The sequence below is a fragment of the Ascidiella aspersa genome, chromosome 1 (assembly GCF_963924565.1).
Source record: "Ascidiella aspersa chromosome 1, kaAscAspe10.2, whole genome shotgun sequence".
NCBI classification, from domain to species: Eukaryota; Metazoa; Chordata; class Ascidiacea; order Phlebobranchia; family Ascidiidae; genus Ascidiella; species Ascidiella aspersa.
Window position 1 is genome coordinate 19344105 of NC_139447.1, and position 144179 is coordinate 19488283.

The 144179-nt window shown below is 36.0% G+C and overlaps 2 protein-coding genes and 1 pseudogene across 2 annotated transcripts; 2 read left to right on the plus strand and 1 right to left on the minus strand.

Annotated features, from left to right (window-relative positions):
* The first annotated feature begins 201 nt into the window (after positions 1–201).
* LOC146168180 (uncharacterized) lies at positions 202–63609 on the plus strand. The gene is made up of 13 exons (XM_083388965.1): positions 202–410; positions 851–967; positions 1075–1182; positions 8452–8529; positions 8749–8877; positions 16347–16466; positions 19744–19833; positions 31844–32026; positions 35405–35575; positions 39118–39285; positions 46791–46966; positions 47033–47136; positions 62950–63609. Exons 1-13 carry the CDS (start codon positions 341–343, stop codon positions 63188–63190), a joined length of 1755 nt encoding a protein of 584 aa, XP_083245091.1. The 5' UTR covers positions 202–340; the 3' UTR covers positions 63191–63609.
* On the plus strand, positions 36725–37854 carry LOC146168181 (uncharacterized; annotated as a pseudogene).
* Positions 63610–74716: 11107 nt separating the features above from the next.
* Positions 74717–138430, minus strand: LOC146168182 (high affinity cationic amino acid transporter 1-like). The gene is made up of 13 exons (XM_083386231.1): positions 138295–138430; positions 124591–124692; positions 122668–122796; positions 122137–122292; positions 113838–113988; positions 113045–113061; positions 95802–95915; positions 86050–86272; positions 78286–78425; positions 78123–78225; positions 77784–77929; positions 75927–76005; positions 74717–74849 (listed from the first exon to the last, which is right to left on the minus strand). Exons 1-13 carry the CDS (start codon positions 138428–138430, stop codon positions 74717–74719), a joined length of 1629 nt encoding a protein of 542 aa, XP_083242357.1.
* Positions 138431–144179: the final 5749 nt, after the last annotated feature.

The window sequence follows — 144179 nt, forward strand, 5'->3', positions numbered from 1 at the left end:
ATTCATCGAATTACCTAAGAAAACCTTAAGTAACTCAAATGACGCGTGTTATGGTATAGATTACCTTATTTCGGTGTACCGAGACTTGCCCTCAAGCTGAGAGACTGCGATGATAAGCATATCTAAAAAAGGTAATATAATTGTCAGACGTCACAATTTTCGTATAAAAAATTATTGCCTGAGGTGATGTTGTATGGTTGGTACAGACTTTGCCTTGAAGCAAGACGAGTCGTAAGTGCGTGTTTTTATTTGAATAACTTAGTTAACAAAAGTTAGAAGACTAACTTCTCAGAGTATCAACGTGAGTCAAACTAAAAGTACCAAAATACAAATCGAAAAAATGAAAGACGGAATAATTTTGATTGTTTTATTGTTATGTGTGAATTCTACCACTTCAGTCACGACACGAGGTACATATTATGTTGGATAATAATGCAACCTTTTTGTATTTTAATGATTAGGAACACCAGTGTTGTAATGACTTTAGTCATAACTTGACTAGAGTTAAGTCAACTGTTTTAAAATGTCTTCACTTGACATATGTAATAAATGTAAACTTGCTATTTAATTTGTTGTTGGTGCTTGTTATGCGAAATATCTCTCAGAATGTAAGGCGTTGACCAATTTTGTCAGTTTAGCATTATTTTTTATTTCAATGATGTGACATGGATTGGGACTGCTTAGGTAAAAATGAAACGACTTTGATTTAAGTTTACTTGCAAATAACTTGACTAAGACATAAGTCATTCTGAAACGACTTGTTTACAACACTGACGCTCACCGGTAAACAATTGTACGTTCAGGGCATGCTCACCAATCACCATTTTATTAACATGATTTAAAATTACAGATATCGCTGCAAACTGTTCAGCTACGAATTGCAAACATTCCTACGTGGGAATTCCAAAGAAAACGTGTATCAATAAAGGTTGTTGTTGGAACCAGGCAATCAAAAAGTGCTTTGAAAGTAATACCTTTTTTTACATAATATGTTTTTTTTAAGAAAACCTAGTTTATTGTTCAAGTTATAAATATAGCCTATGGTTTTCTGTAAAAAAATATACCAACGTATAGAACTTTCTTGCTTTCATCCATGCAAAAATGTGTACATCGGAGCACCCAAGAGCATATGCGAAAAGCAGGGATGCATTTACAATGATGCAAACAACAAATGTTATTCTGGTAAGAAAACATCTTTACAAAATTGAGTGGTTAAAATCTGGGTAGATGTTGAGACTACGCTCTGTAAACACGGAAATCTGTTTGCATAGAATCAAACAGATAATATTTTTTACTTCATAATAAAAGTGAAATCTGCAAGCATCAGCATTTATTATAACTCTAAAACAGGTATTCTTAAACTGGATTCCATTAACTCATTGCAGTACGTGCCTACATTATTTTTAGGGTCCAAAAGGCCTAATTTGCCTATAAGTGGATTATTTAAGAAGTGAAACTACTTTTCAAAAGAAAATACTTTAATTAAAAAAACGATTTAGCACTAAATGTATTTAGAGTTCATTTTCAGTTACACATTTATATAAAATACATAGGCCTAGGCCTATACAAAGCAAAGAAATAATAAAAAGTCAAAAACATGTGAAAGCTGTACAGATTAGGTAAAAAGGTTTTAAAACAATTAATACAGGCTGTCAAAAGAAAACTCTTGCTTTTCTGCGACGAGATGTTTTCGCTTAAATATTATTGCAAAGAAATGCCGTGCGGACACGGCAACCCGAATTTAGATTTAAAAACAAGTCGAAATAGAAAGGAAAAACGGAAATTCTATTTTTGTGTTGTAAATGCCTTACGGTTTAACACCGAATGTGACGTCCAAAATTGTACGACTAGTCTCGCATATAGGTAGGCTTGCCATCTTTTAGAAACGTAAATCCGGGACGCATATTGGAATTGGAACTGCAAATAAACTTAATGTAGACCTAATACAAAATAATCTAATGCAACTAATTAACTTAACGGGGTTGCGGTTGTTTTATATTTTATCAGGAGGTATTTTTTATGGCCCCATTTTTAAGGATGGTTTGTCAAAGTAATTTAAATTGTAATGAAAGTAATTTTCTGTATTGTGAAACTAATGAATCGGGTAATACTTTCTAAAATTAGGATGCGGCCCTCGTGAAAGCAGCAACAATGTTAGGCCGTACATGTTGCCAAAGGCGCTGTTTCCATAACAAATTCGTATTCCCCCGGACGAAATCAATTTCAAGCATAGGTTAAACAAAATGTAAGATTCCACCAAGCTGGCCTAAAAATATAACATATTATGTTGTACTTTGTGCCATTTGCTTGAGCCGCGTGTTATTGCAGATGATTTAAAAAGGTAATTTACGATGTTACTAAATTAGTCGGGTCAATATATGGTTTCACTTCAAAAAAATTCCTACAAAAGGTTTTCCAACGGTTATGTGTAGTATTTAACATCAAGAATAACATATTAAAAATCTAGGAAGATCGGGGCACCGGAAAGTTGTCATTTTTAAGATGGCTGCCAAAACAGTATAATGACAATAATTCACATAATTTTCATGCTATAGCTCTAATTTTGACGTCTGTTTCTAGGTTTTAGATGATGAGGAATTCATTAAAATAATTCAAAATAAAATTAACTTGTTAGTTTAATGGAAACACTTCTATCAAACAAAAATAATAGTGAAACATTGTCAGTGTAATAATCACACACCACTTATTAAGTTATTTGCATTCAGTTGCTTAATAAATCCTGGTCATCATCTTCTTCCAGTAAGGACTGATTGTACGTATTGTCACAGGCATCAAGTTGGCACTGTCCACATGTAATCTACAAGGTAGATTATTCTGCCTACAGCTGCACCTGGCAGTGGCAGTTGTGCAGTTGCAGTGGATGATTTTCAAGAGGGAATCTGGGGCCGTATTCATGTCCGACTCTGTTGGCACAAACTGACTACCTTCCAGTTTCCAACCCCACCCGCAAGTTTCCATATCACTCTCCTGTCCTAGCCAGACCATTATTTGGTAGTAAACCCTTAGACAGTGAAATTTTGTTGATGACCCAGTAGGTGGTAGGCATTCTGGTGTCACAAATGATTGAGAAGAGACTACATTTTTTTCTTAGTACTCTATAGCGCAACGAGAAGGGAATCCGTCCGCGTGCCTCCAAAAAACACAGCCAATGCTTGACAACCTTTGTTTGCAATGGATGCTGCGGTCTGCTTTGGAAGAAGGAAGTAATTGGCACAATCTTTCAGAGTAGCATCACCCTTCACCAGCTTGTGAAAGACAGATTTCTTACCCACACCAAAGATCCTTGATGTGGTGTTACATCCAGTGTAGGCATGTAGAAAAAGTAACTGGGAACATATTTCTTCACCCAACACCATTTTCAGTTCGTTTCTATGATACACTTTGTCAGCATTTGCATTGTCAGAACGGAAATATAGATCTTTGTTTGCCTGTTGCGCATAATGACGAAGAAGGACCAACAGATCTGTGTCTTCTCCAATCAACGTTGTCGCGTGTGACACTGCACTAAGAACAGCAGCCTTCACAATCAGAACATCAGCATCCCCCGCCGCATTGATCACTTCGCAGCCTTTACCCCGAAGTGTTTCACCGATCAGGTCGATCATTTTGTGTTTGTTCATTCTTTCCATCAAACACTGTCTCTTTCGTAAAGCTGATGAGACTGCATGCACATTCTTTCCACGCCTTTGGTGTGTGTTGTCCTTGATTGTCGGTCCTCCTAGGTATCCGTCAAAAACAACCGTTGCCCTTTGATAACGCCGAGTCGTGAATTCAGCATATGATTGTGCAATGGCGCCGTAGGTTTCTCCCCTTTTCCATGGTAGCCGCTGTAGTAGTGAACCTCCATCTATGGCGTAGTGTTGGGTTTTTGTTTGGTGTCTTTTATGGATTCCCGAATGTCCCGACCTGCCTTGATTGCATATAGTCTGTGATAGCATTAGCAAGTTGAGGCTTATCAGGCTTCCGGAGTACATTCCTTGCTTTAAAAAGTGCTGGAGGAAACGGGCTCAGTTCATACTTTAAGATATCTTCGAGAGATAAGACCCATAGTTGTGAAACAACAAAGAAACGTTGAAAAAGCAAACCGGGGTCAATCGTTCTTTCAGTTGTCACCTTTACTGATGAGTTGTTTCCAAATGTCTTTGCTTTATCCTTCCGCCTAAAAGATATTAAGAAAACAGAATTCCGACTGATTCAAACTCCTGTACATTAACGTCATCCTCGGCCACAACACCATTCACAATGTTCCTCAGGGACATAACCAGCCAATGATGTCTTCAATTTTGCAAGATCACAACTGAACACACTCTAACGTGGACAAAAAATGCACGTTTTATCTCCAGAATACATGTCTATCATTGGCAAAAACACTATCGACGACCGGCCAGGATGATCGTTCCTCTGGTCAAGGATGTGCATCATACCTTGCCAATTGGGCATGGTTTGCTTAAAATTGAATGCAAGCTCCCATAAAATGTCAATCCTCTAATCACAATCAAGAAATCTAGGGAGATCTTGAAACAAGATGGCACGACGCGCTTTATTGGCAAAGTGGAGTTGTTTGATCGCAGATGTTGAGTTGTGATATGTTGTGCCTTGGAATCATGCGGTTTGCTTTCTGACCCGGTGTCAAGGCTGCAATCATTCCTATCCCGTGGAAAGTCCCCTTCCCATCCAGGGTGATAATATTATGATCAACATTGTCAGCTGCAAATAACAGTGTACTTTCGAGTGGGTCTATGTTCTCTGGAACAATGGAATTTGGGGCTACACAATCAGCTGCATTATTTTCAAATCTCTGGACTTCTGCGTAAGAAGAATAATATCCCATATTGTGTCACGTGTCAACAAGAAATCTCGACCTGTACAAATGATGTCCTTGAACAACAAGACCAATTTGCAATGGTGCAATCACCGCTCGTGGTCTAACAGCTTGGACAATAGCTTGGCCAATACATGCAACCTTTTGCTTTGTGTGTTTTCCTACAAATAAGGAACTCAACAGTGTTCGCAAAGTTTCAGGCAAGTACATTAGAGCAGGACCGAGATTGAGTGCGTCTGCGCTTGGGTAGTGATCATTCACAGATGGGGTACATCATTTTTGATCTCACTTTTCATGAGCCTTGCCGCAGTTTTAATTATTTCTCTCTTTTGTGACTCTTCATCATTCTCATGCCTTGTTTTTAGGTAATTAGATCGGAGGATTTCTGATGTTTTCTCTCTCATAGTAACAATGCCATGAAGGCCCTCTGACCTTTAGCTATATAAACAGATTCACCGTATTGTTTCTGTAATTGGGTTTTCAGATATTCTGATCCATAAGGAAGGCAATCATCATTTGCTAAAAATTCATTCATTTTATATCTAAGGTCTGATATCGTTAACTGTTCTTCATCATTCTGTTCAAGATAGGAACAAATCTTTAGAAATGCCTGCTCCTGTTCCTCATCCTTCGGTCGCCCAGATTTTCGTCGTTTTGCCTCAGGTACTTTGCCGTATTGCAAGGGTACGTTAAATCCGTATCTAAAATTAACACTACAAGAATGGTGGTATAAACAGTCTGCATCATGCAAATCGCCGCCGTAATATTCAATACGACCTTTCACGGCGAATGACCAATCATCAGAACGTCTCTCACAACACTCTAATATAGTCCTTGCAAAAACATCTGTTTTAACAAAACTAAAGCCAGGTCTGTCCGTGAGAACTCGAGCCCCACAAAATAAACAATCAGTCTTACTATCAAAATTGCCATCAAGACTTCGAACACTTCGTTTCCTCGTGACGCAGGACCCACTTTCCTCTCTGTTCTTCGTAAGCTGTATATCGATGGGGTTGGTGTAACGTTTACGACAGTCTACTTTTCGACCAGCTGTCACAACAATGTTGTCCCCTCTATTAGTTAGTACTCCACACAGCACACGCACAAAACAGTTTTAAACTAAGAACATCACTCATAAATTAACAACTTGCTAAACAACTAGCTGCTAATCTAAGATAACACTTGTAATGCGACAGGCCGAACTTAAAATTTCCATTGTGACATAATAGGCTGTTTAGCAATCTAAAGCCTGGTGCGCACCTGTATTGTACGGCAGCTACGACACTGCGGGCGAGAAATTGAAAATTGTTTTACTTGACCGCGAAGCCGGCAGGGCTGTAATGAATGTAATTAAACTATTTAGGCCATTTTATTATTATTTGTTTTTTAATTATTGCTTCAGATTCCCGCGGGACGCACAGAAAATTGTCCGTGATAAACATTTTAATATTTTCTAAATAAAACATTTTAATGGATTTTTTTTGTATATTGTGCCTGAAATGGGTTAACTAAATGCTTCCCCACAAATGGAGTCACATTCTTTAGCCTGTGTGGAAGTAGCATTTAATCGAATGGCGTGTTGTGAATTAACGCAATTATCTGCGTTACTGTGAAACATCCAATTGTTCGTCTTCGCAATCTAACATTTTACATTTTGTTGAAACAAAATAGCAAATAATGTGTACTTATTTGAAATAAAACGACTAAATACCCAACGGCTAAGCACGCCAAACATCTTTTACATAACGAAAACCAGTGACATATATCAATGGGAATCACTCTCTAACGTAAAACCTTAAGTTGTATAGCAGTCAAGGTTTGCAATTTTGCAAGCTCTACCTAAATTGTGCGCGGTAACAGACATCAAGAAGTTTTTAAACATATAAGTCTTAAGTTGGATACATTAAAACTTATTTCCATTAAGGCAACCAGTATGTCATGACTTGTGTAATGCTAATGCAAAACTATAACTTAGTTTTGAAAAAGAATTCATAGCCTACGTATGGTAAGCCTACGCATAGGCCTACTACAGACAGTGTTCCCTCTGTCTAGTCGAGTGCTCCGCAACCGCTGTGACGAGATGTTCCCGGAATTTTTACTTGCGTTTTCAATGGTACTTTTTACAATAGAATTAACACATCAAATAATTTTTTTTGGGCATAATAAAGTCAAAAATCTTCTGAAAAATACCTAAACTTTTCGGAATATGTTAAACATGCGCACATTCTAAAAAAAAGTGCGCACATTTTTTAAAGCATTTTAAAATGTAGGCTACACGCATTTTTTTGTACATTTTCGCGTGAACATTCTTGCGCACATTATTCAAAACAACACCACGTTCCTGTCGTATATCAGCGCGATTTTTTGACGTGATACCCTTACCAGATGAAACCATATTTACCATTCTTCAATACATGTTCTATACTTGGGCTTAGGACTGATTCACACTAGACGCGTTAACGTCCAGCGTTAGCGTCCAACGCTAGTGTCGTTCAGTTCACACATAACGCAATTGCCAGTTAACGGCAAATTTCCTCGCTTCTAACTGAAAGCGTCAGTTGAAATATTTTAACTTTTCCGCAACCGAAAGCGTTTTTTAAAAACGTTTTACGTTGACGCTAGACGCGTCTAGTGTGAACCAACCTTAATACGGTACTCGTAATGTAGGGTTCCTCTCTTTTCCAGATTTTTCACTCTTGAAAAAAAAAGATTTAAAAATGAAAATTCCAGGGAATTCCAGGAAACTCGACGAAAAAATTATACCTAATTACGTCATTTTAACGTTTAGAATTATTTTATATTAGTTCCAAACATTTAATTAAGCTCATTTATGTTCTGTAGTATTGCTTCAGCAATGTTACAAGACCTTTTCGTATTCGAGGTTGCACCCTTATTAGTTTTTATTTGAAAAATAGCGCATGCAGGGCGCATTTTTATTGGTAAAATAAATTTAATTAAGTTTTTGATAAATTTTATTAAGATTTTGGAAAGCGCAAATAAAGCAATTCAGGCAACGACTTTAATAGGTTTGGTTATATATTTTTTCTTTATATCAGTCAAAACGACAAGTTTTAAGTTTTTCTATGTTGCCGAATAACCGGGACTGTAAAAAAATTTGCCTTTTTTTTCCGCCGAAACATTTCCGGAGAGGAAACCCTAATGTGACGCCGGGGCCGAGTTAGTGCGCTTAGCCTCTAAGCTAGCCAGTGTTGCCAGATGTCACCAATGTACCGAATAATAAAACTCATTGTCTACAGTCATTTTATACTTGCTATTTTTCGGGCTACTTTCACAATTATTTTTGTTACAATTCATTAAAACTACATGTCATAAAATATCGATAAATATGAATGCCGGGACAGAAATGAAACGTGTTCACTTTTTGATCGAGCGGTAGTCTGAGTAACACAGGGTGGTCCAAGGTTGACAGCATCGCGAGCCACAATATTTTGTTAATATTCTTCACGAGCCACATATAGTAGACTACATGCGTATACGGGCGACAGGGCGTATAAATATTGTGTTGCAAAGAACACAAAGTTACCACTACCAGACTATGCCTTTCTGATTTTTTGAATTTCCTACTGAAAACTGTGTTTTATTTTTAGTTCAAAATCGCCTTTTGAACAACCTGGGTAGATCACAGACAAATCAAGTGCAACAACCGAATGTTGAAAATATTTCACGTAAGAAGACAATTTATGATAATTCAATCATTTGTATTGTTGTGTTGTATTTTTTTTTAATTTTTTGATTTGTTGTGATTAATTAAAAGGTTACAATAAGCTAGTTTTTTAAATAAGCAATTCAACATCAATGAATTATCCTACCTGTACGTGTTTGTTTCAAACAATACCAGTTCAAACGTCTGTAAAAATACAATGTTGCGCACCTATGTTTTATAGGTATTCCTTTCACTTCTTTAAAAAATAACTGTGGAACAAAGAAATGCGCAAAATCCTATCTTGGAATTCCTAAGCATGAATGCATTGATTTCGGTTGCTGTTGGAATATTCGTGATCAATGTATGCAAAGTAAGCTGATAAAAGTTAACTTCTGCAATATTAGATGGTGGTGGCAGTGGCAGAGTTCAGTGGCGCATCCAGGGAAGGGGGGGTGATGGTGGGGGTTAATAGCCCTTCCTTTTCGTAAGTGATACTATAATTTTTTTGTTCGTATTAGGCACCGTCTTGTTTTTGTTCTTCTTTCGCCTGAAGTTAAGGATTACACATTAAGTCAGGGGTGTCCAACTCAAACATGCCGACGTGCCAATTTTTATCTTATAACTTCTTCCCGTGCCAAAGTTTCGTAACCGAACCAATTCTTTTTAATCATAAAATCGCTTTTTTACCAAAAATAAGAACGTTTATTTAAACTTGAAAAAAAAAAGTCTAGTAGAAATGCGCATCACTGCATCAAAGTGTCTCTAGGTGAGCTGACTTTTGTTTCTTCGCACCAAGCTATGTAATATTATGTGAATGCTAGCCTCCACACAGTATAAGTTACTATATCAAAAGTAATTGTTGGTTCTCGTGATTGTCGCGATTGTTTTATATTGTGAAAAAACAATGGTATATTGTGAAAAACAATGGTATATTGTGAACAAACAAATTGGCTGTATAACAAACTTAGTATTTTCTGACAATTTGCTAAATAACAAATTGAGCTTTTTTGGCAACGGGCTAAATAACAATTTTAGTATTTTTTTTTTGGGGGGGGGGGGCTTGCGTGCCATTTTTTATTAGGTCGCGTGCCACATTTGGCACGCGTGCCGCTTGTTGGACACCCCTGCATTAAGCGGTTTCGACGCACGTGTTCGCCTTTGCTGGACCTTAATTGCATAGTTGCCATTCTAGATTATTTTAATTTATTTTAATCTAGATTTAGATGTTTTGGTTTGAATCTAGATGTAGGATTATACAATCTAGATGTAGGATTGTACAATCTAGATGTTGGATGTTTTTTTAGATTATTATAAAAAAATATTGTATAATCTAAATTAGTGACAGATTCGCTATTGACGATAAATATTTCAGTAATTTCAAAAGTTTTTTTTTGCAAATTAAAAAAAAAATGATGAGATATAAAATCGAAATTTCAGTAACTCGTCATGTTCAGTAAATTGTTTTATAAAGCAGAAATCTTAAATCTAAAGCATCAAGCAAGTCCCTTTATGCAACTTTATACTGCATTAAGCTTTTAATGTTGATTTTTTTGTTCAAAAGTATTAAATATTTTTAAAAATCATTTTTAGATTATTTTTTAGATTTCTCCATAAAAATCTAGATGTTTTTAGATTTATTTTTTGGTAAATCTAGATGATTACTGTGAGAAAAAAATGGCAAAACTATGCTTAATTGGCTGTGTTTGATTTTATTTATGACGTCCTTACGATCACTAGTTTACTAATTAATTAGTATTCTATCGTCAGACGGAAAATAGGGAAATTCCCTAAGTTTAAAATTCGGAACCCCGCCTTTTTGGTTTTCTGGATAATGGATATGCCTTGAGTTATCCAATATATATATATATATATATATATATATAGTTTTTCCGTAATATGTAATATTCTTGCTCCGAATATTTGTAACCATTACTCAACTAGCCGACTTGGAACACCAAGGTCTGTTTACTTTTTTGACTGCTTGTTTTTGAATGTAACCCGTATATTAAAATTCGGCGCTGGTCTAGAATCCTACCACAACCCAAATTATTTGGGTTAAGGTGCGAGTTAGCGTTTGGGTTAGGGTGGGTCAAGAATTATTATTAAATAATGAATATAATAATACTTGACCCACCCTTTCCCAAACACTAACCGGGACCTTAACCCAAATATTGTGCGTTAATATAATAGCTGTGGTAGGATTCTAGACCAGCGCCTAAAATTCTAATAATTCTAATACGTATAAAAGTTACGTTATTCCGTTTCAGTTGCAGACAAGACAATTACAGGACGAAAATTAAACAATATAAGCTAAACGAAATACCTCTGGCATATTCTTGGCTGTGTTGCAGTTCCAGTAGCATAGTAAAATAGGATAGTTTCGTGTTTTACCAAATGCAGGGTTGGGATTTGTGCTCACCCCCTCACCAATGTGAATGTAAATCGCTCTGGCCAAGTGCAGATTTACACCAACTTGCCCAAATAGGAGTGGCTTCAGCGGGAAATTTAATTAGTTGGTGTTGGAAAACTTGTGTTAAGCACCACTACTAAGTGTAATTTTACTTAGCGCCAGTTATTTCCTTCAACATTAAGGCGCAAATACATTCAACAATACACAAATAAGGTTCAAAGTAAATTAAGGTTTTTTGGATATAAAGAGACTCAAATGGGATAACAGTTGCGTAACTGATTTGACTTTGAATTATATTTGTGTTTTGAGGGAGTCTTCTCAGACCAAATGTGACATGCACATGTCAACTATAAGTAGGAATTTTTTTGTAGCATGAAACTCTCTAAAATGCATAGAGAGTTTTCTCTCCAAAGTAGTGTTTGTTCTCCAAATAAATTTGCTGATGTATGTTTTTATGATGAACATTAACAAAAAGAGTATAAGAAATATGTTTATATTTTATTTTGTGTGTGCCTAATGCGTCACATCTCTTTGTAAAAGGTTTGTCAATTTTTGAAACCAAACAACTGCAATTTTTTTGTGCTGTGCGTTTCTTTCTGTTGTAATATAACTAGACTCATTTTCAACTGGATCAAACATTTGGGTTTGTCCCTGATTACGAGTTATTATACTAAAGTGCTTAAAGGCCACACATTTTTATAACAAAATTGTTAGTTCAGGGTTGTTCCTAAGCAAAAATTTCCACTCGCCAGCTGGGCGAGCGGCAATCAATCGGCACTCGCCCGGACGAAATAACACTCGCCAAATTTGTTGGCATGCTGTCTGCAAATTTTCGTCCTAGCGCGGTCATTTCTTGGGTTATCGTTATTCTGTTTTGTGGTTTTTATACGTAAACAGTACTTTTTATAAAAGTCTGGTTGTTTATTTCCAAGCACGGATGAACAAATTAATAACCCATAAAGCAGTTTACGCTTAAGACAATGTTTTAGCGAAATATTTTTAACAATCTTTAGTGAAAAAAATAACACTGACAATTTAGTAGCCACGGCCTGCCTGTTTTCCATCTTTCTAAAAATCCTCATGCTCTCGTGTTCTGGTTTTTCTGTGCTTCAAGGACGTTTCACCGCAGGTTGTTTCACGCCACAAACAAAACGCCACATTTCGCCTAACACTATAGTTTGTAGTTACACAAGTAGGCCATATTTTCAAATATCGTAGTTTTCAGTGGAGGTTTCGGTCCCTCAAAACATAAAAAAACACTGCTTACAAATATTATTATAAGTCATTTGCATTGAAACTTATTGTTAGCAAAAACTGTAGCAATTGCTCTTAAAGTAGAACTATTATCCTGGGTACTTCGCAAGTCCAATAAACTTTTCCAAAGGCTTCAACGACTGGGTTAAACATTTAAAAATTAACAATGTTCAAGTTAAACGATAAACTTATAACTATTTGCCACTGCAGCAATGACGTCTTTCATTGTTTGCCGGTAAACAAATTTTTTTTAAACGGGACAAAAAGTTTATTACGAGCTTCGAACGTGACTTCGATTAACCTTATTATTTGTGTAGTGTTGAATGTATTTGCGTCATAGTTCTTAGGAAAATAACTGGCACTAAGTAATATTTTGCTTAGTAGTGGTGCTTAACACAAGTTGTCCTACACTAACTAATTAAAATTTCTGGCCAAAGCCACTCGCCAGTCGGGCGAGTGGGTGTCAATCGGTACTCGCCCGGAGCGATTTGCACTCGCATTGGCGAGCGGGCGAGTGCTTAAGGCCAACCCTGTAGTTGGAATTTAATACAGCCCGCAGAGACCTTGCTGAGTTTGGTTTGGCCCCGGCTAAGTAAAGGTTGCCGACCTCTGTCTTGAAATTTATATTGCCTGTGTAAAAATCCTTAGACCTGCGCCTAATAGTGTTAAGCTTATAATGTTGAGTTTCCTAATATGATAGCGAGACGTCGGACATTTTTAGTGAGTCGCGCCAAAAATCATTACACACCTTGCCAATAATTATAGAGGACAGGGGTTGTGGCGGAACCCTAGGAAATCATATCGCTTCCTTAATTTTTTCATTCTAAGGTTTTGGTTACAACAGACTTTGCATTTTTTATTTTTAACTTTTGAACAGATAGTTTATTGAGAAAACCCAGCAGTGAAGTATGACAGAATAATTTCTAGCTTTGCTTAGCCACATTTTGTAAAAAAACCCTGTAAGTTACAGCTCAATACGAACATAGATGAGGTCTTGACTGTTATTTCTCTTGAAACTGGAACTCAAATTTAATTTCCGCCAGTTTGATGTTGGCAAAACAGCCTCAATCACTGCTTTTAGTGACTCCAAGCTTTTTAGGGGAGTTATGGCAGCTATAGTTCATTAACGTTATTGAAATACATTAACAAAAAACTGTACAGTATATTTGTTGGTCATGCTGCCAGTGAAGGTCAATAAATAAAAAATATCCCAATAGAGGGAAAATTTAAAACAGGAAATGTGGCATTTGTGTTCATGCGCAATCGGAATTGTGTGAGTTGCTTATCGTTTTTGCTGTATTAATAAATTATAATCTCAATGTTTATTTTCATGTTTGTAATTGTAGGGTTGAAAACAAGCAAAAGAACAATTTGTTTGGTCTATTCTAGTAAATTGAACTTTCTCGTCTACCCCTTGGGGTGGTACCCATACTCCAGTTTTGAGAACCACTATTCCATTTTTCACCAATGTGTGTAAATAAGGTCTGCCATTAAGGAACTTTGTATACACACCAAAATAGTAAGGTAGGGTAAAACAATGAAGAACAGTTTGGTACGACAGAGTTAAGCAGAGGGCATGACAGTATTTTTGCTGCGTATTGTTTCGTTTGGGCAAGTGCTAATGGGTAAACACTCGTCCAACTGGCAAGTGTAAATGTTGGTTCAAGGCCAACCCTGGTAAGCTTAAAAGTATTTATTCAATTCAATTCTTACATACGTAATGAATTTACTTCTTTAGGTCTTGCAGATAGTTGCATTATAATTTTGTTTGACAAGTTTTGCAACATTACCGTACTGGTGAAATCCAGGGGTCTTCGTCCCTAATGGAAAACCAAGTGCAATAAATTTGATTAAGATTTTGTCTTATACTTGAAATGGGAGCAAAATTGCTCTGGACTCCCAGCTGATATTCGATTTTGTTGTGCCATTCTGAAAAAGTTACGAAAGTTTGAAGACTGTTGTTTAGTGGGGAAAAAGGCAGTTCAAGGCATATAGATTGTTTAATATTTTTAAGTACTGAATTTTGATCATAGAATTGTTGTGTGATTGCAGTTTTAATCTCATATTGACAAAGTAATCATGATAGAACTTTGCCATTCTAGTTAAAAAGACAAGTATAAAATTTGCATGGGCATATTCAGAATGATTTGGCTTATGGCAGTTGATCAATAGGTGTTTACTGTGTTCATAAACACGTAATAACCACAACATAATAAAGTCAATAAATATTGTAGTAATAAGAGATAAATCTAAAATTGTCTGTATAAGACCTGTAGGAATAAATCCTAAAATAAAGTTATTTGTGGGTTTCGGTTCCAAAGGTAAAAGATTGTATAGGCATTGTTTTGGGCGCTTCACTGCTTGTGAGATTTTCTCAAAGCGGGTATAAAAAAAAAACTTGTTTTGCATTTATGAATTTAGTTAAAAGGCAAACTTTTTAGCAGTGGGAGTTGTATTTTGAAATTAAAGTATTTAAAAAGCTGCTGCAAATTTAAATCTTTGTTTGTTTCCCTGAGAGTGGGCTCTAAAAAACATGGAAGCAATTAATGAATAATATAGATTGTTAATATGGGTTTGAGGTCTTATAACTGCAATGGTACATCACAGTATAAACCGGTTTAATTTCTATGTAAATACATTACTGTATCTAATATACGGTGATATATCAATATATATGCAATGATGTAGGTCAGGAGACAGCAACCCCAGGCTAGCGCTAACTAAATTCTTGCACACGTTTCCAGTTTAACCTGTAGTGTTCGTGTCAGAAATTAGTGTCTTAACTGTTTGGATTTAACTTTATTTTTGTGACTTTTAAACTGGTAGTTTACGACTAACCGTTTGTATTACGTCACAATGCCCTAAAAGTGGCTTAATGTTAAGTCTGCTGCCCTAAAGCATTCTACATTAAAAGTAAGCACATGTGTTTTTTGTGACTAAGAAACCAAGCTAAAAGCGAAACTGATAGTTAACACTTCTAGGTACCGGCTAAAAAACGTTGAAGTATATTCCGAAATAGCGGGCGCAGTATTGTGTTCGTGACTGTTGGTTGTCTTTCAGCATGGTTCTTGTCTTTCAGCAGGATTAGGGTATATCTTTACAGATTATATCTTATTAAATTAGGTTTAATGGCGTCTCCCAAGATGCATAAAGTAGATGTCAGATCACAGCAGGGCTGCGGAATCGGACTCAGGACTCGATTAAGACTTGGTAAAACTACCCGAGTCCGACATGTTCGCATGCGCAGTACCAAATTTTGAGACTGATAAGGCAGCAAACTGTAAATTGTTATTGGGGAATAGCATGTGGTGGCATATTTTCCATGTGAGTGGTTTGCTGAATATCCATCTTATTTTAGTTATGTCAATTGGTGAAATATAGGCTGTAGAGTCTGAGCCAGACTCGGGACCCAATTAAATTATTTGGCCGTAGTCGTACTCGGGTTGTGTTTCACAGACTCCGCAGCCCTGGTGGCCAGCAAAACCAAACATAGAAAATGTTTGGCATGCGACTTGTTGATATTTTGAATTTATTCATAAACTGGCACACTGTATACAAAAGGTTGCTGACCCCTGATGTAGGTATTCTTATTCCTTGGTGTTTATAACACTAATTAATTAGCTCTTGAAAGCACGAGAAAAACGAATGAATAATTTGGGCAAACCTTTAAAATTATTTCAAACAAGTTGTATCCCCACAGCTGTATGGAATTTTAGTTTAGCTGAAACACATATGTCAAGCAAAACGATATGAGCATAAAAAGAGGGTGGCGATTGTCCTTGAGCTAAATAATAAATTATTTACAAAAATTAAAAAAAAAACTTTTGCACCATTAATACAAACACTGATAAAAAACCCACAAAAAAACCAACTTCCTTGAAAACTTTTTTTAAATTAAACTAAAATTTATTGCTTTACTAATAAATGTGTTGTAATACATGCAGGCAGTAGGTTTTTACTCTTCACAAAAATATTCCCCAGCTTTTAAGCCAAAGAAATTATGGTCTGGTCTACCTGTACCATGCATGGCTTACAAGAATACTATGGTGTGAGAAGAGAAACTGTGACCCTAATTTATCTTAACTACAGGGTTAAAAGTATGTTAGTGCAATCAAAATTAAACCATTTTGGAATAATTGATTCCCCGGAAGTACAACTTTTCCTATTATTTACAGAAAAATTATGCAAGGATACTTACGCCGGAGAGCCCCGAAGTAGTTGCAATAATCGAGGATGCATTTTTCAAAATGCCGACAAAGTTTGCTATGAGGGACGTCTGAATGCTTCACTACAAGGTTACAGCCTGATCAAAATAGATGCATTAGTTTAAAAAACAACAATTTATTATATGGTTTATGATGTAAAGCTGTTCAAAACTTGTTTAATCAGCATAGCATGAATAACAAAAATACTTATTGCCACAGTAAATTAAGGACACACATGGACTTTGTTAAATTTTTAATTTTTTGCAGCTGAGGTGCATTTCTTGTTTAAACATTTCAAACTCTGTCTTAACTGAGTGGATTTGAAGATTTTAATACTATTTTATGGTTTATTGGGCGCCGATACCATTTATCACTTTGTTACTTCATATTTGCAAGCTAGAAAGCCAAGAAAATTACCTTTCATAAATATAGTCATGTGTAAAATTAGCCACTTGGTGGCATGTAGTGATATAAAAACAAACATCAATATATTTCAGAATCTCCTTACTTTGGAGAACTCACATACATTGGAATTTTCAAGTTACCATTTAAAACACATCATACTATGTCAAACAAAATTTGCAGTTATTTTTTATGCATGAGCGATCACAAAAAAGCCTGAAAATGGCCAATTTTTAATTTCTGATATCATGAAAAGTACAGTACTGATTTCTGTAAAATTGGTATCACTTTTCTCAGAATTATACACAAATTCTACATTATATGAAATTTCAAATCTACAACATATGTAGGGATATAACGGAGTGTTGCTCTTCCAGCAGTATTATATAATAGATTGACATTTCGACGTGCTATACGTCGATAATAGATCAACGTTTTCGATGTGCTATACATGCTTTAGTACAGGTTGTTGCCAAAACTTAATATTTTGCGTAGAATGCAATACTACACAATGAAAAAAAAAAAGCCTCTAACTAAACTCACTTGCGTATGAACAATTAGGTGCAACCATAGGCGGTAAAACATTAAATTATATCGGTTTCAATTACCTGAAATAAACTGCAGAAATGGATACAAATCCCATTTGATTTGAATCCAAGGATTAAATACTTTGGACATCCCTAAACACTGTACCAGTAGCAATGGAATGACCCAGAAATGAATGAGTCATTCACCCTGACGAAGCGGCTTGCATAGGTTGCCAAAGCGTTGGTTTAGAAACAAAATTACCAGAGGAGCTGTTTTTGATTTATATTACCATGCCTGGTAGCAACAGTTTATATAAACATCATTGGTACAAAACTCTCAAAAGATAATAAATAAGATACATGACAGCTGACTCAATAAAAATGTCTGTGTGTGAAGTGTTCTACTTAACTGTTTCTATGTGATCAGAGGCTAGGAACGTTGGAATTGGGCTTTTTCAAAAACTAAGCCTTTGCAAATTATCATCTATAGTTGATCAATTTTCATGCTTTTGCAGATCTATATTCTCATGAACCATAGTTCTATGACTGTTGTATGCTTTGTCGTTAATACAACGTTTCCACCTTAAAACTTACGCAATGTATTCTTTTTATCCCATGCTCAACCCTTTTATATGCTTTCTGTACTGCCTTTAAGTCCTGTAATTATTTTGTCCTCCATTACAACAATGTGTAATAAAGCAAATTGAAAATTCTTTTGTCAGTGCTTTATGCATAGTGTCTCCTAAATTATAAGCCTAAATCAAAATAACTGCTAAATGTTTTCTGCTTATTCGTGCATCCATGAAAAGTGTGATGAGATTTAAAATTGTTTCCCATGTATCTCTAACTAGTAATTATTAAAAAAAAATTTAAATTGAAACTGTTAGTTAAGATAGGCATAGTGGAGCTTTTTTGTTAGTTCAACACACTATTTTTTCAATATGGCAATGCTATGTAGGCATTGTGAAGGCATGTTAAATTAAAAAGTTTTTTGTTTTTAATCATATTATGTTTAAGTTAAAATGCATGTAATGTTAAGATTATATATTTAATCCTTAAGTGCCGTCGTTGTCATAGGCGCCAAATTTTTCAAATTGCTTACTAAACACCAACAAAATGTAACTTTTATTGGCAAACTAAATTTCCTTTAACAATTTGCACCATCAAAACAAAGCGTAGTGTCTTTTGTAATTTTGTCCTAACAAATCGTTGTTCTTAAAGCTAATGTACGCTACGTCCTGCAATAAAACGACGGGGAAATATTGACAATCCACTCTGCTCATAATAGAAGAAACGTCTGTCGATAAACCAGGGATTGTTAAACTTTTTTACCGCGGATCTTTAGAATTTAGTTTTGCTTCGCGTGGATCACGGTAGGCAAGAATTAAAAAAATGACGTCATAAATTGACGTCACAATGCAATTAGACTTCGGAAATATGCTGATTTCGGTCTAAAAATGTGAAAGTGAAATGGAGTAAAAACATTCAGTGCTAAAACATTTAATTTTTAGTTAAAATCTTTTATTTAAATTGATTACTTCATCAATAACACCAATATTTCAATTAAGCTATTCATGGACCCCCTTAAAACTAGTTTATGGACCCCCGAGTGGTACATGGACCACAGTTTACGAACCCATGCGCTAAACAATAGACTTTTCCGATAGACGAACATTGAATATTTATTCACAACACCCAAATGTGACAGAAAGGAGTCCTAATGTCATGTTCTTATTACATGGGCCTTGTAGTTGCCTTTATCTTTAAAGAACAGACATTATACAAAAAGCTTTAATAGTATTTTTTTAATATTATAACTTGTGGCGCACATGGCACCTTTGATAAGAAAGTCATAGAGTATTTGCATTTTAGTGATATAATGGAAAGTCGTATTTTTATGTTGACAAATTTTTTTATGTGGTTTGCGTTTGAAAGCTCATGCTTTGGATTACTTATTGCATTTATTGAGCGGCTGAATGTCATAGCATATTTAACATTAAGAAATTGTTACGTCACACAAAGCAGTTTGTTATATGGCATTAAGTTAAAAAAATAGGTTAACAGTTTTGTCGATTTCAGGCTAAGTTAATGGCTTGACGTATTTTTTACCACAGAAGCTTAATTTCAAAAGCAGAATTCTTAGTCTAAGCTTGACCTACATTGATGCGAGTTCGTATTTTGTGATTACAGCGCTTCAGTTGGTACATTTTAAGTTAGTTATTAAACCTAAATCTACTATCGGCATATATTGCGGTATCTTGTTATGGATTTATCATTAATAAAATTTCCACACAAATTTCACGTGAAATTTTGTCAAATTCCAGAGCGTTTTGACACCCTGCCAGAAATTCAGGACGTTTAAAAACGCTCTGCACACCCACATTCGGTGCCTATGGTCGTTGTCGAACATATCATTTCATGTCTATATTATTTTCTAGAGGAAAACGCAGTTCACAACAATTTTCCAAGAAGAAGAATTACTGTGTCAAATAACCAATCTAATTTGGCTGGAAACAATCGTTCGAATGGTATGAGGCAACACATGAATAAAATTTTATGTTTATGTTACATTATATTTTTAAGAAGTTTATTGGTTTAAGCCATTTAAATCACAAGGTTTAAAATAGGGGTGTGAAGCATTCCAAGTCGCAGGCAAAAACCAAGGCTAAGGGCAGTAAAGCATTCAAGCGTAAAAAGTTTTTATTTGTTTAGAATTTAAATTTATATAGTTTCATGTAATTTGAGTAGGGTTGTTATACTCTCTGTGTTACGTTTATATTTAAAAGGCACAATGGGTTCCTGTGAAGCACAATAATTTTTTTCAGATATAACAAGTAGGTAAAACTTCCAGGCATTTTACCATTAGGCTAAAAAGATTTCCTCAAAAGGCAAATATGCACTATAGATACAGGAACAAGATTTGCGCGAAGCACAAATACACAAATAAAGTTTCGAATTTAGTAGTTATAATCCAAAAAAATGAGGAATGGTCACATGCCTTATATCACATGTTTATAAGCGGTAGCTGACCGGATCCGTGTTGAATCAGGTGGCGGGCCTTAGTGGCCTAAGTTTTTTCCTCCTGAAAGAAAGTCATCCTCTTAATTCATGGAACCTGCTTTAGTTACATAAAATCTTGGGACCTGCTTTCGATAATAAATCAGGGGCAAAATTAAGTTTTTTAATAAAATGGCATTCAGAAATGAAACCCGAAAAAGTACCTTCCTGCTTAAATTATCTGTCAAACACAAGTTTAGAAATTTTTTACTGTGAACCAAGTCACACGTAACTTGGACAGAAAGTCTTGCTTTTACAATTATTGCACTGGTTTAGAACAGGGGCATTTAACCAAGCACCTGCCATCCACTTGTGGCTCACTAACGCTTAAAACATATTGGGCAAAACATGTTACATTTGGGTCATTCCATGCTTAATTTAAAGGTCGGAACCAGGTGCGTAGTGTGATGTTTTAAAAGTGGGGTGTCACATAATCACCAAACTTATACAAGTAGAGAGCCATGGGGGAGGCGGTGGGGGTTTAAACACCCCATAGAAAGTCGAGCGTAGACCCAAATAAATTTACGTTTTGTGTTTTGTAGACGCTTAAAACCTTGATTATTAGGTGCGTGACACTAATTCACATCCGATTGTCATGTGATTTCAATTGGAAATAAAATGTTGTGAATTTTCAGTGTCAAAATACCCAATTTGACGTTTAAATCATATTTCAATGTCTGTTACACTTTAATATCAGTGAAATAAACAATGCTTCAACGAATCCTTGATTGTATTTTCAAAATTCCCCATTTTTATCAAGAAATCCTTAGAGGTGTTACTGCTACCCTTTTTTACCTTGCCTCTTTTATTACAGTAGATGTAATAATATTTTATTTTACAACTGCGATGGCAGAGCACTCATATTCGATATTGAGATTAATTAAAACGTTAAATATCTATTGTTGCTATTTTTTATTCAATATAATTTTGTTAAATAAAATATTGTGGGATGAACAACTCGCATATCATGGATGAAACCGAATAAAATTGAGAAAACAGATTGGATGAAAAATCTGAGGTTTGCAGGCATTTGTTACAGCATTCCACCCTTAAAATCTTTGCAAACCCGAAGTGCTCGAAGGGCCTCCAGACTTGATTAGATTGCGGCGATAGTAAAGGCAGAATATTATTTATCCATAAAGCACCTTTCTCTATTCATTTTAAATGATAATTTGCAATTTCCGATAAGGGTCTTTCCTTATTTTTTTATGTCATTAACTTCAAACGGAAATTATGGGAATTCCCCAAGTTAAAAAATCGAGGCCCAAATTTTGGATTTCTGGATAAAAAAACTTTGGATTTCTAAACTTTGGAATTTTGGATTTCTGGATAAAAGATAAAATAAAAACTAAAAACGTTAAATATCTATGCGACCTGCAGCAAAGAGCATTTGACTGGCTTACCGCTAATGATTATACACCAGATATTAAATTATACTACAAAAATTAAGAACATTTTAGGTCAATTAGCATGTAGCTAGTGCGAGACTTAAGAAAATCAATGGAGGTAACTGACTAACTGTTCTAGGTGTGCAGCCAATATTACTTACAAATTAACAAAACTTTTAGTCGTTAACAGTAGTGCAATAATAAATCTATCTGCAAATTCGATTTTCTAACGCCAAAACTCCAACACCAAAATTTGATTACCGGAATTCTGTAGATATTTTGGAAAAGGTTATGATACCACTCAAAAGAATTTCAATTTGGATCTAAACTACTCGCTTTTGTGCTGCACGGAATTATTGCAAAAATATGCATCAAAAAGCTCGAAGCGGGAACATTTTTAAATTTATTTTTATATTGTCTCAGCGTGGTTAAGACCCACATTCCAATGTAATGTGAAATGTAATCCTGAGACTCAAACTATATTATTTGCCAACTTTAATGATATGTAAACACAAATTTTTTGCGCTTCGCGCGTATATTCTTTATAGAATTTTTTACATTATGGCATGGCAGTGTTTTGGGCATCAAGGCGTTGTGTAATATTTCACCTTAAAAACAAATATCTTAAATCTGACATTGTTTTCGTAGTAGTTTTATGTAGTGGGCCTTCAATAGCTCTGAAAAGAGTCCTTTAGGCCGCGACCAAAAAATTTGCTGACCACTGTTCGAACTAAGGCGAACGATTCCCTGATAGTAGGTAGAACAGCATAATAGATGCTTTATGAGGTCACAAGAGATATCATAAAACACGCATGATCGAATAATAAAGCATAACTAAAGACTAAGAATGGTGACAGATGATGTTCAAAACATAGACTAATGTTTAAAACATTCACTAAAACCTAATGTTAAAAATCTTAAAGACTATATTCTCTTTGGGACCCCAGTTTGGGAACCGTTGAAATTCATGAAATTAATAATAAGAGTAAACTTACAAAATCAAGATAAACCAATTCATGTATTATTTTAAAGATATCAAAAAGTTTTTGCAACATAGATTTGGTTTTTAAGTTGTTACATTTATGCAAAATTAAGGCAATATTCATGATCATCATCATCATTGTAGACTTAATAAAATACTAATCTAAAACAAATTTAAATCATGTAGATTGTAAAATATTACACCTAGAATCAAACCAAAAAATTGAAATCTAGGTGAAAATAATCTATAACGCAAACCATGTGCTCAGCTCCAATTCTTGAGGCCATCTGGCTCATCTTTTAATTATTATCCTTGGCATGATGATATTTGCTATATTCAATTTAATGATATACTGTGTAAATTGCAAGCTGAAGAGCAACACACAGTGGTGTGACCTACTTGCTAACATCAAACATAGTTAACAAAATATCTGCCAAGTTTCGTACTTTTTCTCAATAACTTGAGTATTTGTTTTTCTAGAACTTGTACAATATGTTTAATACAAATATTTCAGCCAATATATTATTGCGCGTCTCTACAATAGTTGTATGCGTAGTTGCAATAAAGGTAGCATATTAATAAATTTAAAGCTTATCACTTTTTATAGTTTTGTGAGGTGCTCAATTTTAAAACCTAACAACCAATTACTAATTAAAACATACCAAGAACCACTTAGAAATTCCAAATGCTAAATTATCTAAAAGATTATTTTGACAACTTAAAAAAAAATGCAGAGCTTCAGAAAAGTTTTCAGAAGTCAGAAAACTTTAAATGGCAGGAAATAGTATTTTAATATAGGCTTCTTATGCAAAATAAAGCCTCCACAGAAACAAAAGCACTCATGTGGAACTAAACAACGACCCATCTCCGCTTAGTGGTCAAACATTTTACAACGTCATTTCTTCGAAACCGCTCACCACAAAATGTTTAAAGTTTTTGCAATCTTATTTTGTCTTCAAAATTTTCAATTTTTTTTTATATATTTTAGTTCAAATAGGCAAGAATAACAACAAACACATCTGTGTTCAAGTAGTTTTATTGTGTCTGTAAGGTTAGTCGTTGATTGTATAGGTCTGCAGTTAAAAGGCAAAATAAAGCTGGCGACTTGGCGACTATGTCGGCCGAAGAAACAGACAGAAAACCGAAGAAATTGGTCCAAAAAAAAAAAAATTAATTTTAATTTTTTTTGGAAGATCGACTTTCCAAACAAACGTGTGCTTGTTCTACACATATTCAATCAATATTTTTTTAAATTCTGAATATGTAGTAACATTTTGCACTAAAAGTAGCAGAAAATACTTTTTTTGTGCCATTCTGAAAAAAGTAAGAAGCATGTTGTTTAGCAGGGAAAAGCCAGTGGTTGGCATATAGATTGTTTATTAGTTTAAAAAGCACAAAATTTCGATAGAACTGTCGTGTATTTGCTGTTTTACTTTGATTTGGCCAATATTATTTTATTGAGTTAAAAAAACAATCATGATAGTCGCTATTCCTGTTAAATAGACAGGTATGGCATATGTATGAGCATAACGAGGATGCACTAGGCCATGTTGTTCCATCTATGGCTTAAACTATATTTTTGGCTGTTTTAATTATGTAAACTCAAAAATTTTTCTGCATTGTTTAGTTATGATTGTGTCTCTGAAGCATATCTACAGCTAACAGATATTATGCATACTATGGCTTGTTCACCCCATCCGTCAGAAATCAGTGCAGTTTAAGCAAAAAGGTCTACGACAATCAGTGCATCCAAAGGATCAAAAAGTCCAACTTTTAGACTTTGAGGTCTTGGACAATGCACTAATTTGCATTAACAAATGTGCATAAGAAGATTAAGTTTAACAATACTTGACCCAACCAAACCCAAACGCTAACCAGCGCCCTAACCCAAATAATGTGCGATAATTTAATAATTATAACGCTTCAGGCCCCAATACCTCAATTTGTGACGTAATAATCTTAAATACAATGGACGAGAAACCATCCGAGTTTGGGCTTTTTTCCCCAGCATTTAAAGAATTATTGAAATAACGCACATTATTTGGGTTAGGATTCGGGTTAGCGTTAGGGTTTAGGTGGGTCAAGTGTTATTAATCCTATCTCATATTTGTTGTTATCTTTTCTGAACTTTTAATGAATATTTTTAATTTATCTTCGCCGGGAGTTTACCTAAAGGTCCAAATCAGTGCATTGCCAGGACCTCAAGGTCTGAAAGTCTAGAGTCTAGACTTTTCTGCCATTGGATGCCCTGATTGTCATAGACCTTTTTGCTTAGAAATGCACTGATTTCTAACGGATCGGGTGGCTTGTTGCACTTCGCTGTGTGACTCAAATTTCGGCCATCAATTTCTATTAACTTGGATTATAAGTTATATATAACACACCGTAACACACCGTTATTTTTTTATGAAAAATTCTCCCAGATAAAAAAAAAATCCTCGCTTTTAAGTCTGATTTTAAGCTGCATGTGTGCACATGAGTTCGCCCCAATACAGCTTATATGTAACAGTGTTAGAGTAAGAAAAACAGACATGTGCACCCCCAAGTCCCCCAGGCTGTACTTCAGCATACCCCATAGGGCCATATATATTTCTTTGTGTCACAAGGCGCAACTCTTTGATCATTCACTTACTTCTTAATAATCTTGTTTATCGCCTAAACATGGCAAGGTTGATTCAATCCTTTGACGAACACATCATTTAAGTTTTGGGGCACAACCAAAAAACCGAAGAATTTACACCAAAAATGCTTGTCACCAGAAAGCTTGCAACATTCTGCCAGCCTGACCACAGCGAAGAATTAAAGATACTCTTAAAGAAAATCCTTTGGAATATTACAGTTACTACTAATTCAAGGCTAGATATCGTTTCACAAAAGCTACATTTACTTTTTTACTAGTGTGCTAAAAATTGATATGGGTCATCATTGACAGAATTCCTCCTGCAACTCAACTTCTAGTTACACTTAAATTTTTAGCAACTGGGCATTTGCAAAAGAGTGATGGGGATTTGTTGAATTACAGTCAGCAATGTGTTAGTAAAATAGTAAAAAAAATAACAGGCATAATGGCAGGTAACAAAATTGTTTATAAAGTTCTCCAATCTTTAAAAGAAAGTTTGCAGATATTCCAGGATTCCCAGGCATAGTATGTGCTATAGATTGCACACACATGTTTTTAAGATTCAAAAAGGTTATTTTTCAATAGATGTAAATGTATTTGTAATGCTGGAATGTAAATAAATGATGTAGTGTCCAGGATCATCACATGATTCACGAATGTTTGACAATAGTCTAAAGTTGTAGTGCAAATTGTTATCTGTTTGTGGATGGCTGATATCCATACAGGTCTTATCTCCTTACACCACTAAGGAACCCATCAAACTGGTCTGAAAAAAGATACAACAAATCATAAATTACAACTAGGGGCATTATACAAAGAAGCTTTGGTGTTCTTAAACAGGTTTTGGTGTTTAGGCATACCTTTAAGAATTAAGTTAGACATATCTTTGACGGTTAATATGCAGCAATTTGTCTTCATAATTTGGCAATTAAGCTCCATGATATCCTTGGTGAAGAAGTTGTTTAGGACCAAGTTACAACAGTGTTGAGACAGACAGTGTAAGTGTAAATGTTTTTAGAAATCACATGATTGGAAAAATAGTTTCTTAATTTATATATACAGAAAACTGAATGTTATTTAGCAAAAGCAGACTGTCAATACTAAGGAAGTCTTCATTAAGAAACCCAAAAAAAATATTTTAGTCATTACAAAACAGACTAGAAACCTTAGCATGTTACCTTCAGTGTAGCCATATTCTGCCTTTATTCAACTATTTTTCCAGCTCAGCACTATGCTTATTTACAAAATTGTGTCTGTTTTTCGTGGTAATATTTTTATGTTTAATGCATTTCTTTATTTTTTCATCTCAAATTTTATCTTGTGTTGTAAGCAGTTTGCGATTTGCGAAATATCTATTTTGGGAAATAATAAAAAGCAAAATTTACTTTCGGTAGAAGTGGTTGGAAAACAAAGTTTGGTTTCTAAACAACAGCAAGTTGTACATTGATTAAAATATGACACATCTCTAGATTCCTAACGTTTTGTTTAGGATAAAATTGATATCTAAATAATGTCCTTCTAATGAATCATATCATCATTTAATATTTTAACTTTTGGGTTTCCTTCATTACTACAACCATATTGTTGGAGTCATATGTATTTACTAATGGTTTGAATTTTGTTGTTTTTTGGCTAAATTTTTATTAAAATCGATTATCAATTTATCCCAGCAAGCTTTGTTTTTCAAATTGCTGGATGCATCTGTTTTTTACATTCTATATTACAGTGTTTCCCAACCTTTTTTACTCTAGTGCCCCCTTGGGCTCCATAATATTTCATATCCCCCCTCATCTTGCTTTACAGTAAAGTATTGTATTAATTGCGTTGTCAAACATCCTTGTCTGCACTTTAGTTTCGATAAGCTGTCAGTCATATTTTAGGTTGTCTAAGATACATATTCAACTTTCCGCACCAAGACTTTAAATCAGGGGTCAGTAACCTTTTCTAGTCGCGGACATCAACTAAACTCAGAAAGGTCTCTGCGGGCCGCACAAAATATTAACTACGAATTGTGTTATTAAAATGTTAGAACAACTGTAAATCAGGTGGGCCTTAGATTTTTTTGCACTTAAAAACGTTTTTAATTTTACATTTAAGTAGGCAGTTACAAAGTGTTGGCGCGAAGCATGAAACAGAAAACGTTTGTTTGATTTAAAATTCGAGTCCACATCCCGTCATCCTTACTACTAGTGGAAACTGTAATAGAATTATTTTTAAAAACGCGACCACCTTAATAGTTAATCCAGTTTAGTGTTTGTTAACCCTTTCAAGTGGGGGCCCACCTGGTGACCGCGATTTTTTTGGTATACCAGCATTTTTTAAATTTCTTATTTTTTAATTTTGCTTGATTACATTGCCCCCCCAAAAAAATATTAAAAAATATATGTCCAGTATTTTTGAATACGTTTTCCATTTGTCTGCGACACACTGGGCATCCTTTTACGGTGCAACGCTAAAGAAGCACTGATATAGGTCAAAAGACAGCATCAAACCGTAAACAAACCGGTCCTAAAATGAGTCGCGAAAAAAACCAAAAAAACACATACGTAGTTAAAAATCGTACGTAGTTAAAATTAAAGAACGACCGATAGCCATTTTTTCAGACCGATACCCGATTTTTTACAATTTTTCAACCGATATCCGATACCGATACCGATTTTTTATATACCTGGGAAATGTTCAAAACTCGAATAAATTGAAAATGAAATCCTAATAATGTTTTAGTTTATATACTTTTATTAATTATTAAACTATTATTTTGCATATTAACTTGGCGTGACGCTAAACCAAAATGTTTTTCATAAAAAAATTGACAAGTTGTTGGTTGTACAGGAAAAATTAGATCATATTTTTGTATTAAAATATCGGCAAAAGTATCGGCCTACATTTACCGATACTGATATATCGGTAGAAGCTAAAAATCGGCTGATATTATCGGTAAACCGATATATCGGTCTATCTCTAGTTAAAATAGTCAAAAAGTATATTGAATGGACTCGTTTCTAGTTGTCCAAGAGGCGGCGGGCTGCGGGCCGTAGGTTGGCGAGCCCTGTTTTAAATGTACAAACATTTTGCCTCGTATAAAACGGTGCACCGCCATAGCAACCAACAACTTTACATAAGGAAGTCAGTTGTTACGCCAGAAGTTACCAATTTGCGGAAAAATACTACAAGTTCGCAGTAGCCTACAAAATTTGCCATTTAAGCTTAAATGTTCCTACAGTGCTGTTTGTTACAATTTTTATGTGAACTTTTAATAAAATTTTAAGTACTTTTATGTAACGTCCCCTTATGTGTGTTCAGCGCCCTCCCCTCCAAATGAGTAATAGTTCTAAAACGCTACCTTGTAAATCACCAACGCCCACGTTGGGAACCTCTGTTCTATAACATTGGGATAAGATGAGCTCTTTAGTAGTTCCAAAAAGGTTTCTTTTTTTCCGTCACAGAGAGACTCACTTTTAGGAACTGACATTTTGTGTGTCTTTTAAACTGGTGGAAACAAATGTGAATGTTAAACTGAATGAAAGTAATGAAGAGAAAAATGCTCAACTATATAGCTACAATATGTAGATAAAACTGTAGTTATTGGTGTAAGGTTTAAATCATGAAACAAACAAACAAACAAACAAAAAATTATACAAAAATTATACTAAAAAAATTATACAAAAACTTCAGACACTTCTTGGACTTGTTGTTGGATTAAAAGAGCTACTTGTATTTGTACCGCCAATAGCTGATAAGTCAGATAACTGTTCATCACAGGTTGACTCTGTTCCAGTTATTTTGTATTTTGACGATGTTGATGTTGCAGCTGCACATAATGGTAGAGCGCTTTGTTCATTCCACCCATAACTGGTCTTCTGCCCCTTGTTGGTCAACATAGAATGCTATATCTTCTTGTTTTTTTTTGTCGTGAGTAGGGATGCTCAAAGTAGAATATCGAATCCTTGGATTCGAATCCAATTCTGCCATTTATTTCAGGTAATTGGAACCGATATAATTTAATGTTTTACCGCGGATTGTTGCGCCTAATTGCACAAACGCGTGTGGTAAGTTGGCCTGTCGCTGCGGCTAATTTGCAGTGCTTGCTTTAAATGTAACCTCGTAGTGCAGTGTCAGCATTTTTTCGGGCGACCAATTACCGCGTCTCGCGATAACGTTCGTCTAATAATTAAGTGTCAATCGAGCGTTATTGGGCGAGCGGCTAACGTGTAATGTCTGGTGTGGAGTTCGCAATTTCCCTAAATGCATTAAGTTGCAAAAGTAACATAGCGTTGTAAAACGTGCTGGCCGTCGACAAAATGCGCTATGGGGTTACTTAAGGTCAACTTTAGGCCAATATTCAGTGAGGTATGCAGTTATGCACAACGTAATTGTCAAGAATTCGTTATGTCAATAATAACTTTGTATTCTTTGCAGTACATCATTTGACTGCATAACAGATCATGTTAGTCAAAAAAAAAGCAATAAGAATTAACAATGCTTTCAAAATCAGGACCGAATTGCTTAAGACTTCTGTGTGCAGTGTTGCATTTGCTCACCTTTGGCAAATATATAAGTTTTGGACACAACCTGGACAGTTGACATATTACAGTTTACAGAACGACTTTAGATGACAGTTTTTAAGAATGTTAAACATATGAGAGAGTTTTTGTTATTATAATGCACACATGTTAGAAAATTGTTTGGGCGATTTATTGCTGTGATTGTGGGCCCTGTAGGGTAGATTAAGATTAATCTCTTCCCCAAACAAAATCGAGGATAAATAATTTAATAAAAATATACTAGGATTCGCTATTCTGGATTCGTTATTCTAGATTTGAAACCTATTATTCTAGAATACCTTGGGATTCTACTTTGAACATCCCTAGTCGCAAGCAATCTGTTGTTTTGAATGTTTGGTGCAGCATTTGGTTTTCCAATATCCTACAGTTCAGCCTGACCTGTAGTTATTTTCTCTTTCCTTGGGTTTTTTTTCCCTTGAATTTTACCCAGTTTTCACACACAGTGTACAATCACTCTTTTATCATTAATTCTTGTGATGGTTTTTAATCCAGCAGTACTTGTTCTGCTACTAAGGAAATATGATTAATGATGGCGTAGTTCCTGCAGCCTTTTAAAAAAAAGCATTTAGCACCAAATTTGTCCTAAAGTTGGTAGTTTTGATCTACCTTTTTTGAACTAAAGATCCCAACACAAAGCAATGGCTGGTTGACTGGTTATTGTTGACATTTCTTTACTTATATAGTGGTTGGGTCATTTTTGCAAAAGCTTTTTTCACAACAGTTTCACTTTGTATATATCCAAAAATATTCAATTGAGAAAGCAATGATAAAATAGAAAATATATTTACAATAGAGGATAAATCAAATGCATCGTACTTCAGTATACAAAAAGTCTACAAAAACATTAGGCAAATTTAAGTAATTAATGACACTAGTTTGTAAAAATGGTTACAACACTATAATTGGAATTCTTTTCTGATTTTGCATGTTAGTTTGACAAGGGAACAAGTAAATCTTTCAGAAAAGTTGTGCCTTGAAAACCTTACATTTTTAAAACTGTCCAAAATTTGAACAACTCTAATATGTACATTGGAAAAACAAAGTATATAATAATGGTAAATAAACCCTCTATATAATAACCCAATTATTGATCCACCCATGAAAATAAGACCCTGAAAAATACCCCCTGTAAAAATATACAAAAACCGCAACCCCATAAAACGATGCAGGATTCATTTTGCAACAATTGAAACAGAAATTACTCACAAAATATTACCTACGATCTATCACACAAGCCAATAGTTATGCTTTACTCTATAAGTTGCTTAAAATTATGCGACCCACCGATGGGTCAAATCGCACTGGCTACAATATAGTTTGTGTTTAATGCGATTTGACCCACCGGTGTCCAAACAATTAAACTGTCTGAAAGAACTCCTTAAAGTGAAGAAAACATGTCAACGAAATTTGGCGTCAAACCTTTGGTGGCAGCTAGCGGTACAGAAAGTTAAAGGTAATCGCAACACAAGAAAACAACGAAAATTTGGAATCGCAGCGAACGTGTTAAATTCACATTGATTTTAAAGTCTGCTTTTAGTATACTTTATTAAAATCGACAGGCCACATTTTTTTAACTAGTTATCAGTGAATTAAATAAAAATACTTGCTTTAGGGGTAACTAAAAACTAACTGAAATGTGTCAACATGACTGACTCATTATCTAAAAATGTTTTTTTCAGCTACACTTTTTGCAATACCAATAAAACGCAGAACAATGCAAAGCAGCTACTTTAACATTATTGTAAAGAGAGTATTTCTTTACAAAGTCTAGTACCAAAGGAAATCTTTTAATTCGCTAGATTCAGGCTCCCCAAAAAATTTAATAATTGAAATATTCTTTTAGTACAAAATAAAACATGTAACTTAAACGTTTTATTGCTTACTAAGCAACACATACCTTTATTTTATATTTTTTAATGTATAAAGATGTTATCTGCCCTTTGTTAACTCCGGTATTACATGGATCTTATCGGTGTTCCTCACAAATTTACTCGGTGGGAATCACTTGCAAGGTGTTCTGCTTCCCTGGTTACTATTTGCTTGAATCCTTTACCCTAGATTGCATGTCAAACGGCAGTTGGAGGCCAGTTACATCTCCAAAATGTACAGGTAACATTTGGAATTTTTTACATTTAAGATTATTGTTTAGTTCTTTTTTGTTTGTGGAAAAATAATAGGAACAGATAAGCTTGAGGTAATTTGTAAAGTTTCATGTATTCTGAACAGTTTTGGCCTAAATTTTTTTGTTAAATGCTTGATTGACTTGATAAAAGAATAAGGACAGCTTTGGCATGGCATTGTCTAGTATTGTTTGAATAAAAATAAGTGAACCATAATCTGTTGCCAATATGATTGCACAATCAATGCCGAACAATGAGCCAAACATGAGTAAATTGCACCAACAATGAGTAAATTAATACATATAAACCCTGAATAAAAATTATGCTCTTAATAAAAATATTAAGCTATAATATTTCATAAAGTCAACATTTTGTTGTTCACAAATATTTAAGCAATTCCGCATGCCAACACATCAGTGTAAAAATGATGCTGATTTTAAAATTTGATAGACATATTTCACTAGGATAGGAATAATTTTATTATAAGTAAAAATTACAAATGTAACTATTACAATAGGCTCAATGCACTTTCCACTGTTTATTCATATTATATTGAAGTTTATTTTTTCCTGTTTTGGGACAAAACCTGATCCTGGTCAGTCCAACATGATGTTAAAACTTATATTTTAAACCAGTGGTTCTAACTATCTTCTGTAACACTCTAGTGAACCCAAAGGAATTATTAAATATGCTGCATATTTTTTTTAATATTAAAAATTGACCTTTCAATTTATGTTTTGTCTAGGCTTTAAGCTAAACATGCAGGACTTTAATGCACGCCACCAGTTAGTTACTAATCTGGAATATAAAAAAAATAAATAAAAATTTATATGTGCATAAGCTATTTCAATGGTTTATGGGCAACTTTTGTACCACTGAATATAAAAGTAACAATAGTTTCTTTGAATTAACTCCAGTTTTGAAATATGTTTATTTTTAAGTTTAAGCTGAAAAAAAGTTTCGAACTCTAACATTTGCTGATGAATGCTAATAAACATATGCTAATAGTTTGCAAATATAACATGCATATAGAAATGTTAAGTACAATGTATTCATATTCTTCATATTCACATCCAGATACTGCATTACATACAGTGGCGTATCCAGGGGATGGGTTTTGGGGGTTCGGACCCCCCACTTTTCGTAAGTGACAGTATCGTTTTTTGTTCGTTTTTGTCGGAGTTTTACTCACCGTCAGAAGCTGAGTGTTTTTAAATGTAATTGAGTCACGCGTCTTGAGCTAATGCGAACCAAAATCAAACGCAAAACGCCGTTTTTCGTCTTTTGTTTGGTCGACCGTAAACGCTAAATAGTTTTTCTCTTTCGTTTGGGTTGGCTAATTAGCAAGTGTGTGTTCGACAATTAATAATATAATATAAATCAAGCGGTTTCCGCCTTTTTCTCTCTAAAAAGGTCGAGTTAGACAGTGCTGATGTTTCTCGCTGTTTGTTGTCTGCGTTAATATCAGATGTTGGTGTTAGACTGGGGTCGGCAACCAACTGTATCAGACCCGTCGCCTCTTTGACAAACTATACACGAGTTCATTTCAAATACTTTTTGACTATTTTAACTACGCAAGTGCGAAAATTTTTCGTATGATTTTGCTACGTCCCATTTGTTAACGTTTTGATGCTGTATTTTCAACTAGATCAGCGCTTCTTTACCGTTGCGCCGTGGAAAGCAGCTGGCTCCTGGCAGAATTGTCGATAACGAACGTGTTCGCTTTCCGTCTAAATGTTCGCTTTTGCTGAACGTTAATAAGCTGTTTCGGATGATTTTTTTTCTTGTTTATGACGTCATTACCATCACTATTTTATGACGTCCTATCCGTCACTATTTTATGACATCATTAACGTCAGACGGAAAAAAAAATGGGGAATTCCCTAAGTTGAAAATTCGTAACCCCCCCCCCTTTTGTAATTTCTGGATACGCCCCTGATTACATATAATTGTAATTTTTTATATCATATTACTTCAGTTTAATCTGTCATTGAACCCTTTTATACCATGGTTTTCGGCAAACTGTATGCCATCAGGTAATATACTATGTGATGGATGTGCAATAGTAGTGTAGCATGTCGTTTGTTTATTGTTTTAGCGACAAGCAATTTGTGTCTTGTTGTGCCCTGTCATGTGAGAGGTTGTGTTTTGTGTGTGTGTGTCCATTTTAATATTCTCTTTAAGGTGCAGTTTCTTTGTATTGCTCAACACATATACAGACTGCACTCTCTTCAGCTATCTTTTTCATGTCTTTATCTTATTTTGTATCACTGTGTTTAAACAAGATGCTGTAATTAAAGTTAATTATGTAAGTTTTTTTGCCATAAAATAAAAGCAGGACTATTTTGACCTATTAACAGAAGTATTAAAGAAACATCACAATTCTTCCTTTTTTTGAGAAAATTACTAAACTTCTAAATAACAATTTAGGAGCTACCTTTTTTAGAAAAAAATAAAGTAAAATAATGGGTATGGTATTCACAGGCACTTTGTGGGGGTTCGGACCTTTTCTTAAGTGATAGTATGATTTTTTGTTCGTTTTTGTCAGGGTTTAACTTACCGTCCGAAGCAACAATGTTTTTATTGTAATTGAGTCTTAATCTAATACGAAACCAAAATCTAAAGCCAAACGCCGTTTTTCTTTTATGATGCATTATACAGTCAGGTTGGCTGATTGGCAAGGGTGTATTCGACAAATGACAACGCTAAGTCAAACCTTCTTCATTTTGTGTCTCGCTAAAAACTTTGAGTTAGGCAAATCAATTATTGAATAAATATAATTTCATTAGGATTAAATATTCTGGATTCATTATTCTATATTCAAAACGTTTTATTCTAGAATACCTAGGGATTCTACTGTGAACATCCTTAGTTGCAGCCCATAGGTTAAGAAACACCTGTTTGGTAGATCAGTTCCCCATTATAGCGAAATCATCCAGTAGTTCATTAAAACAAAACCAATCGGACTACAAAGGTTGTATATTTTCTAATGTTTTTCTTCAAATATTAATCATCAAATCAATGGACATTTTGTGCTGTCATATTTACTACACTCCTGATTAGACCAAAATAATTTGGTAATAGCTTTTTCAAAGGCACCCGGCATATTATTATTACTATGAGTGTGTCACCATCGTCGACTGTAAAATATACCTTTTCTGTTTTTATGCAATGTGCATTAATAATAAGAGCTGCACCGTTTTTTATGGAATTACCAAATAAATCTCTATAAACCTTTTCTAACCAGATTTTCAACATTTTATCAGGTTTTAAAATTGATAAGAGACAAGATTTTTTATAAATGTTTTTATATTAGTTTACTTTTATGTTTTATAAAATAAAATACAACATTTTACCATTTTTACAGCAATTGAATGTCCTCCTTTGAAGAATTTTGTTGGTTCTTGTACTAATGGATTGCGGTACAAATCGGAATGCCGTTTGAGTTGTCCATATGGCTTTACTACTAACCTAGGAGTTAATGTAAAACGCTGTCAGAGTGATGGAAGGTGGGATAACGGAAAACTATTATGCAGACGTACGTATTAAGTTAGTTGGGTTGTATCAAACTTTTAAACTTATACATTTGTATGTGCTTAACTTTAAAAAAGGTGATGAGTTTGAATCGGTTAGCTTTTGTAGCGGACTGTGCATTGCTTACCAATATTTCCGTGCCAACTAACTAATTTTAACATTTTACCAATATTGGGCCATTCATGTTAAACAATTAAATATTGAATTGCTTATCGCCCCCAAAGTTAACCCTTAAAAAAGAAGTAAAGAAGTAAAAGAAAACTTCTTGATGTCAACTGAAATCAATCCTGTAATACAGGGCTGGCATTTATTTTTTACAGGGAGCTGCATAAAAAAAACATAAAATGTTGTGTCGGAAAAAAATATATTATATTAAATACACACAATTATGAGTTATGATTCCCAATAAAAACAGACTTTGTTAATATTATAGTTTTGACAAGCTGTAGGAATATGTATTAGATCAGGATTTTAGTTTGAAAATTTTGTTTTAGGATGACTTTAAGTTCTGTCATAAAACTAGTGCGCTTAAGTAACCTAACATGTATTTTGTAAGGATGAATTGTCAGAAAAGGCTTCCAGACGTCGCACAAGCGGAAAGATTGCTGCTATGCGATTTAACATGCTAAACTTTAATTTAGATTAAGGGGATGATATGACACATTGAGAAATTTAATTAATATGAGCGATGCCTTTGAATTGATCCTTATTTCAAGCCGTGTTTTATGATTTTAGACCTATACGCTATCCTACTATTTTGAATTTTATATATTTTACTTTTTAATCACCCATATTGGCATTTTTACATGTTTGTTTTTTGTACAGAAACTGATGATGCCTTATAGGCTTAATATATATATTTCTGTAAGATTTTAAGAAATGATTTTATGTTTTATCTGTTTTAATAAATAAACAGTCTTAAGATCTTTGGATACGAAGACAAGAATCTTTCTTTTACATTTTATTGTCCGCGGGAGATCCTTACTTTCTAAAGTGTTTTAGCTTATTTGATACGTCAAAGCGAATCCCCGTCATTGTGGCAGTATTATGTGTTCTCTTACGACCAAAGAGGTTTGCCAGGAGGCTAAATTTGCTTTCCTTCGCAAATGTTTTGAAGCATCATGTTCTTTTGCCATCAAACAACAAAAAAGGTATGGATTTTGATCTACTTCTTATTCAGCAAGAACGTCGAATAAAAGCCCAGCTCCAGGCTATGTCATCTAATGTTAAGAAAATCAGACTTAAATATCGGTTGTCTTTTATCAGCAAAATAGAAAAAGAAAGATATTTACAAAAGCAACGATACTACAAAAAGTTCACCTGGTTGTATGTAAAACAGGCGGCTAAGCAGATGCATTTGCATATAAGTTCTGCAGAACGACAACGAGTGAAAAAAATAAACGTGATAGAACTAGATACCGCAAATGAAAAACTTACAAAAAGCAACTGTACATTATCAATCGAGCAAACTGTATGATCCTAAACAAATCCAGTTTCAACCTGACCTTGGACGACAAGATTTTTCTATTAAAAGGACTAAATTTCGTACCCACGCCCAGATGGACAGAAAAGATTGCATCACAAGAATGGCTAAACGCAATGAGTCATATACGTAGAATTGAATGGTCAAATTACTCGCAAATGACAGGTATGAAGAGGACCAAAACAATATTCCACCTAAATTAAAGTTGCAAAAATTCTCCAGACCGCCAAGGGAACAACTAAATGATACAACTATAGCTTATAGGGAAGGGGTGATGGCTAAGATGAGAAATCTTGGCATGGGTGTAAATCGTCAATACATCAAAAGAAACAACTTGGATCCAGCAATGGAAAAAAGCTTTATTCATTTGAAGAATATGGTAAGACGTAAGCAAATCGTTATTTGTAGTGCTGATAAAGATGGAAAGATTGTAATTATTAACCACACCGATTATGACCTTATTATGAAACGTGAATTAAAACAATTTGAAAAGATGGACATCCCTCAAGGTTCAGCTGAACAACATTTGAACGAAATAAGGGTGAAATGTGAGTGTATTCTAAAAAAGCTGCATGCTGCTGGAGTTATAAATGAAGATTTTCTTTTGCATACTGTTGGTATAAAATTTGAAAATGGAATTTACAGACACATATCTGGACCGTCCGCTAAATATTTTTCTGTTTCTAACACAGCTTATGCATACCCACTATTCAAGACTCATAAGCTATTGGAAGAACAACTACGTACAGTCGAAGCAATTGATATTCCAACTCGATTTCTACAAGCAGCAGGTCAAATAACTACCTCCAGAGTCACCACTTTTCTAGAATACGTACTCAAGCCCGTAAGTGTTAACTACTGCAAATCTACAGTTGATGAATATTGCCAAGACACAAAGCACTACTTACAAAGCCTGGCTGAATGGGAAATGAATTTAAAAATAACTCAATTAGTAAACCTAGTTGCTGCAGATGTAACAGGCCTGTATCCAAACCTTCGCCGTGAATTGGTAAAGCAAGCGTTATCCGAAGCCCTAAGCAAACATACTAATTTCAGTGTTAAAGGAAGAACTTTACTTACTCAACTCGTTGTATTCTGTTTGGCAAGCGTACTTACGGAGTACAAGGGCTTTTACTACAGGCAAACAAATGGAATTGTAACACGCGACAATCATTCTGTTTCAGTTGCCAATATAGCCGTCCATTTTTTTACGCAAAAGGATAAAGCGATGGAGCCCCTTGCCTGCATCGCATACAAAAGACCGCCCACATTGGCACATTTCCTCACAAATTTTAAAGATATGTCAAGGATGCAGACTGGCATTAAAATTGGTTCTTCGAGTCCATGTGGTAAATGTGCTCTTTGTGGCAATTTTGGCAAACACCAAAGCATGGTGCCACACACTACTGTTTTAACTACACCTACAGGTAGTGTGCAGCTATGTCAAAATTTGACGTGTAGCCATTACGGCATTTATGTGGCCACCTGCAAGAAGTGTGACAAGCAGTATGTCGGTCAAACTAAAACCAAGCTTTCCACACGTTGGAATGCTCATCGAGCAACTTGGAAGACGTTTGATTATTCGGCCAACAACGACCGAGCTGCGCTCTTACGACATTATGCAGATCAACATATCACAACACTGCAAAGAAAGCCGCACTTACACCAATGTTTTTCTGTTGTATTTGTACAAATGCCGCCAGTCAGTCTTTTTTTTTTGGTGGAGCAATTTTATCACCTCTTATTCCATGCGCAGTTGCGCACATATGGCACCCCGCCCAGATGGATTGAATGTTACTTGCTCAGGATACTGTAGCGCATTTGGTCGGCTGCAAAATAGCACTTTTGTGTTTTTATGCAATGTGCATTGATAAGAGCTTGTATGCACTAGTTTTTTATGGAAATGCCAAAATATCTTTCTATAAACCTTTTCTAACCAGATTTTCATCATTTCATCTGTTTTAAAATTGATAATAGGCAGCTTTATTTTATAAGCGTTTTTATATTAGAATACTTTTTTGTTTTTATTAAAATTAAAATAAAGTATTTCACCATTTGTAAAGCGGTTGAATGTCCTCCTTTGAAGAATTTTGTTGGTTCTTGTACTAATGGATGGCGGTACAAATCGCAATGCCGTCTAAATTGTCCATATGGCTTCACAAACTCTGGAGGTAATGTGAAACGCTGTCAGAGTGATGGAAGGTGGGATAACGGAAAACTATTATGCAGACGTACGTATTAAGTTTGTTTGAGTTGTATCAAACTTTTAAACTTATACATATATATGCGCCTTAACTATAGATAGAGATATTGAATAAGTTAATTTTGCTAACGGACAATACATTGTTTACCAATATTTCTTTGCCTTCTAATTGATTTCTTTGTTTGCACCAATTTTGGGTCTTTCATGTCAATCAATTAAAAAAATCAGTTGGGGTAAAAAAGCGATTTTAGCTAGCTTGTCTGCCTAACTTTTGTTTTTAGCCACAGAAGTGTAATTTTTCATTCCATTTGAGCTTTACAAACACAAATAATTTATAGGAGCAGGTTTGACTTCAATTGAGGAACATAGACCAAAAATACTCATCAAAGCCACAACACACAATTTTCATGAATACCTTTATTATAAAGAGGAGTTAAGTAAAAACAAACATTTTTTATGATTACATTATGGTACCCTCGATTTGCAGCATTTTAAAATCTTTTCAAAAACCAATTTCTCCCTGGTTAGTTAAAACTGTGCCGTTTCACAGTTAACACTGGTCAGTAGAGGTTTTTCTAGTCCCCAGAAGTATTATATTACCTCAAAGATATGAGTTTTAGGATTTGTTGTCCAGTCCCACAACAACCTGGAATTATGTGCTTTCTATTCTTTGTGAAGAAAATTGTTAAATTGGCCTTATTTCATCTTCATTAAAGCAAAAATTTTAAAAACTTTCCACTATGTTATTGGACAAGTCTGGAATACTTCCCAAGTCTACTGTGGTTTGCACTTGTTAAATTTTCTAAAATTATTTTTTCTACTACTTAAGCTAATTTATAGGTTAACATGTCAAGGTAACTAATTTCTTAATGTTCAAGCAAGTTTTAATCATTTAACCTAAAAAAGAATAATCCTAGAAGTTTTACTAATATCTATATTGCTGATTTGAGCATAGTGATACCTTCATGTTGTATTAAATCGGATAGCGGTACAGTTTGTTCAAAATATCAGTTATCAGTATCAGAATAAATTGTCAAGTCTCTATTCGTGACCAAATAATTGCGTTAAAAGTTTCAGTTTTTTTGCATTGATGTTACCATGTTACCTGGTATTGTATTCCTTTTGCTGCATAGATTTTAATCTCCTGAATAAGACCAACAAGTTTGGTTACCTGTAAATGTCTGTTAGTTGTCTACCTTACTGTTTTTTAGCTCATGGTCTACAAATAATCTTCAATCTATAGCTTTGGACATATTTGTTAGGCATATTTGGTTTACTTTGTAAACCTAAACATTACAAAATTAAATTATGGGGTAAAAAAATACATTGGGGTAATAACAAACATGTTTTTTTCCAATCTTATGGAATCGGTTGGGATAAAAACAAGATATATCTGAAAGCATAAAACAGCTAGTAAAGTAAGGTGTTTTGGGTTTAATATATCAATGTTATGACACCACACAGAATGAAGACCATTCAAAAAATTAGTTTTGGTCTCATGGCATTCGTTTTTTTACCACAACTTTAGGCAAAATGTTTTTTACCTAAAATGACTATATTGAATTGCTTATCTTCCCATGTCATCCCCTAAACGAACAAAAAAAAGAAAACCTTCTTGGTATGCAACCGAAATCATTGCTATAATACAGGAGTGGCATTTATTTTTTACATGGAGCTTGATAAAAAACATCAAATGTTGTGGCCGGCATTTTTAGTTGTCTTGAAATGCAAGATATTGCAAGTCAGTGTCTTTCTTTATGCAAAAACGGTAATTTATTTTGTCTTCTTTTATATCATGGTATTTTCTTTTTGTTAAATACCATTAATGTTTTACTCATCTCGTTTGGGAGCACCATTTGGGGGGTGCGGGCTGAATGTCTTTAGATTAGTATCTGTTTCTTAAGACTGGCCTGGCGAGCAGGCAGCCAGAAAAACACACCCTGCTTGATTTGACAGGATTTCTTGTTAAATGTAGAAAACAAACTGCAGAAAATATGTGCCTCTTAGCCAAATGCCAGCTAAATAGTGCAAAATTTTACCATGATGCCTTGTTTTTGCTACATAGTTGTAATGGTGGACACAAAGAACAAAGAACAAAGAACAAAGAAACACTGAAGAACAAAGTTTTTAACCATTATTGAACATTACTGTTGCTGATAAAAATATTGCAAAAGACAGTATATAATAGTAAATTTAGGAAACCAATAAAATGACATTAACTTAATCTGTAAATTAACCAAATTTTAGTCTTATCGGTACAGCCATGTAGGAATAATGACAGAGGAAAGTTTTGTGCATAATTGCAACATGAAAGCAGAGCTCTAACATTTTTTAATTACTTTTTACTACATATTGTTAGAAACTTACATATAATATCAAAAGAAAGGGTACAAATGCATAGCATACATTTTATGGAACAGCAAATAATCCTTTTCTAAATCAGGGTTGTTCCTAAGCAAAAATTTACACTCGCCAGCTGGGCGAGCGGCAATCAATCGGCACTCGCCCGGACGAAATAACACTTGCCAAATTTGTTGGCATGCTGTCTGCAAAATTTCGTCCTAGCGCGGTCATTTCTTAGGTTATCGTTATTCTGTTTTGTGTTTTTTCTACATAAACAGTAGTTTTTATAAAAGTCTGGTTGTTTATTTCCAAGCACGGATGAACAAGTTAATGACCCATAATGCAGTTTACGGTTAAGACAATGTTTAGTGAAATATTTTTAACAATCTTTAGTGAAAAAAATAACACTGACAATTTAGTAGCCACGGCCTGTCTGTTTTCCATTTTTCTAAAAATCCTCTCTTTTTTTCGTATTCTGGTTTTTCTGTGCTTGAAGGACGTTTTAACGCAGGTTGTTTCACGCCACAAACAAAACGCCACATTTCGCCTAACACTATAGTTTGTAATTACACAAGTAGGCAATATTTTCAAATATCGTTGTGTTCAGTGGAGGTTTCGGTCCCTCAAAACACAAAAAACACTGCTTACAAATATTATTAGAAGATATTTGCATTGAAACTTATTCTTAGCAAAAACTGTACCAATTGCTTTTAATTTCTTAATACAAACAATTAAATAAACCCAAAAAAGTAGAACTATTATCCTGGGTGCATTGCAAGTCCAATAAACTTTTCCAAAGGCGTCAACGACTGGGTTAAACATTTACAAATTAACAATGTTCAAGTTAAACGAAAAACCTTATAACTATTTGCCAATGCAGCAATGACGTCTTTGATTGTTTGCAGTTAAACGATTTTTTTTAAACGGGACAAAGAGGCTGTATTACGAGCTTCGAACGTGACTTCGATTAACCTTATTATTTGTGTAGTGTTGAAGGTATTTGCGTCTTAGTGTTTAGGGAAATAACTGGCGTCAAGTAATATTTCGCTTAGTAGTGGTGCTCAACACAAGTTGTCCTACACCAACTAATTAAATTTCTCGCCGAAGCCACTCGCCAGTCGGGCGAGTGGGTGTCAATCGGCACTCGCCCGGAGCGATTTGCACTCGCATTGGCGAGCGGGCGAGTGCTTAAGGCCAACCCTGTAAATATTAATTTTGCACAACTTTAGTTTAAAATAACACTGGTCAACAGCAAATTTTAAACGAAGATGTGATAGATTGGTTCTTAATGTGTTCACGGAACTGATTCAGAAAATGCCCTCATTTTTTTCTAGCACATCAGTTTTTGAAATATACGCATTTTAATTTTTTTTCAATGTAATGGTGTATTATTCATATGGGCAATTTGCGCACTGTGATATAATCAAACTATGTGACTCACACACAATTCTAACTGTTATTTGCTGATATCTTTTAAAAAACAATATAGGAAAGATCTTTTATCAACGATTTTTGTAATTCAGTAGTTATTTTCCAGATGTAAAAACAAAATCCGAGCTGGGTATACATGTTGTTTAAACAACTTCTCAAACCACCACAGCAGTAAAAATCAAAATGAATAAATGTTTGGTAATGTCAGATTTTAATCAGTAATGTTGTTACATATTCTTTTAAATTTGAGTGACCAACGACAAGCCATGAATCACTTCAGATATCAATAAGTTGGACAATTGTACTTAAGCTCTTAGATATAGCAAGGAGACCACCTATACCACATACTGCCCCAATGCATGTTTTGACTTCTTTCTCGTGAAAGTCTTAAATTCTCTCTAAAAAAGTTGAACATTGAATGGAGTTGATAAGGACAACACGAAAGTTCAAAACCAATTCTGTTTTTGATACATATTTGAACAGCCTTACTGTAGATGTGTGTTTAAAAAAAAAAAAATCAAAACTGCTTACAGTAGATGTTCCTTTCTTGCTACAACAGCTGTGCTACCAACTGCATTACTAAGAGACTATAAGCTTGTAAGAGAGCAGTAAGTGGCTGATATCACAAATGTTATAGCCTACACCTCTTAGAAATTTTCTTGCTAGAGAAATAGAAAGGTTGAGCTCTATGTTTAGCATTTCTCTACAAAAAAGTTTCACTACTAAGCTAAGCAAAACGAAAGGAATCTTACTGGAACAAAATATTAGTAAAATTCCAAAGAATGCACATTGTAAAAAGGTTGAATTACGCGCTTGGCTGGCATTTAGTGACTGTGTGCTAACTTTAAAATTCAAATTGCATTATTTTCTGTTCAGTGTTGATGATCTGCTTGGCTTAGCAAATAGATGGGTTGTGTATGTCACTCAAAGTGCATTTTCTGCACACTGTGTTAAACTTCTTTCCAGAAAACCTAGGTTCAGTTAGTGACGAACAAAAAACGACATTTTAAGCAATGAAACCTTCTCACCAAGGATTTTAGAAAGGGGTAATAGTTCAAACTTCCATCATAAAAGTTTTATGGTGATGACTTGAGTTATGTGTATAAAAAAGTTATATTTCAGTTTTTACAGGCCATGTATCATAGCTGTGCGTTGTTTTCATTGCATTTTTTGCGGAAAATTTAAATTTAACGATATTTAAAAATGTGATGTGCTAGGGGTGAAGGTATATTCAAAATCTGCCCGAAAAATACATCTGAAATGAAATACTCACGTTCGCATTTAAAAAAAGTGAATTTTGTTGACAAGTGTAATGCTCAAATAACAGAATGCTTTGTGTTTGTAAACCTTTTTTAAGTCTGGGTCCCTGTGAACCTATGTAGGTGCTCCAGATGAGCAGAGCAAGTGTTTTTTTTTTTGAAAAATGGTGTTTTGAATTTCAATTTATTGTTTTTTTTCAATTTATTGTTTTTATTACATAATTTAAAGTACTATATGCTCTAAAAGCGAATCTGAAACAGAAATTAAAAAATTGTTAAAACATATATATCCTATATTTTTGAATATGTTTTCCATTTCCCCGCTGCTCTCCTGGCAGACTTCCATAATGCACCGCTAACAAAGCACTGTACTAGATTGAGGGGCATAAAAGATATTGTAAACATTAATTACAGGGAAGACTTTTGGTCATGCAATCTTAAAACTTCTGTATTGCGTCAAATTTGTGTCAAGATTCATGGATGTACACAAAAGGTAACAGTAGACAGCATTACTTTCAGTGCGAGCATTTTCACACAATATATGTTGTGTGTTAATTTTAATGTCACCAACTGTAGCCCAATGATATGTTGTGCTGACTTTGGTGGTCAAGGATGAGGCATTTTACCCTAAGAACTATTGCTACTGTGTAGGTAAGTAGCTGAAGAAATAGGTTGTGATTTGGCAAATTTCGAGCTTTTGAGGTTGGGGCGTTAGCATTTTCTAAGTTTTTTTGGATATATTTGCTACTTTTTAACCAATTTTAGTTGTGTTTAGTCAAAACAATATGGTTTAGTTGACAATTATTGAAATGTATTACACCTCTTAATTGCTAGTGATTATTGCAGTACACTCCTTACCTAATTAGGTCAGGGGAAAAATGGGTTACAACCCTCTGACCACAAAAAAATACATGGTTTAAAGTCATTTCATTACCCATTTGTGGACAGTTTTTTTCTAATTGTCTATAACTATTTTTTTTAAATCCATCGAAGCAAAAATGGTTGGATATATGTTTGCTTTAAATAAATCACACATGCGTCAAAAACAACTCAACTGAAAGCATTAACTGCCGTAATTAGCTTCTCAACAGTTACATTGAGGTAACAGTATTTGACTGTTTTGCTGAAACAACTAGTCAATTCCTATATAAGTATCTTCAACAACATGTACTGTAGTTCATCAAGGTGATATAGTCATTCAGCACTTGGAGGCACAGGTACAAAAGGTACATGTCCCATGTGATTTGATTGTTCATACATGCATTTTTTAAAGGAAAATAGAAACAGCTACAAAAAGCTTAACACTGGCGGTAAGAAACACTAGAAAACACTCACCGAATACTTGTGGCTTTAGTGAAACTACACTGCATGTTACAAATTAATTATTTAATATTTATCTTAATTTCTAAGTAAAATATAAACAATTACGGTTAACTAAAGGTCGTTAACAGTAATCACATAGTTATGTGCAATAATTAAATTATTTTGTTACAAAGCACAGGGCACGATCGAGTAACATTTTTTTTTCTTCTTTAACCAATATGCGGATGCGGCGTTTTCCTTAACAAAAGCGCTTGAATTTCTAAATTAAACTACTATACCGTGGAATGTTCTGACATGCTCAGATTAACTAGGACAACATGACACAGTTTGACTACTAAATTGTACAAAACACCTTTGAGTTCCTTCTGTAAAATTTGATGCCATAAATTTTCTATTTCTGTCGTCTTGTGAATCTGAAAGTCCGGAACATGGCCTCAGACAAGAGACTTTTTTTTACTAAAATCGAAATTCACCAGTATAAAGTCACCAGCATTTGCTTTTTTGGCACTTTTATTACTCGTCATCATTTAATAGTGATATATCTAAGATTAATCATTTGTCGCTGGATGAACTGTCAATCATGATTTCCCTTGTAAATCCCTTTTATTATTTCCTGTAGCCTGTGGGTAGCGATAATTTATTAAATCACTTTTCTTGCAGCTTGGCGAATAATCTTTCTTTACTGCCGCTTTTAATTTTGGTTTTGCACTTTTACCTTTGACTAGATGTTTCTGTGGAATTTTTATTCCTTAATTTTTTTGGCATTTCTGCTTTACATGTTTGGAGCTGAAAGTGTTTTGTAAATGTAAGAAAGGCAATTTTTATTGAAGTGATAATTTGTGTTGCAAATGAAACTTTATTGCATACTGTTTAGCTCCTGCCTGTGTGAGTAACCCTTTTCAACAACCACCCAAACTGCAACACTTTTTTGGGTTTGTCCTAACCATTTTGAATGACATGAAAATATTACAAGCACACATTTAAATTCAAAACAATTTTTTGGTCATGTCTTGCTGCCATTTCCAGTGTATCCCCAAGCATATTCAACTTCACTAATAAAATGTGATATTGACAATCAGTAAACAAATTATACCTTACATATTATCGTTGCACTTCTTTTTTCAACTGCAAACAGTTATGAAATGGTTTTATTTGTATGTTTGACTGTTATATTTAGGTATTTTAGACGCATCGAGCCAGTGTTTGTTGAACATTAATTTGTCCAACGAATTAAGAACTTCGGTCACTAACTTCAACATTTCAATTCAAAATCCTAAAATGAAACCCTCTTGGTTCATTTCTTCATCATGCAGATATCAAGCAGCAGTAAACATTAATTTAGACACAAAGCAGGTATAATCTCTGTTTATTTTGACAACTATTACACATCATTTGGTGATACTGTTTAATTTTATTCAGATTTTGATGGTGGCACTTCATTATAGCGAGCCAAGTTTCAATCATTTTGAGCTCATTTCGCAGTCTGTACATTTACAAGGATATGGTCAAGATCTCCTTATGCTGTAAGAATACATTTTTGTAGTTTTTTGTTGAAGGTTCTTTATGTGTTTTGGAAACTAAATTTTGTATTAAAATTAGGGTAACTATTTTTGTGTGGTTTTCTATTACCGGAGTGTAAACAATCGTGAATTAAAAGCCATGGTCCATATCCTCCTTACAAAAATCCATATTACATTTAACACTCATAGACCATGCAAGTCAGAAATTCTTGTATTTTTATAATCATAATCTATGTTCATCTTATTGTGAGAGATAACTTTTTTATTGCAACTAATGTCAACAATGAAAAACGTAGAAGTCAATCTACACCTCCATTTAATCTATTTTTTTCTGTGATATGCATCTTTCTTCCTATTTGTTATAATTATTTACAGTATCCTGGATGTTAAACGACACCTACTATAGGCTAGGCTACTTACTAAGTGGTATTGGCGTTTTTAGAGGCTGAACCAGAGTGGAGGTACTAAGCCTTGTCCCTTCAACTATTTTTGTCACATTTTACTCCAATAATTGCAATTTACATTTAAGCGCGATATTTCAATTAGCGATGTTTGTATTGATATATAAACATTGCTTGAATAATGCAGATTGAAAGTAACAGTGATAAGTACATGACAATTCTGTCAAGGGGCCCAGGCCTAAAAAGTTTAAAACCCCTGGTTTTAAGCAAGTTCATAAAAAATAGTATTTGTATAGAAAAAGATAACAAAAAATATTTTTTTAGGAGGCAGGGCATGAATACCACCCCTAATGACCATGTTTTTTTTACAAACTTAATTTGTTGTAGCCCCTACTCCGATCTTTCGTGTATTATACTACTGAATTTTGAATGCAACTCGAAAAAAAAAAAAAGTGTACTTACCACTGAATTGGTGTATCACTAAATTATTATATGCTTACAGTCACTTTAACTATTATAGTCTGTAACTAAACTATGTGCTTTATTGTTTTTTTTGGGCTAGTCATTAGTCATTATAGCAATTATGAGTGATCTTGCAATACTTGTCGTAGCCTGTTTATTTTGCTGGTCAGAGTCCTGGCATGTACGTGTATACGTTCGTAACCGGTAAGGCCAAGGCCACAAACTGTAAATTGTAAAGTAGGAACAGCATAGGGTGGAATATTTTCCAACCACATGTTGTGGGTATGAACATTTTTTTGAATGATGTCACAAAGTTACGTTATGACGTAACATCAAATTAAAGCATGTGTTGTCCACAAGGGGGTTTGTGCGAAAGTATGTAGTGAAATTTGGTTCATGTTGGTAACTATAACAATGATTAGGTCCATGGAACATCTGTATTTATTGGTTTGTAAGATTACTAACAAAATGGCAATTATAAAAATAGTAACATTTTGTTCACAACTCTAAAGCTTGATTGTAAACCAAATTAAAAATGTAGATACAGTTGTGCAAAGATCTTGATTATCTTAAACATAAAATTTGTTCTACCCAAAGAAGATTTTGATTACAAATAGTTTATCTTCCCCTTTAATATTTCCCGCTGTTTGCGGTCTGCTGGGCATTTGTTATTAAATGTAGCCTCAGGGTGTAGGAGTCAACTTTGATTGACTGATGACTTACTGCAATTTTATAATAGCACGTTATACAAATTATAATTGTTGTGTTTTCTAAACGCTACTTGTTAAAACCGCATAACAAAAGGTAATACCAAATTAAACATGCATACAAGGTTTATGAAAGAAGTTTCGCAAACAAAACAAAACAGTAATTGACATTAAAAAATGTGAGTACAAATATCTTAGACATTGAAACTTAAAGTTTTCAATAAAGTTTTAAAATGACGTACGTCGGGTATATTGTAAAATAGTCCACTAACTTATATTCATGTTGGAAAAATTTCCAACAATCTTAAAGTTGTATGTTTAACATCCTTGTAAAAACTTTAAAATATAGACATTCAGCTCCACTACTGTAAACGACTTTAACACAACACGATTTCCCTTTTCTCTCATAGTCATGGTACTTTCGTTAGTAGAGTTTGTGCCAATAAAATAATAACTATATAAAAAAAATAATAATAGCTAGAGTTGCGTCAATAAGTTAATGTAAGTAAATACTCTTGGATTTCCTGGTTTCTGTTGTTTCCGTCTAATTTTTTGGGATATATCTGTTAAGTCAGCTTAAGATTTATCTAAATTTCTAATATTGTCGAATTTGATAATAAAAAGGTAAATTGAAAACAACAATATTTATCGAATTTTGGCTGAAAAGATTTTTTTTGTCAATCAGAAAAAAAAGTTTTACTTTGAAAATAAAAAAGCTGTACAACCAAAATCATATATAAACTATTGCTGCCAGGCATAATGTCAAGTTTGTAGAGCTCTTCTGACAAATGTTATTTTTTATTCCGACGTTTTGACATCCTATACAGGTCGTCTTCATCAGGGTAAATAACACTGAATTCGACTAGTACAGGGGTCGGCAACCTTTCGTACGCAGTGTGCCAGTTTATGAAGAATGTCAAAATATTAACAACTCGCGTGCCAAACATTTTTCTATGTTTGGTTTCACACTGGCAATCAGGGCTGCGGAGTTGGTTAAAAACAACCCGAGTCCGACTCGGCCAAAATATCAGATTTCATCACGTCCAGAGTCCGACTCAGCCTCTGTATTTCACAAATTTACGTAACAAAATTAAGGTGGGTATTCCGCAATCCACTTTGGGGTCATGGAAAATATGCCACGAGCATATGCTATTCCACCTTAACAATTTACATTTTGCTGCCTTATCAGTTTCGAAGTTTAGTACTGCGCATGCCGCACACGCCGGACTCTGGTAGTTTTACATGGTCTTACTCAACTCCCTAGTGCTACTCAGCAGCCCTGCTGTTATCTGACATCTAATTTACGTATATTTTTTAAAATATACTTCGATGCTTTTAAGCCGATACCTAGAGGTGTTCAGTTTCGCTTTTTGTTGGTTTCTTAGTCGCACAAAAACACACAGGCTTACTTTTAATGTAGGTTCTCAACCTTTTTAGCTTACGGACCAGTAAAATTTTAAAACAATTTTGGCGAACCGGTGGACCTTCAAAAATTAAAATCCACCCAAATTGTAATTATGACACAATTATGCAACTTAAAAGCAAATAACGAAAACTTCTATGTAAAGAATAAACTAAGTATAGAACTTAGCAAACCGAAAATCAGTTTGTTTGTATGTAATAAAGGTTTGCTAAGTTCTATACTTAGTTTATTCTTTATCATTGATGTGCAACCAGAATCGTTTGTTTTCACCATTCGGATTCAGGCAGATTTTGTTATTCGAAAGAATACTTTGAAACTTCTATGTAATGAGAAATTTGCTGCTGTCTTTTTTATATCATACGTGTTATACGTGGTTCTATTGAAGTTTTTCATGTATAACTGGTCTTAAAGTTTAGGATTTAAACGAGTTGTAGCCTACTTTTAAATAGTTGGGCACAACACTTGCAGCATTGTGACGTAAGATGAAGTCCAAAGTAGACCGTTAACTCTATGTTACGTCACAAGCTGCAAATTGCGGAACTGGCTAAATTCTAAATTTGATGGACACGCCGCCTTCAACATCTTGCTTTTTGCAATTAAGATATAAATTTGTAGTATATTTGGCGGACCGACAGGAAAGTTGACGCGGACCGGCGGTTAAGAACCACTGATTTAGAATGCCCTGCTTTAACGTAGTAAACGTAACGCCAAATTTGGGGCATTGTAATGTAATACGAACGGTTAGTGGTAAACAAAAAGTTTGACGCTCACAAAAAATAATATTAAATACAACACAGTTAAGAATTTGTGACACGAACTGGCAATGTGTGCAACCATTTAGTTAGCGCTAGTGTTAGTGATGTAATAGTAATGTTAATGATGTGGTAGTGATGTAATGGTTACACTTTCTTAAGGTGATATAACGTGCGCGTTAAATCAATTGGCGTGCCATGCAAAATCATCTTGCGTGCCACAAGTGGCACGCGTGCCGGGGATTGCCGACCCCTGGACTAGTACATCAGGGTAAATAACACTGAATACGACTAGTACAGTGCACGATAAACAAAGGAAAAAAGAATGGAACGAAAGCATGTTACAGCGCAACGCAAACACCGCGCGCTAGCGAATGATTGGGCCTTTGATCTTTATGCAGTTGCCTGTTGCATGCTGACAGCAGCACGTCTGTTTTGATGTTCATTGTGTTGCCCCGTTGGTGAATATTCCATGACTCAAAAAAGTAGTCTTTTTCTGTAGTCAGACTCCCGGGCCACAACAGACAGCGCATTGAAATCAATACGGTGGCCTTGTGATACCGCGTGATTGGAGAGGGCCGACTTCTTCGCGTCGCTGTTGGCAGCATCCCGTTGATGTTTTTTTCGACGGGTGTTGAGTGACCTTCCAGTCTCCCCGATATATACTAACGGACACTTGGCGCAGGGAATAGAATATACAACACCACGTTGTTCAAAGGTGTTGATAGGATCTTTCGGGTGACTCAGTAGCTTGCGAAAAGTATTGGCAGGTTGGACGCCAACCGCTACACCAAAGTCATGCAACATACGCCGCAGAATATCCAGTTTTGGTATGTACGGAAGTGTCACAAAACCCTCTGTTTTTGGATGAGTCACCTGTTTGGGACAAGTTGCCCTCGATCACGGAGAATCCAATTGGGGTAGCCATTATATTGCAAGGCTTTGCGAAAATTTATAAATATTATTATTTTAAGCAATATATATTGAAAAATTCTTTTTTGTGCCATTTTCTAATTTTGGGCTGCATGTTTGCACCTGAGTTCGCGCAAAAACAGTTCATCTATGTAACAATTTTAGAGTTAAAAAATCTGACATGTGCACCCCAAGGCCCTAGTTTGTAGTTTGGCATGTACTTTATTCATTTGTTTATGTCACAAAAAATTTGGAGCCTTTGGCGCAGTTTTTTGTTACGCAATTTACTTGTTAAATTTGTTTATCACCTAAACATGGCAGTGGTAATACATTCCATAGGCAAGCAAATGATTAACTTGGGACGCGACCAAAAATACAATGAATTTAGGCCAAAAATGCTTGTCACCAGAAAGTATTTGGTTTTATAGAAAATGAAAAAAATCGTTAAAATAGAAAAAGTGAATTTGTTTTAAGAAGAATGGGGGTAGTTTTTTAAAAGGCGATTTAAATTGCTATTTGAAAACTTATCTTAATACGCGTGAAGTTAGTTAATATTTCACCCACCAGCTAACAAAGATTTACCTTAAAAACTAAAGGTATTTCAAAAAGTAGAAATTATTAAGACACATGATTTTAAATTGTTAGTTTTTTTGTCAGTCCTAGACATGTTGACTCCACCTTGTTTTTATATGTTCATTTTACAAGATATATACTTATCACAGATTGAAACTATTTTAAGCTTCTGTTAATGTCATATTTTGTGTGCTACGGAAAAAAAATTTTGGACACATGTTGTTGTTGTCCGAATTTTTTTTTTTTTTTTTTTTTCTTCAATAAATTTTTTTGTGGATCACTTTTGACAAAGAAAACAACAAAGTTGGAACATCAAATTTTCACAACTGTTAGATACCCTTTCAAAGTTGTTTCTAATACAAAATTTTTGTGCCCAGGATCTAAGGGAGGATTTTAGGGGGGCAAAACTGTCATTTTTTGTTAATTTTGGCTTTAAGCACTTTTCAGAGATAAAAAATCTAAAAAAAATCTGATATTCTTATGGATGATGGAAACATGTCATATACAAGGTTAAGTAACAAAATTTTAAACCTTGCTCCTAAACTGTTCATCAGGGGGGGGGGGGGGGGTCAAAATGCACAACACTTTAGGAAATTTTAATGATATATTTACACTACAAGGAAATGACGTAAAAATCTGAAAATTTCATAAATGTTTGAGAACCATTAAACATTTTACCTCCTGGAAAAAGGGGAGGAATTTAGGGGGGCAAATAATAAAATTCGGCTCTGTTGGTGTTGGGGGTGTCTAAAAATTAAAAACAAAATTGTTAAATATTTTTCAACTATAAAGACAAATTATAGGTTTGCTTCACACCAAAGTTTTGACTTTTAACTTTTTGTCCGAATTATGTGGCCCGAAATAAAACAAACTTTTTTTTAGTTGTTTTTGTTAGAATTATGTGGCCCGAAAAAAAAAATTTTTTTTTGGACACATGATGTTTTTATCTGAATTATTATTTTTTTTTTTTTTTTTTGCGCAATACCCCCCTAGCAAAATATACAAAAACCGCACACCCTGTCTAGTTTTTTTTTTTTTTTTTTTTTTTTTCAGTTAATTTTTATGGCTCACTTTTGACAAGGAAAAAAACATAGTTGGAACATAAAATTTTCACAACTGTTAAGTACCCTCCCAAAGTTGTTTCTAATATAAAAAAAATTGGTGGTTTTTAGGGGGGGTAAAACTGTCATTTTTTGTTAATTTTGGTTTTCGGCACTTTTCAGAGATGAAAAAATGTAAAAAAATCTGATATATTTATGGATGATGGATACATGACATATACAATGCTAAGTAACAAAATTTTAAACCTTACCCCTGAACTGTTTATCCGGGGGGTCAAAATGCACAACACTTTAGGAAATTTCAATGATATATTTACACTAGAAGGAAATGACATAAAAATCTGAAAATTTCACAAATGTTAGAGAACCATTTAAAGCTGATGTTAAAATAAACATTTTACATCTTGAAAATAGGGGAGTATTTTAAGGGGGGCAAAATTAAAATTCGGCCGTTTTTTGTGTTTAAAGGTGTCTAAAAAACTAAAGAAAACATTGTAAAACAGTTTTCAATTATAAAGACAATTTATAGGTTGCTTCACAGCAAAATTTTGACCTTCAACTCAAAATAATTAACCCATGAGGGAAAATATTTAACCAAAAATATAGAAATTAAAGTGATTTTTTGATGGAAAAAAAATTGCAAACAAAGTGGTGTACACTGCCTGGCAGATTTTTCCTTTAAACTTGCGTCAGTAAAATATGTTTTGTAAAAGCAATAAGTTAATTTACTAAGAGAAGCCTCTTTCTAAAAGGCAAGTCGCACGCTCTTAGTTTCACTGAGACGAGACCCTTTTACAAACTAAGCACAGCAGGGAGCCAGCCGCTTCGCGGCCAGAATAAAGCAAGCGATATGAACAAATTCTGTATTAAAGGTTTTCTGCCGGCTGCCGCTAGATTGGAGTAGCTGTAAAGAACTAAATCGATTACGTCACACTTCTGACTTTTGTCCCCAATGAGAGGCGTACAGGGGTGCAAGAAAAAATTATCAAATATTTTTTAATTATAAAGATAAGTTATAGGTTTGCTTTGCAGCAAAATTTATATTAAGACCACTGGCAATCAATCTTGTAAAAGTGCACCATGTCCAACCTATAACACGCAACTTCGGGCCACATCCGCTTTTGCCTGCTAAAGCACCGAAACTGGAAGCACAACATTGGAAGTATATGGGCACTGACAAATAAGACCCGTTGAAAGAATATAGAATAACTAAGAAATAACACCCTGGTAAAGTATAGTAAAACTGCTCTGTACCCCCCTGGTATAATATAGTAGAACCGCGCTATACCCCCTGGAAAAATATACAAAAACTGCACACCCTGTCTAGTTATGTGGCCCGAAAAAAAAAATTTTTTTTTGGACACATGTTGTTTTTATCTGAATTATTATTTTTTTTTTTCAGTCAATTTTTTTGTGGCACACTTTTAACAAGGAAAAAAACATAGTTAGAACATGAAAATTTCACAACTGTTAAATACCCTCCCAAAGTTGTTTCTAATATAAAAAAAATTTTGCCCAGGTTATAAGGGGTGGTTTTTAGGGGGGCAAAACTGTCATTTTTTGTTAATTTTGGTTTTGAGCACTTTTCAGAGATAAAAAAATGTAAAAAAAATCTGATATATTTATGGATGATGGATACATCACATATACAATGCTAAGTAACAAAATTTTAAACTTTACCCCTGAACTGATCATGCGGGGGGTCAAAATGTAAAACACTTTAGGAAATTTCAATGATATATTTACACTAGAAGGAAATGACATAAACATCTTAAAATTTCACAAATGTTAGAGAACCATTTGAAGCTGATGTTAAAATAAACGTTTTACCTCTTGAAAAAAAGGGGAGTAATTTAGGGGGGCAAAATTAAAATTCGGCCATTTTTGTGTTTAGAGGTGTCTAAAAAACTAAAGAAAACATTGTTAAATAGTTTTCAATTATAAAGACAAATTATAGATTGCTCCTCAGGCCAATTTTGAACTTCAATATAAAATAATTAACCTATGGGGGAAAATAACTAAACAAAAATAAAGAAATTAAAGTGATTTCATTCATAGAATAAAAACTGGAAACAGAGTGGTGTACACTGCCTGGCAGATTTTTTCATTTAAACTTGCGTCGGTAAAATATGTTGTTTTGTAAAAGCAATAAGTTAATTTATTAAGAGAAGCCTCTTTCTAAAAGGCAAGTCACATTTTGTCCCCAATGAGAGGCGAATAGGGGTGCAAGAAAAAATTGTCAAATATTTTTTAATTATAAAGACAAGTTATAGGTTTGCTTCGCAGCAAAATTTATACTAAGACCACTGGCAATCAATCTTGTAAGTTCACCATGTCCAACCTATAACACGCAACTTCGGGCCACATCCGCTTTTGTCTGCTAAAGCACCGAAACTGGAAGCACAACATTGGGAGTATATGTACACTGACAAATAAGACCCGTTGAAAGAATATAGAATAACCAAGGTGTAACACCCTGGAAAAGTATAGTGGAACTGCGCTATACCCCCCTGGTATAATATAGTAGAACCGCGCTATACACGCCTTGCAAAATATACAAAAACCGCACGGCGGTTGTGCATTGTTGATAAACGGTTAACAATTTTCTGTTGTTTGCCTTGGTAATTCACAAGTATGAAGTTATTCGGCAAATTGTAGAAGAACTTGCTAGAAAATTCTCTTTGTCCTCCTTAATTATTTTGTTTCGCTGGCTTAGCCAAACCAGCAAGCTTTCCACTGGTAAAAAGGTTATCTGCTGTGATGTTGTATCCTCCATTTTTATCCAAATTGCTGGTAAATCTCATCAATAGGGATGTTCAAGTAGAATATCGAATCCTTGGATTCGAATCCAGATGACATTCGAATCCAATTCTGCCGTTTATTTCGGGTAATCGGAACCGATATAATTTAATGTTTTACCGCCGATTGTGCGCCTAATTGCACAAACGCGTGTGGTAAGTTGGCCTGTCGCTGCGGCGACCAATTTATAGTGATTGCTTTAAATGTAACCAGGTAGTGCAGTGTCAGCGTTTTTTCGGGCGACCAATTACTTCGCGTCTCGCGATAACGTTCGTCTAATAATTAGGTGTCAATCAAGCATTATTGGGCGAGCGACTAACGTGTAATTTCAGGTGGGGAGTTCACAATTTCCCTAAATGCGTTAAGTTGCAAACGTAACATTACGTTGTAAGAGGTGCTGGATGTCGACCAAATGCGCTATAGGGTTACTTAAGGTCAACTTTAGGCCAATATTCAGCGAGGTTATACAGTAATGCACAGCGTAATTGTCAAGTATTCGTTATGTCAATAGGTATTCTTTGCAGTACATTATTTGACTGCATAACAGATCATTTTAGTCAAAAAAAGAAGCACAAAAACCCAACAATGCTTTAAAAACAGGACCGAATTGCTAAACAGTTCTGTGTTCGGTGTTGCATGGTACTCACTATTGGCAAACATATAAGTTTTGGCAGCAACCTGGACAGTAGACATATTACAGTTTACACAACTGCTTCAAATGACAGTTGTTAAGAATGTTAAACATATGGGAGATTTTTTTATAATGATGTACACATGTTAGCAAAAAATCCCTTCCCCAAACGAAATCGAGGTTGAATAATTTAACAAAATTATACTAGGATTCGATATTCTGGATTCGTTATTGTAGATTCGAAACCTATTATTCTAGAATACCTTGGTATTCTACTTTGAACATCCCTACTCATCGACATCTTCAGCAAGTGGTACCATAGTTTTCAATTGGAGGTCCTTACTTTTCACTCCAATAAAAAGTTAACAGAATGGCCTTCACCGTAAACCCCTCTTGCATACTGCAAGGCAATTAAGGCTTCCAGCTGTTCCAGTGAAAAATCGAAGATGGCTCAGTTTGGGAGCTTTCCTCATTGTATGTGTTTTTTGGATATAAAAATAGAGTTGTCACCAAACAATTTTTAGCAACCATAAAGGCTACGACAAGCTTTGTAGGGACACTAGGATTGACACCTGATCTCACCATCACTAAGTTTGAAGACTTGGAATACACTGCTCATGCACACACCAAAAGGTTCCACGTCTATCTATTTCTTTCTATGTATTGCACAGTAAATGAGTTTCCACCAACGCTGAAATCGTTGAAAAAACCACCAGAATCGGAATCATGTAAAAAAACAGAGAGGTGTACACTGCCTCCAGATTTCGCATTTAACTTTGCGGCGGTAAAACATGTTTTTTTGTAAGAACAAATACGTTTTTATATTAAGAGAAGCCTTTTTCTAAATGGCGAGTCGCACAATACGCCCAGTTATGCTAAGACGAACCACTTGCACGCGCGGGACAATAAAGCGCACCAGATGCAGCCGCTAGTCGCTTCGCGAGCTGAATACAGCAAGCGATAAGACCGCATTCTATATTGGAGTTTTTCTGTCGCTAGGTAGGAGTAAATAGCTGTGAAGAACTAAAACGATTACGTCACACTATTGTAGTTTTGTCCCCCAATTAGAGGTGCAAAAAAAAATCAATGTCATTTTACACAATGATCTGTGGTCATGCTAAACATGCTCAGTTAAACATGTTGTCTCGAAATGTAATTTTTGTTTGTGGTATTAACCAAATTCAACAATTTCCATTCTTCATTCTGAAGGTTTTAAACAGATTTATGGTTTTTAATTTTTTTCGAAGTTACAGTTTTTAATCAAAATTTTCATGTTGGTTGTTTATTCCAGACCTGGGCAACATACGGCCCGCGGGCCGGATCCGTCCCGCCAAGCAGTTTCATCCGGCCCGCGGCTTATTTCCCTTAAAATACATATACTGTAGGCTAATCGAAAACAAGGGGTGAGTTTCTACATGTTTGGTTGTATCACACTTTTATCAGGGACCGATCTAGTCATGACCTTGCCAAAATCGATTTTTAGCCTGTTTTGAATACTAAAACGGAATTTGTGTTTCGCGCTTCGCGCGAATCTCTTTTGTCTTTCTCGTATCTTACACGCGACAACTTTACAGACAAATAGCCTCCTTTGCACAGTGGCACTCTCTCCAGCGAAAGTTTAACAAACTTACCCTAATATTTATATATTTTTGCGCGTCGAAACTATTCCGTCGACCATACAACCGATAACTTAAAGCTTTAAAAAGCAATTTTTTTATACGAAGATTTTCGTATTTTAATCTTAACTTTTGGGTCAACGCGCCACAACTTGATAAACGCCAATATATCAAGCAATGTACATTTTTTATCTGTGCTCCATGCTTTCACGTCCCAAATTAAAGTTTGAATTTTAAAACAAACATAGTCCGAATTTTTTCGAGCTTCGCGCGATTTCTAAATTCGACTTAAATTGCACATTTATGCACAACTCCAAACGTAATAATAAGTTCGTTAGCTTATTTGTTTTATACCGTCAGAGTATGACGTCAATTTGCGTGTATTTCAGATTCATTTTTGACCCGGCCCGCCACAACATTTTAGGTTTCTCATGCAGCCCGTGGCTAAAAATAATTGCCCTGGTTTATTTGAATATTTTTTGGTTGAATATAACGAACTATGAGCTAAAAACTGTAATGCAAGGTATATAAAGCCTAGCGCTACAACGTTTTTAGTCTTAATAATTTGTATTTTGTGTTTCCAACTTTGTCGTCTATTTTTCCCAGAGTATTTTAGTATTTTTGATTTATTGCTCGGAAAATACGACAAAGAAAAGTTATGTCAGGCGAACCAACGTTGTGATGCACAACACACACATTGCGAAACATTAATTTATATGACATCCCTACAAGGAAGTTGATGTATATCCACTCTATTTCAGTCACGCAATGGGTGGAACAGACGGAACAGTAGGAGATGGTTGAGTTATCTTTTTGCGTATATTACTTTTTTCAGTTACCGGAGGTATATATACGGTTTATCTGTCTAGTCGTCTTTTTATATTATCTCTGTTAACTAGTTGTATGGTTTCGTATTTATACCATATAATTAACCAGTTTAAAAATAGTTTGACGTTTATAGTGATCATTTTTTACGCTTTAATCGTAAGACATTTTCGATTTAGATAATTTGCAAAAGGCGCCAAATTCCAAAATGGAATACCATGCCAAAACATTTTTTTACAGGTAAGGTTTCGTTTAGTTGTAAAGATTGAGAGGGGAAAACAAAATAAAACTTACAAAAACACTAGCTTAAGGAGATTTATTTATAAGCCTCATGGTATTGCGACCAATGACACATTAACCATCAAAACAAAACAAATCCGCAATAATATCCCTAGCACCGGGGTTCTTAAACTTTTTTTACCGCGGACCCCTAAAATTCTTTTTTGCTGTGCATGGACACCGGTAGACAAGAAATGCTCCAAAATGACGTAATAAATTGACGTCACAATACAAATAGACTTCAGGACTCGTTATTTCGGTCCGAAAAATGTGAAAGTTAAATGGAGTCTAACTATACATTCAGTGCAAAACCGTTTAATTTTGAATTAAAGTGTTTTCTTTTAAAAATTAATTACTTTAAGTATACACTAGTTCTTTAATTAGGCCTTCATGGACCCCCTAATATCAGTTCACGGACCCCCCATTGATCAACTTAAAAGTTCTAAAAATCAGATGGCTATGTTAGTCAACGAACTGTTTTTTTTATAACAGTACCGGACTTTTGAACTACTGGGCTTTATCAGATGAAATAAAATTAATAGTAAAAGCCATTGAAATCACTTAAAAAGACGCAAGCGCCAAGGGCAAAAGGAGATGAAAAATAGACAGTCTTACATTTTTGCAACGGTGCCACGAGGGGCTTACAAAGCGTTATAAAAAATTGACGCATCTATTTATACCTATAGACCGACGCAAAGCTGATGGAGGCCTTGCGTAACCGAAGGCTGGACTCTAGGATAAAACGCAGTTCGGAATAAGGCCAGTAGAAGTAATACCTAATTGTTGGATTAAGGTGTAGGTCGGAATAAGATTTAAATCCGTCGGAATAAAACCTAAACTGCCAATAAGATCTATTCTAAACAACCCAAAACCAGAGGTCGACAACCTGCGGCCCGCGCCACCTATTTTACAACTGGACAGGAGGCTCTTAATGCTACATATTTTCGCGCTTTGCGCGAATTTGATGCATGTTGTAGAATGTCTTTCCGTTTTGGAAACCCTCTTAAAAAACCCTCTTCAGCCCAAAGGCCTCACATACCCTGTAAACACTACAACTTTGGCCAACTTAGTGTATCTGAAAATGCGTTTTATTGCGCTTTGCACCAATTTTTGTGTCGTTCAAATATAGAAATGTCATTGAGAGTTTTCAACATCCTTAATATAATTACACCATTGGCTAGAGGTAGACCAACAAATGCATTTATCGCGTTTCCTAAAGTGTTTCTATACACCTTTTTATTGTGATCCTGAATAGACCCCTTAACATTTCAAAAAAATATCAGGTCCGCCCCTGATTAACATTAGTTATAATGCAATATTTACAAATTACACGTTTGAACAATAAAATTCTTAGGTTAAATTTATTACGGCCCGTTGAGACCTTTATGAGTTGGGCTTTTTGGCCGACGACTAGGTAAAAGTTGCCGAACTATGCTTTAACGCAAAGCCATGTCAATTACCAATACCTTACCGAAATTTTTGGCGAGTGTAATTTCACTCGCCCGACAAGCAATTTTTTACAACAACCGACTGGCGAGTGCAATATTTAATGCGATATCAACCGTGGTTTTGCGAATTATTTTTTCTTCAAATTATAAGTTTACTTTCTTCTTTAAAAAACAATAAATAAAATCTGTTTTGTTCCTTCTTGCATAAAAGTAGAAAAATACGCATATTTGTTCGGGATTTTATCGATATACTGCTCAGTGTTGAAATGCGCAATATGTAGTTAGGCGGAATAAATTTTATTCCTGGCTAGAAACCTGAACATTGCCCTGGCTAGAAACCTGAACATTGCTTATTTCCAAAATCGAAACTTTGTACCAGAATTTTGTCGCCGGTGAAGCGATTGTTTTGGTGAACCGTCGATGTAGTATGTTTTAAAAGCGTTTGCGCTGTCAGGGTTGCCAGATAAATAAAAAAAAAGCCCAAAAAAGCCAAATTTCATTTGGATTTTGTTTTTCAAATAAAAAATCCCAAGAGGTTTAAAAAAAGTAAATTTTAAAATTTAGCTTTAAAAAATCCAAACTGGCAACCCTGTGCGCTGTGGAGATACGTTTTTAGCAGTGCATGCTGACCCTTGTACGTACAAGCCGCAGCCGCCTTTTTTCTTTGGATATTTTCCCTTGCGAAAAACATTCAATGCTAAAGCGCCTTCCTACAGCTTTGGTGAGATGCGAACCAATCCACTCTGGGCCCATTGTGACAAAACACGAGCGCTTCAGGATAAAGTGCAGCTGCTGCTGCTGTTGTTTTTGTTGCCGTCAAATATTTAATTTTGCCTAATTCTTCAATTTGCTGCGCATTTCGCCGATCCTCTGGCAACCCTCTCTACCACCCCACGTCACTGCTAGCATTTCTTGCTTTTAATCTTTTAAGGGGAGTAAAACAATTCTTTTTGACGTAGACTATACCCCAATGGGATATTTGGTGGGGTTGCTGGGGATTAGCCTACTTTCTTTTTGTGTGTGTAGGTGGTAAAAAAAGTAAAATGGATATATACGGTCGGTGTTGTTTAGGGATATATTTTTGAGGGCGTACGTTATGACAAGAATAGCCTAATTGTTTTAAAATGGATTATTTTTACTTCAAATGTTGAGATATATTTGTAGGGTTTTATTTAAGGGCCTTAAATTGGGATACAAAAACCGTAAAATAACAGTGACGTCATCGTTTTTTTGCATTTTTTCCTCCACTTAAACAATTTAACATACGCAAAATAATACTGTTCTAAAACATTTTTAAAGTTATCCTTAAATTATCACTTTTTACGACATAGGCGCACGTTGCACAATTCTTCTTTGGGATAAAGAAGTCGCTATGATGCACATAAACGGTTACTTTCGCGTGGTTATAACGTAAATACGGACATTCTTTAAAGTGCATTCAGATATAAGTTGGCAAAACTTCCATAGTTTTTTCTATAGTATGCAACGACGCCTTTAGCTGAAATCCTTTCACGAAACGCAAACAGGCTAGATGGTGTATAAATAATAAAACTCGTGCATAGCGCAAAACATCTTTGAATTTTCAGCCTCGTACGCGGTTTTAAGAGGTGGCAGACCGGATAATTTTTGAAGACAGGCCTCAATCAGCTCGGAAGGCCTTAGGTTACCGACATCTCATATATAGACTCTGATTATTTTACTAGCTTTTTGATCGTTCACAACAATTTTCTAAAAAGCTTGATTTGTAGTTTTTCTAAATTCGATTGTTTAAAAAGTCAAAACTACTCGTTTCTATAGTGTTGTGTTCTATATAACATATTCAATATTAGGTACTTGAAGCTTTATCACTTTTGTACAGGTCCATATAAGTATAAAAGGATCATTAAATTAAGTTTATATATTTAGCAACAAATATTCTTCTACGCAGGAAACCAGAGAAAAAAACATACAAGAATGTTTTTGTACACCACCATAGCGTGATGTTGCACGTGGAATTAAATAACAAAAAGATACTGTACGTCATACAAAGGAAAAATAGCAAGAAAATCAACAAACAAGGATACATAGAATTTTCTACTCCAATTAGCGGCAAAATTCAACTAGGATTTAATAGAATGTTTCATTTACCCACTTTTGCTTGGGGCTTATGTAACGTGTGCCTAAACTAGATTACACCACCCATTATATTTTTACCGAAAGGGTGATGAATAGGCTAATAAATAAGTTTTCATGCAAACCGTGCTTTTGGCGTGATTGTTTGAAAGGGATGCCATCAAATGTAATCTCCTGTATATATTGGAATGTATATTTATTATGTAGTTTAAAAATTTGCATTTGTTTAGTCATAAAACCAATTTTTTAATTTAAATTGTGGTTTATGAAAATCCGGTTGAAACCTAAAATAGAGGTTTTTCTAAACCTTTTAGTTAGAATTCTAAAAACTGAAACTATGAGTGTAACGCGATATTGTTTGTCGCTATATTTTCTTGAAATATGTGTAAGTCTTTTTCATTTTTCATTGGATTCCATGTATTCGTGGTTTTCACTAAATTACGTTTTGCAATAAAATTTATCAATTTCTGACAGATTTTCGCTGCCCTGTTATTTTGTCAAGGAATGTCACTATGACATAGTCATAGAACATACATGATCTTCGATTGCGACCTGCTACAAAAGAAAAGTAGTGCACAAACAACGCCTAGAACGCAGCATAGTACCAGTTTTACAGGTCTTCCTCGTGTGCCAGAGACATATCCAGGAATTTTGTGTTAGGAAGAAATCAATAGGGGACTCCTACTTAGGGGTTGGGTTTGGGGTTAGTTAAAGTGTTGTTTAGGCCTGGTTCTGACCTATTAGGTCTTTTTCCGACAGATTTAGGACTTATTCCGAATTGTGTTTTTTATTCTTACGTTGGTGTTGTTCTTATCTCGGTCTTATGGCTGGAGTCCCTTTCTGTAACTACCGCTCAACATGCCCAACAGTTTTGCCATACAATTCACTCACAACTCGCAGAAAACACATGCCTGTTCAGCCGTTACAAATGTATCATCTAATAATAATAAAAGAGAAATTTTGTGAGATGTGTGTGGCAAGATGTTTGCCCAGTCTGTCGCTGGCAGAGGTCAAATTCCAGGGCGTTTTGATGCCCTGTCAGAAATTCAGGACGTCTAAAACCGTTCTGCACATCCATGTTCGGCGCAGAGACAACTCACTAATAAACAAAATTTACTAAGCATTACACTATTAGCTAAAAGTCATAAGATTAAGGCCACATTTGCAAACATTTTTGGTGTGTTAAACATTACTGCTGTATATTTTGTAACAGCAATATGATTAGTTTGATTAACAAGTATGCAAATATATGTCCTGCCTAAAGATTAAACAGCAGCTGCATCCCATTGAAATAATTGATTAACTTTTGGTCTTTGTAACATTTTAATCCCAGGTAATCAAATTTTAAAATTCTATTTGAAATAGTGGGAAATGAAAACATTTCCTTCAAAAGGCTAGAAATTTCAGTTTTTATTTCCTTTTCTGTCCGTTGCTGACATAATGAAGTTTTATCATAAGACCGTGGGCGGGCAACTTCTCCGGTCGGCGGGTTAGATATGGGAAAATACTTGGCGGGCCGGATTAAGTAGGCTACTGCCTTACCCTGCATTGTCGACTTGAGTAAAAAAATACTTCTTGAATTCATGACATTCTTGTCAACCTTACGTTTCTTGGCAAATCCATGAAAAAATTATTATTGTAAATTATAAATATAATTTTAACCAGCGGGTCAAACCGTTTGACTTTTCCGGTTCAGGTTCGGTTCGGTTTTAAGGATTGTTTTCGGAACGCGGTTCAGTTCTGGTTTCGAGCAATTCAAAAGTTCCAGTTCAGCTCCGGTTCGACCATCGTTATTTTAAAACCGGTTCATAAAGTTTCGGTTCGAATACAATATAAGTTACGTTAAATCTAAACAATGTGTGTCAAAAAATGTAGAGAATAATCTTTGAATTGTATTTAAGTCATTTAATCTAAGTTACGTGACGTATTAAAAAATAGCAACTTATTATTAAAATATCCAAAAAATCAAAAAAATCAATGTTTTATTTAATCAAGATTTATAGTTTTCATAAAATTTTGAACGTGTTATAACTTGACTCCGTAAAATACAAGTTGTAACGTCATATGCTGGAGTTATTGTTTACAGGTTCGGGTTTGGTTAAGGTTCTTTAAAATATTCGCCCTCAAATCTTACAATAAATAAAAAGGTTTGGTTACGGTTCGGAAAAAATTGACCCGATTTCAGTTCATAAATATTGTAGCAGTACACGCTCCACCCCCTCGGGATAGGTGGCACCCTCGTTTTTTTATTTTTTAGATATTTCAATATTGAGTTGCTGTTTTTTTAATAAGTCGCGTAACTGAGATTAAATGACTTACAGTTCAAAGATTATTCTCTACATTTATCGACCCACATTTTGAGATTTAACGCAAATTATATTGTATCTGAACCGGAACTTTATGAACCGGTTTTAAAATAACGAAGGTTGAACCGGAGCTGAACCGGAACTTTTAAATTACTCCGAACCGAAACCGGAACTGAACCGGATTCCGAAAAAATCCTTGAACCCGAACCGAACCTGAACCGGAAAAATCAAACGACTCCCTGCTTTAAACTAGATCAGCGCTTTTTTACCGTTGCGCCGTGGAAGGCTGTCAGTGAAGTGCGTAGCGGACAAACGGAAAACGTATTCAAAAATATTATATTTCTTAACAATTTTTGTTTTTTTTCGGCAATGTAATAAAACCTAGCAGGAAATTTAAAAGAAATGCCGGTATACCCCAAAAAAATCGCGCTCGCTTCGCTCGCCAGCTGCTGCGCCACGACTTCAAATTCTATTAAGGTTATCGCGTTTTCTCAAAGTGGCTTTATTGTCCCTTATTAGACACGGCTTTATTACACTTTTTATTAGTAGTAATGATGAAAAAAATTCGAGGCCGTCTGATTAACAGTTGTCTTAACATTTAAATAGCACAATTCTTAATTAAAAAATTTGTGCGGACTGCAGAGACCTTTCTGAGTTTGGTTTTGGCCCGCGACTAGAAAAGGATGCCAACCCCTGATTTAAAGTCTTGGTGCAGAAAGTTGATTTTTTCCTGGTAATGAAATAACCTGGAGAAATAATGTATCTATAAATTCCCATAGTGAATGTATGTTAGACAACCTAAAATATGACTGACAGCTTATCGAAACGAAAGTGAAAACAATATGATGTTAGACAACGATTAATATAATACTTTACTGCAAAGCAAGATGAGGGGGTCGATATGAAATAATATTTAGCCCAAGGGGGCACTAGTGCAAAAAAGGTTGGGAAACACTGCTTTAGAGTTTAACAAAATATCTACATCAGGGGATCCCATCTTTTTTGCTGCTTGTACGCCTTTTTATGTCACAGTATTCTTCGTACCCCCCCCCCCCCCCCCACATACACACACACAAAAAAAATGATGAAATTGTTCAGATATATATTGCTAAATTACATTTCTTCTTAATTTAGCGTTAAACCGGTATTTCGCATAAAAAAGGAAAAATCGAAAAATAAAATTAAACGTTAATTATTAGGTTTGCCACTTCTCAGTGAGATATTTGTTGCTGCTTCATTGATGAAATTCGCTCAAACGATGATTCAATTTTCCTCAAGGAAAATTAGGATAACATATTGGAGATTTTTTTTCATGTATATACTACACTGAATGCCTCCTTTATCTGTGCATTGTTTTCAAAGCTTTGTGCTTTGTTGCCCTTTGCTGACTGCAAGTAAATTTATTTTAAGTTCTCAATCTCTTGAAGTTGGACGGTCCAGTTAAAAAAATGCATTTTTATGAGACAATGAGGTTTCTTACTAAATAACAACAATTATTTGTAGATAACTGTTGCGTGTTTTTACAAAGCAAAGACCGTAACGGCATAATATCTCTAACAATCTACATAATAAATAAGAGAGTTTGTCCGCCGGACAATAATTTATATATCGGTGGTAAACGTTGAAAGTGTGTACCACTCCGAAAAAGGTTGACAAGCACTGTTCAAGTCCACTAACCATGCATCTTTAAATATATATATATATAAATATATATATTTTTTTCTTTCACCAAACGTTTTAAGTCTAATTTTGACGTTTTAAGAAACTAATTTTGACTAGCAAAAAAAATCACTGCAGTCTTAAACTAAGTGTATTTAGTTTATTACCATACAAATAGTTAAATAACTCACTAAAAAAATCAACTTACTGCTAGCTTGTAAAAAGCAAAACATTTATATTAAAACTGAAATAAGTATATCCTATTTAGCTTGGGCAAAGCCAACTGGTAGCACCGGTACCGGTTACTAAATTGGAAATATTGCACTTATGTAGTAACCATCAATTTAATGGTTCATCAAGTTGATTAATAGTAATTGGGCAGCCCGATAATATCGAATCGCATAGATCAGCGGTTCCCAAACTAGGGTCCGCGGACCAACTGGCGTCCGTACGGCAGTTCCAGAGGGTCCGCAAGGAGAATTAGTCTTTATGTTTTCAACATTTGGCTTTAGCAAATGTTTTAAACATTAGTCTATGTTTTAAACCAGTCTTTCCCAACCTTTTTTACACTACTGCCCCCTTAGGCTAAATATTATAGGCTAAATATTATCGCCCCCCTCATCTTGCTTTATAGTGAAGTATTATATTAATCGTTGTCTAACATCATATTGTCTTAATTCACTTTCGTTTCGATAAGCTGTCAGTCATATTTTAGGTTGTCTAACATACATTCACTATGGGAATTTATAAATACATTATTTCACCAGGTTATGTCATTACCAGGAAAAAAAATCAACTTTCTGCACCAAGACTTTTAATCAGGGGTCGGTCGGCAACCTTTTCTAATCGCGGGCACCAATCAAACTCAAAAAGGTCTCTGCGGGCCACACAAAATGTTAACTAAATTGTGTTATTAAAATGTTAGAACAACTGTGAATCAGGCGGGCCACGGGTTTTTTCATCCATACTACCCTAATGAAAAGTGTACCGGTAATAGAGCTACTTTGAGGAAACGCGATAACCATAAATAGATAGTGTAAATAAGTGTTTGTTAATGTTTTTAAGTCCGGGCGCACCTGGCGAGCGAAGTGAGCGCGATTTTTTGGGGGTATACCGGCATTTCTTTTAAATTTTCTGCTAGTTTTTATTACATTGTCGAAAAAAAAAATAAAAAAATGTTAAAAAAATATATGTTAATATTTTTGAATACGTTTTCAGTTTGTCCGCGACGCACTTGACAGCCTTCCATGGCGCAACAGTAAAGAAGCATTGATCTAGCCTAAAGACAGCATCAAAACGTAAACAAACTGGAAGTTTTTTGCCCGTACCGGTACTAAGTTAAAATAGTCAAAACAAGATTCGTGTCTAGTTGTCAAAGTGGCGGCGGGTCGAATCCGGCTCACGGGCCGTAGGTTGGCGACCCCTGCTTTAAATATGCAAACATTTTTGCCGCATATAAAACGGTGAAACGCAACAGCAACCAGCAACTTTACATAAGAAAGCCAATTATTACGTAACAATGGCCGGAAAACTAGTACAAGTTTGCATTACGGAAGTTGCCATTTAAGGTTAAAAGTTACAGTGCTGTTTGTTACTATTTTTATGTGAACTTTTTTTTTATTTTTTTTATTTTTTTTTTTACTTTTTGGAATCTGTCAACCTGGCTCTGCACGGAAATGAAATAAACGCTCTTCACTCCCATGAAATATTGACAGCTTTTAATACAAAATTAGTGCTGTGGCGTTCCAAATTGGAAAAAAAAACTTTGACACTTTTCCAGAGCTTAATCAATTTTTGGATGATAACGAAATTAAAGTAAATGGTGATATTATTGAAGTGATGAAATAACACGTGTCCATTCTCAGTGAAAAAATCTCACATTATTTTCTAAATTTAAATGAAGTTGACAGATTTCATCGTTGTATTAACACCCCATTTACACTCAAGTTGGACGATTTACTTTCAGAATCGAATGAAATTCAAGAAGATTTTATTGATATGATTAACGATGGTGGCGCAAAACTTCTTCACCGAGAAATGTGCTGCAGTAAATTTTAGATATAGGGTCAGTCCTATCCAAATCTCTCCAAGACGGCTCTAAAAGTAGGCTACTCGTTCCTTTTGTAACCACCTATATGAGTGTGAGGCAGCTTTATACAGTCTCCTCAATATTAAAAACAAATACCGCAACCGACTGGATGTAGTACACGACATGAGAGTTGCGCTCTAAAACTAAACCAAACATTGATGCGTTAATTGCAGCAAACCAAGTGCACCCATCTTATTAAACTTTTACCGTATTTAATAGTTTTTGCTTTTTCTTTCATTGTGTGGTTTTTGCATTCTTCGTATACCATTCTTTAATTTTTATAGGGCCGCAAAATTTCAAAATAAATGCAAAGGGTCCACCAGGCAAATTTTTTAGAAAAGTTTGTAAACCGCTGGTATAGATGATACGCGATACCAAATATGGTAGTATCGGAACTCATACTAATTAAGGTGGCTTCGAACCGATCCGATAACAATATTGATATGGTCATTTCAAATATGATTTGCGATCCATCGTAGCAAATTTACGTTGAAAGTTAAGTTTATCGAAGTTAGTGTATAGGTCAGTGGTTCCCAACCTGGGTGCCGCGGCACTCTAGGGTGCCATTTTTAACACTTAAGGGTGCCGAGATATATTTCAAATTCTTTGGGATTCCAATTTTTGCTCTATTGGGAAGCTTTTTAAAACAATTTTTTGTGTATGATAAAAGTGCCAAAAATTAAAAGGTTTTTTCAACCTTGTTGCACAGTCAATATGCTGTTTCAATCTCGTTTATTGTAACTTTACAGTTAACCACTTGGCAAAAATACGAGCAAGAGTGGCGCGAACTATTTGTAGTTTTTGTCGGGTGCCGCAAGCTCAAAAAAGTTGCGAAACACTGATATAGGTTAACAACTGGGCTTCTTTATGCTAAAAGCAATTTTGACCTAGTAACTTGGAAAGCTATAGCCTAACTTTAAAATTTTATTTTTGTTAAATTTGCTTGGTTGAGCAGAGCAATGACGTAATTTGGTATGGGATCGGTTCGCGGTACTTTTCTATAAAAATATCGGGTATCTGTATCAGAATAAAATGCCAAGAATCGAACATCCCTAATAGTAATAATCGACATAATAACAATTGATTCAAAAATAACTCAGACGGTGCTCCCGAAAACATTTGTATATTTGTTAATGACGGCATATTTTCAAACCACCATCAGCACGCACCATCAATGAAAAATCAATAATGCAAAAATAACAACACTGCTATTTTTGGGTCAATACTAATAAACTATGAAAAACTAGTCCATTATCGCACCCACGAAAATAAAAGTCGGCAAATAAACGCTATACTGTAGGTGTGATTTTTGCATTGCGCAAATCGATAATATCCTTGTAATATAGCTTTGTATTATGAGTAACCCCTCTCTAAAAACGTTAACGAAACGAACTGTGTGGTGTTCTCAAGGTTACTTCTTTATAACGTCACATTTAGATGCAACTTTGTAATGGTGACGTCATCTCTGAAAATTACATGCCACCCAATTAAACATCCTGGACTCGCGCCTACCTGGGCACTGGGCCACATGGTCTACACATGAAACAAACACAGATAATATACTAAACTGAGCACCACATAAACATAATTACTATATATACAGCATTACGTTTGCCTACTTTATTTTTTATTATTTAGTGTTGTATAGTAATATCAAGTACGCAGAACTGTATTTATCAAGTTTGTGTACGTCGGATGCTTAAGCAGACTTCAGTTTGCTTGGTTCTCCTTGCATTCCATTACTACGAAAATAAATAGAAACGGTAAATTTGCGTTAGATATTGGAATAAGAAAAACCTCTCACAACTCGCCATACGATTTGATGTTTTGTAAGCAAAGTTAGAAATGAGTTTTAGAAATAAAATAAAATTTATCTAATTAAACAATAGACCACTTCAAATATAAAAGGAGCTGGGGTTGAAGAGTCGCTTAGAAATATCTGCAACATACGCTAACCTGATTTTCGGCGAGTTCTGTTTCGTCTACTTCATTTATCCTTAGGAATTGTGAATCCATTTCATTGTTTAATCTTCGTTTCGCAGTGCTGTTTCGAAATCCATAAAACCCATATATTGTCAATCCTAAAATTCGAATAATAATAATCACTTTCCATTCGTAAGGTCGCGTGCTACAAGACTTAGCCACCACAACAGATTTAACCCATCTGCGTTTATTGAATAACAATATAGAACGGTAATCAACCTGCAGGAGTAACGTTAGCTTCACAGTTTTGTACTAACAACCAGCCAGGGGCGGATTTTTTTATTTACGCCGGACATAAAAATATTTAAAGACTACATCACGAAGTTACGTCATAACGTGCCATAATGGTGCTGATATCCTTTTTGTGCGCAAATTTGCAATTAAAACGTTTTTTTTTCTGCCAAAAGCGAAACAAATTGCGTTTAATTGCATTAAATGGCAAAACGGCTAAGCTAGAAGTGACGTACACCTTAAACGTGATGTATTGGCATTTATCAAGTTGATTTGGTAAGTTGTAACAGGCCGCGCGAAGAACGTACAGTAAGTTTGTCCTGCTAAACTTTAAAGTTAATAACGTGTTACGTAAGATACAATGCTGATATTTTAAATACGTTATGGATTTGCCACAAGTTGAATAAGTGAATCAATTATTGAATTCAGTTTTGAGACAGCCTTAAGATCACGAAGCAACTAGCCTACGTTAAAATAGAAGACATACAATCAATATAGTTACTTGAATCGCCCCCGAAGTATCGTTCATCTAGTTTAGGTTGGCAAAAATTGTGATTTGTTTGAGTACGTTATATTTAGAATGTGGAAATAGTAAACCATTTAAAATCGAGTAAAAACGTTGTATGTAGGCTTATAAATTCTTTGTTTACGTTAATTCAATTAAAATAGGCAACGAATATATATATTGGAAGGTTTGGGGGCACGACACATAACTCGGTTAACCAGTGGAAATAACATAGTTTTACTGTGTTTTAAAGTAGAGGGGAGTGTGGGACCAGTGACTTGAAAGATGTTTTTCCCTTTCCATTTAAAATGGATATTTCAATTTTGACTGTGGTATCAAGATGCAACGTCATCTTTGTCTAAGAATTATCTAACAAGACGGAAATCGGTGTAAGATTTGAAACAATAAAATAATTTTTGAGGCGAAAAAGTCAAATTCTCACATTTGATAGAATTTGTATAATGTATTAGAGCAAAGTTCTTATTGGATGTGGTTTAATAGGAAAAAATATCGTTGTATTTTAGTTAGGTGAAGGCAAAGAGTATACCTGAAAAGCTAGTCTTAAGTTTCAACTCAGGCCATGCCAAGTGCAAATGGCCGCCATGGGGACATTTGCTTTTTGTTTTAATGTTAAACACGTACCAGTAACAGGGACCATCAGTTCACAATGCGCCCGGTTGGGACCAGTGGATCAGTGAATCTTGGTCCCCATGACATAAACTTGGTATTAGTTTTTAGATAACATGCCTACGTGTAAGATATGAAAGCAAAAGTACAGTCAATACTTTGACCAAAGCTCACCGAATTTCTGTAAAAATTTCTGTGCAGTTAAATATTGAATGAGTAGTCGCCAAGCTTCCAAAAAGTATGGTGTGAAACATAATATGTTTTTATATATTATATAAAAAAAACATATACAAGACCCAGTCATCCATAATAACAGACAATCCTGAAAAGATATTGCAGCACATCCAAGTGGTAGTAGTGAAGAAGGCTTAATGTCTATTTATAGTGATAGAGAAAGTGTTGAGAAAGATTTTACCAGCAGTGGCGATGATGAATCTGTTGAGGTTAGCATTCAGCATCCTATATACATCAATACCTTTGTTGTAGTGAAGGTTAGGCCAAAATTATCGGCCAATGAAGCATAGGAATTCCATTGCCCAGGTTACTGATGGAGCAGATGACGAAGGGGATTATAAAGTGACATTTCCCCCCAAAAAATATAAACTCATTTAAGGCTATTTATTTTCCAGAAGAAAACTATTCTGTTGGCAAGAGCGACTTTATAGCTATTCTACCGCCACCAATGCCAGTTGCAAGCGAAAAATTCTGTCTGGAGTGTCGGATGTTCTGAAGTTTGTAACTGACTTGTTGAGCGATGACCTGTGATTTCACCTATCGCCTCGGCATCCCTATGTGTGATCTATTTAGGAATTAAAACTGTTTTATTGTTTAATCGTATTCAGTAGTAATATCCTAAAGGTGACATTTGATTCAGTAGTTTAACTTAAAGACGACGTCATCACTTTCGAGTCTATAATTGCTTGGTAGTCCACTTTAAATGATAGAAATGACTTAGTTGCCGAGAAACTGGCCTCCTTGATGGTTTGTTGCCTTGGTAGGCTAACTGACTTCTGAATCAGCAGAATTATTCGCCTAGCGAGTAAACAAACCACAGAGATTGCCAAGTTTCTTAAACATCTTCTAGGCATCTCTAAACTTGAAAGTTGGTGGTAGGATTAAACGTTATAACAGACCACCATGATATCATTAACTCGATAGTGATGACGTCGAAATTTCTTCTAAGGGACATGGTACTTTAATTTCCTAATATACTTTGGTTGTTAGAAATATAAATTGAACTGTAAACCATGAAATAGTAAGAAAAATAAAGCAAATATTGCAGATGAAAATTCCAATTGTATTGAACGGTGTTTGAGTTCTTCTTTAACAAGATGTTGTTAACCAATAGTACTCAACTTCACTTGATTAGCTTTTTTGCATGTAAAATAAACAACTTTTCTCTTTTTACATTTGGAATTAAATGCTGTGGTCCGTTGAAGGATAGATTAAAGTTCATGTTACGACTTCCAAATCTTTTTACGAAGCAAATAAAACCTGCAGATGCATAAACGTCAAAAGTGACTTACTGTTCACACATCTCCCCTTTTACAAATGGAAATAGGTAGCTAGCCAAGGAATACATTTTCTGTTATGTTTTTTAGTAGAGACTATGCAAAAATCATTTGTTTTAGTCTTGTCAACTCCGCCCCCTACAACTCTCCTTCAAAAGATTAATACATACACTTTTTTTGTTTTTTTTGTTTTAATTTTTTTTGTTTAAAATATTTATGGCCATTTAAATGTTTTCTACCAACCAAACACAAAAAAGAAACTAAACCCTAGTAAACCCACCCTCATAAAAATATCTCCTAATACCCGCTAGAAAAATAATGTATGTTTAAAAAATTTCTTGACAGCCCACCCAACCCAAAATTAAAATTAAAAAGTATTTGTAGCCTTAAAAAACCAAAAAATTAAAACAATAAAACCGTGAAAGGCATCAATAGGCGCGCGTGGGGGGCGGGACGAACCGGGAAATTGTCAAAGCACTTGGAGGGGCGCGAGCGAAGCGACGAAACACTTTGATGTAGCCACCCTTTTTGTTCAGGCAACGGTTATGTTGCTCTGTGTGCCTCTTTAGATCACGTGCCAGCGACCGACCAGCGAACATATGGCACCACTCGCCGTCCGGCGGCTAAACTTTGCCATTTATCATAAGAGATTGTAAGAGCAACAAGCTGTTTTACTGAGACGAGACACTTCTCCAAGGGACAATAAAGGGAGAATAAAGCGCAGCAATTAAGGGAGAATAAAGTGCAGCATCCCCAGGGGGAATAAAGCGCAGTATGATGCTAGTCTCCCTTTTGCTTTTCGAGCTGAACAAAGCAAGCGAATATGAACGAATTCTATATTGAAGTTTTTCAACCGCTAGATAGGTGTCGATAGCTGCAGAGAACCAAACCGATGATGTCACAATATTTAAGGTTTTTGTTTCCCAATCAAAGGACCAATGGGAGCAGACTCATAAACCTATTATATGTACCTGCTTGTCACATTAGGCCATGTCTGAAAAGTTGAAAGCAAAATAATAGCGGCAAAACAAGATGTGTCCCGAAAATAAATTTTCGGCCTATCTAATTACGCGATGCATTTCATTATTTCACCCTGATTATAAACATAATAAATTGCGCGATTAGCTGTTTGCTCACGAAAGTATTAAAATCGGTAAGCTACGACAGATATTATATAATAAACTTACCTATAATCATCCAAACGCCAAAACGAATCCATGTTTCTTTGCTAAGCTCACACATTAAGTAGATGTTGCACAAAGTGGATACAATGGGCAAAGTTGGTAAAAATGGAACCTTTGTTAGTTATACGTATAGTTGGATATTATGTTTAAATGTTTCTAATAGTTCAAACTTACTTTAAATTTGCATTGTGTTTCATTTTGTTTTTGGCATCCTATGATTATAGATAGCAGTACTATCAAAAGCATACTTAAAGATCCAACAATCAGAAGCGGTATTGATGAAGTATTGAAATTAACAATTGAAGAACATAATACAAAAGAAAGTACACCTGGAAATAAAAAATGTGACTAATTTTTTTATAAAAAATATAAACAATACATGGTACTCTACTAATGTTTTCTTCAGTTCGGAAAATATTTACACTAGAATGTATAGCAAATTTCAGGGACATACAACGGTTTTCAAACACCTTGATCCGGTTTTCTAACGCGGGTCGAAATTGAGCTCTTACGCAGGTCACAATTGAGCTTTTATTATAATCATGGTTACCGTAAGAACGCTGGATTTGAAAATAGTGCAAATAGTGCATATGCATAATTTGCCAAGCTTTAGCACAACTGTGCTTCATCAGATCACAGCAAGAGTAAAAGCAAATGAAAAAACGAAATAATGGCCATAAGATTTAGCCAACCTCACCTTTTTGCAAGCACACGTTTGTCAAAACGAACAGTGAGCTGACGCAAAAACTTGCGTAGCTGCGTAAAGCTGGGGGAGTCTGGCATAGTGTCAATGTGGAATGTTGTTTCACGAAATTCAAATAACCGATAAATCGTTTAAATGTAATCCCCATTACCCTTGCAGAAATGTGAGTGACTACATTGTATGTATTTCCATCTTGGCGCTTTCGCCTATATTTGGTGATTTTAATTGCTTTTATGCTTACTTTTATTGGCCAAGCACGTTTGTGCGTAAGTTTGCCATAGTTATAATTCAATTTGTTGTCAAATAGTCCAACTTTATTCTTAGATCTGTCTATTTTCTATTGCACTACAGGACCGAAATTCGAGTAATATCAACGTGACAATAACATCAAATTAGGATTAAGGCCAAAATTAGACTAACTAAGTCGTAAAAAGAGGTACATGTAAATAAGACCTAAACTGCCTTGATGTGTGCGGTTTTGGTTTTATTCTTAAAGGTTTAAGTTTACGCTAAGATTAATTGTCTTCCTTTTGTAAGGTCGCGTGCTACGATACTAGCCACCACAACAGATAAACTCATCTGCGTTTATTGAATAACAATAGAACGGTAATCAACCTGGAGTAACGTTAGCTTCACAGTTTTGTACCAACAACCAGCCAGGGGCAGATTTTTTATTTAAGGGGGACATAAACTAATTTAAAGACGACATCACACATTTACGTCATTACTTGCCATAATGGTGTTAGTATCCTTCTTGTGCGCAAATGTGCAATTGAAAGTTTTACTTAAAATACCCTACTAAAGGTGATGATGGCAAAACGAAATTTCCAAACTCGAAAAATTGCGTTTTATTGGATTAGATCAGGGGTCGGCAACCTTTTTCTAGTCGCGGGCCAAAACCAAACTCAGAAAGGTCTCTGCGGGCCGCACAAAATGATAACTGAGAACTGCGTTATTGAAACGTTAAAACAACTTTGAATTTGGCGGACCTAGGATATTGCACTTAAAAGCGTGTTTATTTACATTTACAGAAAAGGCGTTCGTTTGGTTTAAAATTCGACCTCAACACTTCGTCTTCCATACTATTATGAAACGTGGAATAAAACTACTTTGAGGGAACGCGATAACACTTAAATTTAATCTAGCTCAGTGTTTATTAAGCGTTTTAAGTAAAGGCGCACCTGGCGAGCGAAGCGAACGCGATTTTTTGCCGCTATTTTTTGTAAATTTGTTGCAAGTTTTTATCACATTGTCGAAAATAAAAAATGTAAAAAAATATGTGCAATATTTTTGAATAGGCTTTCCATTTTTTCGCGACGCATTTGACAGCCTTCCACGTCGCATGAAGACGTAAACAAACCGGACGTAGAATGATCATTCGCGCGAAGCGGAAAAAATGTTCGCAAATACGTAGTTAAAACAGTCAAAAGTATGTGAAATGGACTCGTGTCTCCTTGGTCAAAGAGGAGGCGGGCCGTAGGTTGCCGACCCCTGGTTTAGATGGTAAAATAGCTAATTTAGAAGCGACGTAGACCGTATAGATATTGTAGGCTATTGGCATTTATCAAGTTGATTTGGTCAATAAGTTGTGACAGGCCGCTGGAATAACAAATACGCACAGTACGTTTGTCCTACTAAAGTTTTAAGTTGAAAACGTGTTACGTAAGATACAATGCTGATATTGCAAATACGTTATCAGTTCGCCACAAGTTTGAATAAATTTACTAATTATTAAATTCAGTTTTAAGAGAGCCTTAAGGTCACGCGGCAACTATAGCCTACGGTAACATAGAATATGTACAACCAATATACTTCATTATCAAAGTGACAATAAAATCAAATTCGCCATACCTATCCCAGATACACATTTGTAGACAATTTTTCCACTTTCATAGGTTGCAACATTGTTGTTAGGACAAAAACATATTTTAAACCACGACAAATTCAAGGAACCATTTGATTTATCAGTAGCATTTATTGGAGAGTCAGGTTGATATCTGTATAAAACAATAATTGTTTGATTGGAAAATATGTTATCCCTAAATTGCCTATAACAAAACAAGTCTTTTTCGATAAAGTATTGCTTAATCACCAGACCTATTTATTACGAACTTGCGCAACAATGCACTCAATAAAACACAATGAAAAATCAAAAAATATTTTCTTAATATTTGTGGGCTTTTTGCTAACCTTATGATCAATATGCAGGTAGCTACCAAGGTATAAGCAAGGAGAGTGCCTATTGACATCATATCAACCAGATCGCTCAAATCAAACAACAAAACCATAACAGCTAAAAACAAAGTTGAAAATTTTTAAAACTCAAAACATTTAATTAAATTAAACAATTTACCTGCTAATGCTCCAGATAACATAGTTGCTGCAATAGGCGTTTTGTATTTTTTGCTGATTTTGGCTAAAGTTTTAAATAGTAATCCATCTTGAGCCATTGCGTATACGATTCTTGGCAATGGAAACAAACCACCCAATAAGCTGTAAAGTATAGATAATAATCATCAATTTGTGTTAGGTAATAATATCGCCTGGGAGGCACACAGCCACCCCTTTTTAGAGCATATAATGTTATACACGCAGAGTTGTACAAAAAATAAGCACACTACTGATAACTCGGGGCGGTCCTTTTACATTAAAAGTTTTCCAATTTAAAGCAAAAAGTCCGTTTTTTTGCACCATTTAGACTGGTTTTAGCTGCATTGCGTACCAGTTAGCTCGACAACATTATACGGACGTTACATATGTTATATCAACAGTATGTGGACAGGGAGGGAACGATGAGGATGTAACGTTCCCGCTACGCGAGGCTCCTCCTGTTACGATGTTAAGTTTACTGCGCAAAGTAGACAAGTGCCAAGCAGATGCATCGAAACACCCAGTTTAATGTTGTAAGGAACCTTACATAGAACGGCGCAAACCCACCGCGGTCACCACGGAGAAATTCTCCTGGGGACAGTGTTGGTGGGTGCAATATCATACTGCTAAATGTGGAAGGGCTTTCCTAAGGCAAACTTAACATCATCGAGCAGCCCAACAGCAACAAAGCTTCAAATCATCATACTCCAGGAAACCCATTGGTCAACATCTACCAAACTATCACTTCCCAACTACGTGCTAGCTTGTTTTATGGGAAGCACAACCCATGGTCTCGCCACAGTCGTTCGGGAAAATGTGAGCTGGACGCATGAGGGCCAGTCTCCCTCAGCATCGGATACGGAATGCCTTGTACAAATGTCAACGGTCATCATATTGTTAAGGTGTACAAGCCTCCACCCTCTCACCTGCCAGCTACATCCCTCCCGTTGTTTCCAACCCTTTATTTACGCTGGTGACTTCAACTGCCAACACGTGACGTGGGAATACAAGTCAAGCAGCAGTGATGGAGACACTCTCACCAATTGGACCGCTAACACCGTCTCACTCTGCTTTACCACCCAAAGGACGAGGACAGTTTTCACTCCTGATGGAACACCGGCACCTACCCGGGCCTGGCATTTTCGGCGATCGTCAGTTGCTCGCCACTTCCAGATCGACGAGTGTTGGCAAAATTTTCCCGCCCTCAGCATCGTTCATCGCTGATTACTGCGGGAAACCTTGTGGCTTCGGTCAAGAGCAAGACCGCGAAGCGATGGAACTTCCGCAAGGCCAACTGGACGGACTCCAGCCTGACCACCAACGACCGGGCACGTAAGCTTCCACCTCCAAACAGCACCGATGTGAACCAGGCATCAGTCGTTCAGCAAGCTCCTAATAGAAGCGGCTAAAATGTCCATCCCACACGGCTACCGCAAAACATACACGTCATGTTGGAATACAGATTGTGACCGTCATTACAGCGCCTTTCTTAGCGCCGCCCCGGGTACTGAGTCGCGGCAGCTACTGTGCTACTAGCCCACTTGAACCAACAACGTCCTACCCGTTGGACAAAGGCAGTTGAATCAAGCGATTTCACGCACTCTAGCAGGAAGGCATTACCAGACTCACCGGTAGGTCGGAAACTCTATCGAGGTGTCCCATTTCCGCCAATGCCAATGCCTCGCAGTTAGTAAGGAACAAATCCTTCAAGCCATCAAGCCGCGAGTTATCACGACTAGTGGCCAAGGAAGTCGGTCCAGATACCAACCTATCGAAAGACATCCCTTTGAGGAGCTGTCCGCGGCCCTTCAACATCTAAAGTCAGGTAGAGCCCGGACCCGGACAACTTTTGTACAGAGTTTCTGATCCATGCCGAGTCTCCAAGAAATATGCATACGCTGATGATCTGGTGATCTTGCATGCTGACAGGAATTGGCGGAGTGTTGAGAGTACTCTTAGTCGGTCCTGTTTGACCTCTGAAGTGGAGACTAAAGCTCAGCGAACGCAAAACGGTGTCGGCCGCCTTCCACGTCATTAACAAGGAAGCTAAATATGAACTGTCCGTCAATACCAATATAAGAACTTTTGGTTTTGCTATACTGGCAGGCATCCAGTCCGCTGAGCTGTGCCTCAGAGGAGCGACATTATACGTTTAGGTCGCCGCGCCCTCATGGAGCAATATTTTCTCCATCGCAAGATTAAAAGGCCAGCAAACGTCAACCAAAGGCTACCATCGAGACACTCCTGTGTACCGGCTGCCCTCACATTATTGCAGGAAAGTGAAAGCTCTTGTATGTCTGAATGGATGGCCATCAAATAGAACGAGGAGTGGGGATTACCTCTCTCCACCACTATTGCCCCAACGGACCCAATAAACCTTCCTGTTTTGTCTGCCTTGGTGGGCCTGGACTCGCCTTAACACGCTGAGAACAGGGGTCGGTGCTTTAGGTATTGTATGAGCAAATAGGGCCTGGCTCCTTCTGCGGTCTGCGATTGTGGCTTGTTTGCGTGTCCCTTGTACCATTTTCAGTTATTAATGCATGTGCTAAACTAAGTTGAAATGAATTGTGACGACTTCTACATTTAATGTGCCTTTACAAGTAAATCGTAGTCAAGTTAATATTTGATAAGGGATGTTTTCTACTGTAAATTGTACCGTAGTCTACATGTAAACATTAACTCAGTATATTATGATTGAAAGAATCACCAAAATTTGTAATTATTTAGGGCAGTGGTTTTCAAATTTTTATGCTTAGTGGCCCCTTTGAGAGGTCTCAACTCTCGTGTCTCCTCCTTAAAAATACCTAGCATTGTATTTGGCGTGTTTTCAGTTGTTTTCATACTCCAAGTTAAGCCAAACGAATGAATGCACTTACTCTTTAATTTAAGAAATCGGTAAATTTACTTCTTTATTTGTTCTGTTTTGTATTGAGCCAAGAGAATGCATTACATATTTTTGTGGATTCCGTTTAATGCACGCAAGATCAGAAAAAGCAGCCTTGCAAAGATAGGTAGTTGCGAATTGAACGCACAATATGACGGCCTTCTTGCTGAGTAGTGGGTACAAATCTCACGTAAACAACAAACTGAAGCCATCACTTTTTTATCAAATGCCAGCTTCACTGGAGTGTTGAAAGAGAAATATTTGGCAGCAATTACTTTTTGAAAGCAATAGCTTTTTGGTACAGTTTTCGGTTTACTGCAGTACTTCTATTTTAAATAAGTCCAGACGTGCTTAATTGCTATAATGACCAAATGATTTTTAGTTGTTTATTGAATGATAGCATAGAGTGGATTAGGTTGACGCCAATGTTCCCTCTGAGCCTGTGTAGCTCAGTTGGTAGAGGGACGGTCCCGGTATGACCGGAGGTCGTGAGTTCGAACCTCACTGCAGTATGTTAGCTTTCTATCCTGCTAGTTTGCTTCACTGATCGACAGATTCGGTTAGTCTGCAATAACGTATTATTGATCGGTAATCGTAGGTCAAAAAGCAGCAACAACGAAATGTCGATTTTATAGAATATTATGGCTTTGTTATTTTATTAAAACTACTAAGAAAACATGTGTATTGTGTTCCAAATTTTAAAACACCTATACCCAACAAACTACAACGCTATACATAACGCAGAAAGTCACATTACCAACAACAGAAGGGTTGCGGAGAATCTGTCAATCGGTTTGACGCAATCGACTGGAGGATTGGCCGAACCATGATTGGCAGTAGGCTACTGGCTAAGGTCGTTGATGAATTCTCTTGCTCACTATGCGAGATGGTTTATTTCCGCCATGTTTATCGTCAATAAAAGTGTTGTAACGTAACGGTGTTTTGGAGGTTCTCCAGGATTATCTGATGAAACGTGTCGAAGACGGAATTGCACAATGTGGCGGCACCACGTTTGTCACTGTTGCATCACTTTTAACTATGACAGAACGGTTGCTATCAGTTTTTACAAATATATCCGGAACCAAGCATTCCCCAACTGTATAAAAAAATTGCATTAGGAATTTAACAATTTCTTGTTTTGGAGGTTTCAAGACTTTCTAGTGCTGAGTTAAAAGTCTAACCCAGGCGTTCATCTGCTGGAGCGATGGTAAGACGAAATATAGCCCAGGTTGCCATCGGCATATAGGCCCCGAATAAGGACAAACGAAAAACTAAATTTTCCTAGAACGTAACACGGTTTTAAACAAGTCTTTGCATTTATACCATATCACATTTTACTAAAAATGTTGGTTCGTCCCAACGGCATATTTGGTCTCTCAGTCGAAACAAGTAATTTAAATCAATTGTCTTTGGTCAGAACCAGGGATGCCAGCACTAGGTCTTCGACCTAAACAATCTAGTTTTCTTTGGAGTTCATTTAGGTTTTTAGGTTTTTTTTTAAATATCAAGAACATCTTAATTTTTATAAACGAAAGTTTTACAAAACTACACTGAGCCCAACAATTAACCAAGCCTTAAAACATTTTTGGGTGCCTCGGGTGATCTACTATTATTTCTCCTTAGGAACACCAGAATGTGTATGCCCGAGGTATTCAAATCTTTTTTGTGCAAATTTGCTTTTCTCCAACCGGGCAACATAGATGCTTCTCATCTAGTCGTTGAAGCAAACATCGCAAATTTGCAATTTTGCAAATGCTGTCATTTGGAAAAAAACACTGGATGTCATCTAAAAAATATCAAAGGGATGTCATCTAGAAATAACGCCACTCCTGGTTAATCGGGTGTGATATCATTTATTAACTTTTGGAAGTAGCTTGGTGCCGAGGAAAGCCAAAATGGAAGTGGCCTTGGCTTGTGATATTCCCTTCTTAAAAAACAGATTTTTATGCAAAATTTATTGCATTATTCTTGCAATTCGACGAGAGAAACCTTAGCTAACTTGTTTCATACATAACGTTGTCCTAGGAACTTTCAGCTGTTTAAAGGAGTAGGCCTATCTTGTAAGAATGTTTAAATTGTTCAGCTTGATACGCAAATCGTTAGCATTCTGGAGGTATCCGAGTTGGACCTTCCAATAACAGGGTCTCATACCGGTGACACTTAAGGTTCTTCTTGTTTGTCTCGAAACCCCCAAGAAATCCTGCTGCTGCTCTGTAGCTTGTTTATAGCATCCATTTCTTCTACCAAAGATTTATACATTTTAGTCTCGTACCAATTTTGCTAGCTTCTTTGAAAACGACAATTCATTGCTGTTCACTTTAAAAAGAGCTTTGAGAATAACTTCATTTGCCACGGAACAAAAAAATCGTGTCCTCAGTACGGCACTTTATCTAATGCAGTGCTTCCCAACCAGTGGGCCCATTGGTGGGTAGCGAAGCTATTTCAGGTGTGTCGCGAAGCATTTCTAAATGTTACAGTTTTCTATAAGATCAGGAAAAAATTGTTATTATCATTACGTAAAATTTATGCAACAATGTAACAACTACGTAACAATTAGATATTCCGACACTCTTAATGCTACGTTACATGTGAGCTTGTCTCCAATCAAGCCTGATCGTTTTGATCTGATAATATTTAATTTGCAAGCTCAAGTTTTCCATTAATAGGCTAGTAAATTGCATGTGTATACATTGTTTATTTTCTCATTAATTTGGCTTTCATTCGTTTGGTCACATCTCATTATAGGTCGCACAATAAAACTTGCATTAATAGTGGGTCACGGACTGAAAAAGGTTGGGATCCATTGGGTCTGAAATAAACGAGAAGTCGCAGGTACTAGCGTCCTGAATGCGTGCACCAAGTTCCTGGATCGATTCTCCTGGTATGCGCCTTATTTCGCTTCAAAATTTTAACCTACGAAAGTTTAGGATTAAACTTCTCATCCATGAAAGCTTTAATCGGTCCCATCTCCAAATTATTTATTTATTTGGGTCGATAGCTCTGCGAAAACTTGAGCTTGTCTTCGGAACTTCGTAAAATCGTGAGAGATGGGCGGAGTTACTTTGCGAATTAGGAGAAACTGAACGTACACCAGAAGACGCCTTTTCAATAATGCCATCATGGCGTCCACTTTTTGCAGATGACGTATTTTTGGTTATTCCGCTTGCTTCTGCATAAATTAGAAAAATACCACCGTCGTCTTCAATGTTGTAAATCAATGAAAATGAATAAATATTTCAAAATGATTACGGCGTAGAGCTGCGCGTACGTACGATAATTCGTGGACCAGGTCAGTCGGATCGCTTGTGACCTGGTCCACGAATTATCGTTCGTACGCGCAGCTCTACGTCGTAATGGGTACCCCAAGTGGATACTTAAAGAACCTCGTCGTAAATCAGAGACTCGACAACAAACGGATGGATTAGTAGTTTTACCGTATATTCCAAATTTAACAGAGGTCGTCCAGCGCATGTTACGCGATTTTGGTTTAACAGTGGCGGTAACACCATATCAGACCCTGGGCAGGATGATTTCCCGACCCAAAGACCCCGTGGATATATTTGACACAAAGGGGGTGGTTTATTGTATTCCCTGTGCAGAATGTTCCGCAGTGTACATTGGGGAAACGGGACGAGCATTTAATACGACAAGGAAAGAACATCAACGAGATGTCCGGCAACATGATGCGTCGAAATCTGCTTTGTCCAGTCACGCGACAAAGCAACGTCATGACATCGACTTTGGATGTGCTTCGATTGTAACTAGAGAAGGAGATTACCACCGCCGTGTCTTCTTAGAATCCTGGGCGATACACATTCATTCTAACACCATGAACGTTAAGCAAGATACATTTCTTGCACCTTCCTATCAATGTTTGTGCAGTAGCGGCCATTAGAAGGCTGCAGCCGGTTTTCACGTTTTCACATTATTCGCGCCTTGTTTTCTTTTTTCGCCTCGTTTTGCCACCTTGTTTTTTCGTCGTTTTTCTTTACTGTATATATACCTCTGCAAGGTTACAAGTTTATATGCCCTGATGAAGATTACCTGGTTAGGTTATCGAAACGTCGGTACAGAATAAATTATTGTCGGAACCTGGCAGCAACAGTATATTCATTGAAATGTACTTGTTCCTATGGATTACTGTACATTTATCTTAATTAGTAACATTAATGGGTAGAATACAGGACGTAGAGTCTGAGCAGAACTCTTAGGAATCGACAGAATTTGACAAGAGTTGGTACTAAGGAGTTTTCTTTGTACTTAATATTGTCAAATGTAAATTTCATATTCCTACTCATAAATTTTTCAAAAGTGCTCACTTTCCCGCATTCGGGACAATAACTGATTCAGTAGATTAATTTAGAATGTTTCTAGCATGGCCAGGATACATGGTTGTTTCCCGACGTGGCGCCCTTTAAGCCTTTGTAGACCAGTTGATAGACAGATGGTTCCGTTATGCTCGATGTCTTAAGTTCAAACTTTTTTGTCTAAACTGTTCTTATTGCATGAAAAAACTTGTTGGGTTAGTCTCCCGAAGGTTCACGGTGGACCTTGATACGTGTGCCGTTATCGTGGATCAAAATGTTCTGAAGGACAAGTTGTTTACACTTGCTGTACACCGTATGTGTATGAATAGTTCGGTCATTTCAGAAAAAAACTTTTTCTCAACTGGAACTAACAATATACATTTTAAACTGTGTAAGGAAATTATATGGTAATGTTAAAGTACTAAAAAAAAAGTAGATAACCTGTGTTAAATTTGGTTTGAGTTGACATGTTTGTTAACTTAAAATGCCTGGTGGATAATTTTCTTCGTTGGAAACACTTTTTTAAATATATTTTAAAAGAATAAAGTCTACTAACCTTGATGATAACGCGCAAGTTGCTCCTATCGCCAGCGGAATAAACGCCCAGTCCCATCCAACAAGACTAAAAGCGCGGGGAAGAGGTGCACCGATGTCTAACTTGTAGTAGGGCACCATTAGTGTTAATGTTGTTGAAATTCCGGCGTAAGCAATAAACACTATGATCAGTGATATTACGATGGATATAGGAATTGACCTCTGAGGATTTTTAACCTCTTCACCTGTTATACATAGAATTATTCGGTTGGTTAAATCTTCTTTTGGAGAGCGTTTTTTATATGAAAGCAAAAGCATACAATAAGGATATTATTAAAGACGCTTTGCGATAGTTATGCGACAACCAATTGGCCTGGGCAGTTTTGCGAGCTAGCCAACCAATAAGGATGCAGAAGGGCGACAGCCCCTATTGCAATATATAGAAGGGCGTATCTTTATGGAATCCAAAACCATTGGCGGCAGGTTTCTGCTTGTCGATCACTGTTCCGCTGACGCGTATATAAACAGAAAGTTTAAAATAACCCCTTTTGCAATGTTTTATTTAACGCGAAACCGCCGCATTTTAGTTGTTCATTATCAAAGGCCTGGTTCGGTTCTGCGGAATGCTAGTGTAGCTTAAATTACATAGGTGTACCTATTTATTATTGTTTTTTATTTTGAATGTTTATCTTGGTTAAGGGCCGTCTTAATAAAAAAATTTAAAATAAGCGGTACTGTAGCCTAATAGTATTGTGAGGTTTACCAGGTTTTACAACCGCTTTAATTGGGTCAGAGTAAGAATCCAATAAATTAATATGCACGAAGTACAGGTGCAAGCGCACAGAATAAAAAGCGATAAAGGCAGACTAATAAACATTTCCAGGCGCAACGTTCGCTAATACATTTACCGAGGCAATGACCTTCGTAGCTGCGCGAAATATTAACTGGATGTAAGCTTGCGTATTGTATGACGTGTAGTATGCCATTAAAAACAAAGCTACGATGGAATCAAGCCTTGAATACAATAAACTCTTTTATACCAGGTTGTTTAAAGTGTCCCTCAAAAGTCATATTGTAGTTTCTGATTATCGAGACTAGTGTTTTTTTAAAGGTATTTTGGGGGACCGAAACGGTCCATATGTAAGTGTCCTTTAATTGTCTGCAAGCAAAAACAGATATGGGCCGAAAATTTCTCGCCTTAACTTACGGCATGCGAAAGGGGTAGTTTGCCAAGAGATTCATTTTCATTTACGTAAGTTTGGAAAAGACAATATGCAAATTTAATTTTAGAACTATTTTGCATCAAAAATATTCACTTTATCAAAATATTCACGTATTTAATTTTATTTTTGCCACCTAAAACCAAGAATCCCATTCTCAGAGACATGACTCCGACAATAAATTCAAATTCGATGAGGTGTTTGGGGAATGTTTACTATTAAATTTGGACAGCTGGCATATTTAAAAAGCAAATATAATCATCATCTCTTAAGATGGTTTAACGCCTATGGTATACTTTACTTTTGCCAATGCGCATAATAAAAGTCGAGCCACTGCGCACAATGAAAGTCGCGCCGCGGGACATTAAAGCGCAGCAGGCGTCAAGTCGCTTCGCGAGCTGAACAAAGCTAGCCACTATAACCTAATTCTGTACTAAAGCTTTTCAACCGCTAGATGGCAGTCGATAGCTACAGAGAGCTAAAACGATGACATCACAAAATTTTAGGTTTTTTTGTCCTCCATTCGAAGGTCCCTAGGGGTACAGAATCATAAAACTCTTATGCACACCTACATACCAATCTACGTCTTGTCTGATAATTTGAGAATTCTACGATGCATTCTTTTTCTATAAAGCTTCGGACAAAAATCGGTTTGAAACATTTAACGGCAAAAACAAGATATGTCCCGAAAATAAATTTTCGGCCCATATAATACGAGGAAAAACAAAATATGTCTCGAAAATTAATTTTCGGCCCATATAACTAGACGGGGGTGCAGTTGTTGTATATTTTATCAGGAGGTATATTTTCAGGGCTTAGTGTTTATTTTATGTTTATTATATGGGCCGAAAATTTATTTTCGGGACATATCTTGTTTTTGCCATTATTCTTTTTTGGTTTCCTATGGTTTCCTATGGTTTCCTATGGTTTCCTATGGTATGTTTCAGACCGATTTTTGTCCGAAGCTTTATAGAAAAAGTAGACATCGTAGAACCTTCAAATTTTCAGACATGACGTAGAGTGATATGTAGGTGCTTTGTAAAAGATTATGAGGCTGCAACCCAAGGGGCCTTTGCTTGGGGGGTAAAAACCTTAAATATTGCGTTTTAGCACTTTGTAGCTAACGACAGCCATCTAGCAGCAGAAAAACTTTCATACAGAATTCGTTCATATTCGCTTGCTTTGTCCAGCTTGTGAAGTGACGAAGCGACTCACCGCCTGCTGCGCTTTATTGTCCCGCGCGTGAGACTTTCATTGTGCGAAGTGGCACGTCCTAAACTGGGCTCGTGCGACTTGCATACTTGCATTTTAAAACGAGGCTTCTCTTTAGTAAAATTACTTAATGCTGTTAAGAAACAACTTATTTTACCGCCGCAAATTTAAAATCTGGTGGCAACTCTAATCCAATATATCAACACCAGGCCTACACAACTTAAAATTGTGTGTTGATATGTTGGATTGGAGTAACATACTATACAGGTGCAAATAGCAAATATTCTCCAAATACGATTTTTCCAATATTCTCCAAATCGTATTTCATCGTATTGTCGCGGAAATACACAAAGAGGTAAGGCCGTGAATAAGTTTCACCCACCGTACAATTAACGGAGGGAAGCATTGCGAGTAGAGATGTTCAAAGCAGAATATCGGCGACTCATTTATAATGCTTGCTTTCAATGCAGCGTTAGTTTTTTTTCGGGCGACCAATTACTTCGCGAAAATCTTCGCCTAATGTCAAAAAAAGTGTCAATAGGGTGTATTTACCGCCGCAAGTTTAAATACGAAATCTTAAGGCAGTCTACGCCTCTCTGTTAGCACCTGTCGTGGATCTTGCTCCAACCAGCATACTACCAACATCAGGCCTAAACATCTAGTTTTATATATATTTTTTATTTCATTTTGTGTTAGTGCTCCTTTATAAATAGCCTTACTTGCCAGGGTTACTTTCAAATATTAATACATTCACTTTATTTCGTGGTTACCATATACGTTGCACATTTTCTATTGTAACTTATTTCTGCAAGCAAAACCAGATATGGACCGAAAATTCCACGCTTTAATTTATGACTTAGATGTGAAAGGGGTAGTTGCCAGGGGTTCATTTTCTCATACGTTAGTTTGGTAAAGACTATGCAAAATCAATTTTAGATTAATTTTTGGTCAAAATATTTTATTTGTTTATTTTTATTTTTGCCGCTTCAAAACAAAACTTTCATTTCCAGAAACAATGATAAACTGGCCTTGACGTTTAAGAGCAAATTTTTCTTGAATTATGGTCCAATCAGGCGATATAGTTAACGAACTTCATATAAATGAAGCTTATAGCAATTCTTCCCTGCGTTCTACGATTTGCGAAACTTTACTGCTTTAACTTGCCTCTTCATGTATTACCGCGAAAATAAATTCAAATACGGCGAGGTAATTGGGAATTGTTTGAAAAAAATATTTAATAAATAGACTTTATGTATACAATGCGTACAGCCATATTATTAAATTTGGGCCAGCTAATATCTTTAAAAAGCAAATATAATCATTTTTTAAATGGTTTAACGGCTTTAACGCTTATATGGTTTACTATACTTTTGCCAACTTTTACTTGGTAAATTTTTACAACGGCTTGGTCCAATCAATCACCGTTTAACTTTAAACAGACTTTAAATCTGTTGTTTCGAGCAATAGAAAAAAATTTTATGTGCCTAATACGCATAATTTTGCCAAATTTAGATAATTTTGCCAATTTAGACCAAATAAACGTGTTCTTAAGACTTATTTTTGTATGACGCTATGTTATGACGTAGCTTTGTAACGTCGTCGCTAAAAATGCATTTAAGTTTAGCATTTTGATTGCTGCGGCCCTTGTACAATATTAATTTGTTTAGGTCTGGTGTTGATAAGTTTGGTTGGAGCAACTTGTACAATAGTTGCTTTCAGAGAGGTGTACACTGCCTCCGGACTTCGCATTTAAATTTGCGGCGGAAAAATATGTTGTGTTGAAAAAGCAGTAAGTTTTTTTACTAAGATGAGCCCCTTTCTATAAGGCAAGTCGCACGCGCGGCTTATTTTCCCAGTGACAATAAAACACGCAACATGGTGCCAAGTGCAAGCGAATATGGACTAATTCTGTATTGAAGTGTTTCAACCGATAGATGGGAGTCGATAGCTACAGCGAACTAAAATTATGACGTCATATTATAGTTGTTTTGCACCCGATCCAAAGCCACTCGGGATACAGCCTCATAAACCTATTTTATGCTCCTACATAACACTCTACGCCAGGTCTAAATTTTTTTAAGATCTACAAAGAACTCTTTTTCTATAAAGCTTCGGACAAAAACCGATCCAAAAAAAAACAAGGGTTCGGTTGTTGTATATTTTATCGGGGGTATATTTTCAGGGTTTAGTGTATATTTTTAATTGATTTCTTTTTTGGGGGGAAGGGGGATTGTGGACCATTATAAATAACGTTACTTATCAGGGTTGCTTTCAAATATTATTAATTTGACTTTGGTTTGTGGTTTTGTATAAACGTTGCCTGTTCTATAGTTTCCTTAATTTGTTTCTGCAAGCAAAAACAGATATGGGGCGAAAATTTCAAGCCTTAACTATGTTTTAGATGCGAAAGGGGTAGTTGCCAGGGTTTAATTTTTTTATACGTAAGTTTGGTAAAGACTATGCAAAATTAATTTTAGAATCGTTTTGCAATCAAAATAATTCATTCATTTATTTTTATTTTAGCCGTTTCAAAACAAAAATCCTATTTCCAGAGACAGTGGCAAACTGGCACTTGACGCTTGAAAGCTTTACCTTCGAGAAAATTTTCAGGCTTTTTTAACTTATGATTCAGTCTGGCGACATAGTTCACGAACGTCATATAAATGAAGCTTCTAGCAATTCTTCCCTGCTTTACGATGGGTGAAACTTTATTACATACTGGCCTTGCATCTTCATGTAATACCGCGATAATGAATTAAAATGCGGAAAGGTATTTTTGGGTGATCGAAAAAATGATCGAAAAATATATTTGATAAATAAAATTTACGTAAATAATGCGTACGACCATGTTATTAAATTTGGGCCAGGTGACAATTTTAAAAAGCAAATATAATCATTCTCTTAAAATAATTTAACGTCTATGGTTTGCTATACTTTTGCCAATTTTACTTGTCAAATCATGCACCACAGGTGCTAACAAAGAGGTGTACACTGCCTCCAGATTTCGCATCAAAATTTGCGGCGGCAAAATATGTTGTGTTGTAAAAGCAATAAGTATTTATACGAAGAGAAGCCTCTTTCCAAAGGCAAGTCGCACGCGCAGCTTATTTCCTAAGTGACAATAAAACACGCAGCATGGTGCCAAGTGGCTTCGTCGCTTCGGGAGTTTAACAAAGCAAGCGTATATGGACTTCTGTATTAAAGTTTTTCAACCGCTAGTTGGGACAAGATACTGACAGCGAACTAAAACGGCGACGTCACATTATTGATTTTTGTCCCCCAATAAAAGGCCCCCGGGGGTGCAGCCTCATAAACCTCTACAGCGCACCTACATACCACTCTACGTCATGTATGAAAATTTAAAAGTTCTACGATGTACACTTAAAAAATCGGTCTTAAACATGCCATAGCAAAACCATAGCAAACAAAAAAAGAACTAGACGGGGTGCGGTTGTTGTATATTTTGTCAGGGGGTATATTTTCGGGGCTTGGTGTTTGTTTTTTATTTTAAATTAAAAATTTTTTTTTAAATTTTTTTTTTGATTTTTTGATATTTTGTATTGTATATTTTATATTACATATTTTATATTTTTTCCTTAACTTGTTTCTGCAAGCAAAAACAGATATGGGCCGAAAACTTCCCCACCTAACTTCTGGCTTTGATGCGAAAGGGTTCAAGTATGGTGAGTAGTATTTGGGAAATGATCGAAACATATATTTGATAAATAGAATTTACGTAGATAATGCGTACAAGCATGTTATTACACTTTGGCCAGCTAACATGTTTAAAAAGCAAATATTATCATTCTCTTAAAATGGTTTGACGTCCATGGTTTGCTATACTTTTGCCAACTTTTACTGGGTAAATTTTTACCATGGCTTGGTCCGAGCAATCACGGTTATAACATACTTTAAATCTGTAGTTTAGAGCAATATGCAAAACAAGTTTATGTCCCTAATAAACCACCTTTTAAATTGAAAGTTTTGCCAATTGAAATCCAATAAACGCAGCGTTCTTAATATTTATTTTAGTATGAAGCCATGTTATAACGTAGCTTTGTAACGACCTCCCTAATAATTAATGCATTCAGCTTTATGTTTTGCTTGCAGCGCCCTTGTACAATTTTAATTTGTTTAGGCCTGGTGTTGATATGTTTGATTGGAGTAACATGCGCAACAGGTGCAAATAGAGGGCGTCCACTGCAACCAGATTTCGCATTTATATTTGCGACGCTAAATATGTTGTTTCGTAGGAGCGATAAGTTATTTTACTGTCGCATGCGTCCATTTTTACTAGACAAGCCACTTCGCACAATGAAAGTCTCACGCGCGGGACAATAAAGCGTAGCAGGCGTCCTGCTGCTTCGTCACTTCACAAGCTGGACAAAGCAAGCGAATATGAATAAATTCTGTATGAAAGTTTTTCTGCTGCTAGATGGCAGTCGTTAGCTACAGAGAGCTAAAACGCAATATTTCAGGTTCTTACCCACCAAGCAAAGGCCCCTGGGGGTGCAGCCTCATAAACTTCTACAAAGCACCTATATACCACTCTACGCCATGTTTGAAAATTTGAAGGTTCTACGATGTATACTTTGTCTATAAAGCGTCGGACAAAAATCGGTCTGAAACATGCCATAGGAAACCATAGGAAACTAAACAATAATAGCGGCAAAAACAAGATATGTCCCGAAAATAAATTTTCGGCCCATATAATGCGAGGAAAAACAAGATATGACCCGAAAATAAATTTTCGGCCCATATAATTCCTTCATATTCGCTTGCTTTGTCCAGCATGAAGCGACGAAGCGACTAGACGCCTGCTGCGCTTTATTGTCCCACGTGTGCAACGTTCATTGTGCGAAGTAGCTCGTCTTAGTAAATGTGGGCGCGTGTGACTTGCCTTTTAGGAAGAGGCTTCTCTTAGTAAAATACCTTATTGCTCTTACTGAACAGCATATTTTACTGCCAAATTTAAATACGGAACTTTAGAGGAAGTTTACACCTCTTTGTTAGCACCTGTTGTGTAGGGCTACCATATTTTCAGCACTCAAAAAGAGGACATATTTGTAAAACGAAAATTAGAATTGTTATGTTTGAGTTTGATGATGTTTTACATTTCCTTGGTATTTGCAGGTAAAAGTTACAAAAACAAAGCAAAGCAAAAGTTACAAAAACAGTCACAAAAACAACAAATTAAATTAGTTTTTCAGATTCAGCCCATGAATACTTTGCGGTTCCCTTAACTTTTGCCAATAAGGAATGATCATTTTTTTTAACTAGATCATGAAATTGTTTGCACGAAACATCATTGAAATTATATACAACCGTCAAGATGCTCGAAACTGATCCAACTAATAGGCTGTCTCTTTCTTTGCACCATTGTGGCTGCATCAAAGAAAAAAGGCGTTTAACAATTGCATTGTGGTCCATAATTCTAAAGTAAAATTGCGCGATCTTAACAGTTACTAAACATTTATTTGGTTCTGGAATGCTGGAAATGTTCCTGGACATACACTACAGTGACACTGATAGTAGGCTAGCCTACAAAACTCACACCTTTGCTTTATTAATTGGCCTTTTATATTTGAGGTTCTGTTGCAATTTTTCTGGCGCAATATTTGCAACAATGTTTTCAATAACAAGCAAGAAGGTAAGGCTGGTGGGCAATTTGTTGAAAAACGTTTTTTTAAATCTGTAATTCAGCATCTTTCATGGCTACAGTAAATTTTTGGAAATAAATACAACGTCCAGCCTAAAGGTCTTGTTGAGGTCTTGTTGAAGGAAACTAACTCGAAATGCGAAAAAATACGATATTTGGGCATTTTTGAGCGTCCTCGGAGGACCATTCACTTTACTTGAGACAAGAGGACAAATCCCCCTAAAACAGGACATATGGTAGGCCTACTGTTGTGCATGTTGCTCCAACCAAACATATCAACACCAGGCATAAACAAATCAAGGTTGTACAAGGGCCGCAGCAAGCAAAATGCTAACGTTGAATGCATTTTTAGCGACGACGTTACAAAGCTGTATGTTTAAACAGTGATTGCTCGGACGAAGCCATGGTAAAAAATTACCGAGTAAAAGTTGGCAAAAGTGTAGCAAATCATAGGCGGTAAACCATTTTAAGAAAAAAAATTATATATTTGCTTTTTAAACATGTTAGCTGGCAAAAATTTAATAACTTGGCCGTACGCATTATCTACGGAAATTCTATTTATCAGATATTTGTTTCGATTATTCCCCAAATACCTCGCCGTATTTAAACGCCTTTCGCATCTAAGCCATAAATAAAGTGGGGAAATTTTCGGCCCATATATGTTTTTGCTTGCAGAAATAAGTTAAAGAAAATAAACTAGGCAAAAAAGTACAATTTTTAAAAGTACAAAGCACAATTTTTTTTTCATGTCATTTTTTTCTTTGTCCGGTATTACGAGAGATATTATTTGAAAGACTTTCGCCGAGAACACACAATAGGAACTACAAAGAACATCTAAAGCAGTACTATATAGTATCATAAATCCACAGTGTCATGGTAAGACAAACCTGCGGGAATAAGTATTAAATTTAACGGAATACGGCTTAAATGGGAAAAATAACGCCTGAAACTGTAAGGAGAGGGTATGGGACGATCGGGGGTCATCGGTCTGGATGTTTTGGTGTCGACGTTTCGGCGCTTTAATTTAGAAATTAAGTTGGGGTTGCAATATTAGGGGAGTTATAAATAATTTTAGGGATGGGGTTTAGGGTTAGGTAAAGTTGTATAGGCCATTTAGGTATTGCTGAGGGATTAGGACTTATTCCGACTTAAACGTTATTACGACTACGTATTAGCCCCATTTTGGTCTTATTCAGAACTGTGTTTTATTCCGACGTTAATGTTGTTTTAATTTCGGTCATATGGATGGTCCCTTTGGTCGTCTTGAGATATTTTAGAAGACCGTAAAACTGCTAAATCAAAATATAAAATGTAAAACGTCAAACTTCCGGAGCCTCGGCGCGTTTACGTAGAATTAGCTACCAAGCCTAGGATATTTTTGCCTATCGTCGCCTAATTGCTTATGTGAACTGAGTGACTTCTCCTGTTTAAGTATTAAATAAAGTTCTTGTGCTCTTGTTAACAAATATGATATACCAGATTTTTCTTAGGAGTTGGTAAACACAGTTCTAGCTTCAGCGTGTTTTACATAGTTTAATTTATAATACTTTATATTTTTATTAACGCCCGGCTATGTGCGTTTGGTGACCCCCAGCTAAGGAAAAGTCACAACGGCCCTTGTGATTCCATAAGGCGGGGTATACCTACTCTTGAAAACATTGACCTACATTATATTTTAATTACCTGTAGTTGCTATTACATCAAATCCTACAAAACCAAAAAAACAAGTTGCCGCTCCAGATAAGGTTCCGGAAAAACCATATGGAAAAAATCCTCCATCACCAAATTTCTTTTTCGCTGTTGCGTTGATGCAATCTGAGTCAAAACAATGATATGCATAAACATGCATATTTTACTCATATATAGTAATAAACACAAGTTTATAAAATAAGCTATTGTTGCCAGGCATAATATATAACGGAGTGTTGCTCTTCCAGCAGAATATATATTGTGTCTCATACGTCTTAGATCAACGTATATATATATTCTGCTGGAAGAGCAACACTTCGTTACAAGTTTATAAAACTGAACAAACAATGCAGAATTGCACATGTTTATGTGCACTTACTATAGAAGGCAATGGTTTTTCTTGTGTCGAGATGGGTTAACTGAGTAGTTTCCCGTGAAAAGTGTACAATGTAAAATTATTGTATATACTCAGCAATGTTGTGTCTTGTGTCTAAAATGGATCGACTAAGTAAATGAGCACATGAGCAGCCAAAACTTAGGCCTTACAAGTAGGGAAACCCAATCGCGCTCAGTCTTATTCTAATCACAGTTATCAAGCTGTGGATTAATCATATACGTGGTGTACCATCCTGGTGTAAGTTTGCCGCATGTTATATCCCCTAATTGTCGATTTAACTCAATTTTATAAGCATTTGGATTTATTTTGGTTACATCCTGGTAATTTAGTCAAACTTAATTAAAAAACTTCATTTCAGAAAACGTCTATATCATTCCCAGAAAATCCAAAAAAATTGAGTTTTATTTCATGGGAAACCGCAGGTGTAAAACACCAGTTTTTTTTCTTAGGCATGCCCCAAATTACGGAAAGTCCCCATTCAGATTCCCACGAATATTAAAAACCTAAATAGGTAACAAATGTTGCAGCATTTTTTATTACAGGAGTTCAGCAGAAATATTTTCAGCTTGGTTTAACCAGGGTTTTAAAAATTTTTAGTCTGTGAGCTCCTAATTTTCCTCACTTTTGCCACCCTTTGCGTTTTACATCGATAAACCAAATGCTTTTAGTTGTCTGCTTTTCTGCACACATTTGAAAGTGCAATTAATGTAGGCCTACTCGTCACCCCTAAAATACATTTGCACAACCCACAGATTGGGCAGCCCTGATTTAAACAGTAAATTTTGTTTTTTAATTTATCCTTTTCTAAAACTAATTTATAACATTTCGATACTTGTAGAGAGACAAGTGGGTCATTAAAAAATCTGTGGTGGGTCACTTCGTGACCCGCGGGACAGTGGTTCGCCATCCCTGGTCTATAACGTCAACATTCGACCAAATTTAGATTTTTTTGGTTTTCTCATTAACTTGTCCATCCTAAACAAGGCTGATTGAACATGTGTCATTTCATATTTAACTGCTCTTTCGATGTCTCTATCTTTCAGCCAGAACAATAAGTCGATTAAAGAGAACCGTTTTTTTCAACGTAAACCTTTTTAGGTCCAGCTTTTATATGTTTTTCAAGAGAACTTGGTAGTTTACTGTTATAAAAGTTTTAATAGGTTCGAGGTGAGTAGCATGGTCCAAAATTTCTTGGATGATTTGACCAATATGCCATGCTTGTTCACAATTAACAGAATTTGTGTCGGTTGTAGTCAGTCCTGTTGAGAGTGAAGCTATCACAAGAGGATCGCTTACTGGTATAAAAGAATTGTGATACGTAAACCATTCAACCACGTAGTGAAACATTCATGGTCTTTCTGTAGAGGTATTTTTGCAAAATCTTTGTAACTTTGATTGCATCTTTTAAAATCGACCCTTTCATCCATCAGCATCTCAAGATGCTTTAAATGTGATAAGCTAGAAACCCAAACTTTTACTGAGTTCGTATGGCGAAGCCTGCCGCTTGTGAGAGTACCTTTTTATTTGGCTTTCCGCATAAGAGTCTTCTCTATTGTCATGTCGGAAAACTGTTCATCACTGTTACGAGTAGTGTGAAATCCATTCGTCCGAAACATCTCGTATGTATGTGGAAATTTGTTTTTTTAGTCAAACATTTCTAGTAGATATAGCCTTCGATATACTAAGACTAAACATTTTCGTCTCGTGTCATCATTTTACGATAAACAGCTGTATCCGCTAAAAATGGATTCGGAGCGATTTTGAATATGCAGCTCCCTTTAAAATATGAGTGACGTTATGCGGGCCATATAAAAGGCCAAGTACATCTTACAAACCTGAACCCGCCATTATAAGTCCAATACAATTCAAAAAGCTCTTTAGGAGATGAAATCCTCCATGTCTGACGACAACTGGCAGTTGCCATTCTTTAACTATTTGGATTGCATTAATCCGCAATGGCTGATCGAAGTTTATTATTACGGGAATATTATGTGAACAGCTAGATATACACTTTCTGAGTGTAGTATAAACTGTTGACATCATTTGGGGGTCATTTGGATCATTAAGAATGATCGGAAAACTTATGCTGGTCTCAAGTGCATTAGGTAATCATACATTCAGCCATATATAATCTGTTGTTTTGAAATCTCTGTTTTCATATCTATAAGTTGTTTGATTGGAATATACCTAACTGAAAGTAGGCCATGTTTCGCAGCAATATTTAAAGCATAATAAAGGTCAAGCGAAACAACACGTGCATAAAAACACATACTTGTACTGATAATAGTAAATTGAAAACAAATTTGGCCTAAATAGCTAGTTTTAAATACAAACATTACAAACACTGACAATCTGAAATCTAAATAAATAAATAAACACGGAATTCCAACTTTTGGGGAGTTCTCGCACCCCCACACCCCGTCTATAGTCTTCACGACTAACTAAGGTTTAAAATGCTCTATTTGGTTCCTTAACCCTCAAAAAATTTACTTTAACAACATAATCTTTTTTTATAAATAATGTAGAAGCTGAGATATGTGCAAAAACCTATATTTTATGGCGGCCATTTTGAAAATCCCAAATGGGGACTTTTCCCAGGCCGAATGAGCTGGAACTTTTTTTTGGTTGATATGTAGACCCGAACTGATACAAATCCGTTGAGAAACAAGTTCTAATTTTTTCCAAGATTGGTCTTTTTTTTCCCGAAAATAAGGATACTATTAACCAATAGACTCATTGGTAGCTTGAGAAGCGCACCGCTTCTAACAAAATCAGTCAGCAAGGCAGGGCTGCGGAGTCGGAGTCGGACTCGGGACACGGGACTCGACGGAGTCGGTTTGTTTTGCCGGAGTCGGACTAGGGACTCGGGACTCGGGTAAGTCCACGTAAAACTACCCGAGTCCCGAGTCCGACGTGCGCATGCGCAGTATCAAGTTTTAAAACTGTTAAGGCGGCAAAATGTAAGTTGTAAAAGTATAATAGAAAATGGTGAAATATTTTTTAACCATGTAATGCGGGTGGATCAATTATGACATCAATATGAGTGGATTGCAAACAATCCACCTTAATTCAGTTGCGTAAATGGGTAAACTATAGGCTGTAGAGTAGGGCTACCATATTTTCAGCACCTTAAAAGAGGACACTTACCTGCAAGTAAAACGAAAGTAGAATTTTTACGTTTGAGAAAAACTCTCAAGTATTGCATTCAGATTCGAAATTAACACGTCCTTTTCTGAAACATGGATACTTCTGGCGTAGCTCATCAGTAAACAGAGTTTTACTTTTCAGCATTATAATGTATAGCTTATATTTTGCTTTATTGTTGTCTAAATTTAAAGAAAGCGTCTGCTGAGAACCACCTGATGCCATAGACAAGTGGTTCTTAATCTTTTTCAGCCGTGTCCCCCTTGGTAATTTTCCCATGCCTTGCGCCCCCTCTCTCTACGAAAAGCAGTTTTAATTAAATATCACTGAGACAACTTAAAAATAGTGAAGTTTGTCGTCGGTCGCGCAAAGCGCGAAAAAAATTGGGTTTAATTGGCGCCAAACTGTATATTCAGGAGGATTTTAGCATTGGACACACAATAAATTGCTCGTGCACGAGATGATTTTGACAAACGTGTCGTGAGGCATTCACTCCACAGTTATAAGGCTGCGATGTCAGCGCAAATAAAAATATAAGCGCAAAAATTAAACTTTGCGTTATCGTGTTTCAAAAGATGTGATAACACACAACAACAGCAGCAATATTGCAAAAACATTATCGATTCGCGCGAAAAAGTTTGAGTCCCCTGTTGCTAGCCTGTTATCCAATTAAATAAAACATGGATAAAAAATAGTTCGAACGGTGGATGAATTTTATTGTTTATCTATAAGTTAGCAAACTTTTAAATAGGGCCGTTATACCTTCAATGATATGAAAACATGTAATGGCACTCAAAGAGACTTTGTGCTAAGAAAAGCTAACATCTAAGTAGAAAAGATTCGCGCAGAGCGCGAAAATTGTTTGCCGTTTTAATGTTAAAGTTGGCAAAAACAGAGTTTGTACAGCGCTGTAGGAGTGGTGTACAACACAGCGAAACCATTGGAATCATTGCAAAAATTAAATGTTAACTTAGAGCTAGCGCAAAAAAAAACTATGAGCAACTAATTCAAAATGCGAAAAAAGCGGACATTTGTACATTTTTATGCGTCCTCGGAGGATCATTCAGTTTTCTTGAGAAAAGAGGACAAATCCTCCTAAAAGAGGACATATGGTAGGCCTACTGTAGAGTCAGAGCTGGACTCGGGACTCGACAAAATCTTACATTTGGCCGGAGTCGGACTCGGTAGTCGGACTCGTTTTTTTTAACCGACTCCGCAGCCCCTGTTCTAAAAAAATGTTAAATAGGTATATATATCGTTTTTATCGTCGGCATTATGTGTTCTGTTGGAGGGCAAGATTCTGTGGAAACATATACTATGCTTAGACTCATTGGTATGCAAATAACAAAATCCCTACTGAGTATACAAAAAGAGGACTTGTTCTGATTAATTTTTGGTTGCTGATTGAAAATTGCCCCAGATTTTTTCAAAAACCCAAATAATTATTTTGACAATAAAGAGGAAATAATTGCCTTATATCACGGGTGGCCAACACGACGATTATTAAATGTTTCGGATTTGTAAAAACAGCGCGCGTTCTTCAAGATATATTCATATGATTAGAATGATAAACTAAGACAAACTCGAGCAGCGCAAGTAGTTTGGTTGTAGGAGTGTGTTGGTCGGTAAGCTACCAGCTTATATTAATTGTTTTTTTTATACCGATTACCTCACTGTATTAATTATGCGACTAACTACTGTCACGTGATTACAGTAGCTTAACTGTCGTTACATATGGAATAATAAATACCCAATTGCTGTTTCTTGGCTAGCCTAATGAAGCGTATTATGACATAAGAAACTAAACTTTATAGCCCGCTTGAAATGTAATAGCCGCTCACAATGTTTAAAGATATTGGTTATCGGTATAGGAATAAAATGTCAAGTATCAGATAGCCTATATCCACAACATACTCTTACCTTGAATATATAACATGTCTGTGGAGTTGGTTGAACAACTGTTTGACCTGTAGGTAATTAAGTTAAGACAGATATTAGGCAATGAATTTGTAAAGCCGACAAGGCTGATCTATTGGTAACTAGTAACTACTATATCTACTTAAGTTTATTATGAATTAAAACGGTCGTTATGACGTCATAGTTTTAGTATGTAAAAATAAAGTAAAATGTGCTGTGTAATGCAGTTACATCATATAACCCCTAGGAGGTTTGTTGCAGATGCTTTTACTTAACAAGCTTTCATCACTAACTCAACTTATAATTTCAGCAATAACAATTTATAAACAGACCGATCACCCACCATTGAGCGTAAACAAGGGCAAACAATCCGGTTCCAAAACAGCGGCGCTTTTCAAATTAGGGCGCGTAAACATGACATTATTTAAACGTTTTTAAAACTGCAAAAAGCTGTTTTACAAATCACAAGTTTTTACATATTACAATGCACTGAACACTGACAGAACTTTTTCATTGTGTGCCAATGACTTTTTACAGGCACTAAAATAAAACAGAGCCGTCAAATGTATGAACTACTTGCATAGATTTTGTGAATTTGTTTACTTTTTTGCAGATTGGCTACGCTTACGAACATTCTAAAATTGAAATTACTGGTTTAACATTTTAGTCTTTATTATGACTTCATTATGAAATATATTTAAATTTGACGCATTAGCAACATATCCGATTTAACCTAAAGTTAGCAAAAGCATCGTTTTGTAAAAAACAGATTTTAGAGTTTTAGGCCCTAATTGCCATTTCCTGTTGACAGGAATCAAAAAATTGTGGCAGTTCTATTTGCATTGAAAACGAATTTCTTCGTATGAAATATACCATAGCGCCTCTTTAATAAATGTTTAATTTGGTAGCTTTAAACGTGAACAATGGATTTAAAATCATTTTCTAATTGAGCTTGACGGTAATAAAATATCCCTTTAAAGACCACCTTAATGATTTAATTTTACACAGTTTAAACATTAGCAAAATGGCGTTACTTCAATAATATGAATATGCTTGGTGATGTACAACCTACTTTTTTACTATTTGGAATCATTTTGTTCAGGTATCATCGTAAATCACCCCGTTTTCTGATGGACGGCGATTTATTTGTTTTGAAAATGTTTTTAGGCCACAATATTCTTTGCAGAATATCCGCACAGCAAGCACGGCTGATCCCGAACTTTATGTGGTGGATTTTTAAAGATGACAGCATAAAGTTATGTTACACCGTGACCTCAATAATGTTTATTTGACAAAATTTTAAATTTATACCGGACGTAACACATTATTGCGCACACAAACATATTTTGCACAATGCTCGCTGTAGCCTAATGGCGTTTTAGGATAATTTTGTCTTTTCGTTAAATTTAACTTGGCAATGTAATTTGAATATAACTATTATACTATCGGTCTTATTATACATAAAAGGCATAAATAACATTCATGCCATGCCAGAAAATGCATTTGTACGCTATAGGTCAGGTATTTTTTTTCTTTCAGTGTTGTTTGCGGGAACTTACAGCCAAGGCTCCGCGCTTATCATGGAACTCTCAACAATGGAAGCTTTCACCAACCTTATTCTATATTAGGGGCGGGCAATTATTTTTAGCCGCGGGCCGCATGAGAAACTTAAAATGTTGTGTCAGGCTGGGTCAAACATAGGATCTGAAATACACGTAAAATGATGTCAGAAACTTTGACGGTAGAAAACAAATAAGCCAACGGATTTGTTATTACGTTTGGAGTTATGTGCAATTCAAGTCGAATTTAAAGAAGACCACAAGACGTCGCGCGAAGCGTAAAAAATTTGCGACTATGTTTGTTTTAAAATGCAAATATTAATTTAGATTTAGAGGGGGGCGTGAAGCATTAAGAACAGACAAAAATAGTACATTGGTTGATATGCGCGTTTATCAAGCTAAAAATATATAGCCTAAGTATTAGGCTAAGTTTGTTCAACTTTCGTTGGAGGAGTGCCACAATGCAGAGGACGCTATTTGTCTGTAAACCGAAAAATTGCGCGAAACATACGAGAAAGACAATCGAAATTGGCGCGAAAACCATGTTCTTTTTAGCAATTAAAACAGGCTAAAAATCGCATTTGGCGGGGCCATGACTAGATCCGTTCCTGGAAAGAGCGTTTAGGATACAACCAAACATGTAGAAACTCGTCCTTTTTTCGCTTAGCCTATGTATTTTAAGGAAAATAATTCGCGGGCCGGATTAAACTGCTTGGCGGGCCGTATGTTGCCCAGGTCTGTTCTATATAAATGTATTTTCTCGCACTTTTCGTCAATCCTTAGTGCGTTTCAAATATAATATTGCATCTAGAGCAGCCGTCGGGACCTTGCTAAGTTCTGTTTTCGCCCGCGACTGGAAACGGGAGGAGTGAGAGCATTTTTTTGCACAATGTGCGAAGAAAAAATGTAAGCACTTTTTTTCGGAATGTTTTTTTCGGATTTTTTTCATTAGGATAGGTAATGCGGGCATAATTTGAGGGCATAATTTTTCCGCTTCTTCTAACTATTTTCCTCTTACTCTTGATCCTTTTAACTCTACCCCTCTAACTCTTCTCCACTAACTCTTCTCCTCTAACTGTACTCCTCTAACTCTTCTCCTCTACTGTACTCCTCTAACTCTTCTCCTCTAACTGTACTCCTGTAACTCTTCTCCTCTAACCCCACTCCTGCTAATCTTATCCACTAACTCTTCCCCGACTTTTTTTCTGACTCTTCTCCGACTGTTCCTCCAACTCTTTCTCCATTTCTTCCACCAAATATTACTCCGAATTATCTCCCAACTCTAACTCTAACTCCTTCAACTCTTCTTCCAAATCGTCCAGCATCTATTTCTCCAGCACTTCCTGCAACTATTCCTACAACTCTAACTCTTTCTTAAAATCCAACTCTGATTTTAACTCACATTTTTAAAGAGCAGTTTAAAATGTGCGCACATCATGAAGAAATTGCGCACATTTGTAAAGGCATTTCAAAAAGGGTTTTTGCACATTTTAAAATTCGATGGAATCACTATTGTAAAAATAATTCAACTACCGTACTGAACTTTTTTTTCGGAAGGCCGGGTCAGTGGAAAAATTCTGTTTTAAACCCGTCTGCAGTGTGAAAAGGTTGCCGCCCATGGTCATCTGACTAACATTTTATTTATTTTGTATTAATATACTTCTTTTTTCCTATATATTTACGTTTGTAATCTCAATTACGACGTGATTTGTTGGTATAAATAACTTCACCTAACGATTTTTTTACCCCCCAAAATATTATTTTTATATAGCCTATTTCCATTACAGATTTAAAAATGTTCGTTGCCATAGCTTAACATGCATTGTATGATCATGTTGCCAAATTGTGTTTTACACTTTTATAAGTTCTTACGCTAAATTAAAAAAATGACCAGAAATATAGCAATGTTTGTGTTAATTTTAGACCTTAGTTACGTCATACGTTTGTTATATCGTTTTCGTCCAAACGGATTTTTGTTATACTTAATGAAAATCAGTTATACTGATCTCGAGCGTTAACAGCAGTATGAATGTTACAGCCCATATTAAATTTGGGGTGACGTCATTGTGACATGACATCTTAGAGTCTTGGACACTTTAGTTTTCGGGTGACTTTTTTTCGATATTTCTGGCACCAGAGTTCCAAGCAAGTCATTTTGAAGTGACTTAAGTCCCAGTTAAGTCATAATATCCTGTTAAGTCCAAATCAAGTATTTTTCAAAAAATAGTATGTCAAGTTCTAGACCAGGGGTGTCCAACTCAAACATGCCGACGTGCCAATTTTTATCTCATAACTTCGTCCCGTGCCAAAGTTTAGCAACTATTTTTTTTCTAATATTAAAAGCGCTTTATACAGGGAGTCGAACCGTTTGACTTTTCCGGTTCAGGGTTCTGGTTCAAGAATTTTTTCGGAATCCGGTTCAGTTTCGGTTTTCGGTTCGGAGATTTAAAAGTTCCGGTTCAGCTCCGGTTCGATCATCGTTATTTCAAAACCGGTTATAAAGTTCCGGTTCGGATACAATATAAGTTGCGTTAAACCTTAAAACGTGGGTCGATAAATGTAGAGAATAATCTTTTAATTGTAAGTCATTTAATCTAAATTAGCCTACGTGACGTATTAAAAACCCAGCAACTCATTATTGAAATATCTAAAAAATAAAAAATCAGCGTTTTATTTATTCAATATTCATAATTTTTTCATAAAATTTCGAACATGGCGTAATTTGACTCTGTAAAATAGAAGTTGTGACGTCATGCTGGAGCGAACCGCTTTTATTTACAGGTTTGGGTTCGGTTAAGGTTCAGGTACTTTCAAAATATTCGGTTCAGTTCCGGTTCGGCTCCTTAAAATCGTAGATAAAACGGTTCAGGTTCGGTTACGGTTCAGAAAAAAATTGACCTAAAACCGGTTCATATAGTTCCGGTTCGGTTCCGGTTCGACTCCCTGCTTTTATACAAAAAATAAAAACAGTATAGTGTTATAATATCAAAAGTAATTGTTTGTTGTCATAATTGCTGGGATTGTTTTGTATTGTGAATAAACCATGACAATTGGCTGTATAACAAATTTAGCTTTTTTGACAATTGGCTGTATTTTGGGGGGCTTTCGTGCCATTTTTTATTAGTTCGCGTGCCTCATGTTGGACACCCCTGTTCTAGACCAAGTCACCAGCTGCCCAAGTTTAGTCATTTGCAACCTTTTCATAGCAAGGAAATGTCGTGCAAATATTAAAATAAATACATCATTTGTAATAAAAAATCTTTAATGAAAACACGATTTAAAGTTAAAGCTATATTATTTGACACAATGAAGTCCAGGTCAAGTAACTTGTGTAATAAACTTAAGTCAAGTCATTTGAAAACACCAACTTAACTGCACTTATGTCAAGTTAATGAAGTCATTAAATTATGTAAACCCGTGGTGAATCAAAAACAACCTCCTTTGCCATTAGTTAAATATTTAGGCCTTTTTTACCTAGAATTACAAGCCTATATTAATTAAAGCGTTGTCAACTCAAAGCCATTTTCCCAGGTGTTTATTAATTAGTTCCGTTTAAGAAAACAATTTGGCGAACTCTTGTTTAAAAATCTTGATCACCACTCGGTAAAACTAAAGCGAATTTTCCTGACACAATTATTCTTGGGAGATTACTTCACTAGATTATTAGATTATCAACATACGAAAATGTGGTCAAGTCATTTGTAGGTTGATGCCTTGATGACTTATTTCGGCGTGGCCACCGGTTAAAGAGAGCTGTAATACAGAATTTTTAATTACGCTTCACCGTGCGCCAAAGTTGCATCATCCTTGTAGAATGTAGACGACGGTGCGCTTTTCCGCCGTCTGTTGTTTTATTGATCTGTAACTCGCATGGTCCGTCCTAAGCCACCCACGCCAATTTGTCGGCAAAGTAACCGTCATGTTAAGAGATAAATTTTTTGAAGTCATTTTTTTATGTTTCTGATTGTTCCGCAAGCTAAAAAATAAACCATTAAACTAAGGATTATTTTAACAGATTTTACTCTTCAAGTCTATTCGTTCTAATAGGCAAGAAAAAACATTACACCTAATGGCTGGGGTTCTTGGCTGATATTGTCGTGTATTTTGCTGTTGCAGACTTCCAGTGAACATGTTTGCACAATACAGCTTACATAAAAACTATGTCCAAACTGTGAATTATTATCCCTGTGATTTTATTGCGTTTAAAATTGCGAGAAAAAAAATAGGACTGATAAAACAACAAGTCCGAAAAATAATAAATCCATTCGGCAAAGACCTGCCCTTCACTCCCGCTGCGAAGAGGAATATGAACATGGGAGGTTCGAGTGAGAATAGTTTAAGGCAATTTTATTCTTATTGGTCCCTTTTTATTTTTATTTGAGAGTATGCATTGAATGACCGATGAAAAAAACTTAATAATGGCCGCTGGGAAAACAAAATTGAGTCTACGATAAAAAGTGTTGTCAGGGTTACATATCCCTAAGAGATTCGAATGTTGAAATGTAAACAAAAACTGTTGGCAAGGAAAAAGAAAAAATGTTAACAAAAATCAAATTAAATAATTAAAAGTAGTGGAAGGGAGAACCTAAGGTTTTGGTTAGCCGTGGGATTGGGGCAACTGGGAGAGGAGGGGTCAGTTGGCATTTAATCAGGGAAATTAACTTTACGAACAGGTCGAGATATTGACAGTTGGGTTTGGCCTGCTATCAAAATTCGGCCAGAAACATAAAAGTTAGTTTTGAGCAGATTCTAATTTTTCAACTGAAAACCGTTAAAATCTCGTTTTTTCAGTTGAGCCAAATCGTTGTTTTTTGCGAAAATGAAGTTTTTCTTCAGTGGAAATGCTTAAATGTTGCCTGTAAGTCATAATGACGAAACGATATCAAAATTCGTCCAGAAACAAAAAAGTTAGTACTGAGCAAATTTATTTTTCAAAAGAAAACCGTTAAAATCTCGTTTTTTGAAAGGGCATTAGGTGTTGGGATGGGATGGGTTGCGGATCTGGGTTAACGACTTTCTTGATGCGAGTTTTCCAAAGGTATGGTGGGGTATGGTAGGCCTATTCAGGATGGTAATAAGGTCATTGTTGGATCGGGGGTTGAGGAGATGCGGTAAAATAAATGTGGGCGTGGGAATCAAAAAAGTTGTGGAATTTGGGGACAGTAATGGAAGAGGTGTGCATCTGATCCGTAGCGGGTGTGACAAAGTAGGCAATTGGGGTCAAGTGAAAGGATGTTGGGGGTGGTATGGGATTTGACGGGCATGGCATTGTAAGATAGTTTGTTAATGAAGGTTCGGAGGAAGGTGGGAAGCGTAGGGTGATAAATTCGGGACTAATTTGGGGATTGTAGCTGGGGCGGGGGTTGAGTATTGGTCATGGATTGTGATTAGTGAGGCGTGGTTTGATTGTTGTGGCTGTCAGTTCAGCAATTGTCAGGTTGTATTTATCCATTAGGGCCCAGAGGTGGAGATAATGCGGTGATGAAAACGGCGTGCTGTGGGTAAACTGTTACGAATACGGAAATCATATTTTCTTATAGGAAATCCCGAGATTATATTCTACTATTTGATTTTGGGTGTTTAAGGGGTAACAATGGTTCGGTGAAGTAAATAGGGGCCAATTTGTCGGAGTAGGAATAGGTCAAGGTAAATAAAGTGGGATGTTGGTGACCAAGTAGCCCCCAATGGCAGCCAGGGTGTTAATGACGATTGGGGGTAGGGGATATGAGGTCCGATAAAGTATTGTAGAAGTTTTTGCCTGGGTGACCTGGGTGTGGTCTCCAATGGGGATGTTCAGGGTGAGATTGCAAGGGGGTTCCAGTCTATTTGGGAGAGGGTGTATGAAACGGAAGGTAGGAACCTTGTGTAGGTGGCCTTTGTTTTACCAGGGTTTAGGACTAGAATTTGAACAGGGTGTCAAAGGTGACGAGTAAGGAATTGGGGTGGGATACGGTGAGGGTTACATCATTAGCATAATCGACAAGTTTGGGTGGAGTGCGGGTTGGGGCAGGGGCGGGGGAAATAGAGGGGCTGTCTTGAATGTTCTTTATGAGTGAGTCGAGGGCGATCAGGAAAAGAGTAAGACTAAGCGGGTTGCCTTGTATTACTTCTCTGCTGATCGCCACGGGGTCAGTAGGGATTTAATAAAATGGAGGAAGTTGCAAAACTTGGGGTATAAATGTAATTTAGGAAGGGTGGGGGGAAGTTGCGGATGGATAGGATGTGCGTAAGCCAGGGTGGATTATAGAGTCTAAGGCTTTTTTTAAAGTTGAGTGATATAAAGTAGGAGGGGGGGTGGGTGGTCACTTTGAGTGGAGTGTTGATAGACGATTGTGAGTGCTGATGGGGAGAGAAAAAAAGTTTTAAATGAGGGTTTATACGTTGATTTACAATTTTGCTTAGGATTTTAAGATCTGTATTTAGAAGCGAAATGGGTCAGACTTTAATAAGGGTGTTAGCAGAGGGTGTTTTGGGTATAAGGGTGATGGCTCTGAGGTTAAAGTAGGTCATTACCTGGGAAGGGGGTAGGGGTAAATGTATATAATTTTTCCAGTTACATCCGATTTTTTCAGTTTCAAAATTAGAATCTGCCCAAAACTAACTTTTTTGTTTCTGGCCATATTTTGATGAAGTTTCGTCTATTGATATAATTCTTCCAGTTACATCCGAAAAAGTGTCTAAAGGCGTAAGTGTTATACGAGAACTTTCTTTTTCTCACCTCATGTAAGGCAAATGCAGCAAAAACAGATTAATTCGATACCAACGAGTAACTGATTCAATGCATCTGCGATTTGCCGCGAGTTCCGGCGTAGATTTGTCCTGTTCGAACAATGACAGTAAAGGCTTGTGGTCGGTCACCAAAATGAATTTTCTGACGAAGAGATATTGATAAAACTTCTTTAGCGCATAGATAATCGCCAATGCCTCTTTCTGGATCTAGCTGCATTTGCGTTGACTATTTGTTAACGTCTTAAGTGCATTGGGAATCGGGCGCTCGCTACCACCCGGGTAGCGGCGAAACCGAACTCCGATAAAAACACTAGAAGCATCGCATGTAATGACAATTGAAACATTTGAGTTAAAATGGGTGAGAACGTTGTTGGACGACAAAGTGAGCTTCAGTTCGTTGAACCCATCTTGCTCTTTCTTAGCCCATTTCCAAGCAATGCCTTTTCTAGTGAGCCGATGCAGGGGTTTGGATGTAGTCGCAAAAATCGACGGTAAAAACTTTCCGTAAAATTGCATGGAGCCATGGAATGATTGTAGGGAGGACACGTTTTGCGGCGGAGGCTTCTCAATGACATTGATTACTTTACGCCCTTGCAATTTCTTCTTGGGATATTCCATTTTCGTTTGGGCAAATTGAAATTTTTCACATCGACAACGTAGTCCTTTTATGTTCAATCGCTTCAGCAACCGTGAAAGGTTTTACAAATGATCTTCCTTTAAACTTTTGCTCACAGGGATATCACCGAGATACACAGAAACCCCTTGAAAGTCGCATGTAAGACTTTTCATGCCTTCCTGATAATAATCAGGGAGAGATCCCGAAATGGGAGAAAATTCTGCAGCATTACACCAGGTTATGTACACGGTGCCAGTCTATTCCTCCTAGTTTGCGCATCATATCTTCCGTAAGAGGTAATGGTTGACGATGACTTTAAAGCTACAGATTCACCGTAACGGAACATTTTTTTTCTTGGTTTGCAGTACACCGGCCTTGCATCCGTTTTAAACTTTACTGCCAGTTCCATACGTTTGAGACAACCAAACTTTAAATATATCAGGATACTTTTTGCAAATTTTCCGGGTAGCTTCATGGAGATGAAGATCCGGTTTCGAGATAGGTCGTTGAAAACCGAAGTTTAATTCCTTGTCTTTGTAGAGAATATCGTCCAGAAAGATATTTAGCGCTTTGATAGCGTCTCGACCAAGAAGATTGAAATTCAGAACTTCAGTAATCAGACGAGGCACAGTACATTCTATTCCGCTGCTCCGATTCTTCGCTGTTGCAATGAAGAATCCAAGGATTGGCAAAGGGTGCTTTGCCGCGGATTGGTAGTGGGAATCCGTCTTCTGTGGCGGCGGTTTTCCCAGACATTACCGAATTGCGGTTGACAAAAAGCTTCCTTCTGCCGCGGTATCGAGTTCCATCAAACAAGATTTGGAATTACTCATGACTTAAATCTCTAACCTTGGAACACCGGCAACCCAACCCGCAATTGCCCGGATGTTCAACCGGTCGACCCACTTGATTTGCATAGAGGCCAACTGCTGCTTTCTACGGCAAGCTGATGGAGGTGACCCGCGCGCTTGCAGATATCGCAAACAGCGTCCTTGAAGGCATTCAGGGTCAATATTATTGACTTTACCACATAGGTAGCACTTCTTTTGTGTCTCGCCTTCCATCGCAGGGGTGATGTCCGACGCTTGCCGGGTAGTCTATGAAATTCGCGTAACTACAGACCTCGGTTTTGGCATTTAAACCGTTTCTTTAGCTACCTTGGCGGCATTCTTGGTTTGTATAGAAACTTCTATAGCACGGGAAAGTAGTTAGTTGCATCACATTTTGAAAAGAGCTTAACGCACGGCTTCGTTATTGACAGAGTAGCTGAAACGTGTCCGCAGCCACTCGTTCAATGTATCCTGGATTGAGGAACATCGCATGTGCTTGCGTCTGAGCGGATCCGGCTGCCAATCCTTGATTGAATTTTCATGGCTTGCGTTGCGGGTCGCTCCAGAATTTAAATCGTTGAAAAACCACGAAGCATTTTGGGTCGATATTTCCTTCATTAAGGCAACTATCTCGTCTAATGTAAGGTCGTCGACTTGTTCGGCCGGTGAACTTTGAGCTACTAGATGAGAAAGCAACTTGTAGAAAGTTGCTGCCTGGCTTGTGAGAAAGACTTGCATTTTTCTATCCTCAGGCACAGCGTGCGCTTTGGCGCAGGTGCTAAAGGGTGACCAGTAGTCACCTCAAAGCTTTATCGTCGCGCCAAATGCTGTTGGTCGTGGCTGTTGCAGCTACAGTGCTTGAATTGCAGCTACAGTGCTTACGTTGAAAAAGTCTGCAACTAAATGTTTGTGGTGCGGGTCAAAAACCAAAGCACACGGCCACATATTCCGCGGGACGCAAGAGTAACTTGAGCTACTTAAACAGTGAACTTATGAACTACGATATTTGGTTCAGTAGACAGAGTTTAAAGAGTTTAAATACTATACTGACTTTTCACCCGATCCGTTCGAGTGTTTAGTGCGGTTCTAAGCAAAACAGTCTACGACAATTAGGGTACGGTATCCAACGGTTTGAAAAGTGCGACTTTTAGTTTTGAGGTCTTAAACCAGGGGTTCCCAACCTTTTATTTACACGGTGGCCCCCCTATTTTTTCAACCTTTGGAAAAAATTAAGAAACGTCATTTCCCCCTAGGGGGCTAAGGCCCACATGTTGGCAGCCCCTGTCTTAAAGTTAAACAATGCACTAATTTGACTTAACAATCTACATAGGAAGACTTAGTTTAATAATGTTTGACCCACCCGAACCCAAACGCTAACAAGCACCCTAACTCAAATGTTGTGCGTTGATTTAATAGTTACATACACGCTTTAGGTCCCAATACATCAATTTGTGACGTAACAATCCTATTTACCCTGGACGATAAATTATCTTATGCCAACCAGAGTTTTGTTTTTTTCCCCAGCGTTTAAATAATTATTTAAATTAACCCAGAATATTAGGGTAAGGATTCAGGTTAGCGTTTGGCTTAAGGTAGGTCAGGTATAATTAATTCTACCTCACTTTTTTACTTTTCTGCCATTGGATGCCCTAATTGTCGCTGTCCTCTTTGCTTAGAACGGCACTAATTCTAACAGTCGGGTCGAATTTGGGGTATATCGCTTCTCAAAGTTCCTAAATACCGAAATCTCAGTGAAAAAGCGATTTCCATCTTGTTCGCATGTACAGGTTTTTTTTTAAGGTTTGGTTTGGGTGACCGCTAAGTAGTTTTAAGAGACCGCAAGTGTTTCATTTAAATACCAAAAAGTTGCAAATCCAAAATTTGGGAAACCGCTGGAGAAATTTGGGCGTTTCGGTCCCCCAAAACACCTTAAAAAACACTGCGCATGTACACGACTGCTCTTGTTGAAATTTAAACCGAAAAATAAATTCTATCAAGGATGTTTATACGCTTATGATAGGAGCATTCGAAACAAGGCTACTAACTGTCTTGGTTCGCACAACTGACTGAAAAATATCAACAGTAACGCTCGCATTAAATGATTCATAAAATTTTGTATTTGTATAAAGATATGCTACGGATTTCCTATACTTGCAGCCCTTCATATCCTTATTTCGATTAAGATTACTGGATTCAGTGTATTGCATGTATTGCGTGTATTGCGTGGACTGGGGTGTATAAGTTTTGAGTAAACGTAAAAAGGGTGTACCATTCCGAAAAAAGTTGACAAGCACTGGTCTAATGTATCCTTTTTCAAATAGGGACGCATCACGATTTTGCAAATCATTAGTGGGATTGGCGCGATATATTCTTAGAAGGTTTATTACTTATGGGCGTTGAAGTAAAGTTGTACAAAGGAATATATAGGGTGGACAATGCTTTACATATAGGGTGGATAATGCATCATCATATAGGGTGGACAATGGATCACCATTCCAACGTAACGCAATAATTACTACACCTTAGGGACGCTAGCGAAATTCCAACGCGAGCAACGCATGCATATAAGAGTGCATGCTGCACGGCAGTAGACATTTAGTGTGCGACGACAAAACACAGGGTACGAAAAACAATTAGTACAAAAAAAAAAAAATTAGTAAAATGGTCCAACTCCATGACACAAACTATCGTAGACCCCTAACGTTATAAGTTTCAATTCTGTACAGTATATAGTTAACGTAATGTTGTTTGGAGTACTATTTTACTATTGTACTAAATATACGTTTACACAAGAACGATTGTTTAAGTTTATACTGTATAAGGAAATAACAAACATACCTTTTGTATATTATTGTTTCTGTGAGATGCCAATTACGCAAATCAGCGCGCATACTGCCAGCCACAATGACAAACACAATGACTGTAATATTGATGACAGTAAAAATTTTGCTAAACAAAGCTGACTCTTTAACACCAAAACATAGAATTCCTGAAAAAAATAGCATAAACATAAATTGTCCATCTTGTACACAGTGCCCCTACTTTTCTATGGAAATCAGACTTATCATGAGAACGGGCGGTATCGCTTAGTAAAATACAAATGTATTTTCAAACATACAATGTCAAACCTCTTAAAGAGTAAATTAAATAGTTTTGTTTTCGTGAACTATTTTCATGTATTGTCCCTTCTCATGGCTGAAAAAGACAGCTTATAAAACTTAATTAGCAATAGATTTGTTATCGGAACAGAGATCAACAAATTCATTAATGGTAACAGCGACTTTTTTAAATTCGTGGTAAATTAACCCGAAGCATTAACTTAATTAATGGAAATATTTTTAAGCCAAATAGTGTATCTTTGCCAAACTCTTTTAAAATAAATTAATTTTCCATTTACCTACGAATTCTAATCTGAATAATCAAAACCACTGTAAAGGTATTTGTAAGTTTTATATTCACGCTTGATGTTTCACATGGCTACAGACTAACGACAACCAAGCGAACTGAGCGCGCCGAGATTTTATAGAGACATGCTCATTTTAACGCATAGTGGTTAATACACAGTCTTCGCCAATTTGTTGCGTGGCTCTCGGAATTAACAAAAAGTACGTTAAGGAGGAAATAACACGCACTTCATTTTTTTTTCTAGTCGGCTACCCCGATATACAAGCTTAAACAGTACATCTTATAATAATATGTTTAGTCTAAAGGAGTTTTGTGAACTGAAAAAGCTGAAGCTGTAGCATGTTTTAGTTAGTATAATGTGCGACAAGATAAACTTTTATGAACGACCCGTAATGTAGGTTTGGCTCCACCCAATCAACAAAATGGATGCAGCTACCCAACTTGACAGGTATTGTATGTCATACCGCACATTTAGCGGGTCATCTGCAATTGATTTGTTAAGAGGTTGCCATCAAGTACAAGTTGCCGAAGCGGATATACCCAAAACTATACGGTGTTCTCAACTTTTGGTTATCTTGTGCGCGTGCGTTTGCATTTCATTGGATTGCGTGTTTTGGCGTTCCTTCGCAGATGTCCTTCGACGGAGGACCACAAGTTTCGTCGCAGCTGTTGGCTAAAGTCACCTGGCTTATTGGTATTAAGCACAGTCGCACAACAGCTTCATATTCCAAGCCAATGATCTTCATCGCCATTAAAAAATCTTAACACACATACATGTACCATACTGGACAGACAGTTTGCCCATGGTTCAGTTTGGCATCGGGGCTTTGTCAAGAAATGGATTAAGTCCTCTTTTTGGCGGAAGTAATGTAGCCTATGGAGTCTGTCTATCGAAGCCTGTTTTCAAACTTGTTAAGCGCGATTGTACGTGTTTACAATTGTTTTTCGTAACTTTTTATATTTGCGTTTAGCGAAGTAAATAGCTGTAGTAGGCTTACACCGTGACAGGTCCTAAAATTTCAGATCTCAAATCACGTATAAATAAACCAAAGAATTTTTTATCGTGAAATAGGGTGTGTCTGAATTTGTTGTCTGCCAATTTGTGGTTTCGTTATTCCAATGCCTGGATGAAGTAAAATGAGTACCGGTACCTAGAAAAAAGTTTCCTTTATATAATACCACGTAGTGGGCTTTTGCGTGCTGTTACCAAAGAAGAAAAAATCCTATTGAGTCAACTATCGCAAGTAGTTGCCAACCTTAAGTAAGTACCAATCGCATAAAAGCATATGATAGTGTCCGCATGGGCTCACATGTTGCAAGGCTTACCACACTACAATTCGATGTTCACATATGTCCACTAAACAACAAGGAGTATTGCCAACATTATGCTCGTGGAAGAAACAAGGAACAATGTTAATTATATTTAACAGATATATTCTACAAGCCTTGACTAACCTTGGAAGTACAAAACCAAAGTTTATCTCTTTGGCCCCAAAATTATAGACTTTAACGCTGCCCAGTGACTCTAGAAAGGATATGTATCCGACTAAAAAGGCGCAATATATGCTGCATCTTACTTAGTTTTTGTGGTGCTTGACTCATTGTCGGTTTCTATCCTTGAGTAGGGGCTGTAGCTTAAGGCAACCAAGCTAAGCACGGAAATAGAGCATTAAAGAAGGAATGTTTGAATACACATATATCCAACATAACGTTTGAATGGGTTTATCAAGCAGAACAACATTTATTTGAATGATTGATGGTTTCTGGACACACCCTTAATTTATCAAGCTTCATAGATCACTGTTTTTAACAGAAAAATTGATAAAGCAGAATGCATTCATCAATATCAAGTTTCTACACTCCATATAAAATAGCTGTTTAAAATATGGAATATATTTTAGTCAACTCAAGTTAATTACTTATATGAGCAGTAACTTTCTCCTTAGTACTTTGTAGTTTTTTTGCAAACAAAGTTAGGTAGGCTACCTATGACTTATCTTGATCCTCGACTGACATGCCAATACATGGTTTCTATGTTTTACACTTTCAACGGATGCCTACACAGAATGTTTATTTGTTTTTGTTTTGATAATTTTTCCAAAGACACAGTAGAATAGCTCCATTTCACTCGATTTACAAAGAAACTACAGAATTTAAGGAATTCATTCTCTTAAAAAGCAAGGCTTCAATATAAAATACGTGAGTTTTGAAATTATCTGGTCATAATTGATCAAAAAATATTGGAAACCCGGGAACAAAAATCAAATTGTAACAATGTGCAATTAATGCACATAAAACTATAGGTAGTACTTAAAACATTGTTTTATACTCAACTTTATTCTCATGGCTACTATTAAAAACTAGACGAAATACCCGGCGTTGCCCAGATTAAATAGAATATTTACCGGTTATTCGTAAGATCTTCGTAAAAGACATAAATAATGCAACCTTTTTTTTTGAAATGTCATAACAAATTTGCTTATGCCTAAACGTTTGAACTGAGTGTCACTACATAAAAATTTCAAATCATGTGATGTGAAGTCGGTTAACTATAGCGCACAACACTTGGCTAAGCATGCAATATGTTTTAGGTAACGAAAACCCGTGACGTTTGTCAATTGAGAATAACTCCCAAGCGTAAAACAGGTTGCAGCAGCAATTGCTTATAGACTTGCCTGATAGCGTCATGTTTAAGCAAATACGTAATCCCAGTGCTAAACTGCGTCAAACGTGAGAAAAATCCTCATTGAAAAAACAAATGCTTACTGTTAACTACTGCAATAAACGCAATATTTCGCGAACTCTGCTAAGTAGTGCGTGGGAAACACATTGTAAGAAGTCATTAGGCTTTGGCCTCAATCACTATCGCTAACAAACGGCTTAAAAATAAAAATTTAATTCTTCGTAAATTTGCGAACTTTACCTAAATTTTACGCGTGAACAGGCATCAATAAGTTCCTAAACATAATAGTCTTAGTTGGAAACATTCAAATTTTACTTTATGAAGGAAATGTACTTAGTTTTATTACCCGGCAGGTAAATTAAACTTGGACTATCTTTTACTTACTGCGACAACAAACGCGATATTTTGCAAACTCTGCCTAAATTTGGCATTGTTAAACTTAAGTCTTTACTTGGAACGTTGCACACGTTTGTTAGCATTGTTTATAACAGTGGTAAATTGAAAATCAGCATTACAACAGTTTTCCACCAGTAAGGTTTGATCATACGACCCCTGGTCACAAGACCAGTTTTCTAGCACTGAGCTAAATCGGCGCAACGTCAATACTGCTTGAATTTCATAATATAATCATCACAGACTGGGCGAACATCTTGCCACACACAAACATCTCACAAACTTAATCTTTTATTATGTAGATACAGCTCAAAAGTTGTCATAAATTTAGTTAAAACGAACTGAATGTTGCTTGATATTTTACAACGTCAACTTATCACAGGCATTCTAAGTTCAACTTTAGCCACTTTTGACTTCCATGCGCACTTGTGATTTGTATAAAGCCCTAGGTAATTCTATCCCAACCTGTTTTGTCCTGTCAACCCTTTGAGTCGATATTCAAATCTAACCCCCCCTACAAATTTAGTTTGCTGAAATATATTTTACATTAATATTTTAATGTAATTTTTTGTACAGAAATTAAACTCTAGATTATATGCTCTTTAGCGTTTTACATTCCTTTTTTGCACCTCGTTGTGCTATATATTATAACCTTTGCTGAAAAAATGTTTTATTCAAGAATATATTCAAAATATAAGAGTCAATGCATTTAACAGTCTTGTTATTGTTTTTGTCTCGTATTGGAAAGAGCACGGAAAATATCATTCTCCACGTTCAATCTGTTTCTCTGGTTTGTTTTTATTTGCAAAAGAGTTGAAAACCCTGATTCACATAGATAAGTGGAGACAAACGGAAGGATACTTCGAATAGGTCTCTCTGCCACATTTGGGATAGAAATTACACTGATTGATTTTTCCCTGAATAACTCTCTTGCGCAAGAATCCGTTTTGAGTTCTCAAAATATTTTTCCTGCAACTTATCGGAAAGGTTTTCCACCAACGATGTAAATGGATTTCGCATTAAATCGAATTCATCGTCATCAATTACAAGATAATATCTAATAAAATCTGATTCCAATGCTGTCAGATGCAGTGGCGTAGGCAGCCGAAAATTTTGGCGGGGCCAAAAAGTTGGATTTTTTTGTTTAGCATTTGTAATTGTGTTAACTGCCGTAACGAACACAAATAACATTGCTAGCAAACCGTTTCGAGCAGCAACTGACTGAGCGCAATACTAAAAACACAGTCAAAGAGCAAAAACTGTCTAAAAGTTATAAAAACTACATTATTGTACAGCAAACGTTATATTAACTACATCGTTTGTGACGTAACAATGCATGACAATCAAAGGTGTGGCATACCTGTGATCGACTGCTGTGGTACGACTCATAAATGCTACAAAACAAATTATTAAAAGTAAAATATTTATAAATTTGGGGGGGGGGGGGTATGGCCCCTCAGCCCCCCCTGGCTACGCCTATGGTCAGATGTTGTAAAATAAAATATTTTACCAAATCTGGAAGACTTGTTCTTTGCCATCAACAACCAGAACTGATGATTTCTTGAAACATTGCAACATTTTCATTCTAACTTTTCTCTTCCAATTATCAAGCTTGCTGGTGAAAGCTTTCAAAGCATCTTTAGTATTAAATTGGTGTTTTTCCCTTGTGTCTTTCGGGGGTTCGACACCCGGGATACGCCACTGAACACAGCTAAGAAAATTTTGCCTAATTGCTGCGTATTGCTGACACGGTTAACGATGCCTATTAAACAGGTATGGTATTTGGCGTCCCTGCCTTGACTGAACTCTGCAATTTGCCCTGTCTGAATTTCTCAAGTCAAAAAAACATAATCTTAAACCAAATTGTCGCAAATATCGATTACAAGAATGTTCCAGAAGACGTAAAGACGACTCCCAGAATTAATATAGAACTAGAAAGATTACTTCTAGACTTTCTACTAATATTGGGACACGTTGACGTCAATTAGTAACCACTAAACACCTTAAAGTTGCCAATCTTAAGAGAACCCCACCTCGCGTAAAGACGACTCCCAGAATTAATATAGAACTAGAAAGATTACTTCTAGACTTTCTACTAATATTGGGACACGTGAACGTCAATTAGTAACCACTAAACACCTTAAAGTTGCCAATCTTAAGAGAACCCCAACTCGCAAATGCCTAAGACCTGATTCAGAATCACTTTCTTATAAAGTATAAGAGAAAATATATATTAACCAAAGAAAAAAATGTAAGCAAAAAAAAACAATACAATATTCTCACTTAATAATAATTCTTTCACTTCACACACAAATTGAAACTTCTCGCACCTAATAATAACTCAATAAATCCCAGCAGAACACAGTAATCACAATACACTGATCTTCCTACGCACTACACGGGCCCTCTTTCATCAACCGCACACTTCTGAATTCTCCTCTATATAGAAATTGCCATGCGGGCTTTTGTAGCCCGCATAACCTTCCAGAATATATCGAAAAATGTAGCATTATCTAAAATTCTAAATCACATGATATCACACAAACAAAATGACGTTACAATCAGCTCAACCAAGTGACCTACACTAGCACAACAATTCATTTTTTCTTTCTCCAAATTTCTTCGTACATCCACTTTTGCTGCCTTATATAGATTAAATTATACGAGAACTTTGTTTTTCTTAGCTCGTATATGGTAAATGGAGTAAACACAGCCAGTAAGAGGTTAATATTGTGATACAAATTACCCCCTACAAATTACAAAATTCCTCCTAGTGGAGAGTTCCCCCTGGTTGGGAACCACTGGCCTAGGTCGACTTTAAGAGTTCCGTAAAAAATGAGATAAGCCTTATGTTTGTCCCAACGCGCTAATTAACGTGGACAGGTTTTGTGCGCTGTATTTTTATTGAAGTCTTGTTCACCATCATCGTACTCCCTTATTTGACGTGATTAACAATTATCCTTTAAAATACATGTTGTTTTCTAGCGTACTCGTGCCTAAATAGGTAGCCATAATACAATTTAATGGCGCGCTGAATAGATTTGCATGAAGCGAACTAAATATAGTAGAAGCGAATTGACAAAGCCCCGAATCACTCTAAATATGGTTACTGTTATAAGATGAAAGAGTTTTGTAATCTTTAAAGAACTTTTACGATTAGGAGTCATTTTTGTCAGGTATGTTTGCAAATTACACCGTTTCCTCAAGGAAAGACATCTTTTTTTGGACTCCAGCCATAAGACCATAAGAAACAACACCAACGTCAGAATAAAACACAATTCGGAATAAGGCCAAAATAGGACTAATACCTAATGGTATTGCTACCGTCTAAATCGGAATAAGTCATAAATCCGTCGGAATAAGACCTAAAAGGTCAGAATCAGGCCTAAACAACACTTTAACTAACCCCAAACCCCACCCCTAAGTACATCACTAACTCCCCAAATAATTTCAACACTAATCCATTTTCTAACCCCACCCATTACCCACCAATAACCCCAAACAGGACTGAAAATCCGTTGCCAAAACAGCGACGCCCTGACGGCGCCGGTCAGACTATGGCGTCCAAACCTTGGCACCAAAACGGCCGATGCCAGACCGATGGCCCCCGATCGTCCCATACCCTCTACCCACAGGTTCTGGCGTTATTATGGCCATTTAGGTCTTCTTCCGATTAATTTAGGCCTTATTCCGGTGAATTTAGGACTTATTCCGATGAATTTAGGCCTTATTCCGATGAATTTAGGACTTATTCCAATGAATTTAGGCCTTATTCCGATGAACTTAGTCTTTATTCCGATGAATTTAGGACTAATTCCGACGAATTTAGGCCTTATTCTGATGAATTTAGACCTTATTCCGACAGATTTAGGTCTTATTCAGACGATTTTGATATTATGCTGTACGGGATATTACTGTGTATTTGACTATATTATGTCGTTGGTCTTAATACTATGGTTTTATAGATTTTTCTGCTTTAGGTATTTTTGCTTTTTAGGTCTTATTGTGTGTTCCCATTTTTTTAGTATCAATGGTGTTGCGGCTGAAATTTTATTGGGGCAACAATGTTTTTTAAGCAAGCGGGATCCAGGAATTTTTGTGAGTGGATTTTTAATGTTGTTATAACAACGACCGAAAAAACATGTTTATACACTAACTGTAGGGCAGTTTTAGATGTGACGTCACAAAGTTGGGTCATAACGTGACGTCATGAAGCCCTCTGATCGTTTAACCCACCAAGCTATCTTTTTTGAGGGTGCGATAGGAGGACGCCTTTGGGGTTTAAACCATTTTACAAAATATGCTTAGACAGTGCCCAAACCTGGATTCCGGGGCTAGGTCTCCTGCTCGCGTGTATTGCTCTAATGAAGATATAACATAGATAAAATGTTGTTGAATGTATTTCAAAACAAAAAATTATACTAAACCTTTCGATTAACTATGAATAACAATTGGCAGCAAGCACAACTAATGAGTGGCAACACAACCTTAACAACACCTCTTAACTCAATTTTGCAAACGATTTAACTTGATATGATTTGACAAAATTTAACCTAACATGTAAATTTTACAAAATTTTGAATTTTTTGCCAGGTGACAAAAATAATCGCCCTAGTTATAAAATACTGCGTTCAAAAATGAAACTGACCAACCTACCTGTTAATATCAAAATTATGATACAGGCAAAAAAATCTGGATATTCAGCTAATCCAGAAACTTGTACATTAAAGTATTTCAAGCTAAATCTTCGAATGTCACCACCAATTAAAGCATCCACATTTTCACTCCAAGCTCTTGCTACACTGGAGGTACCTAAAATGAAAAAAGAAGTTTGTTTTTTTCGCTTAGTTTCGAGGAAAACACTGATGTAGTCTATAAGGCTTTGGAAGACACTCATCATATTTGTAAATCTTTTGGAAGGGACCCGTCGACGTTGTGGTGTTTACAAAAGAGAAGCAAAACTTGTTTTCAATTTTACTCATTGCTGATTGAAAAATTACAATTGCAGTTGTTATGTGCTCTGTTCTTTAACGCTTAAAAACTATAATAATTTAGTAATTGTAATTAAATTCACTTTGGTCTACACTACACACTCATTAAGATGGCCATAAACTATCACGCAAACTCAAATGTAAGAGCACACAAATGATTAGGAACCACGACGTTTACATGTAGTGCACTGCATACCTATTACATACTCCAAAATAAGATTCCATCCAATGATAAAAGCCCAAATTTCGCCAACAGTAACATAACTGTATACATAGGCTGAACCAGCTTTCGGGACCCTTGACCCAAATTCTGCATAACAAAGACCTGGTAAAACATAATTGTTTTTACGTTTTTGCAATTTGGATATGTCTTCTCACGCGTTATAGTCGTTTAAACACAGTTAGTGCTCTATTTTTGTTTTGGCAAACCGGTGCCCATATTTACTTAAGCAATTAACCGAGGTGAAAGGCGATATGAAATTATACTAAAAACAACACAAAAATAATTAATCGAGGTAAAAAGCGATGTGAAATTAATAACTCTTTAAACTTTTTCGTATTTCTTTTTACTGCTATTTTATGACTGGCATTAAGCAAATTTATTAGCGGCTTGTCAACTTGAAAGCTAACGAGTGAGACGTGATAACTTTCCAGTGCAGTTGTTAAGATTGTAGAGCGTTTTGAATTTAGCGTCTTGCAATTACGATGCTGCAATGGATTAAATTTTAATCCGGCTAGAACTTAATCTGAACAGGCTTTAAAAGGTGAATGTAAACGGGCTTAATTGGCCTGACGCTTTTTTAACCCAATGTTAAGGCTTAGGGCATTCGGTATTAATCAAAACAACAAATCTAGAAAATAAAATAAATCTTCGGCCCATTTTTTTGTGTATAGTTAAGGTTACCATATTTTGGGCGCTTAAAATTTGAACGTTTTCAAATAGTTACACGATTGTAGCGTTTAGCCTACAAACTAGCCGACTGTAGATCATTTAATATATTCTCGAATCAATTTGCAAAGTACTTAGCAAGCATATGTGTTTCGTTGTTAAAATTCTCGGCCGTCAGCATAGCTTCTGTCGCTGGTCTACTTGTCTCAGTTTACTAATTGAGCGTCCATTTTAGCTGCCTAAACTAGTAACCAACCAGAACGTCTTTTTTTCTTTCTACGAAATCCACTCGTTTTATCGCTCGCTCCCTTCTCTTTCTCCCTCTATCTTTATTGTAAATCGCTAAACCTTTTTCTTGATATTAGTTATCGTTTAGGTCTTTATAAGGTCTGTTTCAGTATAAGTCTTTCTCTCTCTTTACTTTTCTGAGTTTAAAACAAACGGTTGCCTTATAACTGTTTAATCGGAGTTGTTTTGAAGGCGAAGCTCTGTCTGTCAAAGTGAGTACCGTGTTATAACGCTATTTTGTTGCATGAAATAAATCAGAATTCCCCCCCTTGTTATTCCAGTCTAATTTTATTTCTCAATGAGCTTAAACACCTCACGATCAAGCATTTTGTGTGGTCATTTAAGTATGACGTCACAAAATGGTTTATAGCGTGAGGTTACCAAACATGAAACTTAAAGGGGCCTCTTGTTGCCACCGCGGGGACGTCCAGTTAAAAAAAGGAATAAATGTACTAGGCTATGTTTGTCTATTCTGGGAACACACAATAAGACGTCTAATGCAACAGAATCCATAGCGGAATCTTCCGTTATTTACAAATAGTATAATGCTATTTTGAATGCTATCTTCAATAACATAACACCTCTTACTAGAATACTAACACAGCACTTAGCTAATTGGCAAGTAATCAGCCCACCTGTTGACCAATTATGCGCTATCATGAACAATTACATTCACATTTGAGGCAAGGAAATATAAGCACTTTAGGTAACACTCTTTACCAAATGGCAAATCAGACCAATCACAGCAAATTATATCCTTGTTATGTATGGAAAATGCTGGCAGACTAAAAAGCTCTAGATTTTGGTTGACTCATTGGGACGACGGGAAAAGTCCTAACAATCAGGTCCTGGCTACAACGAGACGAATCGTAGGCCCATCACCCATAAATTTGTTTTTCGCTACGTCCACCAAATTAAGCTTTTAACCTGTATTTGTCGTACCTGCCATGACGCTTGCAAACGCCGCAATAAGAAAGGAAATGACAATCGAAGGACCGCTTTTATCATGAGCCACCGATCCAGTTAATACGTAAACTCCAGCTCCTATAGGTAACAATATTTAAATTTATGTAATGCGGTATACTGAAGACTTTACTGCAATATTAGGCCCTCCTTCCCTGGATCGCCCCCTTCCAATGTTTTTTCTCTAGGGAAAAGCAAAAATATTACGCAAAACATTACACTTTTACTTACTTATTTTTATAATAAAAGTAGAAAGCATAATGCTCAATACTGTACTACAAACAATTTCAGATGTCTTTAGGGTCAGGGATCCCGGTTGGTCTACAATTTAGTTAGGGGCTATGGAGACTTATTTTTCAACCAATACAAAATGAAAAAGTGAGATATCCTTCAGTTCTGCAGAGAAACATCGCCAACGTCTGCAGTCTAATTGAAATCTATATTTAACTTAACTGCACAGCTGTGGTTTTCAGTGTCATATAATATTGAGGGAGGTACCAGTGCATTTCTTGAATTTAGCAACAGATAAACAAACACAGCTTGGAAGTCCAAAGCAGATCAAACAAAAACACTCGAACGAGGTGAAACGCGTTGACATTTCTGAGGCTACAACTTGCTAACATTAAACGAAAAGCCAATGCTAACATATGACTGCACTAAAACATAAAACACTACACTTTTGGGACAAGGTGTGCTTAAATCCAAGCACTTTTAGTTAGATATTCAAAGTTATTGGCCAAGATAACATGTTAATACACTGAATGTAAAACCCATAACACACGATAAACTATATATGTAAATGCCTTAATATTATCAATTTTGTAATATATAGTGCGTATTTAAGTCCTGAATGCTTCCATGTATGTCTATTTGTAATACACATAAGTAGGGCGATTATTTTTTGCTTTGGCCAACAAAGTCAAATTTTGGAAATATTTATACGTTAGGTCAAACTTTGTCAAATTATTTCAAGTCGAAAACGTTTACAAATGCACAAAAATCCTTCAGTTTTGAATTACATCAAACAACATTTTAACTGTGGTTTATTTTCATCAGAGGAATATACGGCATACACCAGAATAAACCGCGTAGGCCTGGTTTATCGCATTTAGTTTAGCTCCTTGTTTTTGGTAGACTCAGATAGTTGTGTATCTCTGATTCAGATAAATGCATTAAACCAGTGGTTCTCAAACTTTTTTAGAAAAATTACTCAACGGTCCCTAAGCAACTTTTTAAATTGCTCATGGTCCCTTAAAAATATACACAAAATAACATTTATTTTTAATGGTATCAATGGGATGGGTGCACTTGCTTCTTTGCTATCAGCTCGGCTATGTTAACCTCTAACGCAGGGGTCCGCAAATACTTTTTGGCGCGACCCAAAATTACTAGTGCCGAGGTCTCGCGACCCAAATACTTGTTGTTTTTAATGCAAAAGCTTTTATAAAAAAACACAGGACCTTATTGTGTTTCTATTTATTTAGACAAATCTATGTTATGCGGTTTATTCATTTTAAAAGATAAAAAGGTTCTGTAACACAACTAAAAAGAAGCCTCGAGTTTTACTACTTGTGATGTCTCATTCGCATGCAAAAATAAGATTTAGCAACCAATATGTGTTCCTGGGGTTGCATCCAAACCAAACTCAGCAAGTTCTCGGCGGGCCGAATTAAATTTCCACTAACAATTTTGCTATAAAAACGTTTGGCCTTTAAGCACTTTAATATAATAACTCTTAATCAGGGACGGACTTAAATGTTTGATCGAGTGAAAATGAGTCTAGTTATACTACAACAGAAAGAAACGCGCGCAGCGCGAAAAAATTGCGTTTGTTTGACTTAAATTGGCAAACCTTTTCATTTACAAGGAGACGTGACGCATTTGGCACACCCAAAATAAAATATGAACATATTTCTTATATAGTCAAGTGGGGTAAAAAAAAACTTTGCCAAAGTTGGGGTAAAAAAAAACAGTCAGCTAATGTCTAATGTAAACATTTTTTTTAATTTGTTTTTTTTCAGGTTAAGAAGACATTCTTAGTCTAACCAGCAAGCTCAACCATCTTAATTTTTATTTTTTGAGTAAAGTTATGCTGGTTTAAACAACAGTTGCTAAATTCGTATCTTAAAAAGTTTTGCAAGACCTTCAGAAATTTTGTCCATATCTGATAGCAGCAGGTTTATGACAATAGCCTTTGTTGTGTGTTGTGTCATAACAATGGTCTATTAAACAAAAAGAACTTTATTTTGCTAACTGTTTTACTTTTTCAGATATTTAGTTGTTTTTTTTTACCCCAAAATTTTGATTAGTTGATTACAGATTTAGAAAATAAGAAAAAAACATGCCAAGAAAATATGTACCCAAAATTAAGCTGTATACTGATGCTACAGTGGATATGGCAGTTAAGGAAGTCTTAGAACAAAAGGAAAGTGTTTATGCAACAGCGAAAATCCATCTTTCTATTTCTATGCTGCGCAAGAGAGTTCTTGAAAGTAAAGGGGAGTTTCAATGAAAAAAACAGGTTAGTAAGTCATCTATTAAAGTTATATAAACACAGATAAATAAAAGATAATAAACCTGGACTTGCATTGTTTCGCAGGGCCGTACCACTGCTTTGTTAGAAGAAATAGAGTTGTTTATTGCCAAGTGCCTCAGAAAAATGGCTGAGATGGGATTTGGACCAACTCTTTTTGAAATGCTTGAGTTTGTGCAAGATTATGTGGTTGCAAATGAGATTTGTACACCTTTTTCTAACTCTAAACCAGGGTATGATTGGGCACAAGCCTTCCTAAAACGCCACTGTCTCACTCTAAAAACAGGAGGAATGATGCAAATTGCCAGGAAAAATGTAACATCTGATCCATTTGTTATTTATGGTTTTTATGAAATGTTACAAAAAGAAGTAATAAGTCTGGGCATTAAAGATCTCCCAGAATGCTTTTGGAATTTAGATGAATCAGGTTTTCCATCAGATCCATCTAAATGCAAAACTATCGGAGGTATAGGGCAGAAAACTATTAGGGTAACCTGTGGGGCTAATAGGGAGAACACCACCGTCCTGGCTGTTTGCTGTGCTGATGGTACCTCATTGGACCCTTTAATCATTTTTAAAGGAAAGAATCTTCAAAGCAGCTGGAGAGGATCAAATGCTTTGCCAAATACGTTTTAGGGTGTAAGTGAAACCGGGTGGATTAATGTTGATATTTTTCATGATTGGTTTAGGCATTTTGTTGTAATGACCAACCACATTCGACCTCTCTTATTAATCTTTGATGGCAACATGTCTCATGTGTCTTTGCAAACCATTCAATTGGCAATGGAAAACCAAATTTCCATTTTAAAGTTGCCAGCCCACTGCACAGATGTTCTGCAACCATTAGATGTTTCATGTTTTGCGCCTTTAAAATGCTACTATCAAGAGCTGCTTAATGCAAGGGTCCACCAAACAGGCGCGAGGGAGCCCTTAAAAAAAGCAGATTTTGTCGACCTGCTTTGCTCAGTCTGGAAAAAAGGCCTTAGTGAAAAAATGTTAAATCAGGCTTTTTAGCAACGGGTGTGTTTCCCGTTGATGATTCTAGGTATAAAGTTTCCAGATTAGACAAACTGAAACTCAAGACTTACAATGCATGGAAAATTAATGGTTTTCCAGTAAAACAAGATGGGTCTCCTTTGCTATTTCAACCAGAAAAACCCTCTGCAGACAGTGTGATACACATGGAAATGGCAGAAACGGTAGATAATGAAGAGGCAGGTAGCTCAGGCAAAACCAACAGATTAGCTAATCTGATCCAAGAAATTCAGTGTTATGCACCAACGGGAATGAAATATCAGGTTATGCTAGTGCCTGAACAGAGTGAAACTTCATTTGAAGAAATAATTAGGTCAAGAGGCAGGCCAGCAACAAGGTCTACTCTAATAAAGCGCAGGCGTATTTCAATGCATGGGTCAATTTTGACAGATGCAGACTACTGCAAAAAAATAGAAGAAAGGCATAGTAAACCAAACAAGGTAAACAAAAAGCTTCAGAAAGCAAAACAGTAGCAGCAAGTAGCTGAAGTATCATCAGAGAGTGATTTCTCAGAAGAAGAAGAAACGAGTGTACCAGATCCTACACAGTTGCAAATAACAGAAGATGACATCGGCAAATATTATGCAGTATTTTGGCGTAGTCCAAAGACATACTACTGGGGAAAAGTGGTTAAGATTTTTTGTGACGATGAAGAAAAAATAAATGCAACTTCTGTTGAAATGAATTTCCTTCATAAAAAGGAGCAGACAGTAAATTATTCTAGATTGTCGTGGGACTGGCCAACAAATCCAGACATCGATATTATTGAGGTGAAATACTGCTTCTGGGGTCCAGAAGTACCACTGCTGACCTCTGCTAGCCGTGGGAAAGCTCAGTTTCAATTTAGCAGTGAGCAATTAGTTGCTGAAAAGTTTTCCAACTGCTGCAAGTTTGGCCTAAAATAATTTTATAGCAAAATTATTTTTCACATGACGTGTTTGTTACAATAAAGTTAAAAAAAATATATTTTTGTGCTTTTGTGGCTTTGAAAAGGTATCCTCAGTCCATGTACTTAATTTAGAGTCAAACCGGTGACTACAACTTAGCATAAATAATAGTAATGTGCCATTGTTTTTTTTTACCCCGACATTGTTTTTTTTTGTACCTTTATCAGGGTAAAAAAAAACAATGGATTTTGTCAAATATTTTATTTATTTTAAACTAAAATCAAAAATCCCTTACATAGTTAGAAAGGTAGTCCCATCAGCACAATTAGAAAGAAAAACTAAACTTCTGTCACTAAAAATAAAAGTTTAGCACCAAAGTTAGCTAAAATTGTTTTTTTTTTACCCCACTTGACTATACTGTGTTTGTTAATGTTTATCATAAAAGACCCCATCAAAACGCAAATATAATTCAAAGTCAAATTAGATACGAGCGGGGCGCGAGAATTTTGTGCATTTTCGTATAGGCTAGTTAAAACAGTTCAAAATATGGGGCACGGCCTTGTGTACAGTTTGTAAAAGAGTTTGCGGGCTGGATGATTTTCACTGGAGGGCCGATCCGTCCCGCGGGCCGTAGGTTGCCGACCTCTGTTTTAAGACATGATGTAACAAATTTAAACCAAAACGCGACATTTTAACACAAAGACGTCGAATACCCTGCTTTGTCCAGTCTAACTCACTGCGCCAAGCGCAACCAGATTGCCTGCATCTGGGTTTAGTTAGAAACAAATTTTCATTTAAAAAGATGGACGACGCTTTACAACACGAAAAAAAAATTACATAAAAATTCACGTAAAGCGTCTTATAATAGATTGTTTATATCGCCGTTAAAGTGTATTGAAAAACTGCATAACCTGGTTAAGCAGTTGATGTTAGCAAAAAAATTAATGTTAATAGAGACAATAATACTCATTACATATCGCGTTAAGCAAATAAATTATTTATCTGATTTAAGTTTGCATACTTTAATTTTAATAAAACAACGTGCTCACGACGCTTTGGTAACAAAAAACAGGCAAAAAAGTTGTGACATACTAGTAAGTAAACCCAGATTCCGGGTCAGCAGATCAGTTTGGTATGGCAATTGCCGAAATAGTGTTGGATTGCAAGCGGTCTTTCCCATAGCCTGGATCGAACGAAGGTCTCGCGACATTTTACGGGTCTTAGTGTATATATTTCGCGTGACAATTATCGCGCTCTAAGTAAAACGGCTCTCTTGTATATAATTCAGTAAACTAATGGAAACAATTAAATAACTTACCAAATACAGGCCGCTATTAAAATATATTAAGGCTTTCGCGACCCAAACTGAATGGTCTTGCGACCCCCTATTTGCGGACCCCTGCTCTAACGAATCACTTTTTTTGTGTGAAGCAATCACGAACAGTTTTAAAACCGTGACCGTACAGCTCACAGTGACAGTGCAGCAAATTGTAAAAACGTAATTCTCATTAGCACAATGCAATACTATGACGTTACAATGGACAATTCAACTCAAAACGTACAATAACGTGAATGAACAACTAATTAGCTTGCTTTGGAAAATTAAGTTTCCAGAACTTTTTTTGCACAAGAGGTTTTCTTCTTCAGGAGCGTCGTTTCGATTTTTTGTTAGGTGCTTCGCAGTCCCAGAAAATTGTCTCGCGGACCCCAGTTTGAGAACCACTGCATTAAACAGTGTTTGTTGAGCCCTTTTTCAGTGGTGGTTAGCAATTATCTTTTTTATATTTCAATAAAGGCGATTATTTTTCCTTTTATTTCAAATAAACTATTTGCTCAACAATTTTCTAAAAAACAACATCTTGTTTTCTGTCATTTTTATATATATATATTTTTTGATATGCCAAAAATATTAACTAAGCGTTTTCAAGAGTTTTGTGTAAAACCGAAAAATAATTAATTTATGTTCCACCTGTCGTCAGTAAAACACTAAAAAGAAGCGGGTTACGACGCCATACACTAATGCTTTATACAACAATGTTTGCTTTAAATCAAAATCTCCCTACAAATAGCTTATTTTCCAAAATTACAAAAAGTTTCACGGCACACTTAACAATCTCTGCCGTGGCACAACCCACAGTTGCACTTTGTAAAAAAAATTGACATATAAAAATATTATGATGGGTGGTTCTAAGTTGAAGTGTGCCATTAAATAAGGATAATTGCCTTTTTTCACTTTTTGACTACAAGCAAAAAATGGGCCGAAAAAAAGGGTTAGATTGTCAAACGACAAATTTTAGTGCCGACCTTGTGGTAAAGACAGTGTAAAAATTTTTTTCTAATTTTACATCTGCTATCTTCAAAGTAAAAATAGTCCGTCATAAAAATACTATAAATCCCAGCAACCCCACTTCCCAAAAAACGTCTCTTAACACCCGTTAAAAAAAAACTATGTGAAAAAATCTATGTTAAATTGTTTGACATTCTCAACCAGCCCCACTCAAAAAATATTTAAACCTCTCTGGTTTGCTTGCCCTGGGCCACGTTTCGTAAATCCATAACATTTGCCTAGTTTGCTGGTTAACGATGACTTTCAAGTTGCGGATTCACCGTGACGGAGCAATCGCCACAAACTTGGATACGTGCAATAGCTTGACAAGGAAGTGGCGATTTACCAACTGGTACTACGTGGTTTCCCCAGTTGTTGAACTGGATTGGAGTCTTAGATGCATTTGGAACTGCAGTACACCAGTGTTGCATCCGGTATGAACTTCTACTTCCAAACCTTTGAGACAACCAAGTTCGGCCATAAATAAACCCGGATACCGGAGATGAACATCCGTCGTTAAAAACTGTGTAAACGAGAATATTCACCTTGTGTTAGTAGAGAATATCTTTCAGAGAGATATTCAGCGCTTTGATAGCGTTTCGACCAAAGAGATTTATATTCGGAACTTAAGTAATCAAAAAAGGTACTGTCGATTCCTTTCCGCTGCTCCGATACTTTGCTGTTTCAGTGAAGGATCAAAAGATTGGCAAAGAGTGCTTGGTAGCTTTAACCGGTCGACCCACTTGCTTTAAATAGAGGGCTAACTAACTGTTTTTTTTACGGCAAACCGATAGCAGGGGACTCGCGTGCTTGCAGAAATCGCAAACAGCGTTTTTGAAAAGGGCATTCAGGGGCAATATGACAGACTGTATGACATCCGTAACATTTTTTTGTGTCTTGCCTGCAGGAGAGATGCTCGCCGTTTGTCCGATAGTCTACGAAATTATTTATATTTTGACCTGATGAAGTACTGTTGTGCGAAAGCTCGAGAATTCAATACAATTTGTCTTTATACAATGTGTGATTGTTTTAATTGTTGTGTTACCACGTACTTTACGCTTCACTGATTACGTGTTATCACGCCATTGATCTTGGTATTGTAATCGTGGCGCTACTGTAAAACGTGCTCGTTTCAACTTGTTACACTTGTTCTCGAGGTAAACGCACTCAGTTAATTTGAGAACACAACAAATTGGCGACGAAGATGGGATCCATGCGAACTGCATATTTATTTTGATCTTTTGTACGCCCTTTCATCCATCATCCAAATAGGATATATCAGGAGTCGGCAACCCCTGGCACGCGTGCCACTTGTAACACGCAAGATGATTTTGTATGGCACGCCAATTGATTTAACGCGCACGTTATATCACCTTAAGAAAGTCCAACTATTACATTACTATTACATCACTAACACTAGCGCTAACTAAATAGTTGCACACATTGCTAGTTCGTTTCACAAATAAGTGTCTTAACTGCGTTGTATTTAATATTATTTTTTGTGGGCGTTATACTTGTTGGTTACCACTAACCGTTCGTATTACGTCACAATGCCCTAAATTTGGCGTAACGTTTACTACATTAAAGCAGGGCATTTTACTCCAGTGGTTCTCAACCGCCGGTCCTCGTCAACTTTCCTGACGGCCGGCCAAATATATTACAAATTTTTATCTCAATTGCAAAAAGCAAGATGTTGAAGGCGGCTTACTGTCCATCAAATTTAGAACTTAAGCAGTTCCGTAATTTGCACCATTGTGACGTAACATAGAGTTAATCGTCGACTTTATCGTACGTCACAATGCTGGGTGTTGTGCCCAACTGTTAAAAGTAGGCTATAACTTGTTTGAGTCTTAAACTTTAAGACCAGTTGAACGTAAAAAACTTCAATAGAACCACGTATAACACGTACGATATTAAAAAGACAGCAGCAAATTTCTCATTACATTGAAGTTTTCGTTATTTGCTTTCAAGTTGCACAATTTTGTCATAATTACATTTTGGGTTGATTTTGATTTTTGAAGGTCCACCGGTCCGAAAAAATTGTTTTAAAATTTTATCGGTCTATAAGCTAAAAAGGTTGAGAACCACTGTTCTACATTAAAAGTAAGCACGTGTGTTTTTGTGCGACTGAGAAACCAACAAAAAGCGAAACTGATAGTTAACACTTCTAGGTATCGGCTTAAAAGCATCGAAGTATATTTAAAAAAAGATACGTAAATCACATGTCAGATCACAGTAGGGCTGCTGAGTCGGACTCGGGTAAGACCACGTAAAACTACCCGAGGCCGACGTGTGCGGCATGCGCAGTACCAAACTTTAAAACTGATGAGGCAACCAAACTGTAAATTGTTAAGGCGGAATGGTATATGCTCGTGGCATATTTTCCATGACCGTATGTGGATTGCGGAATATCCACCTTAATTTAGTTACGTAAATTGGTGAAATACAGAGGCTGAGTCGGACTCGGGACGCGATGAAATCTCATATTCGGCCGGAGTCGGAGTCGGGTTGTTTTTAACCAAGTCCGCAGCCCTGATTGCCAGCGCGAAACCAAACATAGAAAAATGTTTAGCACGCGAGTTGTTAATATTTTGACATTATTCATAAACTGGCACACTACGTACGAAAGGTTGCCGACCCCTAGGATAAATCAACCTGGCTGATATACATATAGCGAATATATTGCTAATCTGCACTTTATGCATACATAGTTGGTCAATCTCATAGTTGGTCAATCTCAATAAATGCATTGATTCTAACAACAATTGAATAATCCTTTATACTTTCGGTTCGTCGTTAGAATGGATTGAAGTATCTTTACTATGGTGGCCCATGACTGCCATCTTGTTTTTTTCAATTTTTTTTTTTAAATAACAAATAAATAAAAAAATTTTAAATTAAAAAAAAAATTTTCAAAAAAAAAATTAAAAACAATTAAAAAAAAAATTAAAAAAAAAAAAAAAAAAACTCGACGTGGCCCAGGACTGCCTTCCCATATAATATGCATTATGGTTGGACCATCACTGCCATCATATAATACTTCAATATACTTATATGCAATATTCTATTGTGTTCTGTTTAACTTCATAAAGCAAGCCCAAGGTTTGCCACTTGGTCTATTGGCCATCTGGTGGGTTTTATACCCTTGCGAGAAGAAAATGCAGTATATATGAACCCATTCGACGAACACTAAAGTATTTCCAAGTGGCAAACCTCCATGCGCTTGCTTTGAAGTTAAAAGCGATGGCTGGTGAACTTTGATTGATTTTCTTTGTTGATAAAGTTTAAGCGCAAACTATATGTAAAAACAAGATTACGACGTGCAAAAATTGTTGGCTCGATGTAGTTCAAAAATAGCCCAACAATATGAAAAAGACCCTAATGACGATAGTTTAAGATATCCTTATAATTATTTTAGTAAAACACAACAAGTTTAGTTGCAATATTTTTCACTAACTAGGAAACTATGGACAGATTATTACAACCGGTTTTTGACATTTGTAGGTGCACATTCTGTTCCTGTAAAATACCACAAGTATTTTTGACAAAACAGTCTGCAGTTGTGTATAAACTACTACAGAATCTTGCAACCCAACAATAACAATCACTAGATAACAACGAGCTCACTATGGATAATATCATAACCTTCACGGCAGAGCAATTTGACCCAAAAAGGTTTGTTGTTAGAGAACGGTTCAAGCTCTAGAGTGAAATGCAGCGAAACCAGGCAAAACTGTGAATGAATTTGCAGCAAGAATTCGCCAAGATGCTATTACTTACGATTTTGCTTCAATAACTCACATACAAACAACCGTGACAGATTATAATAATTATTATCTAATAAGTAGCTGGCCTTGTTTTCCCACCATCTTGTCATTAACTTGATTTGATGACCAGGGTCAAAGTTTGATACGAACTTAGTTATTTTGGTAGGCTAATGCCGACTTTTTTATTTACAGAAATAAACCACTCGGCAAAGCTGGCAAAGCTGGCAAAGCTGGCAAAGCTGCCAAAGTATTTGGCAAAACGTCAAATAAACACCTCGTTAGAACATTCTTCTGCAAAACGCAAGTAAAGTTTACAAAAGTTGACTTACCGTAGAAGAAGTTGAGTTGCTAATAATTAAGGATTTTAAAACCAAAAAAATAGTTCAATTAAAGAAATGTAGCTCTGTTAGTACAAATCGACATTAGGCGTAAGTCAACAATGTTTGATTATATCGGGCAAGACACTCTAAACCTGGTGATCGTAGCGGCACTCGTTCGAAACCTAACTTATAATTTTATTAGAACTTGCCAATAACAAACTTATATAGATATTTCAGCCTTGTTTTGCTTCTGCTATGGTAAGTCAACTTAAGCACGGTAGTTAAGCACGGCTTCGTTATTGACAAAGCACATAGGACGTGTCCGCTTTCTTTTGGCTTGAGCTCATAATTGCCCCAGTGATTTGGTTGCGTTTAACATAGCAAGAGAAAAAATTGGACGGAATTTTTCAAAGCGTAAATATTTGGGCCTGCATAAGTTATAGGACGCAGACGGGGTTATTTGAGCAGTTACTACGAAGTTTTTTTTAAACCGAATCCAGAGTAAACGTTGGCATTCGCAATATCTACAAAAATGTAATTGGGAGTGATTAGTTGACTAGCCGATGCACGCTGAGTCGTTGATAGGTCTGTTGATTATTCACTGTCAGTACAAACAAACTTCTTATGGGCTTTGTATTTATAGAAAGTTTAACTTATTTGACGTATCACATTATCGATCTTGGCTGATTAAACATGAGAGATCAATCAACGATTAAACCAGTTTGCTTTTCAGGTTGAATAAATTCAAACCGTCCATGAGACATAAATTTAAACCGTCCATGAAACATCGCTTATAACTAGTTTCCCATTAGAAAAGTCTTCCGTTTAAATTCATAAGCCACTGTGATTAAAGTGTGTTGCTGTTACCAACATGAAATAATCTAGCTATCAATTTTAATTGAACAACTATTTGTTTTCCTACCCATGTTTATTTTAGGTATAATAACCTAACCAGGCAAAGTATTAGTCTGTTAAAAAATCCGCAGGTTTGTTAATTTTTGAGTTTCGTTTGTTATGCGCTTATACCTCTTAGCTCAAGGTTGGTCGACTACAAAATCTTACTTTAAACAGTTGTCGGTCATATGGATTATATATGATTCCAGCAATTTAGAATCACTTGGCCAACTTTCCTACAGCCGTAACAACAACAAAAGCTGAATTGAAAAGTCTTCTGCTGGCTGTAATGTTGAAGCGATAAAAATCAAGAATGTAAACATAAAAAGAACACGACATTCAATTTGAAGTTTCGGGACCATAAGTTGAAATGACGAAGTTCCTCATGCTTTCTGTTTCAGTTTTTGTAAAATGGAAATGCTTTACTACTTTAAACATAAAGCGTTGAATGATTTTCTAGTGGTGCTCGGACATATGAACAACCAACATTACCTCGAGCGCAATTACCTGCGTGGACATAAAAAAATCAAATTTGGTATATTGCCTTAATCAAAATAAATTTTAATGTTTTGAACTTAAAAGATGTTTGACGTGCTTAGATGTTAGGTATTTACTCCTTCCAGGGGTTTTAATTGTAACCAATGTTCAGTTTCAAACGAGATTTTACTTACGTGGAAGCAGTTGGTACCGGGATTACGTAAAAAACAAATCACATGTTACAAAATTTATTGTTACCGAAGGTGGGCATCGTTCCAAGTAAAGGCTAAAATTTTAAACTTATTGCAGTATGTTTACCCACGCAAAATTTAGGCAGAGTTCGCAAAATGGTAAGCAATATATATTTTAATATATTTTCAGGTCACACCATGAACATCAAAACAAACGTGATCTCGGCATGCTATAACCACTTGCTGAAGGACTAAACGTTATCGCTAATTGTTTTCTTATTGTTTCGTTTCGTTGCTCGCGTTTTTATCTGTTTTTTTTCTTTGTGTGTTTTTCGTTTATTGTACAATCGTTCAGTGTCGTTCACCCTGACGAAGGCGGCTTGAATAGGTTGCCGAAACGTTGGTCAAGAATTAGAATTATCAGAGGAGCTGCTTTTTAGTTTGTATATGCGAGACGTGTTTAGGTTGTGTGTTTAGTAGCTCCATTTAAAAAAAACACACAACGTTGCAATTTGGTTTGATGTTATACCCCATATATTTTTAAACCATAGGCTATAACATGCGGCTTCAGCAAGCTCATACAATGCTGGTATCACGGGAATTAGTGATTAAATGGGCACAGCGCGTTCCATCATTCTTATAGTGACCTATTTCAGACACAAAACTTTTTAGGTTATACCTTAATTTTTCATTTTTACACAGTTTTAACCAAATCCAAAAATTAATGGGTATTTACGAAGATCAAGAATTAGATATTTAGAGCCACGCAGATAAGTCATATAATTAAACACGCCATTCCATTATTGCCGCTTTCACACAGGCTGTGGGGTGTTACTCTGATTGTGGATAAACATTAGGTTAACCGATTTTAGACACACGATATGACATGACTTGAAACACATTACATGATTTGAAATTTCAATATAATGACACGCAGTGCAAACGTTTAGGCATAAGTAAAATGTTATGCCATTTAAAAAATTATGTTTGCATTATTTGTGCCTCTTACGAAGATCTGGTCAGACTGGTAGCTTTGTGGTGTGTGCGAAACCCTAAATGAGGTCCGATTTAAAAAAATTTCATAAAACTGATTTTTTTGCGACACAATTCATAATCAGACAAAAAACTATAACTTAAAAAAAATTAACACCCCTACTGCACGATAACGAATATTAAAAACGAATATTAAAATTAGTAGAAAAATATGTTTAAAATCTAAGCTTAAACATTAATAGAACAGAAATCTTTCTTACCTAGAGTACTTCCAACACCAAGTGCAACAAGATCAAGTGTTGACAAGCATCGTGACAAATCTGTGTTTGTTAAACTTGATCCATCAAATTCTTTTCTTTTTAGCAGTTCTTTAAGGATGTTCCTAACCTTTGTCATTGCGTAATTTCAAGCCTTGCACTATTACAAATAAATTTTGAATATGTGTTTTGTTTTACATGTTTTGCAAAATTTTCATAAATTAAGGAAGAACAGTAAAGCCAAGTAGTGAAATTTCAAACTAGACATTTTTTCGACTATTTGGAGAAATCCAACCTATATTTTTGCAATTTCACTTGATTTCGCCTTCGGTCGACACACTTTTGCGTACAGCACAGGTCCTCAATTACACGGCGTTGATGCGTAAACGTATGTATTCCATTACAGAATCTTTGCTAAGATTTTGACACCTCAAAACTTTATTAGTGCTTATTGGCATATTTTTTATTTTCGTATTGAGTTCAAAAACTTGATGTTGTTAAAAATTACTATATTCACACGCAACGAAAAATGGGCTCTTGTATAAATATGCCGTTCAAATAAATAAGGTTTTAAAATCTATCCAAAAATAATATGTAGAAATTTTATTTTAATCTAATCTAAAATTTTAAATCGATTTTTTTTCACAAACACTGTATCTGACGACGAGAACAATTTGTTTTGAACCTATGCCATGCAAAATTGTTTTTGAAATTACGGCGGAAACTTTTGAGCAATAAAGTCCTGATTATTGTAAGTGACATAAATATTGTATTGAAAACCTAAGGAACGTAGACAAGTTAGAAATACAATTTTTTCTTTAAAAGTCGTCAAAATGTTGTAACAATTTATATATTTTGCTTTTGTTCGACGATCAGTTACTATGGTAAACATAATATAGTACAGGGTGTAGACTGTAGACCCTTGAAGACTTTTTAAATTGAACTCCTGCAGTTTTTTGTTATTCTTGTTTACCTAAATCCACACACGGAGTATACAATTGTATGCGGTATTCTATCTAAATTAGGTTTCTAATTTATTTCTAAACCGGAGTCGGATCGAATTTGCAACCCTGTTTCAGGCACTAACTGTCTGCAGTGTATAAATCTTTCAGGACGTTATGCCAATATCTAGTCAGCAACGAATAAAAAGGCTAGAAACAAAGGAAATAAACAGGAATTTACACAATAAAAACAAAAGAAGAAAAAAACTTATACAATTTATGGAAAAGGTAATGATATACAACTTTAGAATTAGTAATGGGATATTAGAAAATTACATTCAGTTATGTTTTACATACCACAAAACTGTTATGTTTTACATACAACCAAGTTGTGTCTTAGAAATATTTTTAAAATAAAATCATTCCTCGTCTGTTTACAGCACGTTATCTATGCTTTTCATATATAAGTTGAACTACTTTAGAAGTAAGAAATGTTCCGCAGACAATAAAATGTAAAAGATACATTTTTACTTTCATATCAGATGATGTTAAGACTGTCTTATGAATAGGCATCATCAGTTTCTATTCAAAAAGCAAACATGTATAAAATGCCAAAATAGTAGTTAAAATGTAATATGTATAATAATACATCGCTTACAAAAATATAAAACACCTGCAGAGGTCAGAGGTTAAACAAAAATTAGCGAATGGCAACAAGTGGCAACGTGAAAAAAAACGAGGCAAAGGAAAGAGCACGTAACTGATTAGCATGTTATCAAGAGCAATCACTGATCGAAAAATATGCTCTTTGTAGCGATTTTGGCAAACACCAAACCAGGGTGCCACACAATATTGTTTTAACAATTCCAACAGGCCTGCAGGCAGTGAAGGGATTCAGCTGGTTCGCACCGGTTCTATAGAACCGTCTCCGGAATTTTCGCTGATGGATGAGATCAACGAACCGGTTAGTATTATTGGTTATTGTCAATGGATTTTTGTGTCTTATTCTATAGTGCTGATTTTTGAGATCCAAGTACCTCATGTATTTGTTTTTGTCAAAATGTGCAATAGGCAAGGTCGCACGTAACAGTCATAAAATATAATATGAATACTATATACGGATCTGTTCATAAGTTTAATGGTGAAAATAACGGCCCAAATAGACGTTAAAAGCGACATGCTTTATTTTCAAACGTTTCGGCAATTTCTAATGCCATCATCAGTGATATGAAGGCCACATCGGTTGCACCCGTTTATACACACTTTTGACCGAAACGTTTGAAAATAAAGCATGTCGCTTTTAACGTCTATTTGGGCCGTTATTTTCACCATTAAATAATATCAATAATTATGAAAATTTGACTTTTTTGTAACAGAACCAGCTAAAATATATGACTTATGTGATAGAACCGACTGACAAAATATTTGTAGTGTGCAGCTACGCTAAAATTTAACATTGATGGAGCCACTTGCCATGTCTGCCGAATGAAAACAAAGTTTTCCACACGTTGGAATGCTTGGAAAACGTTACTTGTTGGAATGCTTGGAAAACGCTACTTGGAAAACGTTTAACTATTCCGCCAACAATGACCGAGCTGCGCTCTTTCAGCAATATGTTTTTGAAAATAAATGGCTTAAGAAAATTAAAGCCGAAATAGATATCCAAAATGATGATACTATGCGTGAGGTAATTATATGGACCAAAAATTTATTTTCTGACTTATCTTGTTTTTGCCGTTATTATATGGCCCGAAAAGTTTGCTATGGTTTGCTATGGTTTGCTATGGTTTGCTATGGTTTGCTATGGCATGTTTCAGACCGAGTTTTGTCCGAAGCTTTATAGAAAAACTATACATCGTAGGACCTTCAAATTTTCAGACATGGCGTAGAGTGGTATGTAGGTGCTTTGTAGAAGTTTATGAGGCTGCACCCCCAGGGGCCTTTGCTTAGGGGGCAAAAACCTGAAATATTGCGTTTTAGCTATCTGTAGCTAACGACTGCCATCTAGCAGCAGAAAAACTCCCATACAGAATTCGTTCATATTCGCTTGCTTTGTCCAGCTTGTGAAGTGATGAAGCGACTCACCGCCTGCTGCGCTTTATTGTCCCGCGCGTGGGACTTTCATTGTGACTCGTCCAAAACTGGGCGCATGCGACTTGCATTTTAAAAAGAGGCTTCTCTTTAGTAAAATTACTTAATGCTCTTAAGAAACAATATATTTTACCGCCGCAAATTTAAATGCGAAATCTGGTGGCAACTCCAATCCAACATATCAACACCAGGCCTACACAACTTAAAATTGTGTGTTGATATGTTGGATTGGAGTAACATACGAAACAGGTGCAAATAGAAAATATTTTCCAAATACGATTTTTTTTAATATTCTCCTAATCGTATTTCATCGTATTGTCGCGGTAATACACAAAGAGGTAAGGCCGTGAATAAACTTTCACCCACCGTACAATTAACGCAGGGAAGCATTGAAAGAAGGGATGTTTAAAGCATAATATCGGCGACTCATTTATAATGCTTGCTTCAAATGCAGCTTCAGCGTTTTTTCGGGCGACCAATTACTTCGCGATAAGCTTCGCCTAATAATCAAGTGTCAATAGGGTGTATTTACCTCCGCAAATTTAAATGCGAAATCTTGAGGCAGTCAACACCTCTCTGTTAGCACCTGTTGTGCATCTTGCTCCAACCAGCATACCAACATCAGGCCTAAATATCTAGCAAAACTTTCGATTTAATAGTTTGCGTATTGAGAACATAATAGTGTTTTTCTTATTGTTTGAAATTACAGATTTAAAGCCTGTTTTAACAATGATTGCTCGGACCAAGCCATGGTAAAAATTTACCGAGTAAAAGTTTGCAAAAGTATAGCAAACCATAGGCGTTAAACCATTTTAGGAGAATGATAATATTTGCTTTTCAAACACGTAATCTGGTCAAAATGTAATGAAATGGCCATACGCATTATCTACGTAATTTCTATTTATCAAATATATGTTTCGATCATTCCCCAAATTCTACCCCGTATTTGAACCCCTTTCGCATCAAAGGCATAAGTTAAGTGGGGAAATATATTTTCGGCCCATATCTGTTTTTGCTTTCAGAAACAAGTTAAGGAAAATAAAAAATAAAATATAAAAATGTAAACACAATGCCCTGAAAATATACCCCCTGACAAAATATACAACAACCACATCCCCGTCTAGTTCTTTTTTGGTTTGTATGGTTTCCTATGGCATGTTTCAGACCGATTTTTGTCCGAAGCTTTATAGAAAAAGTAGACATGGTAGAACTTTTTTTTCAGACATGGCGTAGAGTGGTATGAAGGTGCGATGTCGAGGTTTATGAGGGTGTACCCCTAGGGGCCTCTGACTATGGGGCTAAAAACCTAAAATATTGTGACGTCATCGTTTTAGCTCTTTGTAGCTATCTACTCCTACCTAGCGGCAGAAAAACTCTATACAGAATTTGTTTATATCGCTTCCTTGGTTTAACTCGCGAAGGGACTAAGTGGCTGCTGACATCATGCCGCTCTTCATTGTCCCGCGCATGCAACGTTCATTGTTCGAAGTGGCTGCGTTAGTAAAACTGGGCGCGTGTGACTTGCATTTAAGAAAAAGGCTTCATTTAGTAAAATAACCTACTACTGTTACAAAACAACATATTTTACTGCCGCAAATATAAATGCGAAATCTGGTGGCAGTGTACGCCTCTCTATTTGCACCTGTTGCGCATTTTACTCCAATCAAACATATCAACACCAGGCCTAAACAAATTAAAATTGTACAAGGGCCGCAGCAAGCAAAACATAAAGCTGAATGCGGACCAAGCCAGGGTAAAATATTACCGAGTAAAATTGGCAAAAGTATTGCAAACTATAGGCGTTAAATAATTTTAAGAGAATTATTATATTTGCTTTTTACACAAGTCAAAATTCAATAACATGGCCGCACGCATTATCTACGTAAATTCTATTTATCAAATATAATTCTCGATCATTTCTCAAATACCTTGCCGTATTTTAATTTATTATCGCGGTATTACATGAAGTGGCAAGGCCAGTATAAAATAAAGTTTCACCCATCGTAAAGCAGGGAGGCATTGCTAGAAACTTCATTTATATGACGTTCGTGAACTATGTCGCCAGATTGAATCATAAGTTAAAAAAGCCTGAAAATTTTCTTGAAAGTAAAGCTTTCAGGCGTCAAGTGCCAGTTTGTCACTGTCTCTGGAAATTGAATTTTTATTTTAAAGGGGCAAAATCGGTCTGAAACATACCAAGCAAACCATAAAAACCAAAAAAGAATAGCGGCAAAAACAAGATATGTCCCGAAAATAAATTTTCGGCCCATATAATAAATGAATAAAATATTTTGATTGAAAAACGATTCTAAAATTAATTTTGCAGAGTTTTTACCAAACTAACGTATAAGAAAATTAAACCCTGGGCAACTAAGACATAAGTTAAGGCTGCATATCTGTTTTTGCTTGCAGAAACAAGTTAAGGAAACAATAGAACATGCAACGTTTATACTAATTCTTATTTGGTTTGCTACGGTTTGCTATGGTTTGCTTTTTAAGACCGCGTCGTGTAACGGATGGCTGTGTTACGCCATCCCTAATAATGCATTCAACTTAAGTATTTTGCTCGCTGCGCCCTTGTACAATTTTAAGTTGTGTAGGCCTGGTGTTGATATGATTGATTGGAGTAAGATACGAATCAGGTGCAAACAGAGAGGTGTACACTGCCCTAAGGTTTCGCATTTAAATAGACATTAAAATATGCTGTTTAGTAAGAGCAATAAGTTATTTTATCAAGAGAAGCCTCTTTCTAAAAGGCAAGTCGCAAGCGTCCACTGTTAATATGACAGCCCCTTCGCACAATGAACGTTGCACGCGCGGGACAATGAAGAGCGGCATGATGTCAGCAGCCACTTA

Excerpts from the sequence above, each read along its gene's own strand:
- LOC146168180 (XM_083388965.1), top strand. The coding sequence starts at position 341 with ATGAAAGACGGAATAATTTTGATTGTTTTATTGTTATGTGTGAATTCT. Across the intron at positions 1,183-8,451 it reads AAACAACAAATGTTATTCTG|TTCAAAATCGCCTTTTGAAC; the intron begins GTAAGAAAACAT and ends TTTTATTTTTAG. Across the intron at positions 8,530-8,748 it reads GAATGTTGAAAATATTTCAC|GTATTCCTTTCACTTCTTTA; the intron begins GTAAGAAGACAA and ends TATGTTTTATAG.
- LOC146168182 (XM_083386231.1), bottom strand. The coding sequence starts at position 138,430 with ATGACAAAGGTTAGGAACATCCTTAAAGAACTGCTAAAAAGAAAAGAA. Across the intron at positions 122,293-122,667 it reads TATTTTGGAGTATGTAATAG|GTACCTCCAGTGTAGCAAGA; the intron begins GTATGCAGTGCA and ends TTTTCATTTTAG. Across the intron at positions 74,850-75,926 it reads AAACGTGTGCTTGCAAAAAG|CTCGAAAAGCAAAAGGGAGA; the intron begins GTGAGGTTGGCT and ends TGCTTTGTTCAG.